The following is a 135,308-nucleotide window of genomic DNA, read 5'->3' as shown; positions in this document are numbered from 1 at the left end:
GACGGGATCTCATTATGTAGCTCCAGCTGGCCTGGAACGCACAGAGATCTGCCTACTTCTGCCTGAGTGGTGGAATCAAAGGTGCAGTTTGACTTTTAAGAAAAATTTGCTGGGAACTCTCCATAAACAATAATAACAATAACAACAACAACAATAATAATCCCCCAAAAAACCGAGACCAAGGACTTTTCTTTGCAAGGCCTCAGAATTATGATGATGGAGAGCGGGCGGGCACTACCCCGGATAAACATACAGGTCTCATACTCACAGCACAGGTGCTAGCACATTTTCCTTCATCGCAGAAATACAAATGAGCTGACAATTCTCGACTTTTGATCAAGTACCACATGCTAGCCCCACCTGGTAGCATTTTTTTTGACCCAAAGGTGTTTACATTGGCCTCACAAGCCATAGTGGGAAGCAGGCATTATTACCAGGACTTTACGGACGAGAAAACTGAAGCCCACAGGTTTTAGGAACAGATCACGGGGAAGGGGGGGGGGGGAAGGTCACACGATCCTAACCTAGATCTGCAACGCCGCCTGAATGGAGACACCGCCTTCAGAGTTAGCAGCAAAGCTTACAAGTTGTCCGAGCCCTTCCGGGGCGGGGGTGGGGTGGGGTGGGGTGGGGTGGGTGGGTATAGACCACGTCCTAAGCAAATAAAAGCTCACTATAAAACTTGAGTTCTTAGCCAGAGCCGGAGTCTTAGCTGTCTCTTAATACTTAGGTGACACACCGAGGCACAGGAGAGAGTTGAACCCTCCGGGGCCGGGGGTGCGGGAGGAGTCGATCGCCGTGTGTGGTGCCGCCAGCGGAGGGCTCCGGGCGGCCTCCCCCAGGCCGCGCTCCCGCAGGCCCGCCAGCCTAGGCTCCCGCCACTCCCGGTCCCGCAGGCCCATCGAGCCGTCCCCGCACACTCACCTTTTGCTCCTCCGCCGACGCTGCCTCGGGAACTTCCGCGGACATGGTGCTCCTTCTGCAGAAGAGTCGCCAGGAGAAAACTGATTACCGTGGGGCAAGACCGCCCTCCGCCTTCTGCCGCTCCCGCTGCCCGCCGGGCTGGCGGCTGTCGCCTTGTGACGACACGGGGCCCCGGGCTCCCGCCCGCCGTAGCTCCCGCAGCCCAGGCCCGCCAGACTCCCGCGCCGCGCCCTTACCTATCTATCCCCGCGCCTCCGGCCCTGCGACGCCCAAGCACTTCCCCTTTCCCTCAAAGGTTGCGGCTCGCGCCTCACCTCACTTCCGGCCATGGACGCACAATGCTTCCTGGGAATTGTAGTTTATCTGTAGCGCCCTCTCTCTCTCTCTCTCTCTCTCTCTCTCTCTCTCTCTCTCTCTCTCTCTCTCTCTCTCTCTCTCGCTCCTCTCTCTCTCTCTCTCTCTCTCTCTCTCTCTCTCTCTCCTCTCTCTCCTCTCTCTCCCCCTCCCTCCCTCCCTCTCTCCCTCCTTTCCAGACTACTCTGACCTCTCAGTAACCCATCAGCTTGATCTGTCTTCTGCAGTACCTGGGCTTTGCTTAACCCCAACCACCTTTACTTTCTCAGTTCCTCCACCTTGCTTCAGCACAACAACAACAACAACTTCTTCTTCTTCTTCTTCTTCTTCTTCTTCTTCTTCTTCTTCTTCTTCTTCTTCTTCTTCTCTTCTTCGATTTTTCAAGACATGGTTTCTATAGGTAGCCTTGGCTGTCCTGGACTTGCTTTGTAGACCAGGCTGGCCTCCTGCCTGTCTCTGCCTCCCTGGGTGCTGGGATTAAAGGCGTGCATCACCACGGCAGGCTTACAATGGCTTTCTTCGTACCTGCTTGTCAGTCTACTAAGCATATAGCTATGGCACATTTGGTTCCGGGGAAATGTTCCTTAGAAATCTGGGGATAAGGTGGTCTTATATGTTCAACTAGTAGGGATCAGAAGGTGCCTGGGAGTCTGAGGCAGAAGGATGGCAAGTCCATGTCTGCCTAGGCTATAGTGTAAATCAAAGGCCACCTTGGGCAATTTAATGAGGCCCTGGATCAAGAGGCACAGTCAGTGGGAGAGGGTTTGTTTAGCATGTGCGTATTCTTGCATTCATTCTCTACAGTACCAGAATAACAACACATACAAATACACAGACAGACAGACACACACACACATAGGCAGAAAGAGACACACACACACACACACACACACACACACACACACAAAGACAGACAGACAGACAGACACACAGACACACACACACAGAAAGAGAGAGAGAGAGATACAGAGACAGAGACACACACACACACACACACACACACACACACACACACACAGAGAGAGAGAGAGAGAGAGAGAGAGAGAGAGAGAGAGAGAGAGACTTAGCTCAGTAGATGGATCGGTTGCTGCAATGCATGTCCCTGTGTTTGACTCCCAGAACCACATAAAACCATGCCTGTATAACTAGCACTGGGGTGGTAGAGGCAGAAGGATCAAGAAGTTCAAGATTGTCCTCAGCTTGAGTTTGAGGCTAGCCTGGACTATGTGACACACTGTCTCAAGAATAAATTAAAACAAGCCACCACCACAGCCCAAGAAAACTAGGAGGACAACGATAACAAAAACAGCCAAGCTGACACAACCTCAGCTTGGTGTAGACTCTCACAGAAAGGCTTGACTGAGACTTCAATGTGAAAAACAAAAGAAGTAATGCTGAGTTTCTGTTGAAGAAGGAAGGAAAGGATTAGTCAACTACTTGACAATTTAGGATAAAAGGGCTGGCCTAGCAGGTGCTGTCGAAGACCATTAATCCCAGCATTTAGGAGGCAGAGGCAGGGGCATTTCTGAGTTAGAGGCCAGCCTGGTCTGCAGGAGTAAATTTCAGGACAGCCAAAGCTACACAGAGAAACCCCGTCTCAAAAACCCTTTTAAAAAAGGGCTTAAGAAGCTAGCTCTCGGACAAAGATATCCCTTGAGAATGGCTCAGTTTGTTCACAAACCAATTGTAGTGCACACCTAATGTAGGGATGGTGGCAGGGCGAAGATACCCCGGAGCCTTGGCACTGAGCACACCACCACCACCCTGCTCCCTGGTGCCCTGCCTCAAGCCTCAGCCTGGGCAACAACAGTAGTCTGCCCCCAAATCATAGCAATGCATAGCATAGCAGGCTGCAGCAGCCAACCTCCAAGCTGTGGTGGTAGCCGGCTGCTATCTGCTGCCCCCTGCCCCAAACCCTGTGTGATACAGGATGCCTTCCCCAAGCTGCGGGGAGCCCATTGCCTCCCCCAATCCCTCAAGTCCTAGGGCCCACTGTATCACCATCTCCGAGAACTATGTTTAACCCTTGAGCAGTGGGCCACTAAAATTTAAAGTGGCTCGCTGCCAGTCCCCCTTCCTGCCTCAGAGTAGTCAGTCCCTCCTTCCCGCCCTGGGGCTGTGGAGACCAGAGACAAAATGGCAGCAACTCCCGGCAGCAACTCAGTGGGAGCTGTCCATGGTGACTATTCCTGCGTCAGCGGACTGTTCTATAAAAAACGGATACCTAAAGCAAAACAAAACAACAACAAAACAAACAAACAAAATCCACCAACAAAACAAAAAAATTGACACATGTCCTGCTTCAGCCCACTGCCTTCACAATGGACTCTTGGTAAATGTTGGACACATTGTAAACTTTATCACCTCTCAAGGCAGAAAAGTGGCTAGACTTCTGCCTGAGAAAGCTCCAATAATAGCCTAGCCTGAGAAAGCTCCAGATGCCCAGCCCCACCCTACCCCTCAGAGTCTGTACCTGCCTTCTCCAGCCCCATAGTAGGACTCATGCCAGATTATGCTAATTTACGATGAGAAGTCTGAATAAAAACCCACCAATCCCTGAGCTTTTCCCAGCTCAGGCTTGAAATCCCACCAATCCACGCTTTGGAAATCTCTGCTCCAGAAAGCTCCGCCCCCTAATAAACCCTATATAAAGGCTGTGTCTGCCCACTTCTCTGCTGTCTCCTCCCATGAGGAGAGGTAGCCATTCCTGGATCTGTCCCTCCAATAAATCTCTTTTAAGAGATTTACTACGTGTTGTGGCTCTCTTTGGAGGAGGGGGAGGTGGGGAGGAGGAGGAGAAGATGATTTTTGTATACTTTCTGTCCTGTGTTAAAAACCAGACTTATAAATGATAAGATTTAAAACAATGTTTTTTTTTAATGAGGTATTAGAGCTGCACCTCTATTGCTCATATTCAAAAACTTTTCTTGCTGACAGCCAAACTTTGTAATATGAAAATGATACACTTAGTACTGATTTTAGAACACTAAATTGTTAACACTGTTAAAATTTGGTTTTACCTGATAAACATTATGGCTATGCTCTATGACTTCACTCTTTTAAAAAGTACTTTATTTTGATATTACAAAAGTTTTTTTTTAAATGTTTTAATCAAGTATTATGTAGTTACTGATTGTATTAATTTTACTTTAAAAAGCAAACACTTTTGTTCCGGTAAATAAACTTTCTTATGTTTTATTACCTGTAAACCTGACCCACTCTTGGTTTGATGACCCAGGCACTTAGGCATTAAATACAATGCTTCTGAGGTGACCTGGGCACAGGGTAAATCCTGTGGCATTAAAACAATTCTGAGTTAGCCATAAACATGCAATCTTTACATTAACAAATTACAGCTATTAGTTCAGCTCAGTTAGAGTTTATCTCAGCTTCCGAGGTTCCAAATAGATTCTAACAACCTCTTTCCTTTGTCTCAGGACAACTTTTGGTCAATTATCAATAATCAATTATCAATAAATCTGGGGGTTTTGCTTATTTTGATTCTTGTCGTCCCAGTTATCATCTAAGGACTAAAAATCAGACCCTCTTTCTTAAAAACTAGCTCATGCAGGGCCACTATGATGTCATAAATATTAACTACAACAACTTTGGCCTACAAAATTTTCTTGGGCCTAACAAACAATTTACACTCTGACTATTAAAAGTTGATAATGTATTTCTTGAGACATAACGATCTGCCCAGGATGGCTTGGATGTTTTCTTTCTGTCTAATGCCCTTAAAACTGCAAAGACAATCAGCCTGAGAACAGGCTGTGATACTCTGACAAAAAAATGCCCTTAACACTACAAAACTGTTAAAAAAAACTGGGTTAAAAGATTGATAAAAACATAATTGTAAAACAATTACCTCTGTTCTGTTGTGGTTTATCAATGATGACTAAATTTATGACCAAAAAAGACTAAAACACATATCTGAAGAAAAAAAAATGATCTGATCTATGTTTTAAAACAACATACATTTGTCCCTGCCAACTGAATTCTTTATAAAAAAAAAATGAAACACTCTATCAGTCAGTCAGGATGTAAAACTCCTCCTGAGAAAAAAATAAATAAAGGTCACTGATTCATAAATTCTATTCAAACTAATAAAAATGGATTTAAAGATATATATTTAGCCTCCTTGTTTTTACTAGCAATATTTAAAAAAATAACTATTTTTTATGAACTGAGACATACGCGGAACTGTTGTGTTCTGTAGTGATATGGTGTGTAGAGGTCAGGAAAGTTCCTAGTCTCTGTATTTAGGGATCTTGAAACTAAAGGGTCTTCAGTCAGTGGCTGTCATTTATCATGGACTATTGAAAGATAATTAAGACATACAATTATTATTTGCCTCATAAATGATTATATTCTTTAAAATATCCATCACTGTGCTTATGGTCATGATTGATTGCCAGGATGGGGTTTATCTGGCGTCCCATATTTGTTTTCAAAGTTAAACAACGATAAATAACTAAATTATCACATATTGTTAAAATAACTAAGAGATACAATTTGATGGTCAACGGTCAGTTAAGAAAACAACAACGACAACAACAATTCCCAATGTGACATAGATAGTTTTTGGTTGTTCAAATTTTTATATGCTGACAAAAATTAAGCTTCTATTTTAATTATACCGTACTATGTATCAATTCTTTTTAAGGTGTTGTACTTACATAATTTTTTTAAAATGCTATGTACAGTTCTAGCCCTTCAAAAAGCTACTACCATAAGCTTTTTAAAATTAAAAAAAAAAAAAAAACAGACTGATGGTCAATCAAACTGACAGTTTTGTTAGGTACTAGTTTAGTTCATCATGAACATTTTCTAAATTAATTAGTCATTCTGTTTTATATTTACAAGACAAATGGCTAAAGACAGACAAAGATTAAGCTCAGATATGTTGGCCTTCTAGCCTGTCAGAGATCTGCTGAATATGACATTAAATATATTTAAACTTATTATAACAGAGACTTCCCAAATCCTAACAGTAACTCCCCAAAGTCTCCAAGAAGATTTGGCTATGACAGATGGCTTCAATCATCGTTTTTGTGGTGTTCTAACCACTGGACAAGACTGCCCCAATGCATTGCCTGCTGCTAGGCCCAGCCTATACTGTGGACAAACTCAACACCTGGAGAGTTATTGTCTCACACTGATAAAAATGAGGTGAGGTCAGTCTCTTCCATGTTCTTCTTCCACAGAAACAGCCTCTCATCTTCCATGCCTGAAGGCCAGACTGGCTCTGCATATGGTGCCATGAAAACCACAGGAGCTTAGGTGAGACAACTGTCTAGATGGCAGACTGACCAGTCATCTCTGTCAATTTAATTGATACATAAATTCATCTAGGCTATCCTTCTCAGGTCCCTGATCACATTGACGGCTAAGCTAGTGATAGCTTGACAGCTAGAGGACAATTAAATCCACCGTTAGTTTATTAATCAATTCATCAGCTAGTTAAAACTACTGGGTACTAGCTGGGCATGGTGGCACACGCCTTTAATCCCAGCACTTGGGAGGCAGAGGCAGGCGGATTGCTGTGAGTTCAAGGCCAGCCCTGGTCTACAAAGTGAGTCCAGGACAGCTGAGGCTACACAGAGACACCTTGTCTTGAAAACCCCCACTCCCCAAAAAAACTACGGGGTACTAAGTCTCTTACTTTAAAAAAAAAAATTTTTTTTTTGGCCAGGCAAAGTGGCACATGCCATTAATCCCAGCACTTGGGAGGTAGAAGCAGGTGGATCTCTGTAAGTTCAAGGCCAGCCTGGTCTACAAAGGGAGTCCAGGACAGCCAGGGCTATACATATTGAAACCTTGTTTCAAAAAAACAACAAACAAACAAACAAACAAAACCCCCCAAATTTGCCTTGCTCACAGGCTTCATATTAAAAGGTAAACATTTCAAGTATTCTGTCATTTAAATGACTGCTCCCAGTAATCAACTGCCTGTGTCTCCTGGTAAATAACTAGATTAACACACACACACACACACACACACACACACACAGAGTTTATGTAAATCTAAAGATATAAAAGGATCCAAAAAAAGGTCTAAAGATCTAAAAAGGTGCTTTAAGGTTGATAAATACAAGTTTAAGGGTCTAAAAATATATTTAAAGGTTGGTAAATGTTAGTTGTCTAAAGGATCAAAAAAGACATTTTAAATTATATAAAATTTTAACATTAATCAATAAAGCTCAGATAATCTGGTAAAACACTGATCACTTATTATTCAGTCAGAAACTCAAGATTTTCATTCCCCCTTGGTTGTCTTCTGAATATAGACAGGGTGTGTTTCTCATTGCTGGGTCTCAAAGACAGGAGTCTAGTGCTGCTATCTTTTAGACACCTGTTAACTGCTTTTCTCTAAAATATAGATCTCAATACAATAATAATGTTAATAAATTCATATAAGCTTCAAAAAGTCATAAAAACTAGATCCACCTTCCCCATATCAAATGAACTCCAGGTAGCTATACCTACCTGTTTCTGAAAATAAAAATTTTTTTCCTGGTCTTGGGATTCCTTACCTTCCCCAAATTACTAAAAAAAAAAAAAAAAAAAAAATTTAATTCTGTCCCTAGTCTATATTTGTCCCAACAGATTTTCATTTGGCTGACAGACTCAATCCAGGGATCAACTGCGGACTCCAAGCTGCTAAGCTCTGGACTTTCTAAAAGCTGACGTTAACCAGTCCAGGCGATGTGACTGCTCCCTGTCCTTCAACTATACCATCAAATCAGATGCTTCTGATAAAGGCCCCCCTGCCCATCCTTTGACTAGCATTTCATCCTGACTTGGCCCCTGATAGCAACGTCCTAATGTCAGCTGGAAGGAGCTACAGAAGAGACTGTGGTGCCCATTATCCCTCCTAACAGGTTGATGTGCTAAGTCAAAACAAAACAAAACAAAAAAATAAAGCAAAACAAAACAGAACAGAACTCTCCAACATAAGGACAAATGGCCTTTAGTCCTGTTCCTCCTGGTTAGGTCAACTCGGCTGTACCCACTAGGGAATCTGAATCAGGGATTTGATCCAGGTGCTACTTCAGAGGAGGGATGAAGGGACCTGACCCCCCCAGGGACCCCAGGGACCCCAAGGACCTCAGATCCCCCAAAAGACCCCAGTTGGCTTGACTAGACCAACTCCATGACAGGTTTCAGGTTTTTACTCTGCCTAACTAGACCAAGTTTCTAACAATTCCTGGAAAATCCACAAGTTATGGACAGCTCATGGGCAGCTAATCTGCTTGTAGAACAAAATGACTAGATGCCATGTTTTTATTACTTCTTGGCCTTGGTAAAGAACACAGCTGGCCCCATCCAATCAAATTGAAGGCCAACTCCTGAGTAAGAGCCAAAACCTCAGTGCCTCAAAAAGTCTTCAGTAACTAAACAAAAGGCCAGTCCTGAATCCCCTCGTACACTCTGCCTCAATTCTGACCAATCAACTAAAGCTTGTCACAAATCCCTCCACCTGTCCATAAATTGGGCCTTGAGGGCTCCTTTTGGGGTCGCCCTCTAGAGGAGAGAGGCAGTCCTAGCATGCTAAAATAAAAATGCACTCACCTTTAATCCCAACACTCTGGAGGCAGAGGCAGGCAGATCTTTGTGAGTTTGAGGCCAGCCTGGTCTACAGAGTGAGTCTGGGACAGCCAAGGCTACACAGAAAGACCCTGTCTTAACCCTCTCCCCCACAAAAAAAAAAAGAAAGAAAGAATGGCTGAAGCAGATATCAAACAAAAACAACCACCACTACCACCCAGAAAAAAACCCACCCACCCAACCAACCAAAAACCAAACAAAACCAAACAAAACAACAATAAAAAAAAAGCTCTTTGTTTTTGCATATTGCCTTGGGGTCTTTCTTCAGCAGATCACCTGGACTCTAACACATGTATTTCTAGATGTCCTAGAACTCACAGAAATTTGCCTGCCTGCATGTGCCACCACCCCTGAACTTTGTTTGTTCCAGACAGTCTCACTCTAGTCTCACTCACAGAAAGCCTCTTGCTTTAGCCTCTCAGTGCTTTTCATTTGAGTCAGGCTAATGGATGCATCTAACTAGTATTTTTTATCAATTAAGTACAATTCATATATATGAATTATATCTAATATATAAAATGTATATGTAAACTTGAGTAAATTTTGGTTTAAAATGTAACAAGGGACAAACAAAAAATGTATGTATGACCTTAAAGAGAATCTGTTCCTACAATGAAAAAAAAAAAAAAAGCATCTATATAAAAACAGCAAATTGATAATCTACTGTTTTAAAAGTTGCCTTCTAAGCATCATTGAATCCTAATGATACTGTAATGCCTGTGCATCTTTCTGTAACAATGTTGCTGTTGTACAAATAAATATATTAACAATGCAGAGATTGGGGGATATGAAGATATTATATATATGTAAGTATATATATATAATTTATACATATATATAAAATAAATAGCAATCATATCAGGGCAAATCTGAATTCTTTGGGAGGCAGGCTGACCAAATAGAAAATTCCTCAAGGGCAATGTCCTGTGTTTTGGAAGCCATCCTTCTCCAAGTAACACTGTCATCAAGAGGCTTTGTTCCCAGGGCAACGCTCACCCTAACCACATTAGGAGAAAAGAAGGTGTTGGGTGTGGTGGTACACACCTGTCATCTCAACATGTGGGAAGCGGAGGCAGGCAGAGCAGGAATTGAAGGCCGTCCACAGGAAGTTTGAGCCATCTCTAACCTGTGGTTGTCTTACCCATAGCAGTGTTCCAACATAGAAAAAAATGATATGTGTATGCGGATTTAGCCCTGTGCCCATGATACCAGAACTGGGAGCCGAAGGGCCAGGGTCTGGAGGCAGGCCGTTTTCACTCCCAGTGTGTTATATTCTGTAGGAAGCTGGAACTGAAAAAAAAAAAAAAAAAAAGCAACTTTAGACAAATGTTAATTCTCAGGCTCTGTTAGGACACTACTCTGTACTGTCATTACCCATGCAGTTTAAACTGCACACTGAGCTGCATTATTCCATCCACCCCTCAAAATACTCCTCTTTGACCTCTAGACATTGGCCATTTCTTCTCCTCCCTTTTCTGTTTTAAACCAGGGACTTACTATGGCGCCCAACAAGCTGGCCTCTTATTTGCTGTATAGGTCAGTCTGGCCTCAAGTTAAATGTTCCTCCCTCCTCTGGTTGATTCCCAGTGTAACTGAATCTTAGGGCAGCTATTTGCCTCTTTATGGGAAAAATGAAGAGAAAAGCAAGACATGGCAACTGGCTAAAGGAAATATGGTTGTTTCTGTGGCTAGTGCTTGTTTCTTTTTCATTTGGACCAAAACGGATAGAGAAAAATCCTCTGCTTCTCTCCACTTGAGCTGAAGCTACCCACAAGCTATGGAAGCCACGAAACACAGCCCAAGGATGTGTTTCATGCATGTGTGGATGCAGCTATACATTATTAAAACCTTTCCTTCGGAGACCATTTTTCCTCTGGTGTTTAGGAATTTAGGCTACCTGTTCCCCAGCAACGGATTTTTGGATCCATTTTCATTCTTTATGGTCCCTGTACATGTCACTGTCCTATTACAGGTATGAGCCACTATTTCTGGTTCTGCCCTGTCCCTTCTTAATCTCCTATGTTGAGTCTCTATGTGCCTCTTTTTAAAAAGGTTGGCTGAGCGGCAGGCACGGGCCACGCAAGGTTTGAAAGATGAAGTCCTCACTGCATTCTGAGGAGGATGATTGTGTTCCGGAGATACACAGAAATGTTCACCCCTGAGAGCAGCCTGATTGGGAGGAAACACTTAGTGCAATGTGTTAGAAATACCCAAGCCGAGATCATCCAAGATGGCGTCAATCGCACACTGAGTATGATCCTCAAACAGCAGTGACTGCACAGCCACCAAAGGGCCATACTGAGAGCTCCAAAACACAGTGCTGGTGTTTCCCAGAAACAAGGAAATCCTGTCACGTGGATTGTCCGTGCCCTCTTGCTGTAGGACCATGGGACCGTGCTCTGGTGAACTCCCGGGGACCCTGGGCCACTGCCGCTGCAGCTGCTTTTCGGGTTGCGGCCCGGCACTGTACGGCACTGTATGGCATTCGAGGCAGGAGTGCTGTTGTAGTCCAGCCTGAGCGAAGACTGCACAGCCCACACTGCAGGGCTCACAGGCCTCCTCTCAGTGCCAAGAGCTGGATCATGCAGAGGTGGATACTAGAAGCCGGAGACTCAGGAGGCACAAATCAAGAGAGCCACAAGTTCCCTAGGACAAGAAGCTGAGCTGGGCCAACATCAATGGTTTCTGTGAGCAACTCAACGGAAAACTTTGAGGGGCCTCCACTTGCCACCTGCCTGATGGACCACAAGATCCAGTACCCACAGGAGTAGGAGGCCATCCAGGCCTTGATGGCTAGCAGCAATCTGTCGAATTGAATGGAGCAGGAGAGCTGGCCCTGAGGACATGGAAGCAGGAGAGCTGGCCCTGCCTCCATGACATGGGAGCAGGAGAGCTGGCCCTGCCATGATAACAGCTGGCCCTGCCCTGCGGACATGGGAACAGGAGAGCGGGCCCTATCCTGAGGACATGGGAGCAGGAGAGCTGACCCTATCATGACACAGGAGTGGGAGAGCAGGCCCTGCCCTGAGGACAAGGGAGTGGGCCCTGATCCAGGCCTCTGAGTGGATCTCACCTCAACATCTACCCCATGTATGACCCGCTGGAACACTTAAAGGGGCTAGACCTACAGATTCAAACATTAAGAATCTCTTTGACACACGCCAACAACGGGATATCTGACAGCAATCCCAGTGAGGATCCAGTAATGATAGTGTAGGCCTCCAACCACACCCATGACTCGTAGCAATGAACATTTGAAAGTAAAACATATGTGGACCAAAGGCTATACTGTGTGATGCACTGCAGCTTCTGTGACAAGATTTTTGTTTGTTTTATTTTACGGGGGGGGGGGGAGGTTTCAAAGGCAGAGGGTAGATATGAGGAGATGGGGAGAGGGAGAGATTTTGGTGCATGATGTGTAAATCAGACATTCAATAAAAGTAAAAAAAAAAAAAAAAGCTTAATTTTTGAGGTGAGTAGTCTCACTCTGGTTCACGTTTCTGTTGAACACGTGGATTTTCTGGGTTCCTTCTTCATATTTGATTTTTGAAAAAGGATATATGCAACCTAGCCTAGCCTCCAGCTTCTTCCAGCTTCCTTCCTATAGAGCTCCAGCTAGACTTGAACTTGTGGAATTCCTGCTCTGGGCTTTGGAATGCTGGGATTACATGAGCCATTATGCCTGGCCCTTTTCCTGGCTCTTACCTATTTTTGGTTTGGTTTGGGACAGATTCATCGTGTAGCCTATACTGCCTCAGGCTCCCAAATGTTGGGATTACAAGCCTGTAACACCACCCATGGATATTCCTACCACTTAAAAAGAGGATTTTAAGGCTGATGGGATGGTTTAGAAGGAAAGGCATCTGATGCTAAGCCCGACAACTGGATTATAATGTCTTCCCCTGGATCTCCAGTTACACTTTTCCATTCTTGTAGCCTGAGCTGTCATCAGTCCAGAATGGGAGGGGGGGGGTGTTCCATAACACTTTCTATGATGCTATGGGTATTTTACATTTGTGCTCCACAACACACTGGCTCCTAATCACATAGCGCTAAAGAATTAGACATAGAGGTTAGAGACACTCAGAAACACTCGACAGAGATTCTTACAAAGCTCCCTCTGGTGGTTCTGATGCAAATGTACACAAAATATATTTTTTATGTTTGGGATTTAGTAAGGATATACAAACTTTTGAAAGATCAAAAGATCAGAATTTCCTTTCCTTTTCTTCCCTCCATCCCTCCCTTTCTGTTTTGGAGATGTACTTGTAGCTCAGGCTGGCTTCAAACTCACTATGTATCTTACCCCTTCCTCCTCTGTGCTGGGATTACAATATACTGCCATGCCTGGTTCATACTGCACTGGGGGATGAGTCCAGGGCTTTGTGCATGTTAGGCAGGAACTCTAGGACTGATCTACAGTTCATTGCAGGAGAGATTGCATTTTTAATTAAAGGGATATTCAGTAGAACTGAAAGCTATTTGGAACCAAGTGAGATAGTAAGTAGTTAGAATGGGACCTTTTTTTTTCTTTTTCTTTTTCTTTTCTTTTCTTTTAAGATAGGGTCTATGTAGTCCTGGCTGTCCTAGAGCTCACTATGTAGACCAGGATGGCCTCACACTTGCAGCAATCCTCCAGCCTCTGCTCTTCAAGTGTTGGGATTATAGGAGTGTGCCCCATTCCTGGTCTGTACTCCAAATATTCCTGTCTTGTTGTCTAGTGTGCTGCCCATTGCTCCAGCACAAATATCAAGACTGCTTCTCTCCTTGGCAGCTGTTAGAGGTAGAATGGAAACTGTCTGATGGCTAATCCAACAGTCACATAAATGTCTAAGAATAAAAGCCAAATACACATGTTTTAATTACTTGCATATATTTACAATATAAATATTATTTTGTTTTCAAAGTACATATTCTTTTTAACAGTGTGAGAAAACTATCTAGCACGGGACAGCAATTTAAAGTAAAACCTCTACAGTAGTGACTGGGGAGAGGAGACCGTCTGGGAGAGGACCCGGGGGTGGGTGAGAACGGGCATGGGGCTGAGTGCTTGTCGGGGCATTGCACCGAGGGGCGGCATGTTACCCAGGGACAGCCTCTGGATGACGGCTAGAAAACTTAACCTGGAGAGACAGAAAAAGCACACATGCTTGCGTAGTGCATTAATCTGAAAGAAGCCCAACATTTCATTCTCATTTTCAGCAGCTTAATTGAATAGCACTTAAAACACACCACACAAAATTAAAGACTTGTGCATATATTTCAGATTTCAACATTAATGTCAAAAATACATAGTATGATTTTACATAGGATTGTGCTACATTAGGACACTAGAGACAAACATCACTTGAGTATTAAGAAAAACATTAAATATTAAATAACAGAAATAAAATGTGTAAACACTAATCTAATTGGGGATTTTGCTATTGCAACTGTCCAATGAAGTGGTTTCAACAGTATGAAAAGGGGGAGGACATAGGTGCATCCAGTCCCCTTGGGGCCACAGATCTCACTGCAGGGTCCTTTAATAAAATCTGGTCCAGGACAGAGGAGGGAGCTCCATTGGCTCTCGTTGATGTACTCCATTCTGTGAATGCTCACGTTCAAGCTTGGGTACTGAGCAAATACTTTAAGTTGTTCCCTTCACTAACATCTTGGTGAAAACTGAGGGTTTGTTGGCGACTCAGTGTAAGATTTGAGTTCATACGCAGCACCGCTATCGACCTCCATGGACTTCCTAGAGAACAGGAGCCGGACGTCTCTATGGAGGTAGATCTTTCCAGATTTAGAACTCTGGAACCTAAGTAAATACACAGAAAGAGAAGTAGTGTTACAGAATGAGTCCTTCCCCCCGCCTCCTCCCGCCCGAGACAGGGTCTCTCTGTGTAGCCTTGGCTGTCCTGGACTCACTTTGTAGATCAGGCTGGCCTCGAACACCCAGTGATCTGCCTGCCTCCGCCTCCCAAGTGCTGGGATTAAAGGTGTGCGCCAATGCTGCTGCCACCACCACCACCACCCGGCTTATAGAACAAGTCTTTAAAACAAGTAACTAGCCAGGTGTAGTGGCGCACGCCTGTAATCTCAGCACTTGGGAGGCAGAGGCAGGTGGATCACTGTGAGTCCAGGACAGCCAAGGCTACACAGAGAAACCCTGTCTTAGAAAACCAAAACCAAAACCAAAAACCAAAACAAAAAACCCAAGTAACCCTAATATCAAACTGCAAGAGTCAGTTTTGTTGTGCTCCCACAGTCTTTGGGGTCCCAGGCTGGGTCACCATTCCCTCACTCTCTGCACTCCTGCTCTGTACTACGGGCCAGGGCGTCTTTCTCCTGCGAGTCTGTTCTACTCTGACTCTGCTGCAAGTGCACCATCCTCATCAAATTTCCACTGACAGGAGCTGATTGTAAGACTGTGCCTCAGGCTTTGCAGGGCAAGCATAAACTAGACACGCAGACAGATGCAATTCATACGAGTTAGCTGCCCATGGCACATGCTGGCTTAAGATGAATCCCATACTCAAAGAGCCACTGCAGAACATTACGCTTTTTTCTTGATGAACTGCTTATACTTGTAATCCCACCACTCAGAAGGCTGAGGCAAGAGCACTGCCATGTTGGAGGCCGCTGTGGACTACATACTGAGTTACAAGCCAGCCTGCTCTGCAATATAAAACTGTCTTGAAATAAGCAAAACAGGCAAGAAAAGATTCAAGTTTTTCTTAATGTGTGTCTGTGCATGTGTACATGCATGTGAAGGCCAAAGTTGACACTGGGTGTCATCCTCAGCTGCTCTCCATCCCATTTGGCCAGGCAAGGCCCCTCGCTGAACCCAGAGCTCACTCATCTGGCCAGGCGCTGTGTGTGTCCCGACCTCGGGTCCGTGCAGAGGCGCTTTACCTGCTGAACCGCCTGCCTGCCCGCTCCAGTCCAGCGTGACTGGGCCTCACACTGTATTCAGGCCACCCTGGAACCAACCATGTAATGAGGGCTAGCCTTCAACTTTCAGCAATCCTCCTACCTCAGCTTCCTTAGTTCTGCTGGGATTACGGATGTGTGCACTATGCCCGGCAAGCTTTAGGTTCTGAGACAATCCCTGTTGTTATTAGCAGTTGCTTAAATAAAGCCATCAAACCTAAACACTGCCAGACGACAAAGGTCAGAGGTGAAATGACATGGGCTATACAAGCTGGCATAGAACTGTTTCTAACCTTCCCCAGCAGACACCTTGTAGTGCTAACTTCTCTGTTTTCTTGGCATAGCAGAAATGGTCTGTGTTTGTGGATTTTACCCCAAAACTAACAGAAAGGCCTGGTGTGACAGCATGTGCCAAGACAGACCTCACCGACTGCTCACTCCTCCTCCCTGAAGCTTTTCCCTTCGAAAGCTTTGGAGGTGATGCCATTTTTCCCAAATAGCTTTGTATAGCTTCTAGGTAGTCATTATGTGAAGACTGGACGGGGAGGCCTCTCATTGGGTGAGTGTTGGTTAGACCCTGCTAAGGCTGTTACATTTTGAGAGGCTGGCTATGCAACTCAGCGGCATGCATAGGGATGCAGGCTTGATCCTGGGCACTACAAAACAAACAATACCAACCAACATGGCATGCAGGGAATGGTGTGAAATGAAAGCTGAATCAGAGAAATAAATTTTTTCCTACTGGGCTAGGAGATTGGTTGGTTGTTTGACTGACTGATTTTGCAGTATTGGGAATGAACACAGAACCCATACACACTAGGAAAGGGCTACAAATAAAGTGTATCTTCAGTTCTTTTTGTCTTTTGATTTGGAGACAAGGTCTCACTATGCTGCCGAGGCTCATCTTGAACGTGCACTGTACTCCAGACAAAGGTGAACTGGGATCCTTCCTCCTCAGCCTCCCAAACTGCTAAAATCAGAGGCCCAAGGCACTGGGCTTGGCTTATTACTACTTTTTTGTTGTTCTTTGAGAAAGGGTTTCTCTGTGGAGCTGTAACGTCACTGGAGCTCATTTTGTAGTTCAGGCTGGCCAAGAACGCCAAGATCTGCCTGCCTCTACCTACCGAGTGCTCGGATTACAAGCTTGTGTCGTGGAGCTGCAAAGATGGTTCAGTGATTAAGAGCCTTGGCTGCTCTTCCAGAGGACCTAGGTTCAATTCCCAGCACCCACACGGCAGCTCACAACGGTCTATAACTCCAGTTTTGAAGGATCTGACACTCTCACACAGACATACATGCAGACAAAACACCAATGCCCGTAAAACTAAAAAAAAAAAAAAAAGTTTTAAAGAAGCATGCAGCACCACTGCCCAGCTCCACCCACCCATCAGTCTATCATTGGCCTTAAACCTGACATGCAGCTGATGATAGCCTTGAACTTGTGACACTCCTGACTCTATTCCTGAATTCTGGGATGACAGGCAAGAGGCTCTATGGCAGCTCTGCTGCTTTACTAAACGCCTGCTGCTGACTACAAACCAGGCTGATGGCTCAGACTCAGCTTCTATCAACATCAATGGTTTAAAACTTAATACATCAAATATCAGGCTTTACCCTGACTTACAGTGTTTCCCATTTAAGAGTTACAAGCGCAGACCCCTGCTTCAGTCAGTGGCAAGGATGGTGAGAACGAATGCTGCGCACTGTCTACTCCGGCACGTTGTCAAGAGGCCCATGCTAAGCAGGGCACATGGTACTGATCTAGTCAGTCAAAACAATTCCCTGGAAAACCAAGGCTATGGGGGCTGGAGAGGTGGCTCAGAGGTTTAGAGTACTGGCTGCTCTTCCAGAGGTTCTGGGCTCAATTCCCAGCAACCACATGGCAGCTCACAACTGTCTACAATGGGATCTGATGCCCTCTTCTGGTTGGTATGCAGGTGTGCATGCAGACAAAGCATCCATTTTCTTAAAATATACAAATAAATAAATCTTTTTTTTTTTTTTTTTTTTTAAATCGCCTTTAATCCCAGCACTTGGGAGGCAGAAGCAGGTGAATCTCCATGAGTCCAAAGCCAGCCTGGTCTACAGATCAAGTTCCAGGACAGCCGTGGATACCTTAAGAAACCCTGTCTTGGAATACTAAAAACAAAGGAACAAATAACAAAAGCTCCAGCTTCACACGGTTAAAGCGCCCTGAAGTGAGCACTGCCCTATTGCTCAGAAGCATTACCTCAGATGTATGAGGTAGCGTAGTAGCTGTGCTGTGTGCTGCGCGTTCTCCTGGTTAACACTTCTCTTCATTTCTTGTTTAACGGGAACAGAAAACGTCCTCTGTCGCAGGAATGTCTGGTGATTGGCTGGCATGCCTCGTAGGTCATACATGACAACAAACATCTTCACCACAGTCTTATTAGGATTGAATAAGGTCTGAAGAGACAACCGAGGGGTTTTTCTTCAAAAGGATGCTTTGTTTATATGATGCAGAATACCTTCCCGATAATTAAACAGGTTTCTAGTAACTTAATTCCACTGGATATATTCCATTCAGAGGCTAACATTAACGTTAGTTCACAAACTAACACTCGAGTTTTTTAAAGACTTTAACTTCATTTTTTTATGCCACAATAAGATAATATATCCATAATAAACCAAAATCTTTTGTCACAAATTTCATAAATAGCAAATTCGTTTTTCTCATTGTTTAGACTTTCAGCCAATTATTCTGCTAGTTTAAGCATAATGCATTCTTCATGGTGTATTTTGTGTTAAAAATATTCTAATTTCATCATTTCAAATTAGCTTCACTGGTGATATCAACTGCAGATTCTCAAGGTAGAATTCTAATTTTTCTTATATTTTAATAAATTGTAATTTTAAAAATCAAAAATACAAGCTCATGGGTGCTGGAGAGATGGCTCAGAGTTTAAGGACACTGTCTGTTCTTCAAAAGGTCCTGAGTTCAATTCCCAGCAACCACATGGTGGCTCACAACCATCGATAATGAAATCTGGTGCCCTCTTCTGGCATGCAGGTGTACATGCAGGCAGAATACTATATAAATAAATAAATCTTTAAAAAAAATACAAGCTCAGTAAAAGGAGATTTTTTTTCATGATGAAACTCATTTGCATTTTTATTAAGTTGGAAGCTGTTTCTTTTTAAATTTAGGGTACATTATTTTTATTTTAATTTTATTATAATTTATTCAGATGTAAAATGAGAATTTTTAAGTAGCTGTTTTAAGCTACTTACTGTAAAATTGCCATAAATGTTCAAGGGGAGCCCTTTCTACTGAAAAAGTTCCAAGGTCATGAAATAAAGTGCATTCTCATTTGATCCAACGTAACAACACTAGGTTTTCACAATTGAAGCCATTTGCACATGATCAGGCTTTACAAACCATCAGTATCATTATAGCCCAAAATATGTATTTGCAGAGAAGACTGAAGCATTTCAATTGGTACTTGGCTATAAATAATTGAAAAATGTCATTTTTTAAAAATACACATTTAAAAATAAAAACCCAAGCTGCTGAACTGACTTTAACCAAATTACCAACACATCAATCGGTAACTTGGTGCCATACTTTCAGAAGCTCGTCCCAGGGACTGGACATCACTCACTGAATCAAAATGAGAAATACATCAACATTATGATCTAAGTTTACAACCTCGCACATGCTGAGATCAAGGCTGATGCATTCAACAAGGACAAGCAGACCCAGGAATTCAGACCACGGAAGGAATAAAAGTGTGCGTAAAATGGACCGCTCACAGGTGAACTTCTTTTTCTGGGTTAATAATGTCTTATCACTAGGGCAGCTTGCAGCTAGATCTGCAGTGGTGCACACTGGGTTCCAGAGCCAAAGGCGAGAGAACGGGCAAGTATCACTCCCTAGCTTTAAAGAATGTCTGGGATGGCGAAATCACAGTTTAACATGCAGCCACTCTTCTGTGGTGTACATGCATAGTGCTCACTCCTGTCTCACTCCTGTGAGATGCCAGATAAATGTACAGGCTCATCACAGCACTGAGACAGACCTACAGGATATGGTGTGACTTGGTCAACAGAAGTGACTCCCTGAGGTCATCACAGGGCTCAGGAAGCCTGTTGGCCTAGACCAGAGGCTGAGTGCAAGCAGCTAGTGTCAGCCAGATTCTTCCAGTCCTCAAAATCTGAAGCAGACTGAGGACCTGCAGTGCTACCCTGGGTCATATGGAGAGAGAACGTAGACCAGGTCTGCCTTGGTAAGGAGGGGTCTCCTGAGTCCTAATTAGATGACTATACAGACGGAGGAAGGCCACCTTCTTTGCTTGGGGGCCTCTCAGATTGCACTGTCAGATTTAGACATCAGTACACTCCTAAAAATACCCTGTTCTCCAAGCTTTCCTACTAAAGAATTACAATATTTTGGGGTCTCTTTTGAAATGGGTCAATCTCAATATGGCTTAATATTTAATAGAAGGCACTGGTCAGTACTGGAATATATTCAAACTTTCTCAGTTTAAGTCATGTAAATGGTTCCTATTATTTGTCTAAGACATTCACCTCTATTAATTCACTAATCTTTTCCTTTAATGTGGGTCCCTCAAACGGTCATTCCTGGGGCAGAGCATGGTAGCTCCAAGCAAAGCTGCAGCCCACTGTTACTTACCAAGGTTGTTGCAGCAGCAGTAGCAGGAGAAAGGGCTAAGTTCTATATGTGTGTGAGAGAATGATTATTGCAATTGTAGGCTATAAAACACATACCACTTGTATCGTTCCTGAAGGAGGTACTCGGTAACCCCTTTTACCAAGGGACTCTAAAGTAATCACACCCTTGAAACAAAAGAAGACAAATTGAGTGCATTTGTATATAACAGAACACAGCATATTATTAGTACAATTTCTGTAGCCTATTCAGATGGAAAAACATTCAAACTGCACAGAGAGAGACACTCTGTGAGTATAGTGCAGTGAGGCTACCCCCTCTCAAGAAGCCACTCATGGCTGCTCTTCCTGGACATGTGGCAACAAGCAGCATACAGTGTGGCCATGTACCCAGGCTTGCCACTGAGACACGGCCACGGAATAAGTAAGTAAATACATAAATCAAGGCTATAGGATTGATCTCATTACCTAAGGGGACAGGGGGAATGAAGAAGCAAAGAAACCATTGCTTGGTCTTGGAATATGGAAAAGTAAAGCGTATACAACGTCTTATTTTGGGCCCAAATGAAGGCATTCCTCAGTCAGGGAGTCGACTTACACTTCTGAATTTCTGATGAGAGAACAAAAGCTCTAAGACAACAGTTAAGTGGAGTTAGGCATCTGGGTTCCAGCAGAAGAGGTGCTCGATGCAAAGATGGAAAATGAAGGGTTACCAGCAAGGCTGTCTGCTCTGCAGAAAGCCACACAACTTCGCTCCCTCCTGTGAATGTCGTCCCTGTTGACTTTCTTGGGGGAGTCCTTTCTCCCCAGCAGCTAAGGCAGGTAAGTAGATCACAGTGTGCTCCATATCGCTCATGTTTCCATCACTATGCATCACAACTAGAAATCTCACGGTGGAGCTAACACAGGACCGGGGCTGGGAGGTAAGGAGTGGACTAAGATGGAAGGCGGCCATGCTCTGACATGTGGCCCTAACTGCACACGCAGAGCAGGACGGCAGACTCACACCATGGCACTGCAGTGGTGATTCCTCACAAAGCGCTCGGCATACTCACTGAGGTGCGTGCACGCCACTTTTCAAGTAAAAGCAGAGTGGATAGTTACACAAAACCAAACCAAAACAAACAAAGAAACCTGCACCTCTTTTTAGTTTCAGAAAGAAAAGATAAAGCATATCAAAACGCTAACTACTAACTACTTTTTTTTTTTGTTTGTTTTGTTTTTCAAGACAGATACAGCTCTGGATGTCCTGGAACTCACTCTGTAGATCAGGCTGGTCTCAAACTCATAGAGATCTACCTCCCTCTGCCTCCCAAGTGCTGGGATTAAAGGTGTGCACCACCACACCCAGCTATGGCTATTTTTATACTCACACTGGTAGGGCCAGGAGTTACTGTCCTTCCTCCCAATCTCCTTCCCATACAAGGAGGGGAAAGTGGGGATGAGGATATGACTGTGATCGGGTGTCTTTCTCTAATATACAATCCTGATAGTTTTAGAACGTAACAATAGTGATTAAAGCCACATATCAATATTTATACCTACAGAACTCCTTCTCCTCTGGCATTTTTGTAATAATAAGGCTTAAGAAGAACTAAACTTCGTAGAATCCTAGCACACACAAATCCTCAAATTATTGTGTAATAACAAACATGAACTGTTGGGTGTGATGACACTCCCATAACCCCAGGACTTGAGATTTGGAGGTGGGGAGACCAGGAGTTCAAGGCTAGCTTCAGTACATAAACTTTGAGATCAGGCTGGCCTACATGGACCCCATGTCAAATAAATAAAGCTAACAACAGCAGCAGCTGGCGTGGGGCAATGGATGGGAACTAAGTGCGCAGGCCTCGCTTTGATTAACCACCAATGGGAGAAAGCTGCATCTGGCCAGCCATGAGCCCATGACACCAGGCCTCGCTTGACTTCACCATGGTGACGGCTGGCTTCTCTGAGACACAGTTTCCGAGCAGCTGGGTGCGGTGCTGTTCATGAACATTCTTACTGCTGACTCCAACATGAGGAATTAATTTTTGAAGAGTTGTTTGATGCAAAATCCCACAACAAAGGATTTTCTGTCCTAACATTTCACCTCTGGGCGCCAGAGGAGAAGTCTCACAGTTCTTAGAGCAACACAAAGGTGTGTTACCTCTGATGGTCTGTGATGACATCTAAGGAAACATAGTCAGTCAGTCTTATCTAACAAAACAAGGGCAGTCCTCCAAAGCAGACTACACTATCAAAACAGAAAAAGCAAAGCTTAGGGAAGATTTGTGGTGTAAGATTTAGAGTGAATCACTGGCAAAGGGAACCCAGTCCTCTTAGTAAACAAACTCACGGAGAACTAGGACAGAGCGAGGAACATTATCACAGAGAAGGCAGGTAGGCTCTGGTTTGTACTTGTTTTAGGTTTTTGAGACAGGGTTCTCCTCTGCAGGCAAGGCTCTTCTGGCCCTTACTACATAGCCCAGGCTAGCCTCAAACCCACTGTGATAGACAGCGGGCATCCTTAGAAGGATGACTTAATTTGATTCAGTTGGTTGACTTATCTACTTTCTAGTCTCTATTCAAAGTCTTCTGCTGTTTTTGTGTATTTTGGGATTCTGTTTTCTCTCCCACCAGATCATTATTTTCTATCAAAGTATGAAAACACTACGCAGGCCCTGGGCCAAAAATATCACTTTAAAAATGGAGTAAACCTCAACTAGCCTCCCTGACAAAGTGGGACAACAATGAGGCAACTATATTTAGGTCCTTAAAAAGTTCAGCTTTTGCGGCTAGAGAGGTGACTCAGAGGTTAAGAGCACTGGCTACTCTTCCAAAGGTCCTGAGTTCAAATTCCAACAACCACATGGTGCCTCACAACCATCTATAAAGAGATTTGGTGCTCTCTTCTGGTGTGCAGACACACACACAGGCAGAACACTGTATACTTAACAAATAAATCTTAAAAGAAAACAAAGACAGCATTTCCTCCTCTTAAGAATGCAGAACTATCTTTTCACGGGTTTTATTCTTAAGAAAAGACACTGTCACTAAAGCTCTTGAAAGCCCTGAGGCAGGAGAGAGGAAGCCACTGGGCCGGTGCTGAGTCAGGACTGCAGTGGGTGGCATGGACTTCTGCTTCTCACAGCGACATGACTCTGCACTTTGCACCATCACTACAACCTTCTCTGGAGGTTCTGAAGAAGTGTTATACACACTCAAGTATTCGGAAGCACTTCTGCAGCTTAGGGCTTGCTTTACTCAGAATCCACTGCAGCAGAAAACAGGAAAGGTAAAGCTCTGCCTCCCAGAAGCTTTCTTACCAAGCCCTGGTGTGATCAGAAATAGCTCATACTCTCTGAACCCCAGGATCAAAAAAACAGGAGGGGGGTGCAAAGGCAAACCAAACAGGAGAAGGCGGGGTAATGGGGCCTCAGGTGGCCACAAGTCCCCAGATCTTACTAAGTCTGACTGGGGTAAGAACCACAGGAGAAGGCAGCCACCTGGAACTACAGTGCACAGCAAGCACTGGGGAATTTGTGTGGACTGTGTCAGTCACCACTAAGTCATGCAGAAATGGCTAAACCTTCAGCACCATTTTCAAATGCAAAACAGGTTACTAGTTTGAGCCAGCTGAGAAAAAGGTCACGGGGCAGTATTTGGGCTCATTGGTCTGCATTAAGTTTTTAACTTTCTCTTAGGATTGCTTCACACTTTCAAGGACAGGACTGAAGCAAAGATGTCAATTTCAATGTTGGCTGATCTGTGCAGAGAAAGACAATTAAAAGTACTTGCCATATAAGGCGAGGGAGCATTGTCATCCGAAACACTGTAGAATGACACTTCCACTGGCAGAGTCAAGTGCGTGGGGCAGAAAGTACCACTGGCTCCTACCTCAGCAGTAAAGCCATCAACTATGCCGAGGGGGTCTAAACGGTAATTCAGAACAGATTCCTGGAAGACAAGATAACAACATATGTTAAAAAAGACAAAGTCTCCTACATTAATTTCATTTTCTATTTAGGGAAATACTTGACTGTGTTTTCTAGTTCCCGTTGTAGCACACATCTGCAGCCCCAACATTTGGAAGGCTGAGGCAAGAGTGTAGTGAGTGGAAGCCAGATTGGGCTCTGGAGTAAGTTCACGGCTAGTCTGAGTGACAGAGAGATGTAGGCTAAATTTTCTTAGCAAATATATTTTATTATGAACTTATTAACTGAGAGTACCTCACTTATAACCCAAGTAACCAAAACAATATGAAAAGGAGATTAAAGAATACAATAATGAAACTGCAAGGACATCAGTTCTGAGGAACGGTTCTCCTGGCATACTCAGCAGGATTTCTTCTGCTGGAACCTGGAGCAACCAGAACCTGGAACCTCAGCCAGAGCCCGGAGCCCCGAAGCCTTCCCTGGAGCTGTTCTCTCTAGGAGCTTCTTGAGGTAGAGCGATGAACAGCCAGAACAATCCCAAGTCTCCAAAAGCTCCCCCTGCCTCCTGTTTTTAGCTCACATTTATACTTCCTTTCAGCATTTGTTCAAGGATGTTTTTCAGCTGGTTAACAACCAATCTCCCCCACACGGTGGTTTGACTTGTAAGGGGATAAACATCACCTGCTCTCTAACAAGTCTTTTTCTCATCCCCCACTTGTGATTTAAACAAAAAACATGTTTATCTCTCCTTCAGAGAGACAATGTCTCAAACTGAGAAATGATGGTTGTTATAAGAGACATGTTTTTTCATCTGACCTGAAATCAGCTCTTCTTCTAACCACCTTATGCTAGATCCTACACAATGCCTCCTCTCATTCTTTCAACCATCAGTGGATTCTCTTGGAATACCACTGTTTGCAAGATCTAAGTGTCTAATATGCTATCTTTATCTTTGCAAGTGGAAAATATACTCTTTGTGTGCATAGTGACTTGCACCTGCAATCTCATCAGCACTTGGGTATCTAAGGCAATAGGGCAGCTGTGAGTTCATAGCCTGGGCTATTTAATAAGTTCTAAGCTGGCCTAGGTTATATAATAGGCCATATTTGAAAATAAAAGTGCTACCAGAGAAAGTATTTGTCCCTGAGAGAGCACACTAGAAGGTGCTAGAAGGTCCTGACAGAAAGCCACATACAGACGTTTTGATAGAATTAAGCCAAGGCCCAAGTCCCTGACCAACAACTTGCCTGAAAGCAGAAACTGCACCACATACCACATGACCCATTTCCCACCCTACAATTTTGCATGCTTTCTTGGAGGTCGGCTGGCACCAGGGACAACCAAGTCGGACTCCGCCCTAAGACCTTGCGTGCCATATCCCTTAAAACACACCGAACAGCCTTAAACCACACCCTATCCCTCGGACTCCATTTTCTAGCCAACAACTCTGCCTACTTTTCCAGAGGCCCACCAGCACTAGGGACCACAGCGGCAAGTTTAGCACCCACAACTCCAGAGGCAACGCAGGTCACGAAAGCGCCAGGGGAGGTACCCTACTAGACCTGAAGATTCCCTTAGTCACCAGAGTTTCAGGACACTCAGGCCAGATGACAGAGAGGAAACAGAAACCAAGGGGGAATTATCCAACAAAGACAGACTCAAAAATCAGTATCCAAACCTGTAACATCTGCAAAACCCAGATGGCTAAAGGCCAGCATAAGAAGACAATTAACAACAGCCAGGGCATGTGGCACCACCAGCGCCCAGCTGTCCTACTTCAGCAAGCCCTGAACATACTAACATAGCTGAAGCACAAGAAAATGACCTTAAATCCAATCTTATGAAGACGATAGAGACTTTTAAAGAGGGAATAAATAAATCCCTTTTAAAAAATACAGGAAAATACAACCAAACACGTGAAAGAAATGAATACAACTATTCAAGACTTGAAAATGGAAATAGAAGCAATAAAGAAAATACATACTGAGGGAATCCTGGAGATGAAAAACCTAGGTAAGAAAACAGAAACTACAAACACATTCCCAACAGAATACAAGTGATGGAATAAAGAATCTCAGGTGTAGAAGATACAATAGAAGAAATTGATGTATCGGTCAAAGAAAATATTAAATCTAAAAAGTTACTGAAAAAAATCAAGAAAAACTGGGAAACTATGAAAAGACCAAATCTAAAAATAATAGGATTAGAAAAGGGAGACGATTTCCAGGTCAAAGGTCCAGAAAGTATTTTCAACAAAATCACAGAAGAACATTTCTTTAGCCTACAGAGATGCCTATAAACGTACAAGAGCTTACAGAGCACCAAATAAGTTGAACCAGAAAAGAAAGTGCTCTTGCCACATAATAATCAAAACATTAAATATACAGAACAAAGTAAAAATATTAAAAGCTGCAAGGGAATAACATATGAAGGCAGACCTATCAGAATTACACCTGCTTCTCAACAGAAACTCTAAACACCAGAAGGGCCTGGGCAGGTGTCTTGCAGTCTCTAAGAGACTACAGCTTTCAGCCCAGACTACTATACTCAGCAAAAATTTTAATTACCATAGATGGAGAAAACAAGATATTCCATGACAAAACCAAATTTAAACAGTATGTATCCACAAATCCAGCCCTACAGAAGGTACTAGAAGGAAAACTACAACCTAAGGAAGTTAACTACATCTGAGAAAATAAAGGAAATAACTCCACTGTAGTAAAACCAAAAAAAGGGAAGCATGTACAAAGACACATTCTCTCTCTCTCTCTCTCTCTCTCTCTCTCTCTCTCTCTTTCTCTCAACATCAATTGACTCAATTCCCTAATAAAAAGACACAGGCTAACAGAATGGATGTGAAAACAGGATCCATCATTCTGCTGCATATAAGAAATACACCTCAGCATCAAAGATATATTACCTCAGAGTAAAGGGAAGAGACGGGAAGGATGCTTCATACTCATTACAGGAAAAAAATACACCAAAATGATGATTCAATTTTGAATATCTATGCTCCAAATGCAAGGGCACCCACATTTGTAGAAGAAACATTACTAAAGCTTAAATCACACGTCGATCCCCACACATTAATAGGGAGAGACTTCAACACGCCACTCTCACCAATAGACAGGTCATCCAGACAGAAACTAAATATTCAGAGAAACAATGAAACTAAGGATGCTATGAATCAAATGTGTCTAATAGGTATCTACAGAACATTTCACTCAAATACAAAAGAGTGTGGCTTCTTCCCAGCAAGCACCTCACAAAACAGTCTCCAAAACTGACCACATCTTGATCATAAAGCAAGTCTCAGCAGATACAAGAAAATGAAAATGACCCCTTATGTCTTATCAGACCACCATGGATTAAAGTGGCTGAATATAAAATTAACTAAAAAATTAGTAGCTATTCACAATAGCCACAAATAATATAAAATATTTTGATGTAACTCTATCCAAGCAAGTTTAAGACCTTTATGATAAGAACTTCAATTCTCTGAAGAAAGAAACTGAAGAAGACATCAGAAGATGGGAAGATCGCTCACGCCCATGGATCCGTAGAATTAACATAGTAAAAATGGCCATCTTACCAAAAGCAATCTACAAATTCAATGCATCAAAATTCCCATCAAAATTCCAACACAATTCTTTATAGATTCTCAACTTCATATGGAAAAATAAATGACATAGGATACCTAAAACAAACCTGTACAATAAAAGAACTTCTGGAGGTATCACCATTCCTGATTTCAAGCTGTACTACAGGAAATAGTGATTAAAAACCACATGATATTGCCATAAAAAGACAGGTTGATCAATGGAATTAAATCAAAGACCCAGAAATAATGCCCCCACACACCTATGGACACTTGATTATTGACAAAGAAGCCAAAACCATACAATGGAAAAAAGAAAGCATCTTCAACAAATGCTATGATATAACTAGATGTTTGCTTCCCCTTTTCTGATGAGAAAGGGAGGACAGGAGGAAGGTATGGAGGGGCAGTAAGAGGGAGGGACTGAGAGGAGAGGAGGGAGGGGAAGCTGCGATCAGGATGTAAAGTTAATTAATTAATTAGTAATTAATTAACTGAGTAATCAGTGTAAAACGTTAAGCCAAGCATTTGTCATATTGAAAAACAGATTGCTTCTGGTTTTTTTTGTTGTTTGTTTGTTTGTTTGTTTTTTGTTATTTCGAGACAGGGTTTCTCTGTGTAGCCTTGGCTGTTCTGGACTCGCTTTGTAGACCAGGCTGGCCTCGAACTCACAGTGATCCACCTGCCTCTGCCTCCCGAGTGCTGGGATTAAAGGCGTGCGCCACCACCGCCTGGCCTTACTTCTGTTTTTAAAAAATACTGTTGTATCATATATGAAATTTTGTTTAGTTTAACTGAAAAAATTAGAAATATGCAAAGGGTGGAAAAGTTCTGTCTACCCATTCTGCATTCACCCGCGAGAGACACCTCAGAGTGGCAGCTTTTCGGGTGTGTTCAAGCCCCTCTCAAGCTTGTGAGAGACATCGCAGTGTGTGAAGAGCACCCCTTCAGTGCAGGAGCAAGATGGTAATTCCAAGTCTATTCATTTATTTCCTTCTCACTAGAATGTTAAAGACATAATGATACCTTAGCCCTGGTTTAAGGCACTTCGACTCCTAAAATAGTTTCAAAGCAACATTACCTCAAAGTTTCCTAGGAGACTAAGACTTGTGATCGGTGGAGCACTCGAACTCAAAAAAGGTTTTTCATGAACATCTGCATCCTCCACAATGTTTAGACATGGTCGAGAGCTAGTGAAAAATAAGAGCAAAGACAGAACAACATGTCACCTGAAACATCTTCTTATATGCATCTGTAAAGTGAATTAGGGGAAGCTGAACAGTTTCATTCAAACTACTAAAATAAAATCAATGTTATCAAATTTTAAAATGCAAAATTTATAGCCAGGCAATGGAGGCACATGCCTGTAATTCCAGCACCTGAGAGGCAGAGACAAGTGGATCTCTGAGTTTGAGGCCAGCCTGGCCTACAAACAAGTTCCAGATACACAGAGAAATCCTGTCTTTAATAAAAAAGGTTAATATAACTTGTAGTTGAATTTTCAGATTAAATATCATACTGGTGATATTCAGTAAGCAACACACACACATACATAATTCTCCAAAAGGTTTCAAGGTGTAATTTTTAACAAATCACATAGTAGAAGCTGCTGGAAATGCATGGTACTCAGAATTCCACATCACTTTCAGTTGCAAACAAGAACTTGAAGGCAACATCATGTGACTGTAAAGACAGAGCTGAGGATGCAGGCTGGTGGCAGAACGCTTTCCTACCACATACGAAGCCCGGCTGGACCCCAGCACTGACAAAGAAAACAGATCTTTTTTTAAAAAGGAAGAAGGGATGCAATGTGGGCTAGAAGACAGAGGTTAAGACTCAGAAATGGATGAACTGGCTTAAACCCTTAAACCAATGTGCTTCTGGCTGGGGTGAAAAGCACACAGTCAGGCTCACTCTCTCCCTCTTTACCTTCCTAAAGTACTGTACAGCATTATAATGAAAATAAGATTTCTCCTTTTTTGGTTTTTTGAGACAGGGTTCCTTTTTTAATTAAAAAAATTTTATTTTTATAAAATTTGTATGCAGGGGTGCTTTGTCTACATGTATGTCTATGTATTATGTGTGCACCTGGTACTCATGGAGGCCAGAAGAAGGTGTTAGAATCCCTGGACTGGAGTTACAGACGGTTCTGAGCCACCATGTGGATGCTGGGGATCAAATCACGGTCTTTACATGAGCAGCCAGTGCCCTTAACTACTGTGTCATCTCTCAAGATAATATCTTTATTACACTTTTGACTTAGAGACAGCCTATCTGCTGCACCATTCTATTTCACACCCACACACCCTGGGGAATTACCTTCTGGAGGACAGGCTTCTCAGATGCAGCAGCGATGTGTCTAGATCAAAGCAACCTGACTGTGTTTTTCTTTGAGGAACCTAAAGAAAAATAATTATTGTATTTTTTAAGGACTACTTTAAAAAGAAAAGATTTTATTTTATATACGCGCGTGCGTGTGTGCGTGCGTGCGTGCATGCGTGCGTGCGTGCGTGTGTGTGTGTGTGTTCTGTCCATGCACACCAGAAGTGGGAATCAGATTCCATTACAGAGGCTTGTGAGCCACCATGTGGGTGCTGGGAATTGAACTTGGGATCTCTGGAAGAGCAGCTGGTGCTCTTAACTGTGAAGCCATCTCTCCAGTCCTTAAGGACTACTTTTCAAATTAATAAAACACTTAGAAAATCCAAGTTAGGCATATTGTTTTAAATGACATTTATTTCCTTGTTTTGTATGTGCGCAGGTCTGGAGAACAGATGTGGCGGGCAGAGGACAATAAGAGGAGTCAGTTCTCCCTTCTGGCGTGTGGGCCCAAGGGATCGGATTAGGTCATCCTGCTTGGCAGCAAGCATTTTTACCTGCTGAGGCACCTTTCCAGCCCAAAGCATATCCTTAAAGTAATAAAATTCTCTCATAACATATATTTACTTCAAATATAATGCTCATGGCATATTTTTCTTTCAATCTCATTTTATTAAAATGGGGGGGGGGGGACCCAGGTGACTCATGAAAGCACTTTAACTAGGTTTTAAGTAAAACTAGGTTTTTCCCCAAAACTAAATCTTACATAGTATCTCTGCACAAAGACTCTTACTGTGTGTGTGTGTGTGTGTGTGTGTGTGTGTGTGTCTGTGTGCATGTGCTTGTGTATGGTGCATGGGTCTGTGTATGGACAAGTGCAAGTATGTGTTTACATATGTGAATGTCAGAGGTCAATGTCATCTATCTTCTTCATGCATGTGTATACCGTGGGGACATGTGTGCCTGTAACATTTAGAGCTTAGATTAAAAGGGGGAAACTAAGAGTGCTGGCATCCTATCCACTGTAACATTCTCAAGAAATGTAGCGATTTACAGGGAATGGGCATGAAGATCGTATTCTGAATTTTCAGTCACTAGCATGTACTAGATTGTATTTCTCACAAGCCATTTATGGCAAAACACACTAAAAATGAAAAGTCTATGTGCAAACTAAAGGCACAGTCATATACGACACAAGAGTTAGGTTTGTCTTGGGAACGAATGTAAAATATGTATGATTAATTAATAAAAATACATCTGATGCACTGGTCTAAGAAGAAACAGCTGAGATTAAGGCTAGGAGTGATGGCAACCCTGTCAGCTGTAAAGGCCACTGAGACAAGCGAGCAGGAAGTTCAGGACTGGAATGGACAACTCTGGGAGACCCTGCCTCAAAGTAGAGCCACCACCTGCACCCCTCAAAAAATGGGGAAAAGTGTGTTTAAGTGGTAGGGTGCTTTCCTAGCATGTGCTCATTTAAATGAGTTCAACCTTTAATACCACAGAAAAGGTCTCTGGCTCAGCTGTGTCCCAGAACCAGAACATATAAAACAAACCAACAAAACCAAGCAAGGGCTCAGCTGTACAGATGCATAATGCTCTCTGCCTCCTTCACGCCACACTCCGCGCTCTCCTTGTCTGTGCTGGAACTTCCGCTGGACAGAACGAGCATGTTGCTTTGTCTTCTCTGGCCATTTCTGTCCGTCATTCTAGGTGCTTCCTAAATACCCATCTATGTACCTACTCAACTTCTACTCGGCTGACTCCATGCTACTATTTTTCCATACGGAGTGTGTGTGTACGTGAAAGAAAACTGTAGGTTTTCTTTCAAACATAGCCTTGCCTTCTGGAGACAGGGCCTCACTTCACAGGCCAGGATAGCTTCTGCTTTGCAGTCATCTAGCCCTATGCTTGCAAGTGCTGCTGGGATGGAGCCCAGGGCCTCCTGCACGAATCACTGTGTCTCTGAGCAAAATCTCAAGCTCTCCATAGTGAGATTTTAACCACAACACTCAAAACTGTGGACCTATTTATATTAGTTTCTAGGCAATACTGTTGTTGGTGTCAGTATTTACTGAGATTTAAAAACAAAAACATTTATATGAAATTCTATCAATATTAAGGTATTTTTAAAGTTTTTTTTTTTTACACTTAGTAACAATTAAAATATTCAGCAGAAGAACTTCAGGAAAAATTTCAATACCAATGAAGTACATTTCATTTTTATTCAATTCATAGTCTTTTCCTATATTATTATATAGCTGTTAAATGGTCCTATCAAAACCCACAAGGTTTTCTAACGGAAAAATTATTTCACAGTCACTGAAACATTTTTATGAACTTTAGCTGATGCACTTGAGAGCAGGTGTGCTGCCTGCAGATGCTGGCTATGAGGGAAGTGAGGGAACTCACAGGACTTGAGAGGAGAGGCAACCCCGTCTGAGGGTGAAAGGCTCTGGTTGACGTCCCATCCAAGGAATGAGAATTATGTTTTCTCCAGACACTTGAATGTTTCAGTGTAGCCCTCTGTTAGGAAAAGTACTACATTTTAGTGGAAATATTTAAACAATGGTAAGTCTGCAGATTCATTCCTAATGCAGTCTGAGGTGCACGCCTTTGGTGGTAGCACTAATAGTCCTTTCCATCTTACATGTATAAACACGCACATACACAGAAACAGAAAGTAGCACCTGTTTTTGATACCATGATTTAAAAGTTCTGCAGTGTGCCTAGCACAACTGCCTTCTCAGCATGTTCATTCACAATCTAGTGGCGTGTGTGTGTGTGTGTGTGTGTGTGTGTGTGTGTGTGTGTGTGTGTGTGTATGCATGCCAGAGGAGGGCATTGAGTCCTCTAGAACTGGAGTTACGGATGGCTGTGAGCCACCATGTGGGTGCTGGGGACCAAACTTGAGTTCCCTGCAAGAGTAGTAAATGCTCTTAACTGCTGAGCTATCTCTCCAGCCCCCTGTTTTATAATTAATTCATCATACTAAACTTAATCCTCTAAAAATGATTCTTGGTAATGACACAGTCTTAATTCTGTTTTCTAGCTTTTCTTTTCTTTTCTTTTTTTCTTTTTTTTTTAACAAGTTAAAATATTAGATGCTAGCTGGGCAGTGGTGGCACACGCCTGTAATCCCAGCACTCAGGGAGGCAGAGGCAGGAGGGACTGTTTTGAGTTCGAGGCCAGCTTGGTCTACAAATTGAGTCCAGGACAGTCAAGGCTACACAGAGAAACCCTGTCTTGAAAAACAAAAACAAACAAACAAAAACAACACTAAAAGAAACAGGGTCATAGCACTGTATTTTCACTGAGCCAAGAAACAGGTGGAGTGTGAATAGTGGCATATGCTTGCAATCCCAGCGGCTTACAAGGCTGAGGCAAGAAGACTGACAAGCCAGGGCATTCAAGGCCAGCCTGGGAAACCAGCTGAGACCTCTCTCAAAAAGTAGGGGGAATTCTTACAAATTGAACAAATTTATATATGAAGATCATAAATTCATACAAGAATATATGAATGAAAAGTAAAAACGGGGGGCTAGAGAGATGGCTCAGAGGTTAAAGGCATTGACTGCTCTTCCAAAGGTCCTGAGTTCAATTCCCAGCACTGACATGGTGGCTCACAACCATCTACACTGAGATCTGATGCCTTCCTCTGGCCTGCAGGCATACATGCAGGCAGAACACTGTATGAATAATAAAAATAAATCTTTAAAAAAAAGTAAAAAAGACTAAGTTGGCCACAGTCCTAATATTTATCAGCTTTGTGAACCAGAATAAGTCACGTAGTCCTCCTGGCCTGTGGGGTAAAAAGCAGCTCACCCTTGGGAGGGGGAGGGTCAGCCAGACACACCTTCGCACATTGTGCGGAGGGCACTGGAGCACGTGCATGATTTAATATTAAATAAGTACATGAACACGTCAGTGCTGGAACACTAACCAAAGCACCATGTCCAAACTACGTCTGCAGGCCTGCTCTCTCTCAGGCTTCTAACAGCCTGGATCTGCAGGCATGAGCCACTGTACCTTAAGGTCACAGTAAGTCTCTGTGACAATTACACTGTTAGGGTGTACCCTGCTATTTAAGCAGCATGTTAAGGCTTACGAACTATGGGGATTTCAGAATGATATGGCTTATTTGTGTGACTCAAGGACTAAACCGTGAGGAAAAAAGCCAGGAACTAAAATGCCCCGAGTAAGCACTTAGTGCAGCTCCCGCAGACAGCCTAAGGAACTACTGTGCAGCATCCGTACAGGACAGAGCTGTCTGCAGAACACACCATGCTCACAGCGATGTTGGCGTCCTTCCTGCTCATTCCCTACTGATTGCTTGTAATACTGAGACAGACAAAAGGCAATGCAGGACTAGCCCAGCTCACAGATTTGTCCTTGATTAACTTGAGGGAGCATCCAGGTCATCCTGGATTACAAGAGACCTGAGAAAAGGTTAAGTGTGCCAGAGCAGCCACTGGGGAGGACAGGATTCCTCTGAGCCTCAGTTTACCCCATGTGTCTGTCCTATCTGCCCCTTGGCAAAGTGCCAACAGGAACTGAGTGTTTTAAAGAGCTCAGAAATCAACTGTTTTGGCTTTTTTTGTTTGTTTTAGTAAATGGCATTCATTCCCGCATGCACAGGCCAGACATAAAGATCAGGTGCTTCTGCATGGGAGAAAAGGGGCACACAGCTTTTAGACTGCGGCTGAGGGTCGGCACTGCTGGAAGGTTCAGATGACAGACCCCACTGAGAATTGAAAAAGTTACTGCTGTGATTGTAGTTGGCTTGTTTGGTTGTGATCACTCACTGAATTTTAAACCATGTGATCCATGATCCGTGTCTTCTAGCGCCTAGTGTTTACTTTCCAGAGTGTGCATTGTCGGCAAGGATATTAGTAGCTCTGCAGAAGGCCCATCATACCACTCTGGGGATTCCATGGACAGCAGGCACCCTTGGGCCTTTATAACCAGACAGCCAGTTAGCACAGCTAAGAGCCGAGAATTACATCTGAAATATTACGTTACCTACCCCCATGTCTGCATTTTCCAGTCTTTTGCTTGTAGACAAACAGTGCTTTACACTTTGAAGTTTTTCACCAACTGAATCGTCTTTTTCCTCCTGCTCAGTTTTTAGTTGACCTGATGTGCATTTGGAACCCTCAATATCTTCACTGAGATCAGTTTCTGTGCCAAGCTGAGTGCTTTGCTCACAAGTCTTTGATCTTTTGAAGCCTTTATTGGAACAATTAGTTTTGTAGGTGTTCAAATAGTCAGACATTTCCGACACAGTAACTTTTACTTTTGCGTCAATACCTTTTGAGTCATCACATTGGAGGTGACCGCAAGACCCTGGGTTGTGACTCCCGTCCTTTATTTTCTCCGTACATTTATTTGTGTAAATCTGTTTGTCAATACTGTTGCAGTGTGAACACTGTTTCTCAGTTTCATGGCTCATTTCTTGCTCCTTAAGTTGTGATTTACAAGGTGTACTTTCCAATCTGCTAATCAAACCCAAGCTGCTTTCATTGCAGAGAGACACATTAGAGGAGGTTAGTAAGCCAGCAGCAGCCTCCTGCAGCTCCTGCCTGGCGCTGTGGGTGAGGTCAGCAGGACAGTCGTGAGGCTGAGTTCTTGCTTCGTGTCCCAGAGGCTTTTCTTGAGGACTGTATCTGAAAGACGGGAAGCACTTACTAGGTTTGGGGCTTTCCCCATCACCTCTGTCTTCCAGTAAGGACACTTCTGTATGAGCAGCAGAGACACTGTCTCTGTTCTTCTTCAACAAGGTTTTGCCATCATATGAACTCCTGAACACTTTAGAAGGAATGGAATTGGAGTCGTGCTTGCCGAATGCAGGCCGGGGAATGTGAGCTGTGGGGTCTATGTGCTCCAAGTGCTGTGCGATCCGGGCTATGACACTCTGCCGCTCCTGGAGCAAAGAGCCAATCAGCGGGTTTGCCTCCCCAGGCTGGCGAGGGTAAGGGCTGTGAGAGGTGCAGGTTTCACCTTGCTTAGTTTCCGACTTCCCTCTCACTTTCCCCTCACTGGTGCCTTCTGGGGAGCTAAAGTCTGGACTCCCAAAAGAGACCGCGAAGGCCTCTTTGCACCTTCTCACACCCTCACTTTCTTGCGACCCTGGGTGAAGCTTTGGGCTAAGTGAAGTGGGCTCCTGGGCGTTAAAGGGGAGGTCGGACACACGGGAGGAGCTGGGGTCACAGTGGATCAAGTGCTGAGCAATCCTGGCAATGACTTCTTGTCGATCCTGAATCAGGGAGTCGATTAAAGGGCTGGGCTCTCCCACAGACTGCCGGGAGCTCTGACAGCTGGGGGCACTAGAATCAATCACAGAGAGTGATTTTAAAGTTCTCCCTGATGTCTCCTGTGACTTGACTTCTCCGGTGCCGCTGAGGCCCATGGCATTGGTTTGAGACGCCCCATGGTCAGACTTGCTTCCTGTGCCTGGGCAGAGCCTGACGTTTCTAATGGCTACAGTGTACTCTGGGGGCATGCCACTTCTTACATGCAGGGCACTCACAGGTGCCATGGTCCATGTGTGTTTGCTGCAAAGACTCTGTGGGCCGCTGGGACAACGGTGCTCCAGTTCGCCAGGGCCACGATGCTGATGCTGATGTTGATGCTGATAGACTCTAAGCTCCTGTTCTTGAATTCTCTTCTCATATAGACCAATGTTAGTATGAATGCTACAGGCCAGAACTGGATAATGAGCTTGTCTGGGTAAGGACTGAACGCTGACTTTCAAGGCCACATTGTGAGAGACATTGGGAACAGGAAACACGTGCTCAGTTGGAGTCTGTGAAAAACTCCACTGCAAGTCGACATCAGCAGCACTGATTCTAGAACCAAGTAACACAGACCAGTCACAAGCCGCCCTCCATCACTACAGATCACCGTAAGGATATAAAGCATTACATTAACACCCACCTAGGCCCACTTTCAGCCACTCTACCATGCAAGCTACCACTAAAACCAGCACACATGGCACAGGAGACTGGCTTTGGAAGAGGGAACCTTTTTGTTGTTGTTGTTGTTTTGGTCTTTAAGACAGTTTCATAGCCAGATGGTAATAGTGCACACATTTAATCCATATACACTGTTAATCCTAGCACTCAGGAGGCAAACACAGGCAGATCCTTGACCTTGAGGCCACACTGGTCTATAGAGCAAGTTTCAGGACAGCCAGGGCTACACAGAGAAACCCTGTCCCCAAAACAAAACAAATAAGAGTTTCACTCTGTAGCCCAGGGTGTCTTGGAATTTACTATGTAGCACAGGTTGGTTTCAAACTTGCAATGACCCTCTTACTTTTAGCCTTCTGTGGGATTACAGGCATGACCCACTATGCTCAACTGAGATTTTCTCTTTTTAGGAACAAAAGATCAAAAGCTCAAGAATATTATAACTTAATCATATTTGCCAAAATAGAAAGAAAAAAAGGGCTGGGCAGTGGTGGTGCATGCCTTCAATCCTAATGCCCGGGAGGCAGAGGCAGGCAGATCTTTGTGAGTTCTAGGCTAGCCAGGTCTACAGAGTGAGTTGTAGGCAGCCAAAGCTACATAGAGAAACACCTGCCTTGAAAAAAACTTTAAAAAGTTTATGTATGTGTATGTGTATATACATATATACACATATCTATGTATCTATGTATGTATGTATGTATGTATGTGTGTGTGTGTGTGTGTGTGTGTGTCTGTCTGTCTGTCTGTCTATCTATCTATCTATCTATCTATCTATCTAGATGCTCTTGTCTCTTGCTCAGGTTCAAACTCACTATTCCGGCAATGCTCCTACTCCGGCGTTCAGAGTAGCTGGCACTGTAGGCACACAGCACTATGTCCACCAGTGTTTGTGTTTTAGCAGAAAACTCCAGATCATCAAAAAAGGTCACAAACCCAGGTGACCTCTGCTTTTACTTCATCACAGCATTTAAGTCCAGCTTGGCTTCCTAAGGTAAGCCTGAATGTTCCAGAAACATTATTCTACACCAAATTTAAACCCACTAAGCTATCTTAACAAGACTTAGCCCAACAAGATTACTCATACAACATAATTATCCTCTTAGCCTGTTTTGAGAGAAGCTTCATCAACCGGTACTGATTTTCATTTATGATGAAGGAAATATGCTTTTGACAGGTAAAACACCACTCAGTAAACTATACCCACCCCCCACCCCCGCTCCACCCCGGACATACCTGTAAAGAATATTTCTTGGAATAGCACCATGAGAAACACTCAGCCAAGCACTTAACTGAGAAAAAAACACGAACGACCGGACAGCCAGCAGAAGCGCCTTCTCTTCGATGAAGCGATCACCGTTCCTAAGGGAAGGAAGATGGCGCAGTCACACAGTCGCTAAGTACAGAACAACTACACTTTTGGAAGAGGAAAGTGGGAACAAGCGCCCCTCGGGCTGTGTACCCTAAGAGTACCTATGTGTGCGCTTCCTAATGTCACCTGGTGTCATAATTACTTAGAGACTATATTAAGTATCTCAACTTTACTACTTAAAAAAGAGGGGTTTAGCAAGGTGTAGGAGGGTGAACAACTCACTGTCGGGGAACCGGCTCCAAGATCCACCGCTCCAGTAACAATGCGTCTTGCTTAATGGCCGGGTCGTTCAGATCCGTGCCCTCTGTGCTAGGCCCCTCGTCACTGTAGCAGCAATCTGGAAGGAGCATCACTTCCACCATGATTGGAAGATTATTTTTCCACAACAGCGTGACCTCAGATCTGGTTCGTCTGGCTTGGCGGCACTGAGAGAAATGGAATATAAACAAATGTCTCAATAACGGCCCTAACTTTGTATTTAAAGTTCCAAGCTGTAATTGTAGATATCTGCATAAGAGGCAGGGCATATGAGGTAGCACTTGGTCGGGCTTGCCTGTCTCTTCCATTCCCAGCATCCTTAGGTGGGGATTCCACTCCCACCTGTAATTCCAGCTCCAGGGGAACCTGTGGCCTCTTCTGACTTCCATGGGCACTCAGCATTCAGGTGGTACAGATAGATATACATGCAGGCAAAACACTCATATAAATTTTTTTTTAATTTAAAAATTAAGCTGTTGGTGGCGCAGGACTTAATCCTATGACTTGGGAGGTAGAGGCAGGAGGATTTCTGAGTTCTTTACAGACTGTGTACCAGGACAGCCAGGGTTACACAGAGAATCCCTGTCTCAAAAAAACTAAAATCAGTAAATAAATAAATAAATTTTTAAAAAGTTAAAGTTCAGGAATACATTAAGAAATTAATAGCTGGAAAATGTTTTAAATTACATTATGTACTACTTATCACAATGTTCAACATTTCTCTTTTAAAATATTAATATAACAAAATTATTCCAACTGAAAAAACACAGGGGAAATAATTAATGCAGGAAAATCATCATAACAATGAGTTATCTAATGAAGCAGAACATAAAGTGGGCGGGCCAAGGTAAGACTACAAGTAAAGAAGCAGATCACAGCAGTGAGGCCTCAGACGGTGTGTGGGGGCAGAAGGGGGGCTTTCACCCTCCCCTCCGCTTAGCGACTTTTCCTATAGCACTTCCAAGCACCCACTCAAACACAAAAATCACTCTAACAGAATAGAAGGCATGAAAAAATGTAAACCAGTTTATACAAAGGACAAACCCCAACAGCAATGGAGCCTGGTGATCACCTGGGCCAGCTTGTCGCTGCATTCATGTCTGGCTGTTCCTGGAAAACGAGACTGTGCTGGAGGACAGTGGAAACTCTCTGCACGCCCTTTCACGGAGCACTCAGGTGTTCTTCCTTCTGTTATCAGCAAGGCCAAAGACACCAAGAACTCCTCTGCGTCATACTCAAAATATTCATCCAAGGCATCTGGCATTAAAAAAAAAAGGAAAATTCTGTATTGTATTAAGATTTCCACCACTTGAATTATTATTCTTTTTTTTTTTTTTTTTTTACAGTGCTGTGACTTATTTAGCTATCATTATGGGACTGAAACCACGGCCACACATACACTAGGCCAGCGCTTTACTATGCCAACAATTCTCTGCAACTGAGCTATATCCCTAGCTCATTGATTTTTAATGAACTAATTGCTTAGAGATAGGGTCTCATGTAGCCCAGGCTGGCCTTGAGTTTACTAAGTGGTAGAGGTTAGTCTTGAACTCCTAATTTCCCTGCCTCCATCTCAGGTTCTGAGACTGCAGGTGTGAAGCACCATGCCTGGTTACTTCAGCTTATTCTGTCACTGAGATGCACTTCTAGCCCTATACTCAACAGGAACTCACGACAGCTACGTACAATAATCACAGCACTCAGAAGCCTAAGGCAGGAGGATAGCTGTAAGTTTGAGGCCAGCCTAGGCTGCATACTTAGGCAAGACCCCGTCTCAAAAAGCAAAAACTAAATTCAAAAAGCAAAGCTCAAACCACCACTGCCAACAACAAAACCCTTCTCTGACTGAGGGTGTAGTAGTCTAGGTCTAAAATCCCAGCACTGGGGAGGCTGAGGCAGGAGGATGACAGCTAACACTGAAGGCGTGACTTACTGGCATCAAGTACCACCAGTTCTAAGGCCTCCTTCTAGAAGAGCTCAGGCCTCAGAGCACTGAAGGGCGAGGACTCCTGCCTGCTTCTCACAGGCAACCAAAGCAAGTGGATGAAGCTGGACAAATGCTCACCCCACACAATATGCAGTTTGGACAGACAGGTTGGCTCCAGAAGCCAGGCTCGTAACTACTATAATAATGCTACTGTTCACCATGACCATAAAGTCTGCTATTATATATTTTGTTTCCTTTCACTATGAGAGCTCCTGAGACTGAACTCAGGTTGTCAGGCTTGCTGGCAAGCACCTTTACTGGCTGAGCCATCCTGCTGCCCCACTAATTTCTATCTTTTAAAAAACCGTATTTTAAAACAAACAACACACAACGTATTTTAACATGTGTTTTAACTTATGGACAGCTTTCCTTCTTAAAACTAGTCTATAGTTTTATTTAGCTATAACTATATCACGATCTATTTAATCGATCTAAATAGACATAAGAATCTATAAATACGCTTGAAAACTGATATGCTTTAATAGTCAGCTTAGTGAATTCACTATTATTTCTTTGGGATAAATTCACAGAAAAACATTTTGATTCATATCAACAGACTACCTTCTCTGAAGATAAAAACATATTATTTTAAATAAATTGTCTCTATAGTAATCTCTCAGGTTTTTCCCTGGCCTCTTTTCCATTTTACTCTGTGGCATGAGTGGCCTGGAATCTTTCTACTGCCTTGGCAGGCAGCAGAAATAAGTCAAACAACATGTGCAGCAGCCCAGCCAGCCCTGGGAAGAACACTGCTCCTCCATCCCATCCCCAAACAGAGCTGTGTGCTGCTCAACTGTGTGGCGTTCTCAAGAGTGCAAAGGCAGCGGTGTGCGTGCAAGGCAGGTTCTGGTGCTGGCACACTCTGCTCACGCTGTGTCTCTCACGAAGAGTGGCTGTGCTTTCTCCTGAGGTTTTCCTGAGCTACTTCTGCCTCTCTTTTGTTTGTTTTTTAAGACAAGTTCTCATTTAGTCCAGGCTGGCCTCAGATTCACTAAATAGTCAAGGCTGTCCTTAACCTTCGAGTGTCCTTCCTCTGTCTCTCAAATGCTGGGCCAGCTGCCATGTGTTATCACACATCTAGCCCACTGCATCTGAAGAGCATAAAAGTATAGCCTCTAGGGTTGAAAGAACCCTCGGTAAGTCTAATAACTCAACCTCCACATAAGCCCTCAGACCCTGCCCTGGGAACTGTCAGCAGCCTGTCCTTGCACATGTAGCTGTGATCTCTGGATCTCACAAGCATCTAGAGCTTTCACTAAGCTGCCCCCTTTTCTAGTTGAAGAGGGCTCAAGTCCAGATACTCAAGAGCACGGCTCTCCAAAGCCCCAGCCCAGCTCCCAGCAGACTGCAAACACAGTGCACGGAGGCTGAGGAGCCTGGTCCATCTCCCACCCTAGTGCACATCTGTCTTACTGAAAACGCACTCCATTATAATCCTCAGGGTACAAAGGTTTTGTTATCTCTTCTTCACTTGTTGGCTTCCTAATGAATCCACTTATAAACCTTCAAGCCTGACACGAGGGCCAGAGCTGTCACACAGAGCCAGCTGCTCTGGCTGGACAATGTGACATGGACTCTGATATGGACACTGCCTGAGTCCCAGGTTACTAGTCTCTCTACCCCATCTACAGAGCTCTTGTACCTTCCATTCTCTTTCCAATGCACCAGGAATGCCTTTCTGCTCCTTTTCTCTACCCACAGCCTTGTGAAGAATGCCCCATCTTGTCTGTGAATGGCCTCTGTCTGACCTGCTCTCTACACTGACCTCTTACTGACTTCCTTCTCTTCCCAGAGCTTGCGTAAGGCCCTGACACAGTGAGTGGGTGTTGCCAGACTCTGGCCTGCACCCTAGAGTCATGCCTTCCTCATCCACATGATTACATACCACCATTTTCCCCAGACAATTATTTCAGACAACCTTCTTCAAATCTTGGGACACTGACCACTAATGTGACCGGGAAAAGGGAAAGGCTGAAGAAACCAATCAACACTGAAGATGAGCTCGGCACTCTCTTGAGGGCTCTGTTGCACTCAGAACCATCTGCTTCTTCACAGTGAGAGTCTTAACACTTCATCCTTGGAACCATGGAAACATGAAACAAAAAGGACCAACCATCCACAGTTGTTCTAGCTTCCCTATGTCCCCCCCCCTCTCCTATGTACACTGAACACACACACACACACACACCATTTTTATCTCAGCTTTCCTTTATTTAATTTCTGTATCTTGGCGTGTGTGTGAGTGCTCACATGTGTGGAAGGGTGCCTTTTGTGACTCTTCTCTACTTTCTCTGAGCTAGGCTTTCTGCTGAAGCTGGAGCTGGCCATTGAGGGGGTGTCGCTCTCCTGGGGACCTGCTGTCTCCAACTCCTGAACTGGAGCTGCAGGTGGCTGTCAGGCCTGTCAGGCTTATATGTGGGTGTTGAGGATCTGAACTTGGTCCTCACACTTGTGGCCAAGTGCTTCACCCCCAAGACCGTTCCCTAGCCACCTTTTCACTTGATTAAACTGAGACAGCAACAACTTGCAGACCACATTTGCAGTTGCAAGGGTTATTTGTAAGTTTTTTTTTTTTAAAAGAATATTGGCATTCATGTAAGAGACACAACATTAAACTTAAATAAAACCATTGGACACTATTTCCCTCCTTGTGGAAGAGAAAACTAAATTTCAGAATCACATGCCCAGGCTTACACGTATTATCAACAGGGAGAAATCCACCTTGAAGGCTGCGCTCCATCAGCAGTTCTCCTCAATCCTCTCCTAGTTCTATTTCAGGCCAAAAAGACTCAAAGGCAACCATTCCAACTTATGGCATGGGTTCTAGAAAGCTCTCAGGACAGCTTTTACAGAGTCCAGATCTTAAATAATTTAGACAGTCATTTTGCTTGTTTTTGATAGGTATTATTTAGAAACCTACATTTTCTCTCTCTCTCTCTCTCTCTCTCTCTCTCTCTCTCTCTCTCTCTCTCTCTCTCTCTCTGTGTGTGTGTGTGTGTGTGTGTGTGTGTGTTTTGCATGTACCTGAGTGTAAGTTTCGTGAGCCATACCACATGTGTGGAGATCTGAGTGCAAATTCTAGAACCAAGTCTCCCCTCTTCCTGGGATTTTGTGGGTTCTGGGGATCAAACTCAGACTCATTTGGCAAGTGCCTTTACCTGCTGAGCCATCTCACTGGTCCTCTTCTGCGGGCTTCAGATAAATTATATTTTAGATATTAATTGTATGTACTTAGAAGGGTTAAATTAAGTAAGATGTCCAAATTGTAATTACTTTTGAACCTGAATTATTACAACGTGATAGTTAGTGGAACCCTGTGGCACAAACATGTAAGCTCTGCTACTGAGTAATTGGGCAAGCTGAAGTGACTCTTCCCTCAGTGCTGCGGATCAGATCCAGGACCCCAATCATGCTTCTGAGGTATTCAAATACCAAGTCTCATCCCCAGCCAATGAAATAAAAATTCTTACTTCAGAAATTTCTGAGAAAAGACTCTGCCCTTTGATTTTGGTATATCTTGCTATGGTAGAAACTTAGGTTTGTCTTTAGCTAACTGCCAACCATTAAATAGCAAACCCAGTATAGTCAATAGGCACTTTCTTTAAAATACACTATAACTGTACAAGTTCATATAGTCAGAATGATTTTCTTTTCTTTTCTTTTTTTTTTTTTTTTTTGAGACAGGGTTTCTCTGTGTAGCCTTGGCTGTCCTGCACTCGCTTTGTAGACCAGGCTGGCTTTGAACTCACAGTGATCCACCTGCCTCCACCTTCTGAGTGCTAGGATTAAAGGCGTGACCCACCATCCCCAGCTCAGAATGATTTTCTTTACAAAGAACTAGACTGTGAATTAAACTATTGTTTTCATGATTATTTCCTTTCTGGTGCATTTGGCTGGTTGAAGAAATGTTTTGAGACATATATCTTCCTTAAGAAGTGAAGTCAGTGCCTTATAGAGCAGACTCAGCGCTCTTCCAGAGGACCCAAGTTCAATTGCCAGAAGAATCATGATGGCTCACAACCATTTCTAACTGAAGCTACAGGAGTCTGATGGCCTCTTCTGGCCTCCGAGGGCAGTGGATGCATGTGGCACACAGACAGACATGTAGACAAAACACCCACACAGAAAATAAAAAAATAGAAAGGAAGCTAGAATATACTCAACAACATTGATAGCCAAAGAGAATTACAAGTAAAATTCACGTAAAGACTTTTGTGTACAATGTTTCAACAAGGTTTTACCCTGTACTCTAGGCTGGCCTGAACTTGCTATGTAACCCAGTTTGGCCTTCAACTCCAAGAAATCCTCCTGTTTCACCCACAAAATTGACCTTTAATTAGTACCTGTTCTGCGACTGTAATTAAAAGATTGATTGGAGAATGCAGTTTTACAAAAAGGTGGTAAGATTCAGAGTGTTCAATTTTGGACAAGTTCAGACATGTTACTTAATTTCTTTGTTTCTAATGGAGGACGAGAAAGACCTTGTCTATCCTTGGGGGAAAGGAGGGCTTTCCACAGGCCTTGTTTCTCTCTGGGGGACATACTGCAAGGAAAGCTTCTGACTTCTCTGTTCACCCCTTCAGGGAACTCTATTTGTCAGCCACTGGACTGTTTTCAGCCAAGGCAGAAGAAGAGGGGTGCAGATTACTCCACACTACAAACCAACCGTAGGACAGGCATCTCTGACAGGGAAATGCACAGGAGCAGGCTTCTATGCTGAGGCATGGAAGAAGCAGATAGCGTTCATCGGTCCCCATGAATAAGGGGAAAAAGTGACTAGAAAGGAGGTCAGGGTGGCTAGGTACCAGACAGCAGAGACGAGAACACAGAACAGGAAAGCACCAAACAAAATCATCTCAACCAAAAACTCATTACAAACCAAAGCAGAATGATTTTAAAGATACAACAAACGCCAAGCAGGTGTGGTGGCACATACCATTAATCCAAACAGCTGGGAGGCAGAGGCAGGCAGGTCTCTGTGAGTTTGAGGCTGGCCTGGGCTACACAGTGAGACCTTGTCTCAAAAATAAAACAAGACAAACATACACAGCAAACCTGAAACAATTCCCCTGCAGAAGACATGCCTGACCAGAGATGTTAAAGTGAGCCCTCCTGACAGAGAAAACTGCATCATCTGGATCCACTCAAACAGCACTAGATACCTCAAAAGTGCAGATAAATACTAAGCAGTATTTAGTGTTGGCGTTTTTGTTTGTTTGCTGGTTGGTTTGTTCTATTTATTTTTACATTTTACTTTGTATGTGAGTATTTTTGCACATGTATTCCATGCAGTAAGGAGCTCAGAGAACAGCTTTCGGGAGATAATGCCCCATCACCATGAGAATGAACTCAGGTTATCAGATGAGCGTGCATGCCCTGCCCTCCTAGCCATCTTGTTGGCTATATTCTCATTTTAAAATGATTTTCCTTTATTTCCTTTTGTCTTTTCAGACAGTCTCTGTATGTAGCTCAGGTGAACTAGAATTTACAGTGGCTCAGGTGAGCTCATGGCAAGCCTACTGCCTCAACTTACCAAGCACTGGGATCATTATTGTTGTCACCATGCTTAGACTTATAATACATTTAAAATGTAACTTGCTGATTGAAGGGAAAGCACAGCATATCACAGACTTATAAAGTGTATAATAAAAGACAAGATCAGGAGGCAGCATCTGGTGCTACGGTGAGTGGGAGATGGCTTAGTGGGTCAAGTGCTTGCACCCAGGATGGGCAGCTCACAACTGCCTGTAACTCCAGCTCTAGGAGATCTGATGTCCTTCTCTGGTCTCTGTGGACACTGTACTCATGTGCACAAACACACATAGACAAGCATGCACACATAATACAAAAATTTAAAACATTTTTTTAAATGTCCATAGGAGACATGGTTCAGTGGTTATGAGCACTGGATGCTCTTCTACAAGACCCAGGTACAACGCCCACATGTTGGCTCATAACAATATATAATTCTAGTTCCAGGGGATCTGATGCCCAGTTCTGACCTCTGTGGGCACCAGGCACACACACAGTGTGTAATCATATATGCAGGGAAGACACACACAGACATAAAGACACACTTTAAAAAAAAATCCCATTGCAATCTTAGGGCCGGGAAGGCAGAGGTGTACCTATATCCTGCATACAGGATGGTCTAACTCATCAACCATAATTACTGCAAATGAGTTTTGATTCTCTATTTCCAGTCTTTATGCTTTAGCTTGTTTTTCTTGCTGTATTACAATGGCTAGCTATACAACACAGCACACAAGTAGCAACAGTGAACATCTTATTTCTGACCTTGGCAACAGAGTGTTTTAATATTTCACAACTAAATATAGTAACTAGGTGAATATTTTTCACATATCTCATCTTTTGGGCCAAGAAGGTTTGCTTATAAAGTTATCTTGATTTGACAAATGTCATGTAAGTCAGAATCCTCAAGAAAATGGCATCCATCACTACATACTGCCCAGCTAGTTTGTATTTTTTGTCTTATTTGAGACAGTTTCAATATACAGCCCAGGCTGGTGTGGAACTGCTATGTATCCCAAGCTAGCCTTGAATTCTCCTGCCTCAGCATCCTGAGGGCCAGGATGACAGGTAGGCATCATGATCAGATCTCAGTTTTTTCATTTTGGCATGGTTGTGGATTAAGCTCAGGGCTTCGCATGTGCTAGGCAAGTGCTCTACCACAGAGCTACCCCTCCAGTCCTAATTAAGGATACAAACCATTCCAATGCCTGGTAAATATGAACACACAGTACTTACAAATGTTTTCAGTGTCTAAAGACAGAAAAAGGGTTACTATTGTGAGAGGAAGAAGGGTTGCATCTTTAATACTTGCTACTACTAGACTTGTAATGCATGCAAAGATCTATTAAGCAGCAGGAAAGGGTCTTTTTAAAACAACTGGCATTTTCCAAGTCTATTGTGAATAACCTTTCTATATGTATAACCTCTAATACCAAAATTCCATGGATTATAACAATGGTATTAAATTTCTGTATTTTGGAAAAATGTCAGAACAAGAGTCTTTAATGAGCAACACTCCACATTGCATCGTGATCATTCAGCATTCTACAAATGCAGTAGTTTAAGAAACACCAACAGACACGGGCGTGGTGGCGCACGCCTTTAATCCCAGCACTTGGGAGGCAGAGGCAGGCGGATCTCTGTGAGTTCGAGGCCAGCCTGGTCTACAGAGTGAGTCCAGGACAGCCAAGGAATACACAGAGAAACTCTGTCTCAAAAAACCAAAACTAACTAAATAAAATGAATCTAAAACACATGTGCAAAGCTCACAGAATAGTGACACTGTCTAACTCAAAGAGGCCATTAATATGTCATTATGTACAATTACTATTGTTACCCCATGCAATTTGTAATGTCATTAATTTTAAGATATACAACTATTTTATGTTTCACCACTTAAAAAAAAAACTTCCAATTAAACTATTGTGTTCCAAGATCAAAAATTCAAGCGACACCACATGCTGGTGAGGATGTGGGGAGAGAGGAACACTCCTTCATTGCTGGTGGGAATGCAAACTAGTGCAGCCACTTTAGAAATATATCTGGTGCTATCTCAGAAAAGTAGGAATAGGGCTTCCTCAAGACCCAGCTATTCCACTCCTTGGAATATACCCAGAAGATGCTCCAGCACACAACAAGGATATATGCTCAACCATGTTCATAGCAGCCTTATTCATAATAGCCAGAACATGGAAACAGCCTAAGTGTCCCTCAGTAGAAGAGTGGATAAAGAAACTGTGGTACATCTGCACTATGGAATACTACTTAGCTACTAAAAACAAGGAATTTCTGAAATTTGTGGACAAATGGATTGAACTAGAAATGGTCATAATGAGTGAGTTAACCCAGAAACAGAAAGACTCAAATGGTATATACTCACTTATATCTGGACACTAGCCCAAGGGGCATGTCCCATGAAAGTCTTCACTTACCAGGAAAGCGGTTCAGAGGGGAGACCATCCTATTGGGACTCTAGGTGAGAGAAGCATGGGAGAATGGGGAAGTAGAAGGATACAGAGGGTCCTAGAAACCTACAAAAAGAACATTATGATGGGCAGATCTGGGCCCAGGGGTCCTGCTCAAACTATGGCACCAGTCAAGGACAATACGTGCAATAAACTTCGAACCCCTACCCAGATCTAGCCAATGGACAGGACATTCTCCACAGTTGAGTGGAGAGTGGGGTCTAACTTTCACACAAACTCTGGTGCCTCATATTTAATCATGTCCCCTGGATGGGGAGGCCTGGTGGCACTCAGAGGAAGGATAGCAGGCTACCAAGAAGAGCCTTGATATCCTATGAGCATACACAGGGGGAGGAAGTCCCCCTCAGTCACAGTCATAGGGGAAGGGAGTAAGGGGGAAATGGAAGGGAGGAAGGAATGGGAGGATACAAGGGATGGGATAACAATTGAGATGTAATATGAATAAATTAATAAAATATATTTAAAAATGCAAAAAACCCTATTGTGTTCCATCAAGTATCAAAACCAACCAAGTGTAGAAACCTGTAGAAAGTGATGGATTTTTATCTGATTGTGATTTACATGCATTATACAATGATTGACCAAAACTGAAGTAAGCACATTCTACAATTTTCTGTTCCTTTTGAAAATATGCTCAATGTTTTTACAGAATTGAGATAACAAACCTTTTATCTGAAGAGAAAAACAATAGCTGTAGATACAGATGCTTATAAGAACTGAATTTGGACGTCATGAATGCATGTACAGACTCACAGACAGATGGACAGATAGGCAGACAGACGAATAGGAAGAGCTCAATACGTAGCCCAGGCTTGCCTCAAACTCACTGTGTGACCCAGGATGGGCCTGGGCGCCTAATCCTCTTGCCTCAGCCTCTTGCCTGTAAGGATTACAGGTGAGCGCTACCACACCCAGCTCTTAGATTTACACATTTCTAAGGAAATTGAGAACATGAGCCAAAATAAAAATTATGGCCATAAGAAAGGACACTTAATAAGGATAGGTCCAGAGTCAGTCTACATTTCAGGCCGGGGTGCATATGGCACTGGGACAGTGGCTGCCTAGTATGGACAATATTGAGAGCCACCAAGAATAACGTGAAGTTGTGGTTTCATGTTAGCAAGAGTCTGAGTCTTGACCGTGCTTTGAACTATGTAAGCTAAGAAAGTAGGTTTTGTCTGTTTAGTTCGTTTCCCTGAGAAAGATGGAGGCAATCAGCTTATAGCCCTGACCACTTCAAAGGTAAAGTGTGTTGTCTGAACACGCTTATGGAGAACATGCTGTTGTGTAACATAATTCTGCTGAGACTTAATTTCAGAAGAAACTTTCAAAAGTTTGAAATCTTGTGCTTTGAGGCTTAGCTGCACATGAAACAAACTGGAAATCTTTAAAAAATAACAATAGGGGTTGGGCATGTAGCTCTGTGGCAGAGCTTATGAGACAAAGTGCAGCCACTTAGAATAATGTTTAGAGATTCGGAACTCTTATTCTTAATTTAAAAAATTATGTGCATATGTGTTTTTGTGTGTCATGAGTGTAGTGCCCACAGAGGCTAGCATATCTCCTGGAACTAAAGTTATAGGTCATGAGCTGGCGACATGGCTGCTGGCAACCACACTTGGGTCCAGTGCTCTTAACCATTGGGCTATCTCTCCAGCACCCAGGAGTCCCTGCTTTTTGTTTTTGTTTTTTGTTTTTTTTTCTTCAAGACAAAGTTTGTATTTTGCTTCACAAGCAGACTTGGAGAAATACAGCACATTTCTAAGTAGTGAAAACAGTTCAAGAGAGAGAGAGAAAAAAAAACCCATGAACATATCAGAGTACATGACGCAGGAAAGGATGCTTTGAATGTCACTTTTGAGTAGATAGGATAAAATGTAATGCATGGACTGAGAATGATTTTAACATAAGAACCAAAAAAATTATTTTTGAGGCATGAAATCAGGTACAGACACTGGAGATGCAGAGATGTATGACGGGAGTTCACAGAATTATGTTCATATGGCCCTAGCTCTTCATTTCAACTTTTAATAATTTATTGAATAATGTTTTAATTTAAAAAATATTTTATTAATTTATTCATATTACATCTAAATTGTTATCCCATTCCTTGTATCCTCCCATTTCTCCCTCCCTCCCATTTTCCCCTTTGTTTTGTTTTTCAAGACAGGGTTTGTATGGCCCTGACTGTCCTGGAACTCATTACGTATACCAGGCTGGCCTCGAACTCTGCCTTCCAGAGAGCCTGCTCATAGTGGAACCTTAAAACCAGGCAGTGAGAAGAAGAGAGTGACAACTATGCAAGGGGGCCCTGAGAGGGCAGAGGAGCTGTGTCATAATGAAAGCCCCATCTTTATTGTATACAACTATGGCTTGGGTCAGCTGCAGTCATAAACCTGCACAGACTTGTTACAAACACCTAAGTGAGGAACAGGTATTTCTCACCTGACTGTTTTACATCCTGGGGCAGGGGCTGACAGAGTCCTTCTCTTCAAATCAATATGGCTCATTTTTCAACATGTAGTTTTTAAGAACTAGCACAAATCTATCCCGAGTCCTCTAAGTGCCACAGCACAATGCTTCTTCAGACTTCAGTGCCAGCCACATGCGCTGTGATAACATTTACAGACTGACTGCGAAAATGGCATGGTTTCAACAGCTCGGCGGACAGGGGAGCTTACAACACAGGTGGTAGACCTGTGTCGTGTGCAGGCCTGGGAGAGTAAGGGTTGATATTGTCCAAAGCAAATATCAAGACACAGAGCATCACAAATACTCTCCACTCTGAACGGCTTTACCCCTGACCTAGACCAACCGCTGTGCTCATACTTTGATCAGTAACTTTAAAATGGAAACGTGTCACAGTGGCTTACGGGTGCGTTGGTTCTGTAGGTTTACTTACTTTAAAGCTGTTAAAGGACCATCTCTTCTGGCCCTTCACCACCTGCAAACCCACAAGCCCACGACAGACCCATGACTCACAGAACCATCTTTGTGTGTGAGCTACCTTCCGTGGGTAAGTGTAGCTGCCACCGATCACCAACGAAGTCTCTCTTTATACCAAGTGGAAACTATTACAGAAAACCAAAACTGGCCACAATGCAGAAACCAACAGGCTGTGGGGAGCCCAGCCCCAACGGATACATCTCCATCACAGCTTCTGCTTCTATGGCTCAGGGGACATCAAAGAAGAAGGAACAGAAAGGCTGCAAGAGCCAGGATGCCAGAAGTCGGCTATGCAACAGTCTCTCCTAGAAATGGCTGCATAAGCAAGACCGGAACAGTGGCGATATCAGTAGACATGTTAATGTGGAAGGGGGTTTTGTAGGATCCCGCCCTTATGCACTTGAAAAGCCTCAGGAAACTAATGACTGCTGGGAAAGGGAGAATTAGCTTCGCTTAAGGGTGAGCCCCGTGATTGTTTGTACAATGCAAAATGGTAAGCCTTGACACCATATAAAGAAAAAAAACCCAAAACTTGGACTCAGCAGGTGGTATTTCTATACACTTGTATACACTCAGGTAACAATAATACAAGGAAAAAAGGCTACCAAATTAAGAAGAGAGAATATAATTGGGGCTCCAAAGAGGGTGGCTGGGAGCATTGGGAAAAGAAAAGGGGAAGTGATATAATTCTACTTCAGTTAAAAACGTACTAAAATGTTAAAATCTTTGGCTTTATAATTGTATGAGGGCTATGGGAATGAAAAATTTTACTGAGTCATTTTTGTACATTCTAATTAAAAATAATTTTGCTAGCCATTTCAGTTTTATATTTCTATCCTTAGGTAGTTGTGAGAGTCCTGAAAGACACCCTGAATAGGCTCAAATCTCAACTCTGTTAAGTGATGAGAATAGAATGTCTTCAACTTTCCACAAAACTTTTAAGACCTTTCCTCCTTCTCTCCGTGTTACCTTGAAGTCAGTAAAAGTTATATGGGGCTTTCCTAAATATATGACGGATTTCCTAATATAGTATGACTGCTTATATCCCTTTGAAATTCTTTATTGAAATGCAGTTTCCAATGTGATGGTAGTCAGAGTTGGGCCTCTGCGAGGCACCAAGGAGCCTGTTTGCCCCTTTACTTGAGGATATGATGGGAAGGTGTATCTGAGCAGAGGTGAGCCCTTCACAGACACTAAATCTTATGTGCCTAGAACTTTGGGCTTCCCAGGCCTCCAGAAATGTAAGCAACGATTTCCTCTTGATTATAAATTAGTTTAGTGCATTTTGTGATAGCAGCTAAAATGAAGTAAGACCTAAAACTGTTCTCTAAAACCGAGCCAAGCTCCTTGTACTTATTAATTCTCCCTGGTATAACATTAAAGAAGTATCAGAGGAAGTCTAGGCAGGTTATATAACCTTCCCCAAACACACAGGAAATGTGTCCAGCTAGCACATCTTGGTCCCAGTTTAGTCCTTGGCTCTCCAGTCGACCTCGCCCCTTCAGAAGTGAACACAGACCTCATTACTAATTTTTCTGTCTTTAACAACTGAGCCAGAGTTGCTTCAACTGTAGCCTATAAGTCTTAAGAACTTGTACTGCGCTGATTTCAAATGTATTTGTTACAAATGACAGTAACTTTATTTTACACAATTGAAAATATTTAATTAGCGTTTAAAAACAAGGAAACAAGTATTGTTTTACAAATTCACTTAAAAAAATAAAACTATTAACCATTTATACTACTAAATGTAGTTCTGACATGTACATGAGGAAATTGCTGAGACAAATCCGGTGGAGGAAGCTGAAAAGCAAAGTATAAACCATGATATTTCATTTTTAAAATGTGTGCAACATGTGTCCAGTTACTTTACTTATTTACAAAAACAAAATAACATCCCAAACTTTGGGGCAATGAGACAGGGTAATGGAAAGGCCATTTGCTTTATAGGTATGAGTGCTCAATTTGACAAATAAAAATAAAACTTGCCCAATGACATTTGAACTTCAACACAAGATACACTTGTACTAGAAAGCTACTCGTTCATCTGGAATTTAAATGATGCGCCACCATATTAAAAACAAAACAGGACACTTCTGTGAGCCCTGTGCCTTGCCTTGGCAGCACACTTGAGCTGGCCCTGATGGAGAGGGCACAGGTGAGCCAGCCCCTCATAGGCTGCAGCACTCAGGAGAGCAGGCCCTGCCCTCTACTGGGCAGGACAGCAGAGCAGGCTCTGGAGGTGCAGGTACAAGTGAGCTGCAGCATTGTGTGAGGTAGCCGGGCAGTGCTGGAGAGCTTGCCGTGGTGGTATGGGTCGGGAGAGCTGGTGGACTGACCAACTCAGCTACCACCAAGGCTCGGACTTGGGGCTCTAGGCTGGCCCACCCTAATAGCTATCTCATCTATGAACTTCTGGAACTTGTAAAAGAGGTGGTACTGCAGATGCAAAGCTGCAGGATCTCCATGACATAGGGCAACAACAGCACAACAACAACAACAACAACAACAACAACAATCCAGGGAAGCATCCAGTATTGATGGTGCAGTAGAACAGAGGCCTTGAACTGCACCAGTGGCTCACTGCAATGAACATTTGCAAGAAAAGTTATGAGGACAAATGGACGTACTGTAGGACACAGTATGACACACTATACCTTCTGTGATGTTTTCTATGTTTTATTTTTTACATTTTTTCTTGTTTATTTTCTTTTGCAAGGGCAGAGGGCAGACATAAAAGGATGGGAAGATGATGAGTAGGACTAGGGTACATGAGTGAAAGTCACAAAGAATCAAAAGTTAAAAGCAACACCACTGCTGATCAAGCCTACGTCAGGTATATTTATAACGTTTTTGAGATTTACATTTTGCATCTAGGACTGCTGCACCATATGTCACAACACAGCACCTCAACTCTAACAGAAGTACCTAGGTGATGTGTTTTATTTCCTACAATATGCAGCCAAACGAGCAAGGCTGGCAGTGTGGCTTAGCAACCAGCATGTGCCCAGCATGCACAAGGGCCTGGGTTCTTTCCTCAGCACCCAGATGACAAAATTACTTCAAAAACAAGTCAACACGAGTGCTTCCTACATCAGAAAATCCCGCTCCGTCAGTCCTCTACAGTCGCAGTCGCTGCTCTACACAGAAAGATGGTGCTGATTGAGCGTATTCAGTATGGCCCTATTTGTGTTTTTTGGAGTTTTAAGGTTTACAAACTCGTGAGTTTATGTGGCTAAAAAGAGGCTAGAAAGATTGGAGGTACATACATCAAACTGCTGACACTATTTAAGGCCCAAGAAACAGAAAAAGGAAGTAAAAAGGAGTCAGTTTTTATTTGATGACATGTTGTCTTGCTTTAATTTTGTTTCCAACATAATGTAGTATTTTTGTAATGTCTTAAGCCAAATCTTAACAAGCTGGGACAATGGTAAGAAGCAAACAAACACACGTGCAAGACCTGTCTGGCTCTAAGGCTTCTGAAGCCACAGACAAGTAATATTTACCAAAGCAACAACAAAAATCTACAACAATACAGACTTTAAATTTTGCTAAGAATATTTTTAAAAAGAATATTATTTAGCAAAATGCATGAAGTCTACTCAGTTAAAAAGAAATACAATTTCCTATTTCTTACAACTTTTAAATAATGCCAAAAGATAGGTCAAGCATGGTGGCTCCTACCTGTAACTCCAGCACTTGGGATAGAAACAAGAAGTACAGAAAATCAAGGCCAGCCTCAGCTTCATCGTGAGTTTTGGGCTAGCCTAAGGCTATATGAGATTGTCATCAAAATGATAATATAAAAAATTAAAATACGCTTGCAAAGTTTCTGGATTAAGAATCTATACTAAATATGATATCTCAGTCCTAAGCAAAATTACAGCAGCTTCTCTTTTAAGGCATCATTTTAGTATCAGGTTGGTAAGAACAGAAGCCACACTTCTCTCTCCAGTTTTTTCTCTTCAACTGCCCATTCCAACTGCCCTATCATCCCTTTAGAGTGACAAATGCAAGACATGGGATCCTTTGCTAAACACAGCAATTAAGCCCTGGGATTAAATACCAAAGCAACACTTCTAATTAAGACTTTATTGGACAACTGTGGTAGTTATAATCAACTTCAGTCAAACACAGACTATTGCCTAGAACCAGATTAAACTGTCTTGAGACTAGCCAAGCCACAAATGGAATTACAGTCAAATGCTCACAGCTAGTATGATTAAGCAGTTATTTACTGCTCATTAGTCCAAAATATATCTTGAAGATTAAGTGTGCCAATTTGCTTAAGGTCCACATTCCACTTCCATACATAGCTCTTTCCCCCTAAGTTTAAAAAAAAAAAGTTTTTTTTTTTTGATACAGGGTCTCATATCACCCAGGTTGGTCTTAAACTTGCTATCTAGATGATAATGGCCTTGTAACGCTGATCCTCTGCCTCCATCTTCAAAGTGCTGGGATTACACAGGTGTGACACCTCACCTGGTCTCTCCCTAAAAACACCTCTTTAAGTCAGTATTTGTAGTATCATATCTTGAAATTCAAAGATCTTTCAAAAAACAAAACAAGCAAAACCCTAATGCAAGTGTCCAGTGACTTGAAAACAGTATGGGAAATCTGTGCCAGAGGCACTTATCAGTCGGTGTGGTCCCAGAGCCCGGGTCCTCAGGAAGGTCAAACCCTCTGCTGCTCAGCCCACTCCTTTGACAGTAAAGGTGTGTGAAACTAGACAGGCTCCTTCCAATTTCAGTCCTTTGCAATCGTAAACACTGCCATTCCAGCTGTTGTTTTTGATGCCACTTTGGCCACAGGCACAAGCTGACCCTACATGAATCCTACCACAATAAACTAAAAATAATCACAGGGGCGCTGCCGGAGTGGAAGAAGCCTGGCCTCAACCACAGCTGCTTTGCATTTTGTGACTTGAAACCTAAGAATGATCTATACTTCATTTTCATCTTTGTCTCCAGCTTGCCGTTCATGTGGTAAAGCCCGATTGGTCTATTTCCAGTAGCTTCTCGTATCTGATCCATGGCCACTTCCAGGAGAGTTGGAGCACAGGATGCCTCAAGTGCGGTAATGAGATATGGGGTGGAAAATCAAGGCCCCAACCTATTCTTTTGTTTACTCAGGGTTTTGTTTTGGGACAGAATCTGTGTATGCCTGGCTGTCCTGGCACTCTCTATGTAGGTCAGGGTGGCTTCAGACTGACTGAGATCCCTTTCCCTCTGTCCCTGGAGTGCTGGGATCAAAGGCGTGCACCGTCACACCCAGGACATGGACCTCAGCTTCCTTCACTCAGTCTGTGTAGGCCACCTCAGTACTGAAGTGTTTGCAGCACTCCCTCCCAGTCTCGGAGGCCTGGGCAGTCAGCGGTGACTCATCCTTTGATGCATCAAAAGAGCACACCCATTCTTCAGCACCCCCAGCCTGCTTTTCATAAGAGGCCTCATGAACTTAGCAGCGGTTCTCTGTAACTAGAGCTAGTGATCAAAACCAGTTCAATTGACTTCTGGCGCTTCGGCCTCACTGTTTATGAGAGCCTCTTAAGACCCCTGCTGGGGAGCTCTAAGGTCAAGCTCCTCACAGCATAGACAGGGGATCCAGCTGGGCTTGAAAGCTACTCTTGCAAGAAGATATTCCTGTTATATTTTCTAACTTAATTTCTCTCTGGGAGGGAAAATTCACCATATTCTACACACGGAACAAATGCTATAGGCTGGGTGTTGTGGCGCTCACCTACAAGCGCAGCTCTTTGGGAGATGAGGCAAGAGGAGGACTAGCTTAAGGCCTGTGTGGGCTCTACAGGGAGATCTGCCTGAAAGGCGGTGGGTGGGTACTAAGCAGTCAGAAGGCCTCCATTTCAGCTCACAGAAACAAGCCTCCTGTATCTCTCCCCATCTCATCTGAAGCCTGTATCCTCTTCTGTAGCTTTCACTATCTTTGGAAGACCTCACTGAGCTGTGTACTTTTTCTTCTTAAACTCAACATGAATAAAACACATCTTTAGTTGAAACCCCATGAAAAGAAGGCCAATCATCTGTGTATGTGTGTGCATGTGTGTATGTGTATGAGTGTGTCTGTGTGTATGAATGTACCTGAGTGTGTGTGTGCATGTGTGTGAGTGTGTGTGTGTGTGTGTGTGTGTGTGTGTGTGTGTGTATAGTGTGTGTGTGGGGGGGAGACAGATAGAGTGAGCATTATGCACATTAAGGTCAGAGGATGACCTCATGAAGTCAATATTCTCCTTCCATCTATACATGGGTTCTGCACAGCAAACTTTAGGTATTCCTGCTATCCCAGCATAGTGCTTGGCAGGAATGTTACTTCTTGCTTTAGTTTCTTCTTATTTTCAGTTTCTTTCTGATTTAATTGATAAAAAAGTTTCCCATTTGCCTTTCCAAATAATGATTCTTTTTTAAAAAAGATATTTATTTATTTCTGTATATAAGCACTCTATTATATGCCTGCATGACAGAAAATAGCATCAGATAGAAGAGGGCATAAGATTCTGTCACAGACGGTTGTGAGCCATCATGTGGTTGCTAGGAATTGAACACAGGACCTTTGGATGAGTAAACATGCTCTCAGCTACTGAGCCATCTCTCTAGCCCCAGATAGTGATGCTTATTATCCTCACTGTCTTCTATTTTAATAGCCAACTGTTTTTATTCTATTAATATGGTTCCCTTTAATGGAAAGAAATATTCATTTTAAAATAAGCAAACTGCTTTAGGCAACCACTCCTGACATCTCTATCACAAGGGTAAAAGGCATTCAAACCCATTAAAAAAGAAAAGAAAAACAAGAGAGTTCTTCCTAGCTCCTGGAAGTTTCTAGGACTGCAGATGTACTCCACACAGCCAACTGTTTACATAAAGAGCTGGGGTGACCAAGGCTCAAAACCTCTGAGCTTAATCAGTCTGAAGAACTTGCTCAAAGATTGGAATGGAAATGAGAAACTTAATGTTTAGGTGTCAAAAACAACCAGTAAAATTCATTTCTCTCTCTCTCTCTCTCTCTCTCTCTCTCTCTCTCTCTCTCTCTCTCTCTCTCTCCTTCCTTCCCCCTCTCTCTTCCCTTTCTTTTCTCCTTCTCCCTCCCTCCCTCCCTCTCCCCCCCCCTTTTTCTCGGACAGAAACATTCCTATTTTATTTCGGTATGTGTTAAACTCAAATGTGTCAAAGAAAGCAAAGACAGAGCAAGTCACCATCTCCTCCTAGGGGGAGGAGCAAGCCACCATCTCCACCTTCAAGGAGGGGCCCATCTTGTAAGGATGGCAAGGACTGGTCTTATTTGTGATGTGAGGAGAGTTAACAGGGACACGTCAAAACAGAAGGGCCTGGGTTCAGTGGAAATTCCCGTAAGAGTTACAACTAGCTGGTGTCACTGGGAGAATCCACTGGTATCCTAAAGGACACAACTTTGCCTCCCTGGAGTTTGGGCTACAGAATTATGCTTTCTTTCATCCATGAGGCACAGATGGTTAGGCTTGAACTAGCGGCTACACAGTCTTACTCAGTGACTTCTTTGCTGCACTAAGCCTGCTTCACGCCACCTGTCTGTGCCTTCAGACAGCACGCTTTCAGACTGAAATGCCTCAAGTAGCAGGTATATCCTTTTCACTCTCCTTTGTGGAAACATGATGGATGCCTGGCGCTCTCATCCCACAGCCCACACAGAAAGAACAGGCAGTTGTTATGAGAACACTGCCACCAAAGAAAGCAAAAGCCCCCTTTCAGAACCACACACTCTAGATTTAACTGAGCTCTCAGAGGATTGGTGTGTGCTAAAAAGGCAGCCATTTACTATTCTAGTGCTGGTTTGTTTTGTTCTAGCCTTACTAATCCCTGATAACTGACACATAACTTTCCAAAATTATCCTTAAGCCTAACCTAATTTAGTCTTGCATTTTTACCTCGTGGGAATATGGTTACAACATAGGCTGGTCCCAAAAAATACACCCTGTCCTTTCAACATTCATCCCTCTGCCATGTGTGTGACCCCCTTCACTCCTTAGCACTCTCGGCATTCATGTTTTCCACTGAGTGTGTGCTTATATGTGTGAAACCTAAGCCTCCTGGAGAAAGAAAAAAAGATAATGGGACACAGACATGCTTCTAATTACCACACAGAGCAACTGCAGCTCAGCTGGACTGTCTGGAACAAAGGAGGAGGAAGGTGACATTCATACAGTGGGCCTCCGTTTCTAGAGCAGGACCATTTCTGCCACATCCAAATGGCAGCCTAAGACCAAAGAAAGTGTCCTCCAGGTGTCTGGAAGTTCCAGCCTACAGCTCAGAGCTGTGTTCCAGGCTGGTCTTTCTGTGCTTGGTTCTTTGCCACAGTCCATCCAGAATGCAGGACTCAGTGCGGGACACTGGGCTTCATCAGAACAACCTGCAAAATTTTATGAGGTATACTCTGGTACAAGTCCCCTTCTCCTTTGAGGCTCCACAAACCACACACGTGCTCAAAACCTAATGGTTTGCTCACATGCATGTCCTGAAATCTTTATTCAGTCTGCCTTAAGCCTGTCTGTTCATGTAATGTATATAGATGTGTGTGTGCATTTGCACATGTGTGTACATTGTGTGAGTGTGGGAGCACCATGCCATGGCACACATATGGAGGTCAGAGGTCAACTTCAGATGTCAATTCTCAGCTTCCACCTTCCTCTTTTGTCGTTTGCTGCTGCATACGCCAGGCTAGCTGGTCCATGAATCTACCTCGCATCACAAGGACTCTAGACACTCATGACTGTGCCCTGCTTCACACGGGTTTTGGGAACTCAAGACTCAGGCATTAGTATTGGAATGGCAATGGCTTTATTGTCTGAGCTATCTTCCTCGGCAGGGTTTTGGTCTTTGAAGACAGCGTCCCATGCAGTCCAGGCTGCTCTTGAGTTCACCATGTAGCCAGAGTCAACCTTCAGCTCCTGCCTTCACTAAGTGTGTACCACTAATGCCTTACTTATGTGGGTTTTGTTTTTTTTTTTTTTTTTTTTTGCCTTGTTCTTTGAGACAGGGTCTTGCTAAGTGGCCCTAGAGGGCCTGCTGCTAAGCTACAACGCTCAGGCCAGCTTTGAGCCTGTGGCAATCCTCCTGCCCCAGACTCCCAAATTCTGGGATCATGGCTTCTGAAAGGCTCTTCAGTGCCCCTTTATGTTCATGTAAAGCAATCCCTGGTGGACACAGACAGCGCCTAGCACAACCACTGGATGCACTGACAGCCAAAACACAGCTTGGACGGGAAGCACATGCTTCCTATTTCAGTCTGCTTGCTGCTTAGCTCTCAGAAAACGGCATGGCATCCTCAGCAGGTTGTAGGACTAAAGGATGTTTATGTGGGAATGAAATCATCTCAGCACTAGAGCTGAGTGTAGCTCAGTGGTGAAGTGTTTTGCCTTGCACACACAAGGCCCTGCCCGTGTACTCAAGTATGCACTCACACCAATCTTATTATTGGAGAAATAAACAAACAAACAAATAAATCAACAAATGGATGAATAAATGTTAGGAAGGGACCCAGACTAGACCTTGCTCCTAACACAATAAAATTAATTATAACTTAAAACAGTGAAAAATACTAGGGTCATTAAAATTTTTGTATATGAATTACAGTGACCTTTTTAAAAAAGAATATTTTCTGAACATTTTCATTTTGAAGTTAAGAGTTTTCAAAATTTGGCCTCCCAATACCCCCCAGTTTCTATTCTGGAAAATTTTGCACTCTGAGACAATCTTTTTCGCCGTATTTGTGATACTCACTTCTGGCTCCCAGACAGCTGGCTGTCCCCACTTGCTAACATGGGCAGAGTGACAAGGTTGCCCTTCTAAGTTCCTGCCGAGGAACCCCAAAAAGAGAAGGCAGAAAGAGGCTCCTCCCTCCAGGAGCAGGTCAGCATTCACAGGGTGGGGTACTGCGCTGCGCAGGCTGTTCTTTTCCTTTCTTGCCTCCCCTCGCTCTCTCGGCCCCACTGTTTGCTGCTGTCTGACTGCTTCATCTCTGCTTCCTTTTTCTGATTCAATCTTCACATTTCTTTCCAAAGCTTGACACAGCTCAGAAATTCAAGAAACGTGTTATATCTATAAATGTGAAGGTTGGGGCAAAGTCTTAAACTTGAAACCTACCTACTACTGAGAAAATGTAACATGCTCACATTTGGGGATTTATGCCGGACTTCACCGAGTATTTACCCTGGGCCATTAATCTTGAGCATTTCTGTACATTTTGTCATTGAGACCCCGACACAACCTGAAATCACTACACTGAAGAAGAAGAAAGGACAGCGCCCACACTGCCAAGGCACACCTTAGACCCTGAGCTCCACAGGAAGACAGGCCGATTCAATATGGTTACTGTTATCACTATGTGAGATACTGTCTCACTGTGTAGCCCAGGCTGGTGTTGAATTCACAATCGTCTTGCTTTGGCCTCCAAAGGGTTCCAAGCCTGTACCATCATGGCCAGCTTCCACCTCTAATCTCAATGCTATGGATTCGGTACCGTAAGTTAGAGAACGGGGTGCATATGACCGCTGCCTCAGTTCCCTCATACCACCAGGAAACTCCTAGCAAAATCTGAGGCTTAAACTTTTTTATATGCAATTTTGACCACTTCCTGCAATTTGTAATATTATTGTTCTAACATACACCATTATTTCCTTTGGTGTTCAGACTCTCCAAATGAGAACAAGAAGGTAATAATTCCAGCTTCTCCAAGAATAGTCCTTAACAGCCACTTTCATCACACGGTCTTGGCACAGAGGATTATATAACCAGATCCATTCGTATCACTGACAGGTATATTTTCCCATCTCCACTCTTTGACTTTCCACAGTGACGTCTGAAGGCTACAAAAAGACACACTAGGCTCTTACTTAAGCACCTATGTAGCAGCACAACTGGTGTGTGAAACAGCCCAGCATCCACCTGGGAGCCACCGCGCTGCAGGCTGGTCTGCACGACTGGAGGCTGAGGCAGGATGGTCACATGAACTCAGGGCTTCATTCAGAGTGCAGATAAGCGAGACTTTGTCTCAAAAGACACAGAAAAAAAAAAAAATACTGAGATGGGGGGAGGAGGAGACAGAGAGAGACAAGAAGAAAGAAAAGAAAAGAGGAAGAGGAAGAAGAAGGGGAGGGGTATTAAGATAAGAAAACAGCTGACCAAAAAAAAAAGGAAGAAAGAAAGAAAATGTTAAGACCCATCTGCCCCACCTAGCTGACTATGAAAACTGATCCCCACCCCCACCCCTTGGATTCAGGCTGTAGATAAGCAAGGAGTTTCTGCAAGGAAGAGCTGAGTTCTATGATGCAGCGCTTAGGTGGACATTTAAAGGACAAGGAAGCAAACATCTGTGGTGACTCCTAGACTATAAACTATTTCACAGAGACTAAAAAGCCCACCAGAGTGGGTCCTGAGGAGGCTGGTTAGAGAGGCGACTCAGTGGCAGTGGGCTTGCCTAGCTTGTCCATAGCCCTGGGTGTGAGCCCCAGCACCACCACTATGCCTCCTCCTTCCAACCACAGAGGGCAGAATGTAGGAATGGCAAATGAGATATATTAACATATATTAACATATCACAGCTTATAGATTTCAAAGCATACAGATAAATTTCTACATCGCTGTACGGGATAAGTAGAACTGTGTTTGCCTCAATAAAGAAAGTGCAAAGGCATCTAGCCCATTTACAGATCTGACACAGAAGGCAGGGGAATATCGAACTCAGAGTTGAACCAGCTAGCAACGCTCCTCTAGCCACCAGTTTCTAACTTCCATCACCCTGAGGTTCTGACAGTGAGCAGGCGTTCTCAGTGCACTGGCACAGAAAGCATCTTCAGATGCTGAGCAAATACTCTGTGGAAGGCTCTGCCAAGAATATCCCTGTTGAATACAGCAAAGCCTGTGTGATAGATGTGTCCAGCTCTCCTCTTGCAGCTTTGTCTTCTCCCATCTTTCACAGCATATGAAAACAGCCTGAGCCTAGAGTTCAATTAATTCTTATGAAATAAACCAAAGGGGACTGGATAGGAAACCATTTCAAGTAAAGCTTTTGGTTTTGTGATTGTATAATTTTGAAAATAAAATTAGCAGTTGATGAGAATGAGCTTGAAAAAGAGAAAACAACCAGACTGACTCCATGTGGTCACTTTCTTTTCTTAAAACAAACAAACAAAACCAATAGGGTATGGCTCTGTAGCCCAGGCTGGCCTCTAATTTGTGGTCCCCTTGCCTCAGCTTCTCAAGTGCTGGGACTACAGGAGTGTGACAGCACACCCAGCAAGTTTTTACCCTGACACAAATATTATATGTACCGTTAAAAATGAGTAACAAAAGGCACAAAAGCATGAACATATTTTGAGTTGTTTACAAAGGAAAGAAGCATATTTTCCTTACTTATCAAAAACGCTGACACTCACTGCTATGACTTTCTAATTATAAGGACTTTTGGAAAAGAACAAATAACAATCCTACTTGAAAGAATAATGTTTGAAAGTATTAAAAAGTTCAGATACAAGTCTCAAAGTGAATTAAAAAGGAATGACTTACACAACTACATGAAAGAAAGTGTGATGGCTGACAAGGTAGCTCGGAGGCACAGTGTTGGCCTAGTGTGCCCAAGGCCTGAGGCTGATCCCTAGTGCCACAAAACAAAAGCCAAACCACAACCAAAGCCTGTATTAGTTACAGCTCAGCACTGACTGCTCATGAAATGGGAAATATGCTAATTAAAGTATCCTGCTCTAATTATCTTAAAAGAATCATCATCTATGTCAATTATATAAATTCTAATTTGACAGTATTTGAAAAAATGATGTCGGGTAGTGGTTCTCACCTTTAATCCCAGAACTTGGAAGGCAGAGGCAGGTGGATTGTTGTGAATTTGAGGCCAGCCTGGTCTACAGAGTGAGTTTCAGGACAGTGAGGGTTACAGAGAAACCCTGTGTCAAAAAAACAAAAACAAAAACAAAAAACCCAGCAATAATAACAACAACAAAAGAAAGAGGAAAAAAGGTAAAACCAAAATCCCTTGTTGTTAGATAGGCCAACAATTTCAGACCTCAAACAAACTGTCCCTTATAACCGTGTTCAATTACTAAGTCAGTGTGGTTTAATTAATATTTTCTTGATATTTGCAATTAGCTCATCAGGTGCTGAATACTTAAGAGGCCAACTTTAGTCTTAGAATACTATCGTAAATATTTGTGGGTTGGCTTCAAAACCTCCTGCTCTATTCTCTACACAGACATTAACACTTACTGGTGAATTACATCACTGTCTTCTATCTGAACTGCACAAAACTAGTCAAGAGGTCCAGTAATTAGGAGACTGTATCATCGTGGGGAGCATCTCTCCAAGTGCATTATGGGTGGGCAGCATGATCCCTTCCTGTCAAAACTCACTAAGCTAATCCCTGACAGTTTTGGTCTCACTCAGAAATAATTAATCTAACTAAACATACATAACAGATTTTCAAAACATTTCTTGGCAGCTTTTGTTTAAAAATATATTCTGTGCACACAGCCAGCACTTCTGGCTCACCGCACTCCCTCCTTGGTGTTCTCATTTCTATCGCATTTTTCCTCATTAAAGTGAGCACACTGTATCTGGTTTCTTTTCTTCCCACTCATTGTTCAGATTAGCATTTTAATAATCCTCAGGCAATTCTGTTCACAGAAAACAAGCTATCTGAAGCAAAGGACGATTCCCTACGCCCCATGACTCTCAAAGTCCAATCATATCCTTGGACCTGTTTATTACAGTCCACGTAAACCAGCAGTACAATCAACAACCACCCAAAACTGGACGCATGACAACAAAGCCACCGAAAACACCTCATTACACACCTTGTCTGCAGAGCCCTTTGTTCCCACTGAAAACCATACTGGAAGCCCCTGGCTGTCAGCTGCTACACTGTCAGCCACGGAGGGATCCAGATGCCGGCAGGCAGGGGTGGAAAGCACGGGAGCAGAGTGAGCGGAGTGGAGCGCTGGGGCGCCGCACTTCCCTGTGCTGGCTTCTCACAAAGGCAGAGAGTAGGGCACACATAGCAACAGTGCGCTCAGCTGATTGGACGCAGGCTGTGCTCAGCCTCAGTCCTGGGTCGGCTCGCCTGCTCTGCTTCCTGTCTACTTGGCAACACTGTCATGTTTTCTTTGCTCCTCTTAAGAACTCAGCTGTGTTTAGGCAACTTGAAAGGAAAGAACAGTGAACTGACAATGACCAAGACTCCCAGCACCAGCGCGGGGCCCTAACACGTGTACTTCTAATTGCTCTTAAAAGATCAGAAGTGTGTAAGATAAAATCGATCTTTGTCAGTGTTGTATATAAAACCCAGGACAAAGCAGGGAAGTAAGGGGAGACATTTATTACCTCCCATTTCAAGTAAACCAGGTTCTCACCCAAGGGAAACCCTCAAACAACATGCAAATACAGAAATGTGTAACCATGTGAATACAGAATTGCCCTGTATCTATCTGCTACGACCCCCTACAGCACGCTTCTAGGAAGGCACCTCCTGAGAGGTCCTGAACCCTCAGGCAGGGCCTATCTTGCTGACCCCACAAGTCCCAGTGACTTTAAGAAGCAAGAACAGGTTAAGAAGTCAATGAGTAAGATCCAAAAGGGAAAATCCAGGCTGCTTAGTGAACCCCCACGCTGTAGGGTGGAGGTAGACATTTCCAGCATAAGGTCTGCTCTCTTGTCACATGGAAGAAGACACATAACCTAAATTCATTTACTTTTATCTTAAAATTACCCGGACATAGGAAGGTATTGCTATTTTTGAGGCTTCATATACACTGCCCACACTGTCTATCATCAGCAAAAGCCCCTTCCTAGCTTGCAAAGCTGTTTTTGCTTAATCAGCAACAAACAAACAAACAGTGATATTGGGAATTGAACCTAGGACCTTGTGTTCCTCTGGCACTCACTATGCCACTAAGCTATACTCCAAGCTGCTATAAGCTGCCCAGGAGACTCCATTCAGGTATTGGGGGCCCCCAGAAAGGGTCACAGATGTTTCTTACTTCAGAGTGTTTTTCTGACTATCTTATTCCAGGACACAGGGCTCTGCAGTTAAAGCAATGGAGCCTTTATGTCTGAGTTCTTGGTGGCTGCTGAGGGGTCTGCAGAGCAGCCGCTGCAATCTGTGCATTACTCAGGGCTTTGTTTATCTCCCGCGTCCTAGAGTGAGGGAGTGCAGGATGATGGAAACACTGGCCACCAAGCATCTCACGAGCACCAAGAGGCTATTTTTACACAAGAGGCCACAAACAGCATGGCAGTTTCATAACAGTCGCAGAATCCACCAGATTACTACCCCAAGGAAGCATCCAGATCCCTGGGGGTTCCTGAGAGACAAGGCTGGGAACACAGACTGAGTCTGTGACACAGGTAACTCAGGAATGCTACTGAGGAGAAGGCAGGGTTTGAGAGGCAGACCAAAACATGAATCTTTTATTTACTAACATGTAAGGGATGGAAAATTACTAAGCCACTAAAGCTTTCTCATCTATGAACCGTTTCTGATATAACACCAGTCTCAGGACCCTTCTAAGCGCTGGAGCTACAATGTAAACAGCTGCTGACAAATGACTGCTTTAAGGGGTCTCCTCCATCATACTGTATGCCCTTCAAATGGCTGTATCACATCTCTGTGTTACAACTGCTCACCCAGCGCCATGCCAAATCAAGTCCCACGTAACTTAATTTTATTCCAAAACTACTGGAGATGAATAGAACACATATGAATAGACAGTATTATTTTTGCTGCTCAACTAAGAAAACTGGCTCATGTAAGGGGATGGCATTAAAGATTGGGATTAATAAATTTTAATTTCAAAATTAACTCTTTGCTATCTTTCAAAAAACAGAAGAACCACATAAAACCTAGGTGAGTATGGTGGAGAACAACTGCAGTGTTAGCATTCCAGAAGCTGAGGCTGGAGGATTACTATATCCAGGTCATCTTAGGTCACACAGAGCGACTCTGCCTTGGAAATAAAAACAACACTAATAAGTCTTAGGTGAAGTGGGAACATCCCCCTCCTGTTACAGTGGCTAGTGCTACTGAGTGCTTAGAGATATTACAGCATGGGTAACAGTGGGAGAAAGAATCCCTAAGCCAGGGATAGTGGACATCTAATCCCAGTACTTAGGAGGCTGACAAAGGAAGAATCAGATTTTGAGGCCAGCCTAGGCTACATAATAAGACCCTGCTTTTAAAAACAAAACAAAACAAAACGGCTTGCCAGTTGAGCACTCGGGAGGCAGAGGCAGGTCTTTGAGTTTGAGACCAGTCTGGGCTACAGAGTAAGTACTACCACAGTCAGAGCTACATAGAGAAACCCTCTCTCAAAAAAACAAAAATAAACAAACACATACCTACACACACACACACACACACACACACACACACACACACAAAACAAGAAAAAAGGGAAAACTCATAGAAAATATACTAACTTTATTTAATTAGGATAATTATAAATTAATAACCATTTCCAAGAAGGGCACCACCTTGAAAAATAAAACGTCACTAAGAAGTTAATTTAGCACAATGTTTCCCCTGTGCTGTTGTGGTCTCCGGTTCGTTTTGAACAGCATCTTACCTCTTTCTGAAGAGTATTGCTTTCCCTGGGTTGCTAATCTTAGTAGACAAAGCTGTGACAGGTATGAGACAATGGCACAGCATCAACTCTAAGCCAAGCAAGCGTCTAGACACACACAGGGCTGGCTGCTGTCCTTAGGTCTCTGCCTGCCCTGCTTAGTATGCACTCTATGTGGTCCAGGTCTTCTGCTATCCTGATGCAAGGAAAACTGACAGGAAAGCATGCCTTTTATAATCATTTAAAAAACAATGTATTTATTCCAAATAGAAAATGGAAGAACTTCAGAAGCCAACTGTTTTAAATTATCTATGCTTCCTGCTAGCAGAAATAACTCGTGAGATACTTTAGATGCAAGTTTTGACACTTCCTGAGCAAAAAGGGCCTTTCAAGGTAGCTGTTAAATGATGTGAGTATGGTCAGTAACTATCACGTATACATACACATTAGGGAGCCACTACATAGGGGTTGCCACGCTCTGTCACACACCCACCTCCTTTCACCCCCCAGGCAGTTGTTACCCAACACCTGAGAAAGCTGGCTTGTTACCTGCCCGAGTAACCAGAGGCAAGAGGACAGAGCTGGTGTTCAAATGTAGTTCTAGTTCTTCCTGTTTAATGTAGGAGTTTAAACACAGCTGTCCTTCTCAGAAGCTGTGTGAGGGGGTTGATGGACAGATGGATGGACGGACAGATGGGACTGAACCAAGGGGCAGGTGTATTACCACAGAAGTACATCTACAGTGTGCTCTCTCTCTCTCTCTCTCTCTCTCTCCCCCTCCCTCCCTCCCTCCCTTCCTCTCTCTCTCTCTGACAGTGTTCTGCTAAGTAATCCTGGTTGGCCAAAACCTTCCTGAGTAGCTAAGGTGGTGTCTTGTGCTTTCAGTGGCCCTCTGGCCTGTCCTCCAAGTGCTGGGATTACAGTAGCTCATCATCATACCCATTTCACCCTCTTTTACATGTTTGAGACAAAATAATGTTTATTTTGAGACAAAATGTTGCCTACCCTGACCTGAACTCACTGTAGCACACGGGCAGACCTTGAACTTGGACTCCTCCTGCCTCAACTTGATACACAGCTAGGCCTGTGACACCAGACCAGACCAACATTTCATACATACATACAATTTCTATCCATAAGGCAAATACAGCCTCATGCAAGAGTAAGATTTAAATGCAGACGTTCTCTGTGTATCCACCAGGATTTGCCATGACAGCGCATTACACAGCAAAGCTATTATCAGGATGAGCTGCACCTCAGGATTGGTGTTCTCAGCTCACGCAAGGGCCTGGGCAAAAGGGGGATAAAAAGCAAAATAAAAACAAACCAACAACCCACCTTTAAAATATCACTCCCGGCCAGGCATGGTGGTGCACACCCTTAATCCCAGCACTTGGGAGGCAGAGGCAGGTGGATCACTGTGAGTTCAGGGCCAGCCTCGTCTACAAAGCAAGTCCAGGATAGCCAGGGCTATACACAGAAACCCTGTCTTGAGAAAAACAAACAAACAAACAAACAAATAAACAAACCAAAAAGCACCACTCCCAACACAGGGAAACAGGGAGTCTGGATGCAGCTACAGGGACACCATGAGGAAGATAACAAGAACCTTGCCACTCATGACAGAGGTCACTCACTGACTCCAAGGGCAGTGAAGCAAGTGAAAATGGACACTGACCTGAGAGCCACAGACCCAAGACTTAAACTCAGCCTTCAGCGAGCTTTGTGTTAGGAGCAGCTTTGAAATCATCCAGAGTGCACAGGGAAGGGCAAGTAAGACACAAGTGTGACAGCCACCAGGTGCTACACAACTAGGCTGTCACTTCTGAGACAAAAGCCCAGGTGGGGCACTGTTATACAAACTCCACCCTCAGCAGGGTGGTAGTGGTGATGGCGCATGCCTTTAATCCCAGCACTCGGGAGGCAGAGGCAGGAGAATCAATGTGAGTTCAAGGCCAGCCTGGTCTACAAAGTGAGTCCAGGACAGCCAGGGCTACACGCAGAAACTTGTCTCAAAAAACAAACAAGAAAAGAATCCTTATACCTGATCTTAATGCTTATTAATATTTGACTAATGTGTGTGTAGATATTATTAGACAGTGTTTGTCCAGTAGCTTAGATTAAAATAACCCCTGTTCTAGCTCATTTTAAACAATGTAGTATAAATGGTGCCAAAAGAACCAGCGAGAACATTTTCTTCTCTCCAGGATCTCAAGTCTTGTAAACAAGGGCCTGGAGGGTCCTCTGCAAGGCTCCACCCCTGCAGGCTCCACCCCTGCAGGGTCCAACCCTGCAAGCTCCACCCCTGTAGGCTCCACCCCTGCAGGTTCCACCCCTGCAGGCTCCACCCCTGCAGGCCGGCTAGGTCATTGTAACCCAGACCTCCGACCAGATGAGGATGCCAATTAGGTCCCCTTGGTCTTATTATAATTTATATAAAAATGTGTTTGGCTGCTAATAACATAGTATTTTGGGGGCTCTTTGACCACCAAACCACCTCAGCAAACACTAACATCCTGCTCAGCATCCATACGGCAGAGGGAATGAATGTGACTTGCATCTTGACTTATCCTAGACTGTTCCAACAGCATCATATTCTGTTTTTAATTTTTTGTTTTGTTTTGTTTTGTTTTTTGAGACAGGGTTTCTCTGACTGTCTTGAACTTGGCTGTCCTAGATTCACTTTGTAGACCAGAGATTAGATTCACCTGCCTCTTCCTCCCTGAGTGCTGCTGGGATTACAGGCATGCGCCACCATACCTGGCTTAGGAATTTATTTTTAATACCCGGTAATACGTGATTAATCTCAGCATTATTATATAACACATGTGTTGAGGTGCACGTGGATTCCCTTTACTTCCTCAAAGATGTGTTCTGGGATTTGCTAATGGTCTGTGACTGCAAAGCAAGCTACTTTCCAGTCAACTATAAAAATCTAGAACCAATGAAGCCTTTTTATTCTGATAAATCTCTGTTTTTCTGAAAGCTCTTCTATGCAGATGAAAGAGCCCATAATTACTGTTCTTCTAACAACTGTAATTTTGTGAAGCACTGTTTTGAAGATTAAGAAGCTGACTAAAGAAACTAAAGCAGGTCGTGAGTGACAACTCCAAGACCTGTGCCTGTCACTGACATCAATGACAGATTTTGTACATTACATTCTGGAGAATTTTAGCAGAAATCTGGTAAGGAAAGCAGCTGCCAGACCTAGTTAACCTAGTGTGGTTGTAATCCCAGCACTAAAAACCCTGAGACAGGGAGACTGGACAGTCTAAGGTCAGCCTGGGTGACACAAAGAGACTCTCAACAGCCAGGGGTTGGGACAGAGCTTCACAGTGGAGGACTATGAAGGCACGGACAAGGCACTGGGCTTTAACCACTGCACTATGGTACTTGGTTAACTAATTAGAAGCTACACACAGGGCAGGTACTAGAATTAATGTGCTGAAAAGCAATGAAGAAATCAAAACTTTCATTTTAAAAAGAGACCCTCTGCAAGAATAGCAAGTGCTATCAGCCACTGTGGCATTTCCCAGCACCCCCCCCCCCCGCCAGCCCACCACCTTTTTGATAGATAAGGAAAAGGAAAACATTAGCTACTGCATGTAGGAAGACTGACATGTGACTTTGGCAGGGGGGCAAGAGTATTGTCTCAGGGAAGCAAAGTGCTAATATTTTCAAGTTTTTTTTTTTTTTTAATGTATCATATGAACATCCAAGCACAGCAACACATGCCTGCAGTCCTAGGACTAAGAAGATAGAGTCAGGAGGATCAGGAGTTAAGGTCATCATTCTCAGCTATGTAGGGAGTTCAAGGCCAGGCTGAGAACCTTTCAAACCACACCCAAGCCAAACCAAAAACCTTACTGTCTCCTGCCTCTTCCTGTCTAAAGGAAGCAAAAGTACACATCTTCAAGGTACTATTGCTGGTTATGCAAGCAATGGGTCTGTGGGTGCTGTTTATAAACATCGGACAAAGCCAACTCTGTGGCAGGAAGGAGGGACATAGCTAAGGGCTTGGACGCACCCTCTTCCCTTGGAGAATAAAAACTCAAGCAATGAGACAGGTAAGCGAGGAGATGGAGGCAGCAAGAAGAGCAGTCAGTACCCAGTCTTCCTCCAGTTCCAAAAGGCAAGGCTCTTTCTAAACTTGGGGCCTTTGCACGAGACACTTTGCCCTTGAGCGTTCTGTCCCCACTCCTTGCACAGCTCACTGACTCTTGTTCTTTGTTCTTTCTCAGAGGTCTTAACCGCTTTCTCTCTGATCCCAGCCTGCCTGCCTGCCTGCTGCCTGCCTGTCTGCTGTGTGCTGCCTGCCTGCCTGTCTGCTTGCCTGCCTGCCCTACCTGCCTGTCTGCTGTGTGCTGCCTGCCTGCCTGTCTGCTTGCCTGCCTGCCCTACCTGCCTGTCTGCTGTGTGCTGCCTGCCTGTCTGCTGTGTGCTGTCTGCCTGCCCTGCCTGCTGCCTGCCTGCCCTGCCTGTCTGCTGTCTGCCTGCCTGCCCAGCCTGCTGCCTGCCCTGCCTGCCTGCCCTGTCTGCTGCCTGCCCGCCTGCCTGCCTGTCTGTTCTAGAACTCATTATGTAAACCAGGCTGACCTTGACCTCACAGAGCTCTGCCTGCTCCTACCTCCTGTGTGCTGGGATTTGTAGCTTTTCTTCAGAGTACCCAGAATACGTATTCAACCTATGTATTAAAGAGATGCTAGTGCTCACAGCAATGAACAGCATGCAAATGGTTTAGATCAAGCTGTAGACTGAACACTTCCCACAGCTCACCTCCATGGGTTGCTACAACAGCTCTGTGTATAGGTTACTTCTTTTCTCCAAGCCTTGTTGTCTGCTGCCGGCCTGCCCTGCCTGCCTGCCTGTCTGTCTGCTGTCTGCCTGTCTGCTGCCTCCCTGCGCTGCTTGCTGCCTGCCTGTCTGCCTGCCGCCTGCCTGTCTGCCTGTCTGCTGTCTGTCTGCCTGCCTGTCTGCTGCCTGCCTGCCTGCCTGTCTGCTGCCTGCCTCCGCTGCTTGCTGCCTGCCTGTCTGCCTGCCTGCTGCCTGTCTGCCTGCCGCCTGCCTGCCTGTGCTGCTTGCTGCCTGCCTGCCTGCCTGCCTGCTGCCTGCAGGCTGCCTGCCTGCCTGCCTGTGCTGTCTGCCTGCCTGCTGCCTGCCTGTCTGCTGTCTGCCTGTCTGCTGCCTGCCTGCCTGCCTGCCTGCCGCCTGCCTGTCTGCCTACCTGCCGCCTGCCTGCTGTCTGCCTATCTGCCTGCCCTGCCTGCTGCCTGCCGCCTGCCTGCCTGCGCTGCTTGCTGCCTGCCTGTCTGCCTACCTGCTGCCTGCCTGCCTGCTGTCTGCCTACCTGCTGCCTGCCTGTCTGCTGCCTGCTTGCCTGTCTGTCTGCTGCCTGCCTGCCTGACTGCTGTCTGCCAGCCTGCCTGCTGCCTGCCTGTCTGCTGTCTTCCAGCCTGCCCTGCCTGCCTGCCTGCCTGCTGCTTGCCTGTTTGCTGCCTGCCTGTCTGTCTGCTGTCTGCCTGCGCTGCCTGCCTGCCTGCCTGCTGCCTGCCTGCTGCCTGCCTGTCTGCTGTCTGCCTGCCCTGCCTGCCTGCCCAGCCTGCTGCCTGCCTGTCTGTTCTAGAACTCATTATGTAAACCAGGCTGACCTTGACCTCGCAGAGCTCTGCCTGCTCCTACCTCCTGTGTGCTGGGATTAAAGGTGTGCAGGACCACTGCTGGCCCAAGCCTAGCTTTCTTCTTAACTGTCACGGAGACTCACATTCTCGACAAGCCTTTCCCACTCTGCTGTCTAGCAGATGAATGGCTCTGAGAGTAATTTCAGAGTAACAGAAGCACTTTGAGGACCTGAGAAACTCATGAAAGAATTCACTCTGTGCCACTGTATGTAACCTAGGCTTTCCTGAGCCATCCAGAATGCCAGGCAGACGCCCTAACTCAGCAGCCTGAGTTACCAGAAAGGCAGAGGTCAAGGTTAGCTGGTAAGCAGGAGCACAGCACACTCCCAGGACCAGTGCTCACTCTGCACAGTCATTACTAAGATGACAACTCACTTTCTCAAATGCCTGGCTAGATCCTTCCCAACTTCTAGTAGACGTGTCCAGAGAAACAGTATTTAAGAACGGACTTATGAGTAAAGGGACCCTGAGCCCAGAAGACTCCTTGACCTTCAGATGAGCAGGATTACAGCTAAAGAAGGAGGTAACACAGACCAGGCAGAACTAAGACCCCAAGCCTCAGTGTTCCTGTTTCAGGTTTCTCCTACCCTAAACGAGCTTCCTGCACCGTCCATGGCTTTCCTTCCTTAAAGCTCTGCTGTGAGATGATTTCTGTGGCCGGGGAAACAGATGCATACCCATCCTCTCCTCCACAGCCAGGAAAGTTATCCATGTTGCAGGGAGCTCCATGCCCAGGGCTTACAGGAAGCTACAGGATAAGGCATCCAACTCTGCAAGCAACTGTCCAGGCCAGGAAAAGGGACCTCTAACCGCCCCCCCACCTTACCACGTATATTTCTCCCTCACGTGTCAGAACGTGTAGCTGCTTTCAAATCACAGCACAGCTTACTGCTCTGAAGAGGATCATGAAGTAGCAGACATGATGCTGAGCACTGTGCAGCGCACTAGCAGCTCCGAGAACTCCCAGAATGGAGAACACTAACCCTGCTCATAAACGAAGAATGAAGGCGAAGAAGGCACAACAGATGCAGAAGAGAGGAGTTAGCAGAGGGCAGAGCGGAGTGCTGAGGAATTTTCCAGTGCATGGCCCAATGTAATCCTGAGCTCTAAAACATGACTCCAAGACTGCCAGATAACAGTATCTCTAGCTTTTCTTTAGAGCTAAATTAAAGAAACAAAATCAAATTATTCTTCTAAAAAGGTATCTGTAGTCATCCCAAAGTGCTTACTAGTGCCCACAGTCAATTAAGTCCAGAGTCCTTAACTTGATTATTTAAAAATCCAATCTCTTCCATTCCTGAATGAGCCCTCAGTCCAAGACTCTGCCTTCTACCTTGTCTTAGTCACTGTCCCACTGCTGTGAAGAGACACTATGACCACAGCAACTCTTATAATGGAAAGCGTTTAGTTGTGGCTGGCTTGCAAGGCAGACCACTATCATCATAGCAGGAAGCATGACAGCACTCAGGCAGACTTGGAGCTGGAGAAGTTAGCTGAGAGTTCTACATTCAGATCTGTAGGCAGCAGGAAGAGAGAGACACTCTAGGCCTAGTTTGAGCATTGGAAACCTCAAAGCCTAACCCCAGGGACACACTTCCTCCATTAAGGCCACACCTCCTAATCCTTTCAACTGCTGACACCACCACATACCTCTACACTGCAACTCTCCTCAGAAGAATGTCCTTTGACTCATCTCAACCTATAACTGTTGTTTAAAAAAAAAGCCCCCCCCCACAAAAAAGCCCACCTATGTAAATCATGCATGTCTTTTAAGGCTCAACACAACTGCTGTGTCTTCTTAAAGATCATCCATGCCTTTAAATCCATGTCCCTGGCTGCAATCAATCACCCCAATGCACTGACAGAGACAGCGCTCTGACGCTCACTCAGCTATCAGCTCATTTCAGATGACTGCAAGCTGCTGCAAGATAAACAACTACCAGACAGTTGTAGATACTGTTAAAACACACACACGTTATCTATGTAACCATAACTTTTCTTAGCAAGACCTCAAAAAAAAAAAAAAAATGCAGGGATTCCTAGTCATTTGGGATTTTACAGATAAAGTAGATGTGTGTGTTAACATTACACCAACACCACAAAAATCCAAATTCACTCCACAACGATTCTGAATTCTATAATCAGGGAAGGCAGAGCTTGTCATACATACATACATACATGATTTTCCTTTGTTATGGCCTAGCGAGGACCTCTCTGAGACCCGAGCAATCGGGCCTCCTTTGCGTGTGCTCCCTTTCTCAGGCCCTAGCTATATCTGATCACTTACTGAGTTGGCCTCGATGCTTCTGGCTCTTTCCTCACTAGATGCCCATTGCCTTGACTTAACTGTATGGCTGGGGAACACACAGGTGACACATAAGCATAGATGTTCAGATACTGAACAGCTGCTGTGCTGGCTGTGGTGGTGAAGGCTGTGGTGGTGAAGGCTGTGAGCCGACGCTCTGGCGGTGAAAGCAGTATAAAAGCTTTGAGTTCAAGGTCTGCCTAGGCTACATATCAAGTTCAAGGCTAACCTGGCCTACATGCTAAGACCCTGCTTTAAGGAAAACATGGCTTTATCTGTCCTTTCACTGCCCCACATTCATGACTCACTCTGAAGCTAAATTGTGTTTTTTGTCTTATTATATCATAGAGAATTTAAAATAAAAATCTCTCAATTACTCCACAAAAAAAAAAAAAAAGAAAGAAAGAAAGAAAGAAAGAAAAAAGAAAAACAAAGCGAATAAACAGCTCCCCGTTTATTTTTTGGTGCATATGTAGTTCTTTTTATTATATAATTTCATTCAATCTACAAATAACCTTATAGAAATAAATATCCCTATTTAGAAAAGAAAAAACTGACATCAGAATATTTTATTTTATATTACAAAGTTAACAAATTACAAAATGATAAATAGAAATTCCCATTAATGACCAGTTCTGTGCCTCTCTCTCCTCAAAGGATTCAAATGACACTGTCTACTATTCACAGCACCATGAAACAAATCTGAGTTCTGGACTTAGAGAAAAAGAGGAGCCTGTCCCATGTCCTGTGGATTCCTAGGTAATGCTGTCAATTATCGAAATCCAGTTCTGGCCAATAGCTCATCATTCTGTATTTTCTGCCCAGTGCCTCATGCCTACCACTGCCCCAATCCCTCTGCACTAGCGTTACTCTAAACTGACTATCACTGCCCAGAAATAGCTGGATCTGCCCAAGTCAACTACTTCTCCTTTCCCATGGCATCTGCCCTAACCACTGCGTAGTTCAATGCCAGTTTCGACTTCTAGTGTGCACAGTGACATTGATGGTGAAGATCTGTTTACCTCTAGGGCCAGTTAAAAGTAGTTTTTATAAGAGTTCTGAATACTCAATTCCTCAGAACAGCTGAGGAAAAATGAAAAGCAAGAGCTAGCTCTGCATCTTTTTCTGTATGATGATGGGTTAGGTCTTGAAGGCCATGAGCCACTGGGCTAACGCACACCCCTGCTTGTGTGAGGCATACAGCTCCTGCCACTGCCACATTCTCAGCTTGCTTTCCAAAAGTCTTTAGGTTGACAGCATTACAACAAGAACTGTTACTCAGACAATGTACTTGTCTCAAGGTCATTTTGGCCTGGCAAATGCTGGCTTTAGAATATGTGAAAACACACACACACACACACACACACACACACACACTGTGTACCATGTGAATGCCTTGGAGTTATGGACAGTTGAGTCGTGGGTGTGCTAAGGATTAAACCCAGGTCCTCTGCAAGAGGAACAAGTTTTCTTGACCACCGAGCCATCTCTTCAATCCCTGAAGTTAGAATGTCAATCCAGGTTTGATCATCAAGTTTCATGTCCTTAACTCTTGCTACATTATTATATCACACAGCTAATGGGGGGAGGGGCAGGGATCCACTGACCTGACTAAATGATGGCCACAGTTTAATAGTCCTGGAGAATCATCTAGCCAAGCTGGGCCCGTGGTGCAGGCCCATTGCCCCTAGCTGCTCCAGAGGCTGAGGACTAAGGTTTGGGCTAAGAACCACAGTCTTTACCCAGTAAGCCCAGCAGGAACTCAGATACACTCATGGAACTACTCTGAGTTTGTTTGTTTTTGTTCCTTTTGACATAATGTCTCATTCTGAAGTCCAGACTGGCCTGGAACAACTTCTGTCGCCTAGGCTGGCCTTGAACTTGTGACAATTCTCCTGCCTCAGCCTCCTGAGTGCTGGTAGATGTGTGTTATACTGGGCTCTAGTCTGCCTTTTTTTTTTTTTTTTTTAACCGTTCTGAGCAAGGACAGAACTGCATACAAAGAAAGAAGGTCCAGCGCAGCAGGAGTCAGTTCCCCGTTAGTGTTCTCACTTTCAAAAGCTCTCCGCTTCAAAGTGAACGGACGAGGGTGCTGCCATGATCGGATGCAAAGATGAGACGGACCAAAGAGTAAATAAAGACAGGTGTAACCCTGGCACTCCAGAAGCTGATGCCAGAGGATTGTTCCAAGCTTGAGGCCAGCCTGGGATACACAGTAAGACCCTGTCTCAAGAAACAAACAAACAAAAAAACAAGAAAAACAATTGTCTGCTTAAACAACTAAATTTCTTCTGCACTTGTTTACATAAAATGGTCAAACCCACTGTTTGAAGATAAGTTAAATCATCCACTGTACATATACATTGGCTTCTCAAGCCTACCTTCAGATTATCTTTTTTTTTCTCATTGCATAGAGAAATGATAGTGTTCAGTCCACTAAATCATTTCCTTTTCACTGGATGACAGCAAAAACATAGGGTACCTTTCTGTCCACCCCTTTACTATGCTAGACTCAGAAGTCACGTCAAGCCAGCAATTATTCGACAGCGCCTGATGTGTCAAGGCTCATCAGCATAAGTGTGTGACAGACAGGCTGACAGGGTGGCCAGCTCTTAACTCAGATCACCTCCACTGTGAAGCAGGGCTGAATCAGCCCCTTTGTTTCGCCTGCTCGGCTTTCTCTAAATGATTGGCTTTTCCCTTAGAAAGCGTCCAAAGGCAACAGCAGCAGCTCACATTTGCATGCTCGCTAAGTGGCAGCTGCTGTTCTGAGCACATTATGTATGTTAACTTATTTAGTTTTCAGGCTAACTCCTAAGGCAAGGTACCATTTATTTAAAAGACCATTGTGAAGATGCTGGAGCCAAGAGGACAGGCAGCTTCCACAGTTACAATGCTCAGAATTAACTGTTGCTGGTTTCCCCAGTGCGTGTTTACATTCACTCATTTGTTTGTTTGTTTGTTTGTGGTGTTTAGGTAGGGACATGTGTCTGTTCTCTCCCTTCACCTATGGGTCTTAGGGATGACATTTGGGTTGTTAGGCATGACAGTCAGACTCCCTCAAGCCTATTTTCCCCATCAATTAAGTTATAATACCTTATAATACTTCATGTAAATTACTGTCACCAGTGATGCTGGGAGCACACACTTAGCAGCACTTTGAACTGGGGCTCATCTTTTCATTATCCGGATTCCTTGAGTAAGAGCCTAGAATTCTGTAACTCAGTTTCACTTACAAAACAAAGGTGCTAACAGCTACATCCTTGAGTAGCTGGGCAGGTTAATTGAGTTATATCTGGAGAAAACACAGAGTGGGGTCTCCTCCTGGAATAGTAGTGGTTATTAATACCACAATTACCTTCCCTGGGAGTTAAGCTGAAGACTGCTGCAGTTAACACAGCCAACATCTCTTTTCTTCCAGCATCTGCCATTTCTGTTGTTTGATTTACACAGGCCAACAACGAGTCATTCGCGCCACAAACAGAATGCACCTGATCCCTCTATCACCCTGTCTAGCCCTGATCACACCTTCCTTCTATTTCAGGTATCTGCAGAACATTATTTGAAGATAAAAGGACAGTTTATATCTACAAAGGCAGGTCCAGAGCACAGCAATCCAAAGGCTAATGACAAAATTTGTAAAATGATAACAAAAAGGAAAGAGGCAAAGCACATTCCTCCCATTTTAACTTAAAAAAATATCAAAATGTTTTGTTTGTAGATCAAGTTTGGCACTAATAGTTCTCACTCAAGCATCAGACATGATCTGCAAAATGTTTAAGTATGAGCTGAAATGCAGTGTGTTTAAATGATTGATTTATTGATAGTAAAAGTTTGTCTTTAACAAGGTTCTATAACCCAAAATGGCACTTAAAATAGAAAAATTTAAGATACTTCATGTTAGTGTAATTGGGAATGTGATTTAGTTACTTCTGCACATGGTCACATTTGGAAGACTTCCCATGAGACACCAGACTCTCTGTATTTGTATAACTGGGGCCAGGTCCCAAGTTACATATCCCTGAGTTCAAGGCAGAGCAGCTCACCCTCTGTAGCCACCCAGCTGGCTCAGCAGGTAATCTCATTTAAGAATCTATGATCCAGGAAAACTTATTCTAGTCACATCATTCCTCAGATAGATAGTACTGCAGCTGTAACAGCAGGGGATGGTATAGAGAAATAAATGTCGCACTTACGTCCTATGTCCCTTTCTAGGATGGATGTTTTGCCAGACAGCTATATATTAAAGGGCTACTCAATGTTCCTGAACTTTCTCAGGTTGGGTGATATGTACTAGGGCACTGCACACTTACTTGCTTGTCTCTGTTGAGGGCAGTTTGCAACTGACCATCAGAATCCATATGCTTAACATGGTAAAAGTTATGTACTTAGTTCCTGCCAACCTCTCTCACAGTTCAGCTGTGAGGAGACAGAGGTGAGTGGGATGAAGATCATGCAGTGAGTGAGAGAGGAGATGCAGTTCTGACCTGAGTACACACTAGCAATTAACATCAAGGCCCCACGCTGCCAGCATTACCCAAGAAATGTTATCAACTGTCGGAAATTTTAAAAATGTTTTGCCTGCAGGTAAAATACTACTGACTATGTGGAATGTAGCCATTTGCTACACATGAGTATAAACAAAACCTCCAACTTCCACTTAGGTAACAGACAGAGCTGACTATGCATACCCACCACACCAAACAGTGGCTCTCAACCTTCCTAAGGCTGCCACCCTTTGATGCAGCTCCTTGTGTTGTGGAGAGCCCCCCCCCCAACTATAAAATTACTTCATTGCTACTTCATAACTGTAATTGTGTTACTGTTATGCATCATAATGTAAACATCTTTGTTTTCCAGTGGCCTTAGGTGACCCCTGTAAAAGGGTTGTCTGGCCCTCAACGGAGTTGCCAATGCACACGACTGATACACATGCACACACTCAATACCAGTAGATAATGTGTACCATCTGGTTGCTGGCGCACTCCTTTTTCACTACTTGAGATGCATACTTTGCAAGAATCTAGAGGACTCTTGTCTTTTGCTACTAAATCCATTTGTGCCACTCTATTCATTATAATAAACCAAGGAACCATAAGATGTTTTAGAACAAGTCTATATGTCTATATCTATCCATCTACTCTCTCACTCATCTATCCATCCTCCATCCATCAACCTAGCCATCATCCATCCGCCATCCATCTATCTATCCACCCATCAACCATCCACCCATCCACAAAGCAAGCAATCACAAGCACACTGGGGGCTGAACCTTGAGCTTTGAACAGTGTAAGTATATTAACTGTACCACTGTACCTCCCCCAAAATATTTTTGACATAAATCCTATCTCTCCCTAAAACAAACTTATGAATTCTGTACATATAAAATACCTATAGAATTGTTTATAAAAGTGAGAAATTATTAAAAATGTGAGATTCCACCCTTAGGCTGCTCTGTACTGTCTTCATCTACTTTACAGAAGTCAGAGCTACAAATCTTAACTTGGCTTTGTTGGTTTGGTTTACACAGGACGTATTACACTCAACTCTCTAAAAACAGACACGTTTCACCCTCTGGAAGGTTCACAGACATAGGGCGCAGTTCAAGGGTATCATATATGCCCCGAATTTAATCCCTAGCACTGAAAAGAAACACTGAAGAGCTGAGGACATGGCTCAGTGGTTAGGAGCACAGACTGCTCCGGCAGAGGACCCAGGTTCAGCTCCCAGCACTCACATGGTAGCTGATCACTGTGTTAACTCCAGTTCCAGGGGATCCAATGTCCTCTTCTGGTCTCTGTACAACCCAGGCACACACATGCTGTACAGACATACACGTAAGCAAAACACCCATACACAAAAATGTTTTTAAAAAGAAAAAAAAAAAAACACACACACACACACACAAAAAGAAGAAGAAAAAAAAAAAAAAAAAAAAAAAAAACAAACCCAGAGACATAGGGTTAAAGGTTCCCAGTGCACCTACTTACAAATGCTATAGCAAGTTCCAGGGCAGTGTGGGCTACACAGTGAGATCTTGTCTCAAAAATGAGGGCAGACACAGCAATCCCCTACTAAGCAGATAGTCTTTTGAGTCTATATCAAAACACTTTACTAGTGCTTGGATGAGTATCTGAGTCTCTCTTCCACCCTCATTTTACAGAGAACCTGCAATCAGGCCGGATCATCTAGGTCTGCAAGACTCAGACCAGAAGCAGAAAAATTAAAGAAACAAAAATTATCGGCAAAGACTGCTCACACCGGGGCCATCAAGTCAGATATACACAACAGAGAAGAAATGGTGGAATAGCTGACGTTAGGGACAACAAGAAAATGTCACAAACTTACCTAGCTTCTCTAGATGCTGACGTGGCACAGGGCTGCAATTTGCAGCGGCCCCCCTTTGTCATCATTAAGGTTGAATTATATTGATTGTATGCACTCTTTTCTCCTTTAAAAAGTGTGTGTGTATGTGTAAGAGTGTGTGTGTGTATGTAAGAGTGTGAGTGTGAGTGTGTGTGTGTGGGGAGAGAGGAGAGAGGAGAGAGAGAGAGAGAGAGAGAGAGAGAGAGAGAGAGAGAGAGAGAGAGAGTGCTCTTTCACCAGAAGAGGGCATCTGATCTCCTGGAGTTGGAGTGACTGATGTTTGTGAGCCATCCTACCTGTGTGCTGGAACCTGAACTCGGTTCCTCTGGAAGAGCAGCAAGTGTATTTAACTGCTCAGCCATCTCTCCAGCCGCCCTTTCTCTGTTTACATGGGCAGTGGAGGTAGGAGCATCAGAAGTTCAACGCCTGCCTCAGCTACAAAGTAAGCTGAAGGCTAGCTTGGGGTTAATGAGACCATAGAAGAGCATGCTGCACACAGTAATGAAAAAAAAAAAAAAATCTGTTAAAAACTTACTTCAGTGTTCCTGTAGTAGTTTATTAAGTAAGAATTTGTAACTACTCTGAATCTTACTTTAAAAAAAAGAAAAAGAATCCATGAACTGGAAAGTTCATGTTTTTATGGGATAAAATCAACATACTGGACTTCAGGTTACTTCATTTTCACCTGAAAATGATAAAGGGAGCAACAATTTTCAAGGGAAAGAAAACTTACTCCTCCAGGAATTTTGATAAATGGATTTATTTTCTTTATTAACTTGTATCAGTGTGTAACTAAATCCTTTTATTGCTTACAGTTCTACTTAGATAAAACAACCTTTTAAGTTTCTGATGTAAATGCTATTTTTCAACTGCTATGCCTTTAAAACAACTTGTTAACAATAATCCAAGACAAACAGTGACTTTGATTTTATTTGCTTGTTTATTCTGAGATGCAGCTTCTGACCTTGGTGCCAGTTTTTCCACAGTCACTGATGTAATCTAAAAATCTAAACTTAGCTTGGTACACAGGCAGCCCTCTCAGTAGCAATATACTTGATGGCATATCTACAGGCATTAACTAAAAATTGACTTTAATTAACATTAAAAACACTCAAAACCTAATTTAAAGCGTCAAATTGAATATAGCTGTCTCCCACTTCCCCCAGTATATTTTAATAGACATTATTAACCACACAATTTATATTTCTAATCATTTTGAAAAACATATATACGTCAGACCCAGTGGCTCCCATCTGTAATCTCAGCACTTAGAGAGGCAGAGAAAGGAAGATCTCTGTGAGTTCCAGGCCCGTCTGGTCTAGAGAGCGAGGCCAGGATAGCCAATGCTACACAGAGAGACCCTGTCTTGAAAAACCAAACTATGACAAGAAAAACCAACACACACACACACACACACACACACACACACACACACACACACACGAAAATGATATTCGTTTTAACCCATAGGCTTGTCCATCCACCTCAGAGGATAAGTCCCGATTTGCAATCCTTGGCGTTGAACGAATGCTGTTGCCTCGCCCTTTCCTTGTGAACAGGATGGCGCCTGCTATATAAGTCCTTGGAATCAAACTCACATCTCGGAGGCCCTCACTCCTAACCACTACTACAGCAAATGCCTCTAAAAGTCAGCCTGATCCTTAATCAGAAAGCTGATAAACAACTTGGTTTGAAGTCTGGGAAAAGCAAAATGACGCCGGCGTGGTGGTATATGCCTAAAATCTCAGCATCCCAGAGACTGAGGCAGCTGGGCCTTAGCCTAGGCCAGCCTGGGGTAATAGTGATAAGCTGTTTCTTTTTAAGATTGTTTTTGGCTCTGTTTCTTGTTTTTTTCCAAGACAGGGTTTCTCTGTGTAGCCTTGGCTCTCCTGGCTTCCCTTTGTATACGAGGCTGGCCTTGAACTCAGAGGTCTGCTAGGAATAAAGGCACGTGCTACCACACTTGGAGTTTGTTTGTTTTTTTTAATTACTTTAAAAATGTTCACACATTGGTCAGTGTTACAGAGTGTGCAAACCGGCATGGCTGAGCTGTCAGAGGGCAACTTTCAGCTGTTGGTTCTCATCTTCTACTGTGTAGGTTCTAGGGTTTGAACTCAGACCATCAGGGTTGGTGGCACCTTTCCCCATTGAACTTGTGACACCTTTTGTTTTTCATTCAAAAAACCGGGCTGGGGGAGGGGCAAGAAATCGACATTATTTCTCTAAATCTTGAAAATATAGGCTTAGAGGTGGGCAGTGCCTTTAATCCCAGCACTCTGGAGTCAGAAGCAGGCAGATCTCTCTGAGTTCAAGGCTAGCCTGGTCTACAGATAGAGATCCAGGACCAACGAAGGTAGCACAGAGAAACCCTGTTTCAAAACCCTGCTGCCCCCCTCAAAAAAAAAAAAAATAAATAAAAAAATAGAGGTTTAAGATGGAAAATTGGGCCCTAATTGTCCATATGAGAGACTGAAGCCAGGCTGCTCTGAAAACAGTTGGAATTCACTTGGAGCACAAAAACAAACTAATGAGGGGTCAGGTCACACTGGTGCATGCTCGTAATGCCAACACTGGAGGTGAAGGTAAAAGGATCATTAGCGAGTTCTGAGCCAACCTGGGTTACCTGGTGAGACCTGTGCCAGCCTAGACAACTTGACAAAACCCTACCTAAAAAACAAACAACAAAAAAAGAAAAAACAAACAAAACCAGCTAATGAAAACATAATGATCACAAAGTCATTTCAAACGCCATTTCAAACTCAAGTTCCAAAAGTTGACAGACTTCTGAAACAGACTGACTTTACCTAACAAACGAGGAACTGCAACTGAAAAGGATGCTAAGCCTGTGGCCACTCTTGCCACCTTCTTTCTGCCATACACCAAACACTCTCTAAGAAGAGGTCCCCCCATCTGGCTCTAACTACCTACTCCATAAGTGCGTCTTTTCCTCAGCGGCTGGCATCTTCACAGAAACTGTTCAGTCACATCTGACACAGGAATTGTTGATCCTGCGGAAAATTAGGTTAACGCCTCCAAAAGGAGACAGAGAAACAAAACACAACGCAAGCCCTACTTAAATAAATCATTTACCTCGGTCTGGCTTCATTTTCGCATCCAATTTCCACCCAAAGTGCTGTAAAACACAGGTGTGGGTTCTTCCAACCGGCTAACTGCTGACTCAATGGCTTCTGCTTCGTTTACCAAACGCTAAGAGAGCAAAATAAAAATAAATAAATAAATAAAATAATCGGGTCTTATTTTAACCCCTGGATCTTGCAACTAAACTAAGTTAGGCCTCTTCCTGGTGCAGACTGCGGTGACAGAACCCTGGGCAGGTCTGAAGGGGGAAGGAAAAAAAAACAACTCAAGTCTGTGCACCGCCTCCCCCGGCGTCCTCGGGCCTAGCACCCCGGTTCCCCGCCCCTGCGCTCTCCAGGCCAAGGTGTCCTCCTCTGACACAGCGTCTCGGAAGCACAAGCAGGATCTATTTATGCCCTGGAGGTACAGGCACCGAGGTGGAAGAGTCGGGCCACAGGAGCTAAGGCAGCCCTCGGTCAGGTATCCTCGGGGCACCGAGGCATCTCCGCAGGGGTCCGGGGCGCTGCAGCCCCTTCATTCCCCCCGGGCCTCACCTGCGGGGCTCCCCTCTGCCTCGCCGAGGCTCCGGTAGCTGGGTTCCCGCCGGAGCCGGTCAACAGCAGAGCACAGGCATGTCCTCAGCCGCGCCGACCCACTCGTGCCTCTGCCCACCCGGGAGCAGCTCCCATGGCCCGCCCCGCTCGCCGCCCTCCGGGACCCCTCGCTCCTCCTCCGCCCCGCACTGCTCCCCGCGGCCGTCGGGCCGCTCACATCACACTCCGTGCTCCGGGCCACGCCTCCCCGAGCGCAGCGCGCAGCGACCCCGCGGCCGCCCAGACGCCGAGACGTCGCGCCCCGCGCAACCACCGGCCGGGCTGCCCGCCCGCCTCGCTCGCTCTCTACTCTTTCTCTTCACTGTTTGCCCTGTCAAAACACTACCCGGGTCACGTGTCCCAACAACAGCCAACCCACTCTCGTCACTTCCTCCGCCGAGGCTGCGCGCGCCGGTTGTTATGGCAACGCCGCCGCCGCCGCGAGCCCGGGAGCTGGAGTTTGAGGACCGGTCTTCCCAGCCAAGGGTCTCAGAGGACGCGGGACCCCCTGGGGCCGCCTGCCCCCGCGCGCCGAAGCAGCCGTGGAACTGCTCTGCGAGTGCACTAGGGTGACCTGGCAGATGTCGTCCCCGGGCTTACCCAAGACGGGAAGATAATTATAGTTTCTCCTCCTCCACAGGGATGCTGGCCTGGCGCAGAAGAGCTGGGATCCAGCCCTAAGTGCATGCAATTTCCCCCATGGAGCCCGTGTTTGATGTGGCCTGGACAGGAAGGTGGGGAGCCATACATACTTGGGAAGGGTACTTAGGGACTAAGGAAGGCCCTTTTCCCACTGCACCCCTCGATTTTTCCATATCTACTAGAACTTTAAGAACCCAAGCTTCAGAAGCACTGGGTAGGCTAAAAATAGCTTCTAAAGCACTGACTCACCGCCAAGCGGACACTTCTGACACCGTGTTATTGTTGGGGAGCTGTAATTTTCTTGTTGTGCTATAACAATGTGACACGATGACACTGCGTGTTCTGATGTTGTGTCATCACTTAAACACAAACAGATGTCAAGAACTGATGTAGCCAAAAAAAGCAGCAAGGGCTGCAGCTATTAGCCACTCAGTTTATAGGCAAACCCAAACGAAGAAGTGCAAAATTGCAGGGCTATAGTTTCACTGGAAATAAGACATACTTCTTTAAGAAACTCTTTTTGCATATGAGAATCACAACAGGACGGACTAGGACGATTTGTGGTCGACTGTCCTCTCTCTTTATAGTTTTCTGTTTCTAAATTTTCAGAGGTATGGTTTTTTTTGTTTTTGTTTTTTTTTTTTTTTTAACCCACAGTTTTTGTAAAGCAAAAGACTGGCCACTTTATTACTGTGGTTGCTATTAAAGATGTGTTGTTATTTTTCGTGTATGAGTGAGGGCTTAGGATACTCCTCAGTGGTAGGGTGCTTGCCTAGCATGCACAAAGCCCTGGTTCAAATCTCCGCTATCAAAGGGAAAGTAAAACAACCACACTTACATGTATTAGTATTTATTTGCTTGTGTGTTTGTCTGTGTCCTACCTGCACACAGTGTGTCTAGAGTCTAGAAGAGGGTGTTGGATCTCCTGGCGCTAGAGTTACAGGTGGCTGAGAGCTGGGAAGCGAACACAGACAGGTCCCCCACAAATGCTTTTAACTGCTGAGCCATCTTTTCTGCCTGTCGTCATCTTCATCATTATTTTGTTTCAGATCAAATACGTGAAATTTCTGTTGGGGAAAAAGTAGTCTTCTCTAGATGATTAGACATGTACAATAAAACAAAGTGCACAGCTGAAGTTATTAACGTTAGCTCCAAAGCTGGCTTGGGCAGGGCAGAACGTGGAGCCCTGAGATGTTCCAGCAATGTGAAGTGAGCCTTTGGACGATAGAAAGCTTCCTTTGACACAGTGGTGGCTACAAATGTTAATTCCTGGGAGACCCATGGGTACTGTTTAATCGTGTCTTGTGCAATTACAAAAAAAGAGGCGGATGGGGAGCTTGATTTGTTCTGCAATCACGTCTCAGTGACGAAATGGCTTAGGTGGTAAAAGGTGCTTGCTGCAAGCCTGGGGACCTAAGTTCAGTCACCCCAGCCCTGGGACCAACATAGTAAAAGAAAAGACTGACTCCCACTCTTACCTCCATGCATGCATGTACACACACACACACACACACACACACACACACACACACACACACCATATGCAAGAATAGAAAAGTGTTGAGAGGACACCTGTAATCCTAGCACTCAGGGGCTGAGATAGGAAGATTGCTGTAAGTTTCAGACTAGCCTAAACCAGCCCTGACTATACAGTGAATTCCAGGTCAACCAAGGCCACAGAGTGAGATTCCATCTGATTTTTGTTTTTTGTTTGTTTGTTTGTTTGTTTGTTTTTCTCGAGGGAGGATCTCACTGTGTAGCCCTGGCTGTACTGGAACCCGCTTTGTAGACCAGGCTGGTCTCTAACTCACTGGAATTAAAGTGTGTGGATTAAGGGTGTATGCTACCATGCCTGGCTGAGATTCTGTCTTAAAAAACAAAACAAAAGCTGGGCGGTGGTGGCACACGCCTTTAATCCCAGTACTCGGGAGGCAGAGGCAGGCAGATTGCTGTGAGTACAAGGCCAGCCTGGTCTACAAAGGGAGTCCAAGGCAGCCAAGACTACACAGAGAGACCCTATCTTGGAAAAACCAGAAAACCAAAAATCCAAAAACCAACCAAACAAAACAAAACATGCTTTGAGCGGTCTGGAGAGAGTGCTCCGTGGTAGTTCTTAGCTGGCCTGAGATCCCATCACCGCAGTAAAGGCCCATGAAGACAGGGCAGACATAGGAACTTCGCCTTGACGTAGAGGTCAGAAGTCTAGAGACTGGCCACTAAAACATGACGTCCTTTAATTCTGTGAAAGTTATTATGAGCCAGTTCAAAGTGTTAAGAAAATCTTCAGATATCAGAAGTAATTTTATAGACTGGAGACATGGCTAAAAGCACTGGCTGTTCTTCCAGAGGACCCAGGTTCAATTCCCAGCAGCCACATGGAAGCTTATAGCTATCTGCAGTTCTAGTTCCAGGGGCTCCAATACTCTCTTCTCAGACGCCAGGCACACGTGTGATGTACAGATACAAATGCAGGCAAAATCTCATATGTATTAAATATAAAATAATTTCAAAAAGTAATTCTATTATTTATAGCTAAAAGACAACCATGAGAGACTATTTAAGCATCATCAACTGCCAATACACTGGTCTTTTTGTTTGTTTGCTTAGGGTCTAAATCTGACTATGCAAGCCAAGCTGACATAGAACCGAAGGTCCCTTTTCTCAACCTCCCAAGTTCTCTTATTACAGGTTGCGTGTGCCACTATGCCCAGAAATATACTTGTTTAACCATGTCATGTTATAGCTTTTTTTTTTTTCATCATAAACTACTTGGAAATAAAAATGCAAAGTTAATTAGAATGCCTGGCTAAATCTAGTCTTGCGGGGGTAACAAACGGCAGACAGACCAAACTGTGTGGGCTTCCTCTCTGACGTATAAGCTGTCTTTTCTAAATGGTTTCTGGTCATTCATTAAGTGAAGGATCGCAGAGCCACAGCCCAGATACCAGCTTCCATAAACAGCCTTACGCCTTTCCTTCCGCTGCTTGGCTGCTCTGTCCTTTCGTGACACTCTGTGACCACAGGTATAAGGAAGTAAGAAACGGGTCTAGTTCCTGCCTACAGAAGTGACTGTGGTATCTAGACACACAAACGCTTCTAAATTTACAGCCATGGCACTCAATTATTCTGCAGGTTTGCTGATCTATGGGAAGTCTCTCTGTGCTGTGTCATGTATGAGCATGTATGTGAGGTCAGAGGTCAAGCTTGGGCGTCATTTCCTGATTGCCATCCACCAATATGTCCTGCATTTGTCTTCCTGAACCTAGATTGCATAATTTGTTTTGCTTTCTAGTTTTACCTGTTTTCCTGCATTTTTCTTTCTTTCTTTTTCTCTTTCTTTTTTTTTTTTTTTTTTTTTTTTTTTTTTTTTTTTCCGGCTGAATAAAGTCGCAGCGATGTGTATGTACCACGTCTTCAGTAGCAACCCATCAATTTATCTAGGCGGATCTGGTGTCTTGCTGTTACGAAGAGAACAGCACTAATAATGGGTGTAAAGAGACTCTGTGGTAGAACACAGGTGCCTTTGGTGTGCCAACTATATTCTTTTAAAGGCTTATTTTTAATTCTGTGTCTCTCTATGTATAGGGGACTTGGTATGCATGCGAGTGCAGGTGCCCAAAGAGGCCAGGAGAGGGTTTCAGAGTCTCTAGAGCTGGAGTTACAGGCAGTACTGAGTTGGCTGATGTGGGTGCTAGGAATTTAACTTGGGGCCTGTGCAAGAGCAGTACACACGCTTAACCACTAAGCCATCACTCTGACCCCCTAACCACTTATTTTTAATAAGTGAAATAGGAAATACACACACACACACACACACACATACACACACACACACACACAGTTGTGAAGGGGCCATTGGAGAGAGTTGGAGGGAGAAGTGGGCATATATGTTTATGTCCTTTATGAATTTATAAAATATAAAGAATAAAATTTAAGTGAAATAAAAGAGAACTATCAGATTGGCTGGTGAAGGAGGGAGGCCGGCTAGTGGGAATAGGAGAATTTTGTTTTAGGTACATTGTGTTTGAAAAACCCATAAGAATCTAAACAATCATTCAGAAAGAGGAAAATACTCTGTCCTGGGACTTGTGGATGGGGTCTCAATCTAAGTACACACGATGGTGACTCCGCAGGAGATGAACAGATGGCCAGGGCTGTGGGGTATCTAGAAAAAAAGGTGCTCAGTTAACTCAGCTGCAGCAGAGACTTCAAATAAGAACTGAAAACATCACAAGGCTATCACATCACAAGCAAAGGGAGGAACCATTTTAAAACCACAAAGAAAGAGAGAGAAACTGGTCAAACGTTCAGCAAATAATCCATGTTTGAGAAATTTACCATATATTGCTGCAAGTTTCACTGTTACTTTCCATCAAGTCAGTGTGGCGTAATTCTGTGAAGAGCTGGTAGGAATTCACCATCATTGGTACTAAATCACAGGAATTCTGCTATCCATTTTGGGTGAAATATTCCAGCAAAAATCTAACATGCTGGGACTGGAGAGATGGCACAGTGTTAGGAAAGCTTGCTGGCTGCTGTTGTTGTAGAGGACGGGGCTTTGGTTCCTAGCACTCATGTCAAGCACCTCACCTCAGCCTGTTATTCCAGCCCCAAGGGATCAGATGCCCTCTTCTGGTCTCCATAGACACACACACACACACACACAATGGTGCACACACACACACACACTTAAAAATCAAAATCAAATACATCTTTGGAAAAATCTAACTTTCAGAATTTGCAGGAAGGGCCAAGAGCTTCCATCGTAGGCTACTGGAGTACCAGCTCCAGATGGAGAGTGTAATGGATAGCCCATTGTTCTGTGGCTTGGGTGCTGCCACTGCTGAGCATTTGGCGTCCGTATTTTAAGACCCTCTGAATCTTTCCCCCACACCTCCATGAAAAGGGCACCTGGACATCTCTGGTACCTTAAACCTAAAAGCATCTGAACCAGGGCCGGGCGTGGTGGTGCACGCCTTTAATCCCAGCACTTGGGAGGCAGAGGCAGGTAGATCAATGTGAGTTCAAGGCCAGCCTGGTCTACAAAGCAAGTCCAGGACAGTCAAGGCTAACACAGAGAGACCCTGTCTCGGGAAAAAAATAAAATAAAATAAAATAAAAAAAGCATCTGAACCAGGTGTGGTGGGTCATGAGTTAGAGGTCAGCTATGCTATATGATGTGGCCATGTCTGAGTAAATAGATGTAAATAAAACAACCTTATGCAATTTCAAGTCATGAGTGAAAAAATTAAAATATACTCCTAAGTTAGTTCTCTACACACATCTGTTATTCAGTCAGCTACATGGTTGTCTAGTGTGTGGCAGACACCTATGCTAGGTAGGAATTTAGTAGTGATCAAGATTGATGTGGTCCCTGCCTCCTAGTATTACAGGACTGCATAGGCTATGTATCCTGTGGACAAGACTCAACCTCACAGCGCTCAGAAGCTTGGGATCTGTTGTACTCAGGTGCTTTTGTTAAATGCATATAGTTTTCTAGATATATAGATTGCATCCACAACATATTATCAAGACCCACGTGTTAGAATACTTCTACAATCACTATAAAATTCATCCAAGAGCTTTCTAAAACTTAGCGCATCTGAAACAGAGCAAGGAGCAGAAAGCAGCCTGAGTAAACCTCGAACTGTTAACTAGACCATGGTCCCTCAGTAGAACTGGGAATATAAAATATGAAATTTGCAGAAATAAAAAAGAGTCAGCCGATGACCCTTATGAGGCTAGCATTTTGCATCAATGGGAAAGGAATCCAGGGAGTAATGAGTCATCCTTCCTCACCGTATGAACGAGATAAGCTGAGAATTAATGGCATGGGTTGCCCAAGATAACAGGCTGAAAAATACAGAGATGGGTAATTCATTAAACTAGATTAGAGAAGATGGAGGAGATGGGAGCTGATGCTCGGTGAAACTGAAATGTCCAGGATCTGACATTGATGCATCCCAAGATGACCCTGCCATGATTAAGTAGCCAAGCCAAAAATACAAATGCTATGTTTCTTAGACCAACAGAATTAAGAATGCTTTCCACCAGAGGAGATAAAGTGGCTGCAGGGGGGGAGGGGTTGGGCTCCAGCACTCAGAGGGTTGGCATATAATGTTGAAGAGTTGGGGTACAGCATTGGAGGTTTGGGGTGCAACACTAAGGTAATCCTGTTAAGTGATTCATAATTGCTCAGATTCATAGCTATTAATCTATTTGAGCTTCAAGGGACAACAAATGCTGTTGATTATCTCCTACCATCCAAACCTTTTTCACATTTTCTTTCTAAAACACCCAAGTCCCCAAATACCAGAACTCCTCATCACTGCGTGAGGCTTCATCTGGCTGCTACAGTAGTAGCACTGTGGGAATCCTCTCTTGTCGCTTTCAATTAAATAGGTTGAGATTTGAATGTCTGCATCGCTCTACAAAGAGAACACAAGCATTAGAGATGAGAGAGATGAGGGCTGCTCACTTTAATTACGAAATTTTTATTTATCATTTTATATAAGAACACTTGGAAATGAAAATGAGCGAGTGAAATGTAAACCATAAAACTGAGTCAACCTAGGCGGAGGCAGGTGTGGTGCATCCACATAATGCCAGCACGTGGGAGGCCGAAGCAGGAGGTGTGAGCTCAAGGTTAATCTGTGCGATCCATTGAGAGTCTCAAAAATATACAAGTAGTGTATCAGGTGACTATTACAGGAATATAGAACGGCAAACAGTGTGGATTCTATTTGCATATATATGATATACATACGTGTGTGTGTGTGTGTGTGTGTGTGTGTGTGTGTGTGTGTATGTGTGTGTAAAACTGGCAAAAGGAAACAGACACCAAATGGCTATCATGGGCTAATAGTGCAGTTGGCAAAATCTCATACCTGCTGCTGTGGAAGATCTCTGAGCTCTCATGGTAGATGGAGCATACCTACTGAGGAGGCAAATTCAAGAGGGGCATGTGTTTGAGGCCAGCTTGGACTACATAGTGAGATTCTGTCTCAGAGGACAAGAGAGGAAGGGTGAGGGAGAGAGAGAGAGAGAGAGAGAGAGAGAGAGAGAGAGAGAGAGAGAGAGAGAGAGAGAGAGAGAGAGAGAGAGAGAGAGAGAGAGAGAGAGAGAGAGAGAGAGAGAGAGAACAAGAGGGAAAGAGTGAGAGAGTGAGAGCACATAAAAAAAAATCAGGCTTGCAAAAAAGATTCCAGTTAAGTGGGCCTGTGTTATATGTATGCCTAAATCATTTAAATAGTTCTTTCATTCAATAAATTAGGCAAAGCTTCTAAATTAAGAGCACTATATAGCATGACTGTCTTTCATTTTGATGCAGTCCCTTCAAATACACATCATGGGGCTCATGCCTGCAGCCCCAAAGCTCAGGAGGGCAGAGCAGGTTGCTGTGTATTTGAAGGCAGCCTGGACTATACAGTGCATTTTAGGCCAGCCTGGGCTTCAGAGTATTCAGAAGAAAACAACACCCCTCCCCAGCACACAGCCCAAATATACACCATAGAATTTTCAACTTTGCTATCAGTTTTCCTCGCTTTCCTTGTTTTTCTTTGCTTTGAAATCCCGTTTCATCTATTGCATGCCGTCCTCCAACTCCCCATGTAACCAAAGATGACACTGAGCTTTTGATCCCCCTGCCTCTAGCTCCTAAGTGCTAGGACTACAGGCAGTGCGTGCCACTGTGTTTAGTTTCTATAATGCTGGGATGGATCCTAGGGGTCTGTGCATCCTAAGCAAAGATTCTACCAGCAGGGCCACAACCTCAGCCCTTGCAAGGCCTTCCTAAGGGTCCCCTTCTGTAGTCTTTGATATGTGATTGCTTAGGATTAAAGCAGTGTTATTATGTCTTCACTGAGATCAAATAATTCATGGAAATTTGACCTGCATCTTTGTATTAAACAACTTAGAAAATATAAAACACAAAGAATGCCAAAATAAACCATTAATGACACAAAAAGTGTCACTGATTTACAACAGTACTAATGGCAAAACATTAGAAAAATCCCTACCATGTGCTTTAGAATCTAAAACATATATATTTCTCTTGCCAGGCATCGTGCTGCATTGCATGCCTGTAATGCCAGCACTTGGGAGGTAGAGACAGGTAACAGGAGTTGAGGATCAGCTTCTGTTACCCAGTGAGTTCAAGACCAGCTAAGTAACTTCATGATGCTCAGCTGCCAAGTTCACCTTCCCAGTCCCTAAGCACCTCTCCTTTGATCTCCAGACCATGCAGCTGTCTTATTCAAGGCTTGGTTTTGTTCTCTTCCTTCATTTAGCTGTGGTGAGGATGGTAGGCACACTGGGCATGTGCTCTGTCATGGAGTTACCCTTAGCCTAAAGAGGCTTTTTCAGATACTGTTGTCAGACTATGTCTCACCCTAGTGAGACGTAGCAGATCAAGTGTGTGGACGCCTGTTAAAGTATCTTTTATTCACCTGATGTAATTTTTGTCTTGGAGGTGTACTGCCTCTGTCTGCTAACCTAGGCCTAGTCCTGGAAGCTTCTAGGCTCTGTACAACCACATCTAGGCCTAGAATGTTTTCAGCCTCAGAGACCTAGTACTGAATAAGCTCCCCATTTCTAGTTATTCTGAACTCTTACGGACTGGTTCAAACCAGCTGTTCTGGCTCAAATGGCTCTCCAAGCTGACTGATTCAAAATGGCTTCTCTCTTGACTTCTGACTGAATTACTCTGCTGGCCTCATTCTGACTTTGGCACCATGTCCTAATCCTCTGGCTCCCTCTCATTCTCTGACTCATTCTGTCTTCACCTGAGTCCAGCTTGCTCTCCCTCTGCCTCTCACTGTAAAACCCTCCCAGTAAAAATTGCCTCAGAATTCCACAAACTGAGCTGCCTTGAACTCAGTTCCACGGCACTGCCTCTCAACTCACTCTCAACCAAACTGTCTAACAGCACTGAGGAGAACTCAGAGGTCTACTTGCCTCTGTCCTGGCCTTAAAGGCATGTCTTGTCTTCTAGCTGGAGTACCCAGACTTAGAAGGTCTAAGAAGGTCTTCGGATGTGATCTCTGGCCAGAGCAGCCATGTTCTGAATGAAAATTCCTCTACCTTAGGCCTAGATAGATGTTTTAAGTTGATAAAGATGAGATATGATAGATATTGATGTACATTCAAAATTTTAGATGCACCATGTTAAGAACTATGTTTTCTCTGTGTGTAGCCTTGGCTGTCCTGGACTCACTTTGCAGACCAGGCTGGCCTCAAACTCATCGTGATCCACCTGCCTCTGCCTCTCAAGTGCTGGGATTAAAGATGTGTACCACCACACCAGGCTCAAGATGTTTTCTGCAAGGCTGCCAAATACAAACAGCTAAAACACTATGAATGTAACATTTATATGTTTCCTAACTGTTTCATGGTTCTTCTTGCTGTAGGTAGTTTATTGTATATATGTGTAATAATATAAATGTATATGTTTAGAAAGGAAAAGAAAGAAAGAAAAAAGAAAAAACTACTAGGTAACAACAACAAAATAAAAAATAAAATTCTTCTATGGACACCCTGGTGTGATAGTGAATACGGCAGAGGGTTCTCTGGAGGAACTGTTCAAGGCATGGGATACTCCCTGCAAAGGTTCAAGGCCAGGGTGTTTCCTTATGTGTTTAGGAATAGCAAGATGACTCTGACATTACATGAGCTACTTACTTTGCAGAAGTCATTCTGACTGCTGGGTTGAGTTAGACTCCAGCAGGGCCAGGGCAGACCCAAAGAGCAGGTTCCTAGGGCTATGACTATAGCCTCTGATGACCTGGTACGGCTTGGTCTGCCGTCCTCCCTCCTACCCAAGCTTGAAACCTCACTGAGCAATCCCAGTCATCCTTCTCTGCCATCTACTCAGCCCACCTCCCATCTTTCTGTGTTAGTCACTCTCCTGTTGCTGAGGCCGAATCCCCATGACAACATCCTGGGAATGGGGGGAGGGGTGTTGATTTTGCTCACGATTCTGTGGGTTTCCATCCAGCTGGCTGGAGGGTTCGAGGGAGCAGAACACATCACTGTACAGAGACAAGATGCAGAGAAGGGAGGGATTGGGGACCAGGCAGGACCTTCAGAGGCATGCCCCCAGTGAACTACTTCTAGTGAGACTTCTTGGTGGCTCTACCACCTCCTCAAAATAGTACCATCATCTGGGCACTGAGTGTCCAACTCATGAGCAAGTTGAGGGCAGTTCATATTCAAACCAGCTACGTTCCAACCCACAAACCCTCAATGCTAGTGCTGACATCTCTACTCAGACTTGTTGGGACCACTGAAGCCTCCTAATTGGCTACCCCACTTCCTGCTTGTTCCCACTTCTGATAGGCAAAGGTGTTCGAATAACAGAGGATCTGAAGGGGGGGCGGTGTATGTACATGTATGGAATATACACAGTCTGTAGGAGAGGCTCCATTTTATTTTTGTTAATATGGAAATGAGAATTGCATTTCCATTGCTTATGTATATATGTACCAGGTCATAATATATCAGCAGTTCCCGCACCTGTCACTAGCAGGAAGGACACACATCATCATATCACAAAGAAATTGTCACTTTTATCTCAAGATGCTGCTTGAGCACCTTTGGAATTGTAATAGTTGGTCTCTGGCTAGACCCTAATATGCTAATAATGGAGCAACGGTCACAGGAAATATCTCAGAGTTGTGCATGGTGGTATGTGCCTGTAGCCCAGCACTCGGGAGCTTGAGGCGGAAAGACAGAGAACCAGAGGCCAGACTGCCCGTTGTAGGAAGTTTGAAGCTAACATTGGTTATACAGTGAGATTGTCTCAAAAATTTTTTTTGTATATGTTTCAAACTTTTTGCATAACCTTAATTTTTTTTTTTTTACATTAGTGAGTGTGAGTGTGAGTGGATGCAGGCCTAGATTCCCCGGTTTTCTTGTGTGTGGACTCAGGATCAAACTCGGCCACACGCATTAGGCGAGAGCTGTGCCACTTTATCTCCTGCTCTTACACACATGATTTCATTTTATGCCTGAACCACGTTTTAAAAATCCTGCGGCAAGCCAGGTGTGGTGGCGCACGCCTGTAATCCCAGCACTCGGGAGGCAGAGGCAGGTGGATCGCCGTGAGTTCGAGGCCAGCCTGGTCTACAAAGCAGGTCCAGGACAGCCAAGGCTACACACAGAGAAACCCTGTCTCAAAAAACAAAAAACAAACAAACAAACAAAAAAATCCTGCTGCATGGCCTGGGCCAACCCAAGTGATCCTTCTGCCTCAGTTTCCTAAATAGCCACCAGGCTAGCAAACACCACACTCTTCAGTGCTGTCAGGGAACCTTGTGTCTGTACTTAGTTTACCTTTTCTATCCAGAGAAGCTGTGTCTCCTCTAAGTGATCAGTTGGGACGCCTTGGGTGTTCTTAACCCATGGTGTCAGATGGCTGAAATCCCACAGTTCTTAATGTAAGTGCCCTTGTCAGAAGTCAAACATGAGAAGGAAAAAAAACCTATTCAAATTGCTTCTGAAACTCAGTAGGCTTCTGAAGCACCAGAGAAGCTTTGGTAAGTCATCAATCAGTACTTGGCTATTTTATTATTGTTGTTGTTGTTAATTTTATGTGTATTGGTGTTTTGACTGCATGTATGTCTGTGTGAGGGTGTCAGATCTTGGAGTTACAGACCATTGCCAGCTGCCATGTGGGTGCTGGGAATTGAACCCTGGTCCTCTGGAAGAGCAGTCCGTGCTCTTTAACTGCTGAGCCATCTCTCCAGCCCCCAGTACTTGGCTCTTGTAGCTACAGGAAAATAGAAATAAATGAAGACCATTCTGGCCACCCCCGATCCCTGTTGGCTCTTGGCCGCTTTGCTCCTCTGGGTACTTACTTCCTGTGTTTCCTGATCCAGCAAAGCCTGGCCAACCACGGACAACTCCTGTTCTATCTTCCAGAGTCCTCGTCCAGAAGTGCCCCTCCCCCACCCGCTTAGGATGAGTTAGTCTCTCTTCCTCCTAGTCCTCTTCCTCCTCTCCTTCCCTACCTTCCTCTTTCCTACAGCATACTACCCACGCCCTTTAACACCCTAATCTAAGTCCTGGTTGACCTACTTGCCTTTGCTTGCTCAACAGTAACACCTCATGGGGAGAAACTCTTACATGCCTCGGACTCCCTAGAGGGTGTCGATAGATGCTTCATTGGTGAGTGGAACTGAATTAAACTCCAACCTTTTAGATAATTGGTGTGTGTGTGTGTGTGTGTGTGTGTGTGTGTGTGTGTGTGTGTGTGTGAGAGAGAGAGAGAGAGAGAGAGGGAGAGAGAAATGGAGAGGGAGAGAGAACTCATATGTTGCATGTGAGTGTTCATAGTTATGCTTGAATGTGTTTGTGGGCTCATGTGTGGTGGTGGGGTGTGCATATATGTGTACATGCATGTAGAGGCTGGAAGTTGACACTGGTGGTCATCCTCCTTCCTTCACCACTTCATAGAGTGAGGCACTCTGTCGCTTGAACCCGGAGCTCACTAATTCAGCTAGTCTAACCAGTGAGCTTGCTGCAGCAGTCGCATCTCCACTCCCTGAGCACTGTGACCACAGGCAGCTACAAATGCTTACGTGGGTGCAGGGAGTCTGCACTAAGGTCCCCATGGCATGTGCTCCACCCACCAAGCAATCTTTCCTGCTCCCTTGACTCACTTCTTTAGCTTATAAGGATACGATGAACTACATCTCAGGTTTCCCCCCATTTATTTCTAACTTGCAATTCTATTTGTTTAAGTATATTTTTATTTACAAAACACAGAGTAGAAGAAAGTTGAAGGTCATAGGATCCAGACACCTACTGTTTGCCTTTGGGACAATTTCTCAAAGCACAGGATGGCCTCCCACTGGCTATATACCACAATGGCTTTGGGCTTCTTAATTCTTTTGACTTTACCTCCCAAGTGATGGGAGTACAGGTATGTGCCACTGCATCCTGTTTCTATGTTGCTAGTGATCAAACCAAGAGCTGTGTGCATGCTAGGCAAACACTCCACGAGCTGAGCTACATACCCAGAACCACCATTTTAAAAGAAAGGCTCCTGAAACTTGTTTAAAAGGAAAATAAAAGAGAGAAAGAAAATCAGTCAAGCACAACATATGGGCAAGGGTGTATCTCAGTGGTAGAATATATGCCGTGTGTGTGTGTGTGTGTGTGTGTGTGTGTAGCCCTAGGTTCAATCTCTAGAACTAAAGAAATATTAGGCAAAAAAACTTGACTCGAAAGTTTAAAAAAGAAGCTTTTCATGTGGTTAAATGAAAAGACAAGAAAAAACAAGAGTAAGTAAAACAAGTGAGAGTCACCCAGTCCTGCAAATAACTGAGAAAATACAAGAGAAGCTTGAAGATACCCAAAATGCTAAAATATCAAATATTTTCAAGGATGTAGAATTCATTTCTGCTGTTGTAGGGATGCACAAACAAATGTTCTGTTTTTGGGAAACTACCTGTTTTTTCCACTACAGTTAAACTTGCCTCTGTTTTATCATGCAACAATTCTATTGAATGCTGAGAATCAAACCCATAACCTCAGACTTTCTGGGTAAGCACTCTACTGCTGAGCCACATTGCCAGCCCTTGCTGGTCTTTTTAGTTTGAGCCGGACTTTCACTAAGTTGCTCAGGACAGGCTTGAACTTTGTAGCCCAGCCAAGCCTTGAACTTCGAATCCTCCTGCATCAGCCTCCTCAATAGCTGGAATTAAAGGCCTGCACCATGGGACCAGAATCAGCATTTCTATTCTTTGTACCCAAGAGAACATGAGTACACATGTCCTTTTGTTTATATAATACTGTGGTCACAGCTTTATTAAACTGTTCACAAAATGAAACAATCAATTTCATCAGGAAACAAACTATAGTACATTTACAGAGCAGGACACTACACCTTAATTAAAAAATAAATGGCAGCTGGGTATTATGGTGCACGGCTTTAATCCCAGCACTCAGGGAGGCAGAGGCAGGCAGATCTTTGTGAGTTCAAGGCCAGCCTGGTTTACAGGCTGGAAGTCTAGGACAGCTGAGGTTGCACAGAGAAACTCTGTCTTGAAAAACCAAAAATAGATTAGATTAGATAGATAGATAGATAGTCAGATAGATAGATAAATAGATAGATAGTCAGATAGATAGATAGATAGATAGGTGAATGGCTTGAGAGTAGTGTTGCTCATCTGTAATTCGATCGCTCACGAGGCAGAGGCAGGAGAATCAAGAAGAGTTCATGGTCAGTCTGAGCAACATAGTAAGATCAGTCCGAACACACCGAAAGCTGAAGGTTTAGCTCAGTGCTAAAGGACTTGCCCAGCACGCACAGGACACTGGGGTCCCCAAATGGCACAACAAATGAACAACCCAGGAAGAAATCACCAGCTCCAACATGATAAAGAAACCTTGCGAAGACTGTGAGGAGTGAAAGCCAGATGAGGCAGCGGTGAGAAGAGAAGGGAGCAAGCTGGGGCCAGGAAAGACAAACACCATGCTTTCTTCCAGACAGGAAAATTGTATTTAGCATCACATACGTGTGTGTGTGTGTGTGTGTGTGTGTGTGTGTGTGTGTGAGAAAGAGAATGGGGCACTATGTGGAGGGAGGCAGAGGACGAAGGACGGTGATAGTGAGCAGAAGTACATCCATGATGCAAAAATCAGAATGGAGCATAGCTTCTATTTTCTATGCTAACTACTAACGATGGGACATGCCAGGCAGAAAAGAGTTCGAGTCTATAATTCCCTTTATATAAAAGTTAAGCAAATTTATGTCTAAAAGGTGATCATAGAAGCCGTACTAGGGGATAATTCTCTCAGGGCACAGAAAAAAAAAAAAAAAGCAAACACAATGGGGCTCTATGAATGCAGAAAATGCTCTGCCATTTATCTAAATGGTGGTTAACTAGATATAGAGTGTGGACTGGGTATTTAATCACTGCGCTATTTAGATGCCATTATTTGTGCAACAGCAGGATAAACAAATCAGCCTCAGTGGTCATGAGTTTGGAGATTTATGTGTGGTAAAATTTTTGGGGAACGTTTTTGATAAAGTCCAAAACAAACTGCCATTTGACCTAGTGGAAAGAATAAGAAAGCTATTCTTGGAAGGGTAAAACAGGGGAGTGAATGCAGAAGTATTTTGGAAATAGAAGCCCTGTGTAAGTGGAGAGCACTAGTGGGAGCACTCCCCGGCCCTCGGGTGAACACTAGCCTGGTTAAACCCAAAGGCTCAGTCAGCAAGCACCATGGTAGGTAGGGGAGCCTCATGAACTATGTGCTTTCTATTTCCTCCTTCTTGTCCACGCCTTCACTCTGGTAGTATTTGGGACTGAAGAGGATCATATTCTTGTTGCTGTCAGGCAGGAGATGGGAAAAATGTGGAAGATCCTTGGGCTAATGAGAGAGGAGCTCTCCCTGTGTGACATCCAGGTCTAGAATGTTCATGTCCTTAAATATAGCTACCTTTCTGCTCTTTTGTTTTTGTTTTTTGAGATGAAATCTTTTTGTTGTTGGGTTTTTGTTTGTTTGTTTTTGTTTTGTTTTTTGTTTTGTTTGTTTTTTGGTTTTTGGAGACAGGGCGCTTGAGATGAAATCTTATTCTGTCATCTGAAGTGGTCTTAAACTCATTATTCTCCTGCTTCCCCTCCTTGAGTTATGGGGCTTCTGTTTGTTGGTTGGTTGGTTGGTTTTGTTTTGTTTTATTTTTTGGAGACAGGGTTTCTCTGTGTAACCTTGGCTGTCCTGGACTCACTCTGTAGACCAGGCCTCAAACTCAAAGAGATCTGCCCACCTCTGCCTCCTGAGTGATGGGATTAAAGGCGTGTGCCACCACTCCTGGCTTGAGTTATGGGATTTCAAGTGTGTGCTACTGCAGTCAGATTTTTTTTTTTTTTTTTTTTTTTTAACATTGGAGGGGAGTTGGATCAAACTTTCGTCCTCACACACACTGCACCATCTCCTTGTTTGCACGATGTGTGCTATTCTTTTCTCGCTCTGTAGCAGTCTGACTTGGCGTTCCTGAGAATCTGAAGGACCCTGGAAGCATCAGTACCAACCGGATTTTTGCATTCTTGCCGGTGTTTGTTAGAATAGTCAGGTCTGGAGCAAAATTTTCTAACCAGACATGTGAAACCCTAAGCATGAGGCATTTTAAAACACGATGCGCGCTCTCTCTCTCTCTCTCTCTCTCTCTCTCTCTCTCTCTCTCTCTCTCTCTCTCTCTCTCTCTCTCTCTCTCTCTCTCTCTCTAACACCCAGAATGTGCACCAAGCATTTTATTCTCAATGTATCAAATCTAAAATTTAGTTTCTTAAGTTTCTTTCTTTTCATTCTTTTTTTTTTTTTTTTTTTTTTTTTTTTTTTTTTTTTTTTTTTTGGTTTTTTGAGACAGGGTCTCTCTGTCTTAGCCTTGGCTGTCCTGGACTCACTTTGTAGACCAGGCTGGCCTTGAACTCACAGCGATCTGCCCGCCTCTGCCTCCCGAGTGCTGGGATTAAAGGCGTGCGCCACCACGCCCGACTTCTTTCTTTTCATTTTTCCCTCCCTCTTCCAACCCCCCTCCCTCTGTCTCTCTCTCTCTCTGTCTCTGTCTCTCTCTCTCTCTCTCTCTCTCTCTCTCTCTGTGTGTGTGTGTGTGTGTGTCTTTCTCAGGTGCTAGAGATCAAACCAGGGCTCTGTGCACATTAGAGAATCATTCTAACACCGAATTAGACTGTAGCCCCTAAAGTTTAGACTCACAAACTAACTGTCAGTGGGAGACCAACACAGATGGCCAACTTGAACAGTAGATGAGTCCATTTGGACTGTGGCTGCAGTGACTTCCGGGTGCTTGGGTAGCTGAGAGGAAACAGCTTCATAGGTCGACCTTTGTGAGTGGGGTGTCCTAGTATTCTCTTTTCTCAACCAAAAGTTTCTCAGATGAGTTTAATACCCAGGAGCCTGCGATCGGCATGGCATGGCTAACTCTGGAGGTTTCCTCCAGGATTTTCTCCTGTTGGTCTATGAATCTTAGTTGGATTCCTTTTAATTAAGCCTTATCGCTTTTAAAAACACAGTGTTTTTAAGCCCCTACTTTACATGAGCACTTTTAACCAAACTACGATTTTTAAAGTCTTTCTCCTCTGCCCTTTGCTAACAATCTCTCTATGAATCTGACTAAAGGTAGCTAACTATAGCTGTGCCACAGCCTGAATACTAGACTATTTTGAAATTTCTTCTGCCAGATTACTTTGTTTGCCACTTTAGAGCTCAACTGTCCACAAAGTCTCAGGACACGGAAAAGATGTCAAATTCTTTGCCTCATTATAGCAGCCCAGTTCTTTATAGAGTCCTTAGTCCCATCTAAAGGCCTTAGAGGCTGGTTTTCAACTGTTTATATTCTTATAGACACTCTGGTCTTCTAAGCTCCCACCAGAATCACCTGTCAATCTGAACTTGCAGAATTCTGGGGTGTGTCTATCCCATACTTCCAAACTTCTCCAACCCCCCCCCCCCAACCAGATCCACCATAGCAACAACCTCACTTCTGGTATCAATTTTCTATATTAGTTACTTTTCCATAGCTGTGACCAAAACACCTGAGAGAACAACTTAAGGAAGGTGACAATTTACTTTGACTCCCAGTTCTGGAGGGCTCGGTGCACCGTGGCTTGGTCCCACACTCTTGGCAGGAGCATATGGCATAGGAGAATCTTCAACTCATGGCAGACACGGAACACAGAGAGATACAGGAAGGGCCAGGTCAAGACCCCCTCAAGAGCCTGTTCCCAGTGACCCATTTCCCATAATTATCTCCTACCTCCAACAGTGGATACTGAGCCACTAACACAGGAGCCTTTAGCAGAGTGCGTCATATTCAAACCATAGTAGTAGCTTTCGGCCGGATGCTGAGCAGGATTTATGGCTTCTTCAAAGACAAACGGGGCTTCTGCCTGGTCCTTTGATTTATATCCAAAGTGATTATTATTCCTATTTCCCTAGAGCACACTCAAGGAAATGTTATCTAGCAAACTTCAGCTTCAAATTCTCATAGTTTATAAACATGTGAAATTACTGGCCCGTATTCTTTAAAGACACCAATCCATGAGTGACAAGATGCGGGAAATACTCCAGACTAAGGGTGAAAAAGAGACATGATTGAATGCTACATTGGTAGGAGGGGGAAAAACTATTATCTGGGCAGCTGACACAATTGAAATAGGGACTGTGGTTTATATAAAAACAATCAGTTGGTATAAAACATTCAGAATTAATGCTAATGTGGCATGTAAAAGAATATATCTGATGCTAGGGAGATGTCTCAGTGGGTAAAGTGGTTGCCATGCAAGTGTGAGTATCCGAGTTCGGATCCCCAGCAGCATATAAAAAGCTGAGCAGAGCAGAGACACTGTCTCTGCACTCCAGGCACTGGCGGGGCAGAGATGGTGATGGGGGTGGGTGGGTTTGTTAATCAGGCAGCCTCGCTGAAACAGCTCACTGAGTGCCAGGCACACACTCATGCACGCATGCACGCATGCACACACGCAAACACATACACACATGCACACATGGACACCGAGGAATTTCCTTATTAGAATATGTAGACTGAGAGAGCACATATTTTCCATCTACTTTCAAGTTATTCAAAAGCAAACAAACAGTGGAGGTGTTGGTGGGCAGTGCGGGAGGAGGAGAAGCAAACCCGGGCCTTTCTACCAACTGAACTGCATCACCAAGCCCCATCTGCCTTTCATAGGTGAGCCCCCAGAGCAGATTTGCTTTAAATCACCTGGGAAAATCCTGTCCTGAATCCACTCTTCCATGCCACAGCAACCCTGTTACCAGAGGTGGATGCCATGGAGGGTCAGGAATTTTTCCCTCCTGGGACTTCAAGAAAGGGGAATGGAGTTGGGCAGTGGTGGCACACGCCTGTAAGCCCAGCGCTTGGGAGGCAGAGGCAGGCGGATCACTGTGAGTTCGAGGCCAGTCTGGTCTACAAAGTGAGTCTAGGACAGCCAAGGCTACACAGAGAAAACCGGTCTCAAATAAAACAAAACAAAATGCCTAACAAACAAAAACAATTTTAAAAAAAGAAAAAAAAAAAAAAAAAAAAAGGGAGAATGGATCTGTCCTTGCATATTAACTTAGAACTGTCATAAATAGGACAAAATAAATGAACAAAACAAAGGAAAAAGAGGTTAAGTGAGACTCCTTTCAGCTTGTGTGTGACTTATGCAAACTGAGTCAGTGGTGGGTACCCCATTTCTTGAAAGCAGGAACTTTTCCCTGGAAGAGACCCCAGGCCATATTCAATAACAAATGCAAAACAAAAGAACACTGGGGTTCAGGAGTTGAAGTAGAGCCCTGATACTTTCCAATTACAGGGGAGAGACGGCAACCACAAATGTGGATTTGCATGCGCGCGTGTGTGTGTGTGTGTGTGTGTGTGTGTTTACTTCTTTTTTATATTTTCTTTTCTGAGGCATGGTCTCACTGTTGGCCTTGAGACTTGCACTCCTCCTGCCCACGACAAAGCTGGGAAAATCTTCCAGCTTGGTCAGGCTCTTGAACCCCTCCATCTCTGCGTGTCCGCTACAGCAGCCAGGGTCTGTGCTGTGGAAGCGAGCTGGAGGGCCTGAGAGCTGAGATGCCAGCCTGCAGGTCAGCAGCCTACCCTGTAAATAGAGCAAGGCAGGGGTGGAGGCTTCCAGAAAGGAGCCCAGAGGGAGCTTCATTAAAGAGACCTGCTCCTCAGGGAACCCTGACCTGCCTGCCGTGGAGAAGATCCTTGAGTCCTCGCCTGACTCACCCAAAATAGTACTGCTGCCAGGCCTGGCTCCCCACACAGTGGTCTTAGGGCTCTCTGGATGTTTTGCTGTTGTTTTCTTCCTCTTTTCTTTTTCTTCTTTTAATTCAAAGAAGTTTTCTTGATGTTGACGATGATTCTCGAAGTTTATTCCCTTCCTTCCTTTCCTTTCAGTCCCTTCTCCCCACCTCTCCTTTGCCACCACCCGGCCCCCCCATCACCTCCATTGTGCTGCATTGTGGGTACTGATCCCAAAGAGAAGAAGCATTAAAGTGTCCTGAAGTGCCCAGGCCCAATGAGAAGAAAACTGTAGCTCTCAAGCTCTCAAGAGGGAGAGTGGTACCTTGGCTGTCCTAGAACTCACTCTGTAGACCAAGCTGGCCTCAAATTTACAGAGATCTACCTGTCTCTGCCTCCTGAGTGCTGGGATTAAAGGCGGGCACCACTCCTGACCTCTTTTCTTTTTTCACTCCTCTCCCCTCCTCCCCTCTCCTCTCCTCTCCTCCCTTCCCCTCCTTCCCTCTCCTCTTCTCCCCTCTCTTCTCCTCCCCTTTTCTCCCTTCCCCTCCCCCTCCCCTCTCCTCTCCTCCCCTTTCTTCCCTTCCCCTCCTCTCCCCTCCCCCTCCCCTCTCCTCTCCTCCCCTTTCCTCCCTTCCCCTCCTTCCCTCTCCTCTTCTCCCCTCTCTTCTCCTCCCCTTTCCTCCCTTTCCCTCCTCTCCCCTCCCCCTCCCCTCTCCTCTCCTTTCTTCTCTTCTCCTCTCCTGTCTCTTCCCTTCCCCTCCTGTCCCTCCCCTCCCCTCCCCCCTCTCCTCTCCTCTCCTCTCCTCTCCTCTCTCTCTGTCCTTGTCATTTTCCCACTCCTTCCATTCCTCTCTTTTCTTCCCTTTCTCTTTTCCTTTCTTCTCCCTCCCTCCCTCCCTCCCTCATCCCTCTCTCTTCCTTTTTTTTCTTTTGGACTGTGTCTCTGGTAACTCAAAAACCGAGTCAAGTTTATGAATGAATAAAAGGACTTTATTTTCAGAAACTTGACGGGACACCATGAAACAAATCCTCACACCCAATTTTGAGACCTATTTTCTACCAAGAAGTGTAGTTGAAACTTTATGGGGCCAGGGCTGTCATCCCAGCTAGTCTGGAGATGAAGGCAGGAGGCTGGCAAGTTCAAGGCATGCCTGGTCAACAGAGCGAATTCAAGGCCAGCCTGGGTAACTTAGACTCTGGCTCAAAATAAAAAGCAAAAAAGACACAAAGAGTGCATGAGGTCTGGGAACATAGCTTATTGGTAGGTACAATGCTTGCCTCGCGTGCACAATGCCCTAGATTCAACTCCCAGCATCCCCCCACTGGGAAAAAGGAAAACATCATGGGAGGTTAGTGTAGGAGGATCAGCAGCCCATGGTCAGCTTGGGCCGTAGTACATTGCGCTAGCCAGGCAGCTCATTTTAGCTGGGAATAACCTTTGAAACCATATTTCAACATCCAGAGAACACAGATACTGAGAATGTTCTAGGGTTCTGAGTGTCCTTTGGAGCTTGTAAAGGAGACCTGGCAGGAGGCAGGGATTTCAGGAGGCCAACAATGCTGCCCTTAAGGCTCCAGGAGACTGCAGGGGTGGGCCACATTGTTACAAAGCCACCAGCAAGTCGTCCTGTTAGAAGCCTTTGTTTGTTTGTTTGTTTGTTTTAAGACAAGATTACTCTGTGTAGCCCTGGCTGTGCTGGAACTCACTTTGCAGACCAGGCTGGCCTTGAGCTCACAGAGATCCACCCATCTCTGTCTCTTGAATGCTTTAGGATTAAAGACGTGCACCACAACCACAGGTAGAAACTGGGGGTGGTGGTTTATACCTATAAGCCCAGTTATTTGGGATGTTGGGGCAAGAGGATTGCCTTGAGATCAAGGCCAGCCTAGGCTATATAATGAGTTCCACGAAAGCTGGGGTTACAAAGTCAATACTTCTACTGATAATAATAATCAGGACTGGGTGGTGGCGGCACATGCCTTTAATTCTAGCACTTGGGAGGCAGAGGCAGGAGGATGTTTGTGAGTTCTAAGATAGCCCTGGCTATGTAGAAACTCTGACTCAAAAAACCAAAATAATGACATATAATTAATATTTTATTATTATTTGAAAGAGGAGGGGAAAGAGAAGGTATATGGGGGAGGAGGGGAAAAGGATGAAAAAGAGGAGGAGGAGGAGGAAGAAAATTCTTACTTAAATATTGACCTCTAGAATTTTAGGGTTATCTACATGACATTCTAAAGAGTCATAAAACTTCTGCACACATCCTTCTGAATTTCCTCTGAAGGAGAAAATTGTCATCTTTGATAGTTTGCTTAGTTATAATTATTGCCAAAAAAATTCCAAGACTTCTGTATATAAAAGAGTGGTTGTTTTATTTTGTTGTTGGCTTTTGTTTTGTTTTAGGTTTTTCTTTTTTTTAAAATATATTTTATTAATTTTTTTCATATTACATCTCAATTGTTATCCCATCCCTTGTATCCTCCCATTCTTCCCTCCCTCCCATTTTCCCCTTACTCCCCTCCCCTATGACTGTGACTGAGGGGGATCTCCTCCCCCTGTATATGCTCATAAGGGTATCAAGTCTCTTCTTGGTAGCCTGCTATCCTTCCTCTGAGTGCCACCAGGCCTCCCCATCCAGGGGACGTGGTCAAATATAGGGCACCAGAGTTCGTGTGAAAGTCAGTCTTCACTCAACTGTGAAGAATGTTTAGGTTTTTCAAGACAGGGTTTCTCAGTGTAGCAGTCCTGGCTGTCCTGGACTCTCTTTTGTAGACCAGGCTGGCCTCGAACTCACAGGCATATGCCTAACTCTGCCTCCTGAGTGCTGGGATTAAAGGTGTGCACTACCATGCCCAGCCAGTTTTGTTTTGTTTAGGTTTTTAGTCTAATTTTTATTCATTCTTTGAGAATTTTTTTACATCATATAATTAATTTTGATTATATTTGTTCCCCATTCCTCCCCCTAACTCCTCCCAGATCCATGTCCCTCCCTTTTTTTATGCTCCACAGAGTTGAACTTGTGCTGCCCATATATGCATGTGTGTAGACTCTCCCACTGAAGATATTCCTAAAGAAAACTCTCCCTTTCTCAGTCCTCACCAACTGACTGTTGCCTCCCAGCTATGGTGGGGGGGCTGGAGGGGGGTGAAATTGTCTCCTCCCTGCTCCCTTAAGGAATGTTGACTTGTTTTGTTTTGTTTTGAATACAATCTTGTTATATAGCCCAGGTTGGTCTTAAGTGAGGACTCCTCCTACCCCTGCCTCCTGATATTGGGGTTACACACATATGCCACTATACCCAGCAAAATACTGGTTTTTATTGTCCCCAGAGATTCTGTGAGTTAGGAAATCTAGCAGGGAACAGAGGTGATGGCTCAACTCTACTTTATGGGCTCTGGGTCCTTTGCCAGGAAGAAGGTGTATGAGTCAAAGGATGAGGCTGGAATCCAACCATGAAAGCTTCACAGTTCTGTCTGGCAGTTGGTGGCTGAACACACCTATCCACGGCCTCTCAGTGGACACTCTGCTCGGAGCTCTTTGGACCTTCTTCAGAACATAGCAGCTGCCTTCCAAGAACCAACGTCCCCAGAGATGAGGGCCAGAGGCATGTGAGATATTTCTGACCAGGCTCAAGGTCTCACGCTAAATTCGGAATGTGGGGTGGGATGATGCATTGCAGTCATCTTTGGGAGATCATAATAAACAACTGTAGACTTGACTTTCAGAAACAGCTAAAATTCTTTGGCAGTTAAGCTTGATAAGAAATGGAGAGGAGTAAAGTTGTTTGGACCAGAAACTAAGCGTTGTGGGCTGAGGCTGTGGCTCAGTTCGTAGAGTGTTTGCCTAGCATGCACAGGGCCCCGGGTTGAACCCACAGTACTGCATAAGCCACGCCTGCTGACACATGCCTTCATCCCAGTGAGAGGTGGGGCTATGCTCTAGGCCAACCTGAGAGCCTGTCTCAAAAAAGAAAAGAAGAAGAAGAAGAAGAAGAAGAAGAAGAAGAAGAAGAAGAAGAAGAAGAAGAAGAAGAAGAAGAAGAAGAAGAAGCCAGACAAAACACCCACACCCACAAGACTTTTTAGACAAAGTGTGGCACACCAGTGGTGACTGTGGCCACTTTGATCTAACTTTGGACAGACCTATGATCCTCTCAGAAGACCTTTGTAGGCTGGCAGTAGAAAGAAGCCATGTTTATAATCAAGAGCCTCAGACTGTTTGGATTTTGTTGATGGAACAAGTTTTGAATTTCTGTAGAGATGAGATAGCATAAATCAATAAATTAGGGTTGGATTGGGTTATCTTTGGTACCCTCACTTTGAGACAGGGTCTCATGTATCCTAGGCTTTCCAGGCTGGCCTTGAAATCACCATATATCAGTGACAATGGCCTTGGTCCTCTGGCTGAGTGCTGAGATTATAGCACACAGTTTATATGGTGCTGGGAATGGAACTCATGGCCTTTCTAGGCAAGAACCATCCTAACTGAGCTCTGTCCAGTTAGGCCCTATTTCTTCACCTCTCTCCTCTCTCCTCTGTCCTCTCCCTCAACTCCTCTCTCTGAGACAGGATTTCATACTATAGCTTTAGCTGAACTTTTATTTTTTTAGGTAGCCCAAGCTGGCTTTGGAATCCTGGCAATTCTCCCATTATAGCTGTAAGGGTTTTGCTTGTATTCGTGGGTGTTGTGTTTGTTGTGTCTGTATATCTGTGTGTCTGTGAATACATGTGTATGTGTGAATAAACATGTGTATGTACATTGTGTGTCTATCTCTATTTCCACTTTATAGTTTTGGATATTTATTTGTTTATTTAAAATTTTGAGACAGGGTCTCACTATGTAGTGTTGGCTGGTCTAGAGCTCATAGAGATCCACATGGTTCTACTTCCAGAGGGCTGGGATTAAGGGTGTACACACCAGTATGCCTAGCTAGTTTACTTTTGAGACGGACTCTCTCTTTAGTTGGAGCTCACTGACTGGCTAGGGTGCCTGGCCAGAGAGCTTCAGGAATCCTCTGGCCTCTGAGGGGGGAAAGGCATGAGCTATCATCTTTGGCTTTTGTGTGTGTGCTGGGGATTCAAGCTCAGCCTCTCATGCTTGTGTAGAACCATCTAGTTCCTGTTATCACCTTTTGAGTGCTGGGATTGTATGCACCATCATGGCCGACCCAAATGGTTTCTAATGGTGTTTTTCTACAGCTATATCCTGCAAAAGACTGGAGATTGGAAGCTCTCCTCCAAAGTATAACCAATTACAAATCTGTCTGAGGATGAAAACATCTCCACAAAAGAGACACATCTGTGGGGCTGGGCATGCAGTGGCTCTGCGGTACAGCAAGGCATTTGGCAGGAAGCTTCAATCTCCAAAGGAGGGCTAGGAACCAAGGTGTGTGACATTTGAACCCAGGAGCTAAAGACTCTTCTTTCAAAGAGATCTTGCTGCTGTCTCTTGGAACAGTGGATACTACTTCTGTATAGTCTCACCCTTAGAAAAAGATCTAGAGAGAACAACGGCAGCTGCGGTATACAGCTGATTTGCTGCTTTGTTCTCTGTTCACTTTTAATTTCTGATTCAACTGGTGCCAGCTGATCTGATTCATTCGGGGACTTGAAGGCCACCTGGGGGCCATTTGATAAAGGCTCATTAATATAACACAACTGTGTTGCCTGGGTTTCCAGGCTGCTTTCACAAACATGAAAAGCAATCTGGGGTATAAATGGTAAAAAGAACCGTTGAGCTGGAAGAAACCTGAGAGATTATCTCCTTCAACTCCCTCATTGAAAGGATGAAAATGGAGGCTTAGCTTCTGTTGGGTGACTTCCCCAAGAAAACATTCGTTGATGCCAGCCGAACCAGAACTGGTGGGCCAAGTGCATTTTACCTAATGCAGCTCTTCCAAACAGAAATGGTGTGCTTGTGTGTACTGAGGAAATCTATACCCGTACCCCAGCAGAAGTTAAGCATTACGGCTTTAAATTAATTTTTATTAGTTTTACTTCTGTGTATGTGGGAGATAGGTCTATGCACGAGAGTGCAGTTGTTCGGCAGAGGCCTGAGGTGTTGGATTTCCCCTGCAGCTGACGTTATAGGTGCTTGTGAGCCAGATGATGTCGGTGCTGGGGATCCAGCCCTGGTCCTCTTTAAGAGCCATCTCTCCAGCACCAGAAGCAAGACTGTATCAATTCTTAAAAGAGCCTTCCACTTAACTGCTAGGTCTCATTCTTCGTCCCCTGAGCCTCTGCTTTCTTGTCTGCAAAATGGTATTGATTTTGTACCTAGCTGACTTGTGTAGTAATCCTAATGGTTAGATGACATAATGCTTTGGAAATACTTTAAATAAACTTTGTAGTTCTGGGGATGTAGTTCAGTTAGGTGGAGTGCTTACCTTGCATACACAAAGCCCTAAGCTGAAAGGCTGGTGTGGTAGCACATTCCTGTAAGCCCAGCGTTCTGTTGAGGTAGAGGCAGGAGGATCACAGATTCCAGATCATCCCCCTCAACACGGGGAGGTCAAGGCCAACATGGACAACATGAACTCCTCTCAAAACAAAAACAAAAACAAGCAGCAACACAAAGTAGCCATTCTTTTTTTTTTTTTTTCTCTCTCTCTCTCTCTCCTTTTGTCAATGACACACAATGAATAATTGAGCGCAAATCCACAAAGCAAGCGCTCAAGGATTCTTGGGAGATAAAAAAGCAAGCATCTACAGCTCTCTCCCCACTGCGCTTACTGGTTGGAGGATCAACTGTTTGCCGTGGTGTTGAGTGGCCAGTTAGATAGCCTGAAATAAACACTGTAGGGCAAGACTACAAACAAAAGGCCCAGTATACTCTGTATCTACATACGGAGATGTTGTTGAGTAAAGCTGTTTTAATAAACACAGTCTTATCTTACTATGGTGACAAGTAGACCTTCATAATAATCTAGAAAGCTCTGTGGATATAAAATTCTCAGAATCACTCACACACACACACACACACACACACACACACACACACACACACACACACACACACACCACACACACACAGCATCACAGAGAGAATGAAACATGGTCCTAGGCCCAAACAGCTGGCCCTGGGTCATAGGTCACCTGTGTCTCACCTGTGAATTCTGCTTGCACTGGGAAGGCAGTTTCAGGCCCTTTTTTTCCAAACTGGATCTCTACATCCCACTTGAAAAACCCATACCAGTCCACCCTTCAGACCAGGTGGTATGCACTAGAAAGATGGACCCCAGGAAAAGCTAACTGGCTCTTACCGCAGGCTCTGGACTGGCTGGATGCGGAAGTCCAGGGCACAAAAGTAGTCTTGCAGTAGTGGTCTAGAAGCAGGGACTTGGGTTTCAAAGCAGGTCTCTTTCTTTGCTGCGTTATTGGTGTCTTGGTTTTGCCAAGAAAGGGAAGACCAGAGGTAGAGAAGTCAGGATCTAAAAACCAACGCCCAGGGGCTGGGAAGATAGCTCAGGAGTTAAAAGCACTTGCTGTTTCTTCCAGAGGACCTAAGTTCAATTCCCAGCACCTACATGGAGGCTCGGAGGCATTTGTAACCCAGCCTCCCAAGTGCTGTGATGACAAGCCTGTAGCAACAGGTTTGGGAAACAGAACTGACTCTTGTTCTTACAGCCAAGAAACAAAAGGAAAAAAATTCCTTGCTCAGCAATTCCTCTGCAGATGCTGATAACAAATTAGGACCATCAGGCAGTCACATGCCATCCTCACTTTTGGTTCTGAGGCAGTCGAAGGACAGTATCAATAGCCTAATAGAAACCCCAGCCTTACTAGTGAGAGCAGAGTACAGATGGTATTTGTGACCAGGGTGGGCGGGGCTGCCCCAAGCCAGCATTCTACCATCTTGGAGACCCAGAGACCTCTCCAAGATGTGGGCCTCCCAAAGGATGCGCCATGGGTCTCAGCCATCTCTGCCTGGGACATGGGAACAAGACCAGGGAGGGCAGGGTGCAGGTACACTCAGCAAGAGGGAGCGAGTAGGTAATGGACTTTCACCCCTATCTGTCCCCAGCATGGGTCACTCTTCCCCATGGGGCAGAGCCCAGAGTGGCTTTGTTACTTTCTAGGAGGGACAAAGTGTGAACAGAAGTTACTCTCTTCAGGGCCAGTAGTGGAAGGAGAGAAGAGCTGTGTTACTTTAGCTAATATCTGACCCAGTTTTATCCTCTCAGAACATTCCAGAACAGGTGGGACCTGGCAGCCAGATTTCTAAACAAGATCCACTTTTTATGAGGATGGGCCTGGCTGCCATGACAGAGAGGACAGATGCTATCTGTAGTCTGAACCTCTTGGTATCAGCTCTGGGAAGCAGCCAAAAGTTTCCTCCTAGGAGCCCCATATGGTGGAGTTGGAGAGAAGAAAATGATCTATATTTGTGTGGGGTGTGGTGTGGTGTGGGTGTGTATGTAGAGGCCAGAGGTCAACCTTGAGTATCATTCTCGAGGCACTGTTCACCTTGGTTTTGGAGATAGGGTTTCTTGCATTAGTTAGACCATCATCTGAGATTGCAAGCATGCTCCACCACACCTGCGCCCCCCCCCCCTCTTAAAATGTGGATTCTAGGCATCAAACTCAAGTCCTTATGCTTGTGGGGCAAACATTTTTTTTGGACCAAGCCATCACTCCACTCCCCCACTCCCCTCTGCTCCCCCTCCTGCTTTAAGCAGATGAAAGAAAGGGGAAAATGTGTCTTTTCCGGGGCTGTAAGTCAGAGAAAAGCCTACAGATGGGCTGAAGTGTGAAAATTACACTAATTTCTAATACCGTCTCTCTGCCCTTTCTTTGGCCGTAGCTTCCTGCTCACCTCTCCCATCTTTTGTCTCCTTCCATTTAAGCTTGTCAGATTTGGTCATCCCTTCATCCTTTCACATGGGTAGAAGGTGGGGAAAATTTGATCAATTAAAATAATGAACGGCACATGTGTGACTCTGTGGTCTCCTGAGCCACATTTGTGTTTTAGAAGACCAGGGTGCATATGGGAAAAAATCACTGGGCAGAATTCTGAAGCAGTTTGTCTGGGACTCGGAGAGAGTTGTGTTCGCAGCCCTGCACAGACAATACAGCCTTCTGTGAGACAGTGAGTGAGTAAGGGCCAGTCACAGACTCAGCCGAGGTCGCGCATGAAGACATGGGGATGACCACTGATTGTGTGGAATGAGGTCACTGATAACTTAAAGAAACTAGGGGAAAGTTCCGTGATGAACGATTTTGATTAGCCAAGAGTTTGGGGTGTTCATTGGTGAGCCCTGGGCTGATATAACAACCTGGAGGCAAGAAACACTCCTACTTCCTGGAATAATGGGATGCTTGGGAGGGGTCAGAAAACAACACCTTTTAGAACCAGCCTGTTTTTATTTTTATTTTTATTTTTTAAAGACAAGGTCTTATAAATTCCAGGCTAGCATTGAACTTGCTATGTAGCTAAGGCTGGCCTTGGACTCCTGATTCTCTTGCTCCTTATCTTGTTGAGCTTACTTCTTTTTTTCTAAACAAACCTTTAGTCTTTAACAAATGAAAAGTTAACCTCTCCCTTACTGCCAACTCATGGGCACGTGGCCCTTCTGCTGAGGTAAGCACTTGGCCTGTCTACCCAAGCAAACATGTTCCATTCCTCCCCCCGCTGCCCCCCTCCCAGGCAATCCCTCCCTTTGGCTACAGTGCTTCTCCACTCTTGCCTCAGAGCCTTCCTTCCTCTCTCCTCACCTCTGCTCTTTGGTTTCTCCTCCACCTCCCCTGCAAGGCTTCTGTTGCCCCTCAGAATAGTGTGCATGCTTCAAAGGTGGATTAAGACTCCAGCACTTTCTTCTCTGGAGAGATTTCCTAAGTACCAGGACCCCCGACTCCTGATCTTTGAACTCTGAGATTCTATCATCTTTTTATGTCTGTCTGTCTGTCTGTCTGTCTGTCTGTCTCTCTCTCTCTATTTATCTATCATCTATTAGCTATCTATTATTTATCTATCATCTATTATCTGTCTATCGCCTATCTATCTATCATCATCATCATTATCATTGTGTGTGTGTGTGTGTGTGTGTGTGTAGTACTAAGGCCTGAGCTTTGTCCTTGAGACAACGGCTGTCTCTTTCTCCATGAGCTACAGCCCTGTCCTCTTTTCACTCTTTGAGACAGGGCTTCACTTGGTTGCTGAACTTTATCCCACACTGTAGCTCAGACAGGCCTTGAACTTATAACCCTCCTACTTCATCCTCACAAATATCTGGGTTTATATTCTGTGCCACCAGGTCTGCCTGAACTTGAACTATTATAATAATACCCCAAGTAATGACCTTGGCTGTATTAATGAGGCCTTAATGTTGGAATATTACTAAGAATGGCAATGGCATGCTATTACATTTGAGTGTTACGGGATTGTTCAAAAGATAAAGGATTGGTGTGATTACTGCCTCAAAACAAAACAACAATGAAAATATTCAACATGGGAACTGAGGTCCAGAAAGAGTAAGTTTGTTTGAGAAGATGACCAGGCTCCTTTTTGTTTTAGTCTCTCCAGCTTGTAGACAGCTGTGTAAGTGGCCTAGAGTTTTCTTTTGTTTTCGCAACCTAACTAGGCAGTTCTTTGTAGATGACAACAGCGTTTCGCAATGCCAGAAGTTTAGACACACCTGGTAGTTTCTGATTAAATGTGGTTTTGCAAAAGCCAGGTGTGGTGGTGCCTGCCTGCAATCAGGAGACTGGGGCAGGAGGATCAGGCATTCTAGATAAGACTGAGTTACATAGTGAATTTTACAAGAGCCTGGGCAAGTTAACAGGACCTGCTCTGAAGCACACACGTGCACGTGCAAGCACACACACACACACACACACACACACACACACACACACACACACACACACACACACACACACACACACACACACACACACACACCTTGCAGTGCTTTCAAGTTCGTTCCCATTGCTAATTTGGCTCTCCAGTAAAATCATAGGTTTCCTCATGGCAGGAAAAAGCTCCTCTAGGTTTTTGCTTTGTTGTTGTTGTTTGCTTCTGGAATTGTAGCAAATGTGTAATTGGTGTTTAGAAGTGCTGCAGTGAGCTAGGAGTGAAGTTCAGCAGGAAAGCATTCCTCCACCATGAGGGAGGCCTGGGGTTATGTAGGCCAGCAATGAGAGCAGAGAGACAGAGCTCTGCTGCAGTGAGGAAGACCAGGCTTGCTCTTCTGGGCGTGTGTGAGTGCAGATGATTGAGTTCTCTGGGTGAGTCCATTCGCCTCATTTGGATGTTGGAGGGAACAAGGACTTCGAAGAATGCTCTGAGACGGCCGTTTCCATTACCAATCAAAAGTTCTTCAGTGTTGGAATCCAGACAGGAAGACACAAAATGTCTCACCAGATGATCATAGTGACAACAATGAAGAAGGCAGGCTGGGAAGGATAGCTATCGAGCTGCTCAGTTATCCTGATGAGAAGAGAAAATGCCTTCTCTTTCCTGGGGCTAGCTGGAGAGAGACGGCCTATGGCTCATTAGCCTGGCTCTGCTATTGACCCCCTGGATGAGAGGAAAGAGGGGTCCCTACACTTGTTCCAAGTCTGATTCCTAAAGATGAAGCTACTGAAATCACTGTGATGATAGAGTGAGGGCAGATGGAGAATGGAGTGTCACAGGAATGCTGGCTTGATTGGCGCATCTGTTGGCTTGTTGCCATGTAAACGTGTGTCTGACGATGGGGACACGCAATCGTGAAATGGCATCAGAAAGATTTGCTCAGATTTACATTTGTAAACATAATGGATCGAACATTAAAGTTTCAGTGCTTGGAGTAGATCCTACTGAGTATTGATCATGGCACAAAAGATGAATTTGAACCACATTCCAAGCTGAGTATGTAAGCCTGCCAGCAAGGTTTCTGAGACAAAATTACCAACATACACTTCCCAGTTTATTAAAAGATCACTTTTAATAAACATGTAACAACTTCTTCATTTCTAACTAAGACATCAACTGCTCCTGAGAACTTGACCTTCTCGAGAGGGAAATCAATCAAACTCTGATAAGCAATGAATGACCTCAACAGACATAAGAGCTGGGGAAAGAAGAAATATGATGACAAGGATTACTTCATTTTCCAAATTTCCCCCCTTATATACATATACCTCAGAACTGGCTGTCAAAATTTAAAAAGTAGTTTAAAATTCTAACTGCAAAGGGTGGTGGTGGTGTAGATCAGTGGCTAAGGTGTTTTCCCAGCATGTACAAGGCTGTGGATATGATCCTCAGAACTCATAAGCTAGGTGTGGTGGTCTGTGATGCCAGCACTCAGGGAAGAAGCAGAAGGATCCGAAGTTCAAGGTCATTCTTGGCTACATAGAGAGTTCAAGGCCAGCCTGAGCTACATGGGGCCCTATCTTAAATACAATAAATTCTAAGTATGAAAATATTCCATATATATTAGGGCATAAAATCTTATTAGATAGCTAGGGAAGGAATAAAAAAAACTACAGCTTAAGTTAGAGAGACCAAAAGGGCAGATGTACTGAATGGGGCTGGTACATGGCCTGAGTTTACTCAACTGGTCTTTGAGGGTAGAATAGCAAGCAGCGTCGGTTACACGCCTGTGTAGTCTCAGGCAATTTAAACATACTGTTACATTTAATTCCCAACTCGGCAAGTTAGATTTTATTCTTTTGGTTACATAGATGAATAGATTATCCCTGATTCAGTTCAGCAATTTATCCCACACAGCCAGTAAATAACAGCACAGAAAATAGATCCCAAGGAGTCCAGAGGCAAGGTCTTATTATATAGCCCAGGCTGACTTTGAACTCATGACAATCCTCTTGTGTCAGCTTCACAAGTGCTTGGATTATAGTTATGCATTATCCCACCATGCAAGGCTGTAGTCTCAACCACATAGAATCTCAAGCTTCAAGAATGACCACTGGCCGCCACCATCACCATCATTGTCATAGTTGGTTTTTCCCATGTTAAAAAAGGTAAAAGTTGGGATAGTATTGAGATACATGCATGCAGACCCCTGATCACTGATCAATAGTAAGCCATATCCATGCCTCCCATCTTCTTATGTCCTGGATTGTGATCAACAGGCAAGGGACATGTTCTGGAAGGTCCTGGAAGCCTCTAGTTGAACACCAGCTCACAGCTCATATGAGGAATTCTGTATGTATAAATCACTTAATTGGGCTGTGAAAACATGCCCCACCATGCCAGGCACCAACACCTGTTCTGCTGAGCCCCTTGACCACTACTGTGACTGGTCCAGTCAGAGTCACTCTGTGAGACTCCTTATGCCCTGCAGAGGGAAGGTGATGAACTAGAGAGAATCTGTAAAAGCAATGCAGACATGGGGAGAGGGCCCCTTGGGGTAAGATGGGCTGGGATGACTGGAAGAGTCAGGGCATCTGCTGGCTAGGGGCAGGGGTCATAAAGTGTACATACAGGCTTGATTGCTGTAGAGTCCCTGGGTGACACTGGGTGACAGGGCTGTGTGGCATCTTGAACCATCACAAATGACCGTGTCTGTGATGCTGGAAGTATGGATGTAGAGACGTTCTCTTACGTTCCTGAAGAGGCCACAAACCCTTAGAAGAAGTTCCTAGCCTTAGGGTGCTGTCATAGTTTCCTGTTACTGTGACAAAATATATAGACAAGATTCAGCTTAGGAGGAAAAGGTTGTATTTTAGCTCATAATTCCAGGTTGTATCCTGGGAGTGAAGTCACAGGGTCAGACACTTGAAGCAGGTCAGAGCCACAGTCAAGAGCAGGAAGTAAGCTCATTACCTCTTACCCCTTGGCTAGCTTTCCTTCACTCCTGTACAGTCCAGGACCACAGACCAGGGAGTGACAGACGTCACACACAGGCTGGCTCACCCACATCAGCAAAGGCAGCCATGACAAGCCAGCACAGATGGACGTGGGGCACCCTCCTCTAGACAGTCCATCCCCGAGACTCTCCTCCTAGGTGATTCTACATGTGTCACATTGGCAATTGAAGCCAGCCACCATAAGTGCCCTTTTGTATCTGCCAATCAAAAAGAAGCAAGCAAGTCAGGCACCGTGACCCCCCTTCTTCATTACCCTTCCGCCAAGGCCACCCTTTATCAAACAGAGCCAACTCTGTCTGCCAGCCTTCATTCCCAACCCGCCCCCACTGTGAGTCCCTCACCCTCCTACAAAAGCCAACAGGGTGCTCCCAATAGGACTCCCTTTAGCACCAGAGTTTGCTTAATAATCATTCCGATTAAAGAATTTCCAATGAATTTTAGGCTCATTTACAAACAAAACAAAACAAAACAAAACAAAAAACTTTACATTTGTCCTTTTTGGTTATGCTGACTGATTGGACTCAGAACATATGGAAATTTCCAAGCTGAATTTCAGCAAAAGTGCTTGCATAATATGAGGACCTGGGACTGAAAAATAACTATGGTGATTTATGACCAGGTGGATCCCTTTGGGTCTGCTTTAGCTTGGTAAGGTGCCATTCATCAGCCCTGACAACCCCTCACATCCCATGTCAAAACACACCAATCTCCTGAAGGTCGAGATTTCCAAAAGAATAGATTGTTAAGTATGCTTCTCGTACTTAAACTATTACTATTGATTCCCAGAACAAATAATTTAAAAAAACTATTTAGGGGTCCAGGTAGTAGATTGGTAGGAAAATGCCACTTAGTAACATGAACCCCAGAATTAAACTCAGCATTGTTAAAGAAACATTTATTAACCCGATTCAATTGTCATCTCTGAGGCTTACTGTCTCTGTCTGCTAACCTAGGTCTAGTCGTGGAAGTTTTTAACCTTCAAACAATCTAATCTAGACCTAGAATGTTTTCAGCCTCTGAGATTTACTGCTGAATAAGCACACCCTTTCTAGCTGTTTCTGAACTGTGGCTGGCTGCTTTAATTCAGCTGTTCTGGCTTAACCTCCTCTCCAAACTGATTCAATCTGGCTTCTCTCTCGGCCTCTGACTGAATTGCTCTGCTTGGTGTCATTCTAACTCCGGCAATCTGCTCTAATCTTCCGGCTCTCTCTCTCATTCTCTGGCTCGTTCTGTCTTCACCAGAGTCTAACTTGTTCTCTCTTCAACCTGTCTCTGTAAAACTCTCCCAGTAGAGCTGCCTCTGAACTCCACGAACTGAACTGCTGCAAACTCAACTCCACCTCACTGTCTTCCAATTCACGGACCCCATCCAACTCACTGAACAGCACTCAGAGATCCGCGTGCCTCTGTCTTTTGAGTGTTAGGATTAAAAGCGTGTACCACCGCACCTGGATCTAAGCTTTCCTTTACTTGAAACTCGTTCTGTATCAGGCTGGCCTTGAGTTTAGAGGTCTGCTAACCTCCGCCTCCTACAATTAAAGGCGTGTCTCTAGTCCAGCCAGAGTAGCCATGTTTCTGGATTAAGATTCCTCTACACAGCACCACAAAAAGCAAATGACTAATAAGCTGCAAGGATACTGGGCTCCCTGGATCTGTAAGATCAAATGCTACTTCATCTCCATTCTTCTTCTCCTGCCTGTCTGGCCATCTTCCACCAGTGTCCACTGTACTGGCCACTCTGCAGGATCCTGCTGCATGGAGCCCCCTCCCAGCATCTTACCCAGTGGTCTCAGATTGCCCCTTCCTCTCCTTCCACCATCCCAGATGGCTGAATTCTGTCTATTTTTTAAAACCCCTTACCATCTGCACTCTCTTTTCTCCTCCTTTGCCCCCTCCCTTTCTTCCCTGCCATCTCTTCCTCTCTTTTCCTAGAACTCATTATATGGTCCAGACTGGCCTCATACTCTTCAAAATCCTCCTGCCTCAGGATTACAGGCATTAGCTCCCTGATGGTGGTTCTGGCAGACAGGCTCTGTGGAAAAGTTTTACTGAGATTCACATCCCCATTTGACCAGTTTCCCTGGGCCCTGATGTCTCACACTTGGACTCAGGTCACATTTTGTCTTCATCACTGAGAAATTTCTGCCGCCTTCTACCAACCCCATGAGCCCAAGAAACCAGAGTCTATGCCGTTTCATAAGTATCTGAGTATTGTGTGCCTTGCTGCCTCAGGTGCTTCTGGGAGGATTCTGTGGCCGTAGCTTTATGATGACGTCCTGAGCCGTCTTCCGCATGGAACTCCTTTTCTCCTGCTCTTACACCTGTCCGTACATCATTTGTTACCATTTCCGCTTCCCGAGAATTAGCGGCCAAGGGTTGCCGTGACAACCATGAAGACGGAGGTCGACTCTTACAATTCCTCTCACACAGCCCATAAGGCAATCCCAGCTGCAGTGTGTGTTGACTAACAACCAGACATCTGTTGCTTGTCAGCACTGCGTCAAACAGGCTGCTTGAGCCACAGGGCAGGTGGTGGTTAGTTATTACGTGGTGCAAGCCTGTTTCAACAGTAAAAAGATCCCAACTAAGGCCTGATTCAGAGAGCCTCTGAAAAGGTAACGAACACACCTTCCATTCTGCCCAGAAACATTCTTGAAGGAAAAGCTCTCATGGATGAGGTGGGTAACCCGAAGTTATTCACAAGGCCCGACCTTCTTGAAAAAACAAAACAAAACAAAAAAACAAAAAAACAAAACAAAAACCAAAACCAAAAAACCCCACAGGGGATGGAAACTAAAGCTGTCGCCTCACCCAGAAAGGAAAGCGCAGCCACCTGTTGTGACTCACATGGGCTGCCTGGCAAAGGTTTCCACGGTTGCCTTCCAATTAAGAAGCCGTACGGAATGATGGTGATTGTCTAGTTGAGCCTGTGGGGCAACAGGTGTTCAGAGCGTGAGTCCATGAAGTCACCTCCAGGATGGGGACTTAGTCTGAAAACTGAATTCTGATTTTTAAAAGTGTTGGGATCAGGGGGCTGGCCTCAGCACTGCCTAACCAGGAGAGGAGGTGCCTGGCCAGACTCTCAGCTCATGAGACATAGAAGCAGAAGGATTCCAAACTTCAAGGTTAACCTTGAGTGCATGAAGGGTTCAAGTCAGCCTTCATGAGACTCTCTGTCTCATATATGTACATGTGTATGTGTACATATACACACACATACATACATACACATATACATATATGATTGTGAGCTCATTTATTTATATATTATATAAAATATACTTTTATATGGTAACTATATTTAAAATGATATATAAATAATATATATTACATACATAATTTTAAAATTAAAAATAAAAATGACTGGCCTCTGTTATGGGGCCTGAAAACGAATGAGTCACTTCATATCGTTGAAGGCATAGACAGGACCTTAAGTGACAGATTTAGTGGTTCAGTGATCACATAGCCTCTGGTCACAGCAGTCCTATGACTTTGAGCTGTATTTCTCAAAGCTATCAGATAAAACCCAGCTGGAGAGAAGGCTGAGGAGGGAGGAAGCTGGGGAGTAGCAGGTAGGAATGGAGTCATAAAGAAGAGAGCCCGAAGGTGGGAGGACTAGGAAATCTGGAAACAGCCCTCTTCCCCTCCAGCCTGAGGGCCTTTCTGGGGCATGCCAAGCAAACATTTGGAATTTGGAGTGACACAGAACCCTGAGCTGTGTGTGGCCTGTCCCTGTGTAGCAACTGAGAACTGGCAATGCCTCTGAGACAGAAGCCAGCCCACGGTTTATCACATGTGAGAGATTTCTGAGAGCTCAGCTTGTTCTTAGACCAGTGTGAAGCCCCAAACCTAGACTGAATTTTATTTAGACTCTTGAATGGACTGTTTTCTGAATGGCCTTTGGATAGGCTCGGTGTGGTGACACAGGCCTGAAACTCCAGCGAGGTGAGAGGTGGAGGCAGAAGGAGTTAAGATTTGAGGCCTAGGTTACATAGCAGGACCTAGTATTTAAAAAAAAAAAAAAAAAAAAAAAGAGCCAGGCTGGAGAGATGGCTCAGCAGTTAGGTTTCTAGCACCTAGGTCACATGGCTCACAACCAAGTTAACTCTAGCTCCAGGGAATCCAACACTCTCTTCTGGTCTCCAGTGGCACTTACATGATGCATAGACATGCACAGACGCAGACACAGACAGACACACAGCTGCTGAGTTAAGGGGTTACATAGCTTTGTAACCAGAATTTGGATTTGTGGCATTTCTTTTTTGAACCAAAGCCATACCCTGCTTTTCTCTTAAGAGAAAAGACAATCATCACTAACTTGGAATGAGCTAACTGTACTTTCTAGTCCAGCACATAGGCTGAGGGAGGCTTGTGGAGATACACACATGCTGGCTATTTCTGTACCAAAGGTTAAGTGTGGTGGTTCACATATACAATCCCAGCTACTCTGGAGGCTGAGGCTGGAAGAACATTTCAGTTCAGGAGTTCAAGGTCAGCCTAGGCAACATTGTGAGACCTTGTCTAAAAGGAAAAAAAAAAAAAAATCTCAAATCACTATTTCTTCACTTCCTGGTTTTTGAGACAGGGTGTCATGTAGCCTAAGCTGGCCTCAAATTCACTATGTGGCCAAGGCTGGCCTTGAATCCTCCAGTCTCTGTCTCCTAAGTGTGAGGAGTATAGGCTGTACCACCACACCCAGATTCTTCATTCTATGTTGGGGAGAAAAATCTTCATCCCCCCAATTTCCAAAGGACCTTTAGTGTGTAGCGCACGTGCTTTAGTACGCACCCACTCCACGGCAAAGGGATCAGTTTCCTGTTGACTTGGTTTGTCCCAGGCACGTGCCAGCCAACCTTATGACTAACACACACCTTGAGAAGCCCTAAATAGCCGACCTGCCATACTGGTTTTTTTTTTTTTTTTTGGCAATAGGCCCACGGCAGGTCGCTCTTCCTCATCTAGCTGAGGTAGATGATATGAGGTAAGTTTCCTGTTTATTCCATACAGAGGCATGGATGAGGTTAGCTACTTAAATTCTACTTCTGTGTCAGAAACCCAAAGAAGGCAGTATCTACAGGGGTGGCAGGGGGGTTGGCGGGGGGGGGGGGGCAGGGCAGGAGTGTACCTAGGCTGCACAAAGCCTCGGCCTTAGTCTCCAGCACTAGTATTGTATAATCCCAGCACTTGGGAGGTGGGGGCAGGAGGATTAAAGTCATTTAAAGTCAGTCTTGGTCAGTTAGTGAGTTCAAGGCCAGGCTGGATGGCATAAGACCATCTCTCAAGACACACAGACACACACAGACACAGACACACACACACAGACACACACACACACTCTCTGCCTTATAACTGCCCCTGTTCCTGTTCTCTGTGGTGCAAACCACACTTACTGAGAAGCAGTGCAAAGGAGCCTAAGTGTTGCCTCAAGCTTTCTTACTTAGACCACATTTCAGAGAGTACTTGAAACTCTCTGTAAGGCAAACACCAAGGCTACAATACCTCTCTCTCCAGCTGATCGTGTGGAGGGTTGGGCTTTGGGGGGAGAGGCTTCCCCTTGCACAGGGCCCCAAAGACCCCAACCACACATCTTCCAGGATACCGTGTTGCTGGAGAGTCACAAATCCAAACACAGCTCACCACACCCTTTCTTCTAGAAGCACGGTAGGGTGTACTTGAGCTGCCATCAGAACTGCAGAAGTGAGGGTGTGGGGTGGGGGGATGGGAGGGCCGGGGCAGGGGAGGTTTTACTTCTCCTCTCCCCTGATAGTCAGACCCCCAAACTCTGTCAGTGACTGATGCCTTCAGCTAAAGTCATGTTAGAATGAAGATCTTTCCAATAATGATAAGGCTGTGATTTTTCCAATAAGCCACAGTGTACACAGACAAAACTACTCCAACAATATAAAAGGTTATTCATTAAAATTAGCCTCCCTAGTTCATACACTAAGTCCCCTTAATTACTCCCTTTCCCATTCCGACCAGTCATGAGGGTCAGACAGAACCTCCTAGAAATATTCTCTCTGAGTGTGCTCCATCTGTCTGTACATCTAATTGATAGTGTCTTCTTCCATCACTCTCCATGTTTTAGAGAAGATTTTATTTTTATTTATATGACATCCAGTTGTCATACATACATGTGTGTGCATGCATGAGTGTGTGTGTGTATGTACTGAACCTGGTGCTCACCAATTGGATGGACTAGCTGGCTGGCAAGCCCCCATAGATCCTATGCTTTCTACTTTGCCAGCACCAGGGTTTATAGGCATGGGCCACTTACAACTTTTGACAAATGATCTAAGCTCAGGTCCTCGTGCCTACAGGGCAAGGACTTTACCCACAGTCACCCCTCCCCCAGCCTGCTCCCAGAAATACTCTGCATGTATCCAGTCACATGTATGACACAGGTCTGATGTCATTGTCTTTGCTTTTTAGCCCATGTGTGAGTACATCCTGAGTGTCCTGCACTTGCTCCCACCCGAACTGTCTCTTTGCTTGTTTTTGAAGCCTCATTTGCTTAAGAAGACAGCTTGTGCTTTGGGGACTGTAGCATCATTGCCTGGTTTCCTGCCTCACCACAGCAGAGCACAAGGGTTGGCCTGGCTCGAGGGTGACTCAGATGCCATGACCCACTCTCTGGAAAACAAAGGGGGTTTCCAGCCTTTGTACTGCAAGAAGCTGAGCCTTAGCAGCACTAGCAGGTCACTGTGAGGCAACTTGTGTTAATAAGATACAAGCTCACAGAGCATTGTTTATCTCCTAAAAGACAGACAAATATTTATCAGCAGGTTCATACTAAGCTTTGCAATTAGAGGCTATTGAAGCCATGCATGTAGCTCAGTGGCAGAGCATGTATTTAGTGTGTGCACAGCCCCAGGTTTTATTCCCAGCACCACCCAAAGAAGAAAGGCATTAAATCTTTTGTACACCTGGAGAGTGAGGTATAGTGTCACATCCGGCCTCACCTACCTGCATTCTCTCCTATCTGGTTCTGTCATTTACAGGTTTATGGCTACTGGGAGGGTTGGCCCAGGAGCAGTAGAGCCACAGCTGTGAGTCAAAAAGGAGATCCCAAGGGCTGGGGCTGGAGCTTAGCGACATGCCAAGTGCTTAGCATGTGTTTCAATCCCCACAACTGAAAAAAAAATAAAAAAGATTTATGTGTACATCTACCTACACGCACACACGTGCATGTGCACATACAAGCAGACAGACAGACACACACATAGATACAAGCAGACAGACAGACAGACAGACACACAAGTGGATAGACAGACACACAGACATAAGCATACAGACACACAAGCAGAAAGACACATAAGGAGACAGATAGACAGACAGACAGAAACACAAATAGACACAATCAGATAGGCACATACATATAAGCAGCCAGACAGACACACAGACACACACAAGCGGATAGATAGATAGACAGGCACACAAACACAAGGATACAGACACACACATGCAGGCACAAGCAGACACACATACACACACACATACATACACACACAAGTGGATAGACAAACACATAGACATAAACATACAGACACACAAGCAGAAAGACACATAAGCAGACAGATAGACAGACAGACAGAAACACAAACAGACACAATCAGACAGACACACAGATGCATACAAGCAGATAGATAGACACACAAACACAAGCAGACAGACAAAACACACACACACACACACACACACACCACACAAAGATGAATCCAAGAAAAAACAAGCCCACAGCACCCCAGAAACTGGGAGTAATGGTGCACACCTGTAATCCTAGCACTCAGGAGGTGGAGGCAAGAGGATCAAAAGTCCAAGGTAAAAAAAAAAGTCCAAGGTCATCCTTACAGTGAATTTTTCCAGTATGGGACACATGAGATACTGTCTAAAGCTTAAAAGTCTAGCACTTCAGAAATACTTCATCTGCATGTGTGGACATACTTCCAGCTTGCAGGCTGTCGATGGAGAAAGCACGCCATGTAGCAGAGAAGCTGCTGGACACAACCAAGTGGCCAGGCATCCTCTGGGTCAGTGGGCCCTGCCTTCACGGAGTCGGAACATGACTAGAGAGGAGCACCAAGGGTCACAGGTACATAAAAACCAGGCACCAAGGGTCACAGGTACATAAAAACCAGGCACCAAGGGTCACAGGTACATAAAAATCTTGTATCGGATCCCAGTTTTTACACACTCACTATAAAGAATATTTTTAGGGACAATTTGAGAAATTTTAGCATTTACCGCAAATTATATAGTATTGAGAATATAATTATACAATTTAATTTGGTTGACTATGAGAGGTGTTATTTTGAATCTAGAAGACTGTTTTTATTTTTAAAACATGTGCACTGCGCTAAAAAACAAAACAAAACAACAGCAACAACAACAAAACAACTCAGGGTTGTTTTCAGCCTGGAGTTTTCAGTCTTTAAAAGGAAGGTGACAAGACCAGGTTTATGTGGCTGTGTTGCTGTTTCGTTTTTGTTCTGGCTACTTGAAAGCAGGTGGCATTATTGACAAGTAGGGGCAGATTTGTCAGGAGAAAGAAGAACAAATTGAAATGTTTGTGGACACACTTACACACACTCACACTCACACACATGTCTCCTGTGCTGCCTCTGTGAGTGGTGAGTTCTGCTCAGTCAGCAGGCACAGGTTGGGCCTGCGTTGGGTAAAGCCAGGCTTCTTGCTCCACAGTGTGGGGAGCCCTCTAACTCACATGCTATCTCACTCACTGGAGACGTGCGTGGCAAGGCACCGTGAAACGTCAAGAGAGACACGTATGTCCTTGTCTGCATCACGTGCTCCATGCCTCCCAAGTTTAGAGACCCACTCCAGATGTAGCAGGAAGCTCTGCGTTAATATTACCAAAGGACTCACACGTGGGTGGGAAGGCCGACGTAGTCTTTAGGGGCTTTTAGTTCCTCCAGGCCCACAGACCTTGGAGCTATGCCTTTAACTCCCAGGGAGTACCCCAAGAGGGAGAAGGTATAAACTGAGGCCCCAGCTTCTTGGGCTGTACAGTGTGGAACAAACCTTGAGATTCACACACAGTGTCCATGGAGTTCTCAGCACCAACCAAGAAACAGTTGATTAAAATGAAACCATAAAGCCGGGTGTGGTGGCGCACGCCTTTAATCCCAGCACTCGGGAGGCAGAGGCAGGCGGGTCTCCTTGAGTTCGAGGCCAGCCTGGTCTACAAAGTGAGTCCAGGACAGCCAGGGCTGTCACACAGAGAAACTCTGGCTCACAAAACAAAACAAAACCCTAAACCCTGAAGCCCATCTCTGCTGGCTGTGGTGGAGCACACCTGAAATCCTACAAACACAGAATCATTAAACCTAGTAAGTCCTGCTTAGCCTATATAGTGAGACTCTCTCTCCAAAGAAAGCAATAAAAGCAGAAGCAAATCCCTAGTCTGTCCTCACTTCTCTCATGCTTGGGCCACAGGCACTCTGGGTTCTGCTGATTAAAAGATCACGCCCCTCTGCCTGTTCTTCATGGTTTTGCTGAGAGAGTTGGTGTTTCAAAGGTGCTGGGGAGTGGGTGGGCACCAGCTGAGCGTGCCAGTGTTGCTGACAGTTCTCTGGGCAGGCAGGGATGCCCCCTTCCACCAGTTAGCAGTGCGCTGTGGATTAGGAGCGACAGAAAGGATGTCTTTAAATAGATTTTCTTTTTTGTTTGTTTGGTTTGAGGCTTGGTGATCAAGGTCACTCTGGGAAAAGCTTGGAACGTAAGCAGAAGGCTCCGGGTAGAGGCGTCAGGCTCACATTTCCCCACCATCACGAGCCTTTCCACTTGGTGGGGTTGGTGGCGGGGTAAATAGGGGTGGTTAGGCAGAGTAGGAAAAAAAAAAAGAGAATCGGAAGGAATCAGCACAATGAAGTCATCACACGCAATACTATTAAAATGCGTTTCAGGGCTGAGGGTGTAGCTTAGTGGTGGTACTCACTCAGCATGTGTGAGGCTCTGGGTTGCAGTTTGAGTTCCACAAGGAAAAACAAGGGGTTCTTGGTTTGTGAGCAAGAAGTCAACTTATCCAAGGCCCTAGATAGTTAGGTTCTTCATCGGACATTTGGTAATTTGCATAGTTTGGGTGTGTGTGTATGTGTGTGTGCGGGGGGGGGGGGGGGGGGGGGGTGTGGGTTTATTTAAGATAGTGTGTTGCCTTGCATCCCAGCTGAGCCTTGAACTCACAGTGATCCTTCTGCCTCAGTCTTCAGTGTTGGAATACAAGTGTGCACCCTCATGCCCAGATAGTTTTGGCATTTTAAACAAATTATTTGGCTTACCAAGGCTCTGCAACTACCCAAGAGCTGAGCTCACCAGGGTAGGGTGCTGACTCAAACAACTTCATGCTGAAGTGAGCAGGTCTGAAGTTTGTGAGGAAATTGAATGAACCCATCCCAGGTGTACAATTACAGGCGAACTATGTGTGTGTGTGTGTGTGTGTGTGTGTGTGTGTGTGTACACATAGGGCATTTATGTATAATAGAAATATAAACTTGCATAAATTTGATTATAATTTTGTTTTTAAAATGACTAAAGGAAAAGAAGGGAAAAACTGATGTGGTGTATAGTTCCTTGGACTTAAACATTTGGGAGCACCCTTTGCTACTTTACAGCAGAAACGGCCTTGAGCACCGGGGGAGCCCTCCATGAGCATCAGACAAGCCCTGCTTGGGGCTCTTTCAGGACACTGCAGGCTGCAAGAGCAGGAAGGGTGGGGTTGGGTGGGGTGGGTAATTTAGCTTCTGAGCTTTACATCACCGTGTATTGTCTCATTCTTCTGTATCTTGTCACCTAAGTGTCCATAAAGGTGGCATCTCCTTGTAGTGATTATACATCACACAATGATGTCACCTGGTCCAGTGTGAGCCGGAGCTATCTCATAGTTTTAAAGCCCTCTTTTTGGTTCCTGGTTCTTCACGAGTTTTGTGGGCAGGCATGTGGTCAAGTGCTGTCATCTAGTGGCCAAAGTAAGTATAACTAAGAAATAAAGTCCTGAAAAAGATTAATCCAGCCCATTGATCCTGGACACATGATCATCTACAAAGTTCAAGCCAGAGAGCCCAGTCAAGTTACAAAGACACACACACACACACACACACACACACACACACACACACACACACACACACACACACGTCACAGAACTCATGGTGTTTTAACTATGTTTCTAATATACACTCATTGCTATTTCAGACTTATTTCCTCTTTTTGATTATTATAACCAATACTGCGACAAGCATTTGTACGTGTGCTGCTGTGTGACTAGGCCAGTTTTTGGTTTTGGGTTTTTTTTTTTGTTTGTTTTTTTGAGACAGGGTTTCTCTGTTTCTCTGTAGCCTTGACTGCCCTGAAATTTGCTTTGTAAGCCTTGCTGGCCTTGAACTCACAGAGATCTGCCTGCCTCTGCCTACCAAATGCTAGGATTAAAGGCCAGGCCACTACTTCCTGGCACCTTTTTTTTTTCTTTTAGTTATGGGTGCAAATGGAAACTGTAGGAAGAATTTTCTTGAGAAACTGCCAAGTTGGTTTCTAAGGTTCCTGAACCTTTTAATGATCCTGTCAATGACATTAAGGAAGCCTAAACTTCTCCAGGGAGTCTCCAGTGTCTTAGTTAAGGATTTGTTTGTTCATTATTAATTTACTTCCTTATTTTTGAAATAGAGTCTTGCTAAGTAACTCTGGCTTGTCTGGAATTTTCTATGTAGCCATCCAGGCTGGCCTCAAACTTGTGACAATTCTTCTGCCTCTGCTTCCCTGGGGCTGATGCCACAGGCAGTGTGTTTTTTTTTTTTTTTAAAACTGTCCTCGCTGGCAGACAGTGAGGTTTCCTTATGGTTTTGGTCTTCATTTCCCTAATGAGTTAATATCAAGCCCATTTTCTGTGCTTATTGGCCATTTGTGTGTCTTGTTTGAGAATATCTACCCAGGGTGTCCATCCATTTGTTAACTAGTATCTGTAATCCTGAGATGTTTTCTACATATGTTGTGCTGTTGCAGCTGCTGTGCCTGTTCTCGGCAGTGGGACTCATAGATGTCCTCTCCTCCCGCGTGGGCTGTCTCCAACTGTCTTGGTGGCAGCTGTTTTTCAGTGTTGTGTAAGTTGCTTTTCCTGTAGCTGTGATACACTATCTGTGGGAAAAAAAAAAAAAACAGAAAGGAGGAAGCATTTGTTTCAGTTCTAGCTGCAGGGCACAGACCGTCCTGATGGGGACATCCAGGCAGCAGGACAGAGGAGACTGGTCACACTGTATCCACAGTCAGAAAGCATGGAGATCAGAGCACTCAGCTGGGCTTCCTGTTTCGAGACAATCCCGCACTGCCCCAGTACCACTCATATGTAAGAGTAACTGTTATTTCCCTGATGTAATAGTTGTCCCCAAGGTTCCCTGCCTCCATCTGCTAACCTAGGCCTAAGTCCTGGAAGAGTCTAGGCTCTGTACAATCTAATCTAGGACTAGAATGTTTTCAGCCTCTGAGACCTACTACTGAATAAGCTCACCCTTTCTAGCTCTTTCTGAACTCTGGCTGGCTGATTCAACTCAGCTGTTCTGGCCCAAACGCCTCTCCAAGCTGATTGATTCAAACTGGCTTCTCTCAGCTTCTGACTGAATTGCTCTGCTTGGCCTCAGATTAACTCTAGCAATCTGTTCTAATCTTCTGGCTCCTTCTCATTCTCTGGCTTGTCTTTCTTCACCTGTATCTAGCTTGTTCTCTCTTCAACCTGTCTCTGTAAAAGTCTCCTGGTAAAAACTGCCTCTGAACTCCACGAACTGAACTGCCAGGGACTCAACTCCACTGCACTGCCTCTCAGCTCACTGACTCGACTGAACTGCCTGAACAGAACTGACTAGAATGCAGAGATCTGCATGCCTCTGTTTCCTGAGTGCTGGGATTAAAGGCCTGTGCCATTGTGCCTGGAACTAAGCTCTTCTTTACCTGAAACTTGCTCTATACTAGTCTGGCCCTGAACTTGGAGGTCTGCTGGCCTCTTGTCTCCTGGGATTAAAGATGTATCTGTATTCCACCTGGATCACGGATCATACAGACCTAAAAGTTCTTTGGATGTGATCTCTGGATAGAGCAGCCATGTTCTGTGTTAAATTTCCTCTACACTCATATTTGGGGTGGGTGCTCACACGTGTGCCCAGGGACTTGGATCATAGGTTCACAATCAGTATTAACAGTCACCAGTAGGAAGGGCATTTTATTTTGCTGAAGCAGAATTCTTCCAGCTCAGCTCCCGGTCCCAGTTACTTAGTCAAGCGTTCATCTAAGAGCTGGTGAATTGTCAATGATATTATTGTTCATGATTTGTGAACATCAGTAAGTGGGGTTATTCTGTATAGATATATGTCACTGCCCAGATTCCCAGCAGAGTCTGGGAACTTTCCAAAGCTTGTTATGAACATCATCATATCTGCTTTTTCCTCTTAGTTTTAAAGTCAGCTTTATGGGTTTTCAGTGTGGACGGTGCCTAAGGCAAACTGTGATATTAAACTCTTACTTTTCACTGTTCTTGACAAATGTCCCCAGGACATCAGGGTGAGCTCTGAGTTTGGGTCAAATAAACACAATTCCTGTGAATGGAGATCTCTGGGGAATTTCCAGAGAGGTCAGAAGGTAGGTCACAGAGATCGCTCTTTGGAAGTGACCCACAGCCTTTCAGTCTTGGAGAGGAACTTGGTTTTCAGTGACTGGTAAGCTATTGGTTCTTTTAATTAATTAATTTTACATCTTGATCGTAGCCCCTCCTTCCTCTCCTCCCAGTCCTACCCTTCCTCCCGCTCCCTTACTCCTCAGAAAAGGGGAACATCTCCCAACACACACACACACACACACACACACACACACACACACACACACACACACACACCAACTTAGCTGAAAGCATCAAGTTGCCTCAGGACTGTGTATCCTCTTCCCCTGACCAACAGAGCCAACTAACCAGGGCCCAGGGGGTTTTACAGAGACTGAAGCATCAACCAAGGACCATGCACGGACTGAACCTAGGCCCCCTACACAGATGTAGCTGATGGGCAGCTCGGTCCTCATGTGGGTCCTCTAGTAAGGGGAGCAGAGGCTGTCTCTGGCATGAGCTATTGGTTCTTAAGGCTACTAGAGAGCTGGAATGGGAAGATTAGGTGGCTCTTCCCATACTAAGGTGTCAAACAGCTGGTTATTGAACCATTTGTCTTCATGCGTTCATACATGCATATGACAGGTACATGTACATGTGTAACTATTGAATGTTGTAGCGCCCGCGCCACCGTAGTACTGAGTCAAGGGCGAGGGACTGCGGATTTAACTCATGCGCACACACACACATGCAATAACACAGCGGGTCCTTCGGGCTAAGAGAGCAGCAGCCGCAGCAGCAGTTCCAAAGAGCCTTCTTATAGGCAGCCAAACAGGACTCCTCCTCTCAGGTGAAATCCCTCAAGGGGTAATCGCACACAGGAGGAAAAGTCTCGAGGAAGGGAGGGGCGCGTTCTCAGAGCAGTAAACACGACTAGCTAACCAAGATAAACACAGACGTGGAAGCTGCTAGAAACAGGACATGAAACAACAAGCCAGG

General features: G+C 44.4%; 2 protein-coding genes across 5 annotated transcripts in view; both read right to left on the bottom strand.

The window, feature by feature from the left end:
- The window catches only part of Arpp19 (cAMP regulated phosphoprotein 19), an 18,562-nt gene extending 17,301 nt beyond the window's left edge, over positions 1-1,261 (bottom strand). The window contains exons 1-2 of the mRNA XM_051140183.1: positions 1,167-1,261; positions 925-981 (exon numbers count right to left, since the gene is read on the bottom strand). Of these exons, the coding sequence (XP_050996140.1) occupies positions 925-981; positions 1,167-1,253 (144 nt within the window). The 5' untranslated portion in view covers positions 1,254-1,261. The remainder of the gene's footprint in view (positions 1-924; positions 982-1,166) is intronic.
- Positions 1,262-13,993: 12,732 nt separating this feature from the next.
- On the bottom strand, positions 13,994-86,755 carry Atosa (atos homolog A). Of its 4 annotated transcripts, none has more exons than XM_051140182.1 (13): positions 86,651-86,755; positions 85,892-86,008; positions 39,959-40,143; positions 38,851-39,053; positions 38,493-38,618; positions 35,315-37,136; positions 32,701-32,814; positions 30,289-30,368; positions 29,051-29,159; positions 24,235-24,393; positions 20,554-20,622; positions 18,035-18,231; positions 13,994-14,689 (listed from the first exon to the last, which is right to left on the bottom strand). In XM_051140182.1, exons 2-13 carry the CDS (start codon positions 85,905-85,907, stop codon positions 14,536-14,538), a joined length of 3,234 nt encoding a protein of 1,077 aa, XP_050996139.1. In that variant the 5' UTR covers positions 85,908-86,008; positions 86,651-86,755; the 3' UTR covers positions 13,994-14,535. The 4 variants fall into 4 exon arrangements, 3 of the variants coding, with proteins under 3 accessions (XP_050996139.1, XP_050996138.1, XP_050996137.1); XM_051140181.1 differs by lacking the exon at positions 86,651-86,755 and adding an exon at positions 86,434-86,597; XM_051140180.1 differs by lacking the exons at positions 85,892-86,008; positions 86,651-86,755 and adding an exon at positions 65,690-65,805.
- Positions 86,756-135,308: the final 48,553 nt, after the last annotated feature.

The sequence above is a fragment of the Acomys russatus genome, chromosome 32 (genome assembly GCF_903995435.1).
Source record: "Acomys russatus chromosome 32, mAcoRus1.1, whole genome shotgun sequence".
Lineage (NCBI taxonomy): Eukaryota > Metazoa > Chordata > Mammalia > Rodentia > Muridae > Acomys > Acomys russatus.
This window is presented reverse-complemented; position numbering and strand designations above follow the sequence as displayed.

Bases quoted from the DNA above. Each gene is read 5' to 3' on its own strand.
- Atosa (XM_051140180.1), bottom strand. From the start codon at position 65,726: ATGGTTTTCAGTGGGAACAAAGGGCTCTGCAGACAAG. The intron at 38,619-38,850 runs GTGAGTTGTTCA...TCCTTCCCTTAG, and splicing joins TTGGAGCCGGTTCCCCGACA to GAACGGTGATCGCTTCATCG. The intron at 18,232-20,553 runs GTATGTGTTTTA...TTGTCTCTTCAG, and splicing joins CTTCAGGAACGATACAAGTG to ACCTTATTCAATCCTAATAA.